Consider the following 131,996-nt stretch of genomic DNA (forward strand, 5'->3'; position numbering starts at 1 on the left):
GCTAATTCTCCAGAAGCCATGAAAAAAATTTTTTGGCAGAAGAAAGCCATCAGGAGCATATCTGGGTTTACCAAAAATAATATATCATGTAGGGGCCAGGCCTTATTTTAAAGAGGTAAACAATTGAAATTCCAGGTTGGAATATTAATAATATTAGGAAAAGGTTAGATTACTACTCATCTTACAGATGACCTGTTGAGTTGCAGACAGGCACATGAAAAGGCTGTTACACATTATAGCTTTTGGCCAAAGCCTTCTTCAGCAAAGAAAACAGATAAGAGCACTGTCTGGCAAAAAAGCAGGGAGTGGAAAAGGAAAAGAACAGGAAAGGGGAAAGGATGGAAGCCATACAATTAGAATTGGAGTGGTGAAAAGGGAGGAGGTAATAGGACATAGGGGTGGAAACTGTTGGGTGTAGGGTAGGGGGATGGTAGGTTACTGTAGGTTTAGGCTGGAATAATTCTGAGAGCAGAAAATGTGTTATAAGGATCCCTGGCTCAACCTATGGTAACTTACTATACCCACACCCTCCACCCAACAGTTTCTGCCACCTCTGTCCTGTCACAACCTTCTTTTTCATGTCTCCCACCCTTGTTGTGTGCAGCCCAGCCTTTTCCCTTCCCTGCTCTTTTCCTTTTCACTCCCTGCTTTTTTTCCCCACACCCCACCTCCCTATGCTACACCTGGCAGTCTCGTCAGGCCATGATCTAATCCCCGCATGCCCTGCCAGACAGCTCTCTTCTCTGCCCCCACCCTTGTATCCTGCTATTACCTCCCTCCCTCCCACTGCAGATTGCTCTTCAAGTGACATTCGCATTCCGGTCAGAGCTCTCGATGGTAGCAGTCGTGCATGTATGAGGTGTGCTTGCTTGTGTGTGTGATTTCTTTTCTGAAGAAGGCTTGGGCCAAAAGCTATAAAGTGTAATAGTCTTTTTGTAGTGCCTGTCTGACGGGTCGTCTTTACAGTGAGTAGCAGTCAATCCTTTCCCTAAAATTGTGGCTATTTCAAAGAACTACAGATAATGATAGTCCCATATCTTTTTATATACAGTTGCCTTTTGTGCATAAAGGGAAACATTAATAGTTACAATGTTGGACTTTGTCTTCTTAATCATAATACTCTTAAGACATTATGGTAATATAGACATACTTACACTCAAAACAAGGCAGTTATGAATACATATTAATATTTATAAAAATAAGACATAAAACTGGCTGAAAGAGAAAGTGTTTTACACTTTAAATAATTTGAAAACTGTTCAAAAGTTGACTTGCTCTATTAAATAACTCTTAATTCTATTAGTTTATTTGTTCTTTATACACATTTTTGTCTCTTTGGGGTCTTGACTTATGCATATGATTATGCAAGTAACTAAATAATGTTCAGCTCATATTTTACTATTAACTACATTGGGAAATTTTTGTGTATGCCCTCTATTCTTTTATTTATTAATTTCTTTGGCCAGGGATCATCTTACAATGATAGTAGATTTGTCATCACAATGCAATGAAATTAAATGATTCAAAAAAAATATATAAAAACAAAATATATAAGTGTGTTTTTATAGTGATAGGAGAAGTGGTCAGTTGTGGTCTTGATAAAGGAACCTTCCTGATATTTGCCTGAAATGATTGAGGAAAATCTAAATCAAGATGGCCAGATGGAGCAAATTCCATACGAGGGCAGTGTATTAACAACTGCACTGCCTCACTCTGTTGGTCCTTATTGTACATTGTTGTTTGATATAAAACACAGTTTTGCTCTTCATTGCTGCACCCATCAAGGAAACTTGCTGGTGACTCCAGAATCATGAACATGCTGCTATGCCCCATGCACTAACTCCATTATATTTGGGAAAGAGCCTGTAAACATCCATTATTCCCCATATATCTCTTTGTGTCCTCCTCTCAGTCCCCTGGAAAACAGAGTCAGCATCCCCGGACCCCACCCCCATGATGAATGAGAGATTGAACTCAGGAAAATGACAAGACTGTGACAAACTGATGATAGGATCCTAAGAATAAAAGATGCTGATGACATTCTTTTGCCAGCATCTTTGTGTGTTTGTTTAATGTTAATTGACAGTCAGTGTTCATCTCTAAAAACTTTGTGTTTGTTACACAATCTATAAATTTATCATCTATGCTTAATGTGACAGAATTATGTTCCCTCTTTATGCTGAAGTTCATACTGTTTGTTTTTCTCTTTATAGCCAGTGTTAACTCACTGCACACTGTCAGTTTACTCATTGTTTCCCATTTGTGATTGTTTCCCATTTGTGATTGTTTCCCATTTGTGATGGATGCTGCAGTAATTGACAATAAACAATTGTGCCTGTTTTTGCAACCAACAACTTGTTGCTATTGATGTTCAAACATTACTTGAGTGTTGCTAATGTGATTGTACAATACACATAATATGGCTACACATTGACATTTCTGGCAAAAAAGCTACTTGTATGGTAACGTAATTTCTGTTCCTTAAGGGATTAATTGTGATGAGTCCCAAAACCATTGGAATGTTTGATTTCAGTGGCCACCCACAAATCCTGCCATCAGAGTGACTGATTTCAGCGTGTGTTTCCATCTAAACACCACAAGTCTCATGCTGGCCGTGAATAGGGTTTCAAATGAAAAATGACCTATATATACCAAATTTTAAAGTTGCGGTCATGTGTGCCACCATGCCCCTTTATTTCTGTTACAGAAACCAGTATTATTTTGAAAAGAACTGTGAACTTTCTGTTTCCAGCGATTATACGTATGATACATTGTATATGTTGGTAACAGTGCAGGTTTCTAGCGTCTGTAAATGATTATCTTAGCTTGTATTTACTTTTGTTTCGCTGAAGCAGTTTGTTCATGTGTTACTGAATGTTTGTTGCCCAAGTGCTACATATATTTGTGGAAGTGCTTATCCTTTAGTGTGCAATAAATACAAACTATGCCACACATCAAGAAACTCAATAACAGGGAATTCCTGTTCACAAACAAAGCAAGCCACACTGTTGAAAGTAACCTATGTATCAATTCTTCAGGGAAGAAACTCCCACATGGCACACCTCCTGGTGATTCGAATTTTTGTGTTAACAATGACACTGTTTGTAGTGGATTTGTTATTGTTGATGTGGGCATCTTATCTTATTTGATAAAGGAAGTGGCAAAATGTAAGCAATGTGACGATGTAGGCTGTCTGGAAATAACTGAACAACATAGTAGAAGCAAGGGTTTAGCATCAAAATTAGTTGTTCTGTGTAGATCCTGCAATAAACCTACCTCAGAAATGACTTCGAACATTGTGCATAATTCATATGATGTGAATTTGAAGTTAGTGTATGCAATGCATGCAATAGGAAAAGGAAAAAAGGCTGCTCAAACGTTTTCTAGCTTGATGGACCTTCCTCATCCTCCCAGTAGGTTCAGCAAGTACATGAAAATAATTTTAGGTGTCTTGATGGTTGTGTCTAAAGCATCTATGAAACGTGCTGTAGGAGAAACTGTAAATATGAATGGAACCAGTGATATTGCTGTTGTACTTGATGGGACATGGAAATGTTGAGGACATCATTCCTTGAATGGTGTTGTAAGTGCTACTTCTCTGAAGAATGGAAAAGTTGTTGATATTGAGTGTTTTTCTAAGTACTGGCACACCTGCTATAGTAGCACTGAAGGACATATTGAACATCAGTCTTCTAAGAATTATGATGGTTACAGTGAAGGTATGGAGTGTAATGGAGCTCTACAGATATGTCAGAGGTTGATGCCCGTTTATAACATTAGATATACGAAGTACCTGGGCGAAGGGGACTCTAAAGCTTTCAATAAAATTAATAAGTTCAATGTTTATGGTGATACCTTGGTAACAAACGTGGAGTGTTGTGAATAAGATCAAAAGAGGATGGGTGCTAGATTGAGGAAGCTATGAAGAGAAATGAAAGGAAAGTTGCTGTCTGATGGAAAATCTCTGTCTAGCCGAAGCAGATTGACAGAAACTGAAACAGACTTTCTTCAGAGTTATTATGGATTGGCCATTAGATGAACTGCACCTCTGAATGATGTTACAGTAATGAGAAAAGCTGTATGGGCCACCTACTTTCATAAATCGTCAACAATGACCACCCTGTTCACGGATTTTGCTCTAAAGGAGCAGATTCTTGGTGTGGTTACCAAAAAGCAAAAGAAAGGGGTCAAATATACCATCATAAGCATCCTCTTCCTGAGCCTGTTATGAATGAAATAAAACCAATTTCTGGAGACCTGAGTGACCCTGTTTTGCGTAGTAAATGTCTTCATAAAAGTTTCAACCATTGCATATGGGAAAGATTACCCAAGAATGTTTTTGTGGGACTAAATACATGCAAAGTTGGTGTACTAGATGCAGTGATATGTTTCAATGATTGAGTGATAGGAAGGTTGGAAGTCCCGAGAAATTTAGGCATAAAATATGGCTCTAATATGGAAGATCAGTTGCTTGTGTGTGACAGACAATGGATGCATGACGCTGAAAGGTTCACTCTTCAAATTACCAAAGAAGCAAGAAATGCTAAAAGGAATGCCAAGAGGATGCTTGAAGATGAAGAAATACTGCAGGAAGAAAACTATGCTTCAGGGATATTCTGAGGCACAGTTTAATTGGACTCATATCTTCATTCACAATTTCCCGCAAGTTGTATTTTTCAGAATTCAGGTACAAATATTTCCTAGTTTATAAAGCATTGCTCTAATTTTCTTCTGTAACTTGCAATAGTCCATACGTATGTAGTAGACCTAAGCTTTATTGCACCAAGCGAGGTGGCTCAGTGGTTAGACACTGGACTTGCATTCAGGAGGATGACGGTTCAATCCCGCGTCCGGCCATCCCGATTTAGGTTTTCCGTGATTTCCCTAAATCGCTGCAGGCAAATGCCAGGGTGGTTCCTTTGAAAGGGCATGGCCGACTTCCTTCCCCGTCCTTCCCTACTCCAATGAGACCAATGACCTCGCTGTCTGGTCTCCTTCCCCAAACAACCCCCAACCCTTTATTGCAGAATCAACTAAATTATTGAAAAAATAACATTTTTATTAGGAAAAAATTATAAAAATTAAAATGTAAGATATGATATTTTTTATCATTATAATGTACATAATAGGTGGAATTAAATAGGTCTAGTACCTCAGCCATCATTGTTATAACCTTTAATCACCAATAATTGCATGGATATTCAAACACACTCACTTAGAAACTATAGCTGGTTGCATGATAACAAGTCAGTATCTCTCATTCGACTGCCGTGCCGTGACATGTGGCCAGCGCCGTTCGTAGCTAGGTGGCGCTCCCGCGCTCAGCCGAGTTGCGGAGCGCCTCTATCGCCGTTTGCGCGTACTGTTGTGGAGGCACTGTTAAATGTCGTGGCACTGTCACAACACTTTCCCCCCCCTTGAAAAAAAAATTCTCACTTCCTTGGAGACATGGACAGTGCAGAGACATCCATGGCCTCTTGTGAGGCCCTGAGAAGATCCCGTGGAGAGACACGAGAGTATGGTCGAAAATGTTCAGGATGGAAGCTCGTGCGTGGAACGTGCCTCCTGGACGAGATGATGGGTGAAAACTCCGGAGCAGCATCCATAGGTGTCGTGGACCTGGGGGTGTCCTCCAGTGAGATGGGTCCTGGAGAAAGCGGTGTCGCGACTGGGGCCGGTTCTGGCGTACTCGGAAGCGGTAGCGATGTCGGCTGCATCAACACGTACGGTAGATCGGCAGCAGTGACAGGACTGGTTTCTCGGGCTGGTGGAGGCGAAGGAAGGGGCGGTGGCACCGGCGTGGCCACCACTCGTGGGCGCATCTGGTCGTAATGGCGAACAACCATGCCGTCGTCTGTACGTATTTCACAAAGCCGGCGGCCGCGAAGAGCTTGACCATCCCTGGAATCCATTTAGGGCAAGATCCGTACCCTCGGGCCCACACGTCGGTGCCCACCGAGTATTTTCCCGCACTAGGGGACACAGCACAAGGCCTGACAGGGTGAAGCAGGTGCAGTAGAGTGTGCGGTTGGCGGCCATGCAAGAGTTCAGCAGGGCTGCGATCACCCAGAGGCGTGAAGCGATAATAACTCAGAAATTGCAGCAGAGCGTCATCTGTTGAAAAATCACTAAGGAATTTTTTCATCTGGCTTTTGAAAGTGCGGACAATGCGCTCGACCTCCCCATTCGATTGTGGATGGAAGGGCGGTGCTGTAACATGATGAATCCCTTGTCCAGTACAAAAATCACGGAAGGCCTGCGAAGAGAACTGAGGGCCATTGTCCGTGACGATTGTGGATGGAAGACCTTCTAGCGCAAAGATTTTGGACAAAGCCAGCATCGTCACTGCAGTGGTGGGCGACGGACATCGAACAACAAACGGAAACTTTGAGAGGGCATCAATCAACAGTAGCCAATAAGTACCGAGGAAGGGGGCAGCAAAGTCAGCGTGCACCCGTTCCCATGGCTGCGCCGGATCAGGCCACGGAGAGGGCATTGTACGAGGTGAGCCAGTTGTTGAGCACACTGACCACACGCAGCAACCATGTGGGCGATGTCCGAATCAATACCGGGCCAATAAACATGCCTGCGGGCCAGGGACTTAGTCCGAGAAATCCCCCAATGGCCTTCATGCAACAGTTTGAGAGCATCTTTGCGAAGAGAGGCTGGCACCACGACCCGTGGAGATGCGCCATCCGTGGCCAGAAGAACAACACCATTACGAACAAACAGACGAAGGCGCAAGGCATGGTAGTTGCGAAGGGGATCCGATGCCCGGCCCTTGGTCCTGTCTGGCCAACCCCGTTGAACAAAACCGATCACCTGACGCAGGACCGGGTCCCGCGCAGTAGCCGACAGGACCTGCGAACCTGTAAGTGGAAAACCCTCGACCGCACGACGTTCTTCCTCATCAGTGTGGAAACAGAGTAGTTCATTACGATCGAAAACCGGGTCAGGGCCCATCGGAAATCGCGACAATGCGTCAGCGTTGGCGTGCTGGGCCGTGGGGTGATAGTGAATCTCATAGTGAAAATGAGACAAGTATAAGGCCCAACATTGCAGGCGGTGAGCTGCCTTATCCGGAAGCAACGCCGATGGGCTGAACAGAGAGACCAGCGGCTTGTGGTCGGTGATGAGGTGAAACTTAGAACCATACAAAAAAACGCTGAACTTTTTTAGAGCATAAATGATAGCGAGTGCCTCCTTTTCGATTTGAGAGTAACGCCGTTGCGCATCGTTGAGGGTCTTGGAAGCATAGGCGATGGGTTGTTCCGACCCATCCTCATACCAATGGGCGAGAACAGCCCCTAGGCCATACTGTGACGCGTCAGTCGCCAGAACCAAGTACTGACCCGGACGGAATGTGGCAAGACAAGGCGCCGACTGTAAATAAGCCTTCAGGTGGACAAAAGCCTGCTCACACTCGTCGGACCAACAGAAAGGGACGTTTTTGCGTAACAGCTGATGCAGAGGATGAGCTACCGCCGCTGCGGACGGAATGAATTTGTGATAATAAGCAATCTTGCCTAGAAACGCCTGAAGTTCTTTGACCGTAGGCGGCTGGGGTAGAGCGTTAATGGCCGCAACGTGCTGACGTAGAGGACGTATACCCTCACGTGACAAGTGGAAACCAAGATACACAATGGAGGGTTGGAAGAACTGTGACTTGTCCAGATTGCACTTCAACCCAGCCGAATGCAAAACCCAAAACAGTGAACGAAAATTGCGAAAGTGCTCCTCAGTGGAGGCCCCCGTGACAACAATGTCATACAGATAGTTTATGCAGCTGGGAACAGAAGCCGTGAGCTGTTCCAAAAACCGCTGAAAAATGGCCGGCGCGCTAGCGACGCCAAATGGTAACCGCTGGTACTAATACAACCCACAAGGAGTGTTGATGACGAGAAATTCCTTGGAAGAAGCATCCAACGGCAGCTGATGGTACGCCTCCGATAAGTCAAGTTTGGAAAAGAACTGACCCCCAGCGAGCTTGGTAAATAACTCCTCAGGACGGGGAAGAGGATAAGTGTCAATGAGGCTCTGAGCGTTAACGGTGGCTTTAAAATCACCACACAATTGCAGACTCCCGTTTGATTTAGGAACCACCACGATGGGTGATGCCCATTCGCTGGACGTAACAGGAAGGAGAATCCCTGAAGCTGTTAACCTGTCTATCTCAGCCTTGACAGGTGCACGCAACGCCACCGGAATAGGGCGTGCCTGGAAAAACTTAGGGCGAGCTGTAGGTTTAAGAGTAATGTGGGCTTCAAAATCCTTGGCACGACCGAGACCAGCAGAAAACACGGACGAAAATTCAGAACACAATCCATCCAGCTGTTGATACGGAATATCCTCAGATATGAGGTGCACATCATCATCAATGGAGAACCCGAACAACTGGAAAGTATCATAACCGAACAGGTTTTCAGTGCCCGCATGATCCACCACATAAAACGTGAGGGGCCTAACAACAGACTTGTAGGCAGTGGAAGCATCAAACTGGCCAATGATATGAATTTTCTGTTTATTATAAGTTCTCAGATTTCGCGTAACTGGAGACAAGGGAGGGGAGCCCAACTCCAAATACGTGCGAGAATTAATGAGAGTTACTGCAGAGCCAGTGTCCACTTGCATGCGAATGTCTTTATCCAGAACACGAACAGTAACAAACAACTTATTTGTTTGAGAAAGCACACAGTTAACATCCATGTCCGATGCCTCATCCTCGTTGACAGGAACTTTAGGGGACTGATACACAGAAGCAATGTGGCCTTTTTTCCTACATGGATTACATGTGGCCCAACGTTTTGGACACGCGACCCTGTCATGCTGTACGAAACAACATGGACAAGAAGGAAGTGCGGAACGAAGCTGCTTCTGTGGTTGCTGTCTTCGCTGCGAGCGTTGCGACCCAACGCGACGTTGTTTACGCGAGTGAACTGCCACCACATCTTCGTTCTCCTGTGAAACAGGCAAATTGTCCGTGTCAAAAGTTGACTGTACAGCGCCTACATCACACCACGTGTCTATTTGCGCGCCAGCAGTGTGAGACACGTCAAAGGATTAAGCGATGCTTAGAACTTCTGACAACGACGGGTTGGCAGTTGTAGGGCATGTTACCGAACTTCTTTATCAGGAGCAAGCCATAGAATAGCATTCCTAACCATTGAATCAGCATAATACTCATGATGAGTGTCCGTGACAAACTGACATTTCCTACTCAGACCGTGTAATTTCGCCGCCCAAGCCCGGTAAGATTGATGGGGCTGTTTACGACACCGGTAGAACGCCACGCGGGCGGCAATGACGTGGGTGTTTTTGCGGTAATAGTTAGACAATAAGTCACACATTTCTTGGAAGGACAGGGAGGCAGGTTCCCGCAGAGGGGCTAACTGAGATAGCAGCTGATAGATCCGTGGGGAAATCCAAGATAGAAATAACGACTTACACACAGGAGCGTCGACAACGCCGAAAGCCGAGAAGTGTTGCCGCAAACGCTTCTCATAATCCTCCCAGACTTCAGCGGCCTCGTCGTAAGGAGGGAATGGAGGCGGAGAAGAGGAAGACAGACGATGAGTAAACGATGACGACAACTCCTGAATAGCAGCCGTCAGCTGTGTTTGTTGTGCCTCAATAGCAGCCGTCAGCTGTGTTTGTTGTTCAATAAGCACTTGCATAAGCTGTTCCATGTCTGCCCCGTCACAAACACACAAATCCACAACGCAGTGAAAATATCCGACCTCGTCGCCAGAAAGTGTTATAACCTTTAATCACCAATAATTGCGTGGATATTCAAACACACTCACTTAGAAACTATAGCTGGTTGCATGATAACACTCAGTATCTCTCATTCGACTGCCGTGCCGTGACATGCGGCCGGCGCCGTTCGTAGCTAGGTGGCGCTCCTGCGCTCAGCCGAGTTGCGGAGCGCCTCTATCGCCATTTGCGCGTAATGTCGTGGCGGCACTGTTAAATGTCATGGCACTGTCACAACAATCATGTCTTGCATATCTGGTAAAAATTTGGTCGCCTTCAAATGTATAACCTTGGGTTAAATGGTACCTCAATTTGAGGAAGCATTTTGGAAAAAAATTGCATCAATTTCTTTCTAATTTTTTTAATCACTCTAATCAGGTTCAAAAATATTCAAAATACTTCTAATTTGTTTAGAAAGTCTGCTGCATTACCTGATATCAACAAAAAATCTGTAAAACATATACATTATAAACAGTGCCTGAAAGAAATAGGTGTTGATTTTTACGTAATATTGAGCCAGAAAAGTAGCCTGTATCCTTAAGTGGGAAACAGTACCAGCCCCGGTAGTTAGGCATTTTCACTCATGACAACAATGGTGGAGATAACCATCAAGAGCTTGAGTATTTTATTCAATTTGGTACAGCTTAAAAACCAAGAATATTTTATCCAACATACATTGATATAAGTATAATATGGAAAATATTTCATATAGCATGTGGTTTCCACATCAACAGACTGGGAAAGGCATTATTTTAGTTGTAAGATCTCACATATAGTTCATATGAAATCAAACATGCAGCAAGGTGTTAAGCAAATTATACCTTTGAAAGATGAAAGTGAAGTGTGTCTAGAATTAAGCTTACAATGTGACGAAACAGTAGTGATTTTTATCAAGACGAAGAGTGATGCTGGAAATGCTTTTTTTTTTAGCAGAAGTAAACATTCCAATAGCTCCAACTTAGACAATTAGTGTGTGTAATACAGATATGCCACATGAGTGCTCGCTTGAGAAAGAGAATAGTTATAAAATATTTATGTTCCTGCAATTTAATATGTACTGTATGAAAAATAAACTATTAGAACTGGAATGTTTTTGTAGCATTAAGGATGTAGATGTGATATGTGTGTCAGAACAATGGCTAACAGAAAATCAAGTTGACACTTTTGTTCCTCAAGAATATGTTGTAGCTGACATAATGTGAAGGAAACACAGAAAAATGGTGGTGCTGAAATTAAAATCAAGCATGATCTAAAAGTTTCAAAATTAGACATGAAACTATATTGTTCAGAAATAAATTCTGACATTAGTAGTGTAAGACTGATAGAAGAAAATATAATAATCATTAGCCTATATAGGTCTCCAAATGGGGATATAAATGTATTTTTTTGAACAGTTGTAGTTAGTAACTAAGTGACTTTTTAAAGTTTAAAACAAAACTTGTTATCTCTGGGGATTTTAATACTGAAATGGAAGATTCAAAGCAACAAGAGTCCAGAATGTTTCTTAATATATGAAGATCCTTAAAAATGAATAAGTGTCCTATTCGTTTGATGCATGTCTGGACAGTATTATTGTTAAATTACATAGAGAGGAAGTGTGGCTAGTGGAGATTTTGCAGCTGATGGTCCATTGCTTTTACCACTTTATCATAAGCAACCAACTTATTCCAATGAATTGAATGTGGCATGGGTAATGGTCAAAGAGAGAGGAGCACATTCTGTTATTTATTGACAAGCTAAAGAATGCAAATTGGGATTCTCTACATGTGTGTAAAGAGGTAAAACTGCAGTTGTAAATTATTTTGATGACTTAAAAAAAATGGAGACTTATGGTATTCATGTTCTCCACGAATTAAGGTTAATTCCTCATTTAAATATAAAAATACAAAAAATAACTGAGGGTCTCACAGAAATTAGAGAAAACATGCTTATAAATAAAAGTGAGGATAATTGAAGGGCTGAGCAAAGGGATTTTGTTTACAGTGCTTACCTTAGAAGTAAAAGTATTACAATGTTAAGCTCATACAAGCCAGCTTGTGAAAGGTACATAGAAGGTGCTCCAAATAAGTATGAGGCAGCATGGGAAGTTATTAGTGTCAACCTCTGCTTGTTCCAGGATAATTGAATGACTGCTTTGTCACATCTGCTTGGTCCCCAGCTGTTGGAAGAGCATTTATTTCATTGGGATAAATCCAAGCCAGATGAAGTCTGTAAAACTGTTTCCGAATTATCTAGTTCCAAAATTATGGACTGCTATTGGATGTCTCACTATGTCATTAAAAGAACAGTTCACTTGATAAGTAAGCCACTAAGTTTTATTTTTAATAAATGTTTAGAATATGGAGTTTTTCCAGATTCATTCAAAATCTCATAAATTATCCACATATTCAATAAGGATGGTAAACAACCCCTCCCCCCATCCCCAGAAGTACTGACCAGTTTCTGTTGTGCCAATACTCTCAAAACTATATGAATTACTCATGTGATTGTTTCCCATTTGTGGTAGATGGTGCTGTAATCAACAAATATCAATTGTGCCTGTTTTTGCAACTAACATATTGTTGCTATTGATGTTCAAACATTACTTGAGTATTGCTAATGTGATTGTACAATACACATAATATGGCTACACATTGACATTTCTGGCAAAAATCTACTTGTATGGTAACGTGATTTCTGTTCCCTAAGGGATTGATTGTGATGAGTCCCAAAACCATTGGAATGTTTGATTTCAGTGGCCACCCACAAATCCTGCCATCAGAGTGACTGATTTCAGTGTGTGTTTCCATCTAACCACCACAAGTCTCATGCTGGCTGCCACACAGCTACCAGCAGAATAAATACCACAACCATTGTGATAAGGTAAAATGCCCATAAGTGCTGGTGACAGGTACACTTGCCATGGATACTCACTAAAATCTAGCACCCAAGCGGTGAGAGGCAAGGGGACCCACTGATATCAAGCATCCCGACGTAAAACAGAAAACTGTTACATCAATGCTGTTATTCATGTATCAAGCTAAACTTACACAGATGGAAAAAAGTTGCAACACCAAGAAAGAAATGTACAACATAAATGAAAATTGGTAGCTCCATTTCTACGTCTGCAAGATTTGATCTATATAAAAATTTTGCATTGCATAAGAGTGGTGTAGTAACTCCACTTTGAAGGTTTGCTTTAAATACACAGTGCAATGGTCATTGAGCATTAGTTACCTTTAAGATTGGACGTAGTGAATTGATGTTAATCAAGAATGCCTTTAAGGCGACAAAGACACCATTATCTATACCTCACTGATTTTGAACGAGGTCATGCAGTAGGGCTAAGAGAAGCTGGATGTTTCTTGTATGATATAGCAGAAAGACTTGGCAGGAATGTAGCCACAGTACATGACGGCTGGCAGCAGTCATTATGAGAATGTGTGTCTGCAAGAAGACTGGGCTCTGGATGGCCACATAGCACTAGTTGGCACCAAAGTGATACAACAAATGTTACAAATTGGTTGCTTCAAGAATAAATTTCTTTACTTCCATTTATGATCACAAACTTGTTAAGTCCTCAGGCAACCAATTTTGGTCAGCAGTGACCATCTTTAGATCTGTTTTAAAAACACATACTAATATTACGAAGCCAAAGTGATTTTGTCAAAAGATGAACACAATATTTTGATGATGCCACTATGGCTTCATTATATTAGGACATATTTTTAAAACAGATCTGAAGATGGCCATTGCTGACCAAAACAGGTATTCTATCACAGACAGAAATAAAGAAATTATTCTACACTTTGTGAATCACTGTTCTGCTTGCAGCCACATCGCAGCTTGTGGTTACTTTCAGTTCTGCACTAGACATTTTGCATGGTGCATTCCAATGACCCCAAACCACCACCATTTGTGACTTTAGTCATGTCAAGCAAGAGCCTGTTGGAGGGCTGTTGTGTTTTCTGATGAAAGCTGGTTTTGCATCAGTGCCAGTGGTTGCCATGTGTTGGTTAGGGGGCCAGTTGAGGGCCTGCAACCAACCTGTCTGTATGCTAGATAGACTGGTCCTACAACTGGAGTTGTAGTCTGGGTTGTGACTTCGTGTGACAGCAGTTGCACTCTTGTGGTTATCCACGCACCCTGACTGCAAAATTGTACGTCAGTTTGGTGATTCAAACTGTTGTGCTACTGTTCATGAACAGCATTCCATGGGATGGTTTCCAACAGCATAACAACTGTGCACATACTGCTGTTGTAACCTAACATGCTCTACATAGTGTCAACATGTTGCCTGTGCCTGCATGATTACCAGATCTGCCTCCAATCGAGCAAATAAGGGACGTCATCAGATGACAAGTCCAGCATCATTGACAAATAGTATTAACTGTTCCTGTATTGACTGACCAAGTGTAATAGGCGTGGAACTCCATTCCACAAACTGACATCCGGCACCTGTAAAACACGAGGCACATTTGGATGGTTGCATTTAACATTCTGGCAGTTACTCCAGTTATTAAAGTACCACCATTTAACATTTGCTATGTCTTATCTCACAATTAAAATTAATGTGTGATCTTTCAGTGTTAATCACTTAAATATGCACCTAGACAAATTTATTCCCAAAATTTCATTACTGTACATTAATTATTTTGTGATATTGTGATTTTTTCTCCATCAGTGTAGTTTCTAACTAGACATTGAAGTGAGTAACCGTATTGTACTGTACAATCATATTTGCAACATTAAATTAAATTTCGAACATTAATATCATCCTTTAGAAAACAAAGGTTTACATTTACAACATAAAAAAATGTAGAATCAGATGCATCAGTTGCCAATCACAAAAACAGGCACACTTGATATTTGTCAATTACTGCACCTTCTACCACAATGATTTGAGTAAACTGCATATGTATTTTGGTGTAGAATCTGAATATGCAATAAAAAGTGGTTCTCATTTGAAAATACAAAATTGACCCTGTCCACAAATGAAGGCTGTGTAGGAGGTGACCAGTTGTAGCACAGACAGGTACCCTCTTTATGAACTATTCGCCTAGAACATTATTTTCATACAATGCATCTTTTTTGAGATATTTAGTTGTCTCAAGTTAGGAACAAAATTGGACCCAATACATTACCATTACGAATGCCTATGTTTATAAGTTTCTTCTCTGAAGATTGTTTTACTAAGGCCTTTTCATCAACAAGTGTGTGAACTGTCTCTACATTTTGCATCCTGTTTCCCAAGTAAGACTGGAACCACTTGTTTGCTATTCATCTTGCATCTAGTGCTTGTAGCTTGTTTAGTCATATTGTGTGGTAAACAGTGTTAAAAGCCCTGGAAACATCTAAGAATGTGTCTGAAACACAGTCATCATTGTCAAGAGCTGAAAGTACTACTTTTATCTCTGTAATGGCTTATATTGCACATCCCCTGCTTTCGGAACAAATGTGTGCTTTGATAGAAAGATTGTATTTATTCATGTGACTCATTAGTCTATCTTTCATGATTGATTCAGTTATTTTTGGTAATGCAGACAGTAGTGAAACTGACCTATAGTTTTGAATACACATTGCATTTCCTTTCTTTATCAAGAGCACAACTTGTGCAAACTTTAGGTACTCTGCAAGAATACCTGGACTGAGTGACTCATATATTGTGTTTGTCAATGGTTCTTGTATTCTGTCTGTGCATATCTCAGAACAAAGACTGTAACCTCATCAACCCCTGCTGCTGACTTATTGTTTTTTTTTTTTTTTAAATTTCTGCATTATCATCCTAATTTCAAGCTGTATTGTGGGAAACATAACACAGGTCCACAAAAAAATATTTTTTGAAAGTTGCTTGAAATTTTATAACAGAACTTAATGTACTTTTCAGTCATGTAGTCATGCAATCCATTTTTTTCTATCGCATCAGGTTTTCTCACAAAAAAGGGAGTATTTTTGGGTATAACAACATCATTTAGGCAATTTATCACATTTTTTCCAACGTTGATGAACCATGGACCTTGCCACCAATGTGGAGGCTTATGAGCCTCAACGATACAGATAGCCGTACCATAGGTGCAACCACAATGGAGGGGTATCTGTTGAGAGGCCAGAAGAGGGGCAGCATCCTTTTCAGTAGTTGCAGGGGCAACAGTCTGGATGATTGACTGATCTGGCTTTGTAACACTAACCAAAACGGCCTTACTGTGCTGGTACTGCGAAGGGCTGAAAGCAGGGGGAAACTGCAGCTGTAATTTTTCCCGAGGGTATGCAGCTTTACTGTATGGTTAAATGATGGCGTCCTCATTGGCAAAATATTCCGGAGGTAAAATAGTCCCCCAATCAGATCTCCGGGCGGGGATTACTCAGGGGGACGTCATTATCAGGAGAAAGAAAACTGGCATTCCGTGGATCGGAGTGTGGAATGTCATATCCCTTAATCGGACAGGTAGGTTAGAAAATTTAAAAAGGGAAATGGATAGGTTAAAGTTAGATATAGTGGGAATTAGTGAAGTTTGGTGGCCGGAGGAACAAGACTTTTGGTCAGGTGAATACAGGGTTATAAATACAAAATCAAATAGGCATAATGCGGGAGTAGGTTTAATAATGAATAAAAAAATAGGAATGCGGGTAAGCTACTACAAACAGCATAGTGAACGCATTATTGTGGCCAAGATAGATACAAAGCCCACGCCTACCACAGTAGTGCAAGTCTATATGCCAACTAGCTCCATAGATGAGGAAGAGATTGATGAAATGTATGATGAGATAAAAGAAATTATTCAGATAGTGAAGGGAGAAGAAAATTTAATATTTATGGGTGACTGGAATTCAATAATACGAAAAGAAAGAGAAGGAAATGTAGTAGATGAATATGGAATGAGGGTAAGGAATGAAAGAGGAAGCCGCCTGGTAGAATTTTGCACAGAGCATAACTTAATCATAGCCAACACTTGATTCAAGAATCATGAAAGAAGGTTGTATATGTAGATTACGTAATGGTAAGACAAAGATGTAGGAACCAGGTTTTAAATTGCAAGACATTTCCAGGGCAGATGTGGACTCTGACCATAATCTATTGGTTATGAACTGTAGATTAAAACTGAAGAAATTGCAAGAAGGTGGGAATTTAAGGAGATGCCACCTGGATAAACTGACAGAACTAGAGGTTGTAGAGAGTTTCAGGGAGAGCATTGGGGAACGATTGACAAGAATGGTGGAAAGAAATACAGTAGAAGAATAATGGGCAGCTTTGAGAGATGAAATAGTGAAGGCAACAGAGGATCAAGTAGGTAAAAAGACGAGGGTAGTAGAAATCCTTGGGTAACAGAAGATATATCGAATTTAATTGATGAAAGGAGAAAATATAAAAATGCAGGCAAAAAGGAATACAAACGTCTCAAAGATGAAATCGACAGTTATAAGAGTCGAAGGGCATGAAAGGGAAGCAGTGGTTGGGAAGGGAGTGAGGCAGGGTTGTAGCCTATCCCTGATGTTATTAAATCTGTACATTGAGCAAGCATGAAGGAAACAAAAGAAAAATTCGGAATAGGAATTAAAATCCATGGACAAGAGATAAAAACTTTGAGGTTTGCTGAGAACATTGTAATTCTGTCAGAGACAGCAAAGGACCTGGAAGAGAAGTTGAACGGAATGGACAGTGTCTTGAAAGGAGGATATAAGATGAACATCAACAAAACCAAAACAAGGATAATGGAATGTAGTTGAATTAAATCAGGTGATGCTTAGGGAATTAGATTAGGAAATGAGTCCCTTAAAGTAGTAAAAGAGTTTTGCTGTTTGGGGAGAAAAAAACTGATGATGGTCGAAGTAGAGAGGATATAAAATGTAGATAGACAATGCCAAGGAAAGTGTTTCTGAAGAAGAGAACTTTGTTAACATTGAGTGTAGATTTAAGTGTCAGGAAGTTGTTTCTGAAAGTATTTGTATGGAGTGTAGCCATGCATGGAATTGAAACATGGACGATAAGTAGTTTAGCCAAGAAGAGAAAAGAAGCTTTTGAAAGGTGGTGCTACAGAAGAATGCTGAAGATTAGGTGGGTAGATCACATAACTAATGAGGAGGTATTGAATAGAATTGGGGATAAGAGGAGTTTGTGGCACAACTTGACTAGAAGAAGGGATCGGTTGGTAGGACATGTTCTGAGGCAAACAAGGGATCACCAATTTAGTATTGGAGGGCAGCGCAGAGGGTAAAAATCGTAGAGGGAGGCCAAGAGATGAATACACTAAGCAGGTTCAGAAGGATGTAGGTTGCAGTAGGTACAGGGAGATGAAGAAGCGTGCACAGGATAGAGTAGCATGGAGAGCTGCATCAAACCAGTCTCAGGACTGCAGACCACAACAACAACAACAACATAAAATTTTATTTTATTTATAAATTATTTTCTAAACTACATTTCCAGTACATATCTCCATTTCTCTTTAAGCTCATAAGTCCTTACAATAACACTCTCACTTTCTGTCGAAGCTTCTTTTATTGCTTTTCCAGCTGTGGACTCGTTGAGGTTCATCTCTTTCTCTCATCCAGCAGTAGTCCGCTATCATGTTGATTTTCCATCTTCCTTGATATCTTATTTGCAATTCTTTGATGTCTTGGTGGAATCTTTCACCCTGCTCTTCACTTACATCACCAAGGTTTGCAGGGAAGTAGTCAAGATGTGAGTGGAGAAAATGAACTTTAGTGCTCATGTTTACAGCCCAGATTCTTAAAGCTGTCGAGCATGTCTGCGACGATTGTCTTGTAGTTTGGATCTCTTTTGTTTCCTAGGAAACCGGTAACAACTAATTTAAAAGAAGTCCATGCTGCCTTTTCTTTTGTTTCTGTTTTGTCCACAAAGTTGGGATCTGTCATTAGTTTTCTAATGTCTGGTCCGACAAAGGTTCCTTCCTTTAGCTTTGCCTTGGATAAACCAGGAAACTGTCCACAAAGATATCTGAAACACTCCCCTTCTTTTGGCAATGCCTTAACAAATTGTTTCATCAGCCCCAACTTAATGCGAAGTGGTGGAAGTAACACCTTTTTGGGGTCCACAAGGCTTTTCCTCTCAACATTTTTAAACCCTACATGTAAGGTTTTTCTCAAGGGCCAAGCTTTTTTTATGTAGTGTTGCTTTCTGTCTCTACTGTCCCATTCACAGAGAAAGCAAGTGAACTTTGTATAGCCACTTTGTTGATCAAGCAGCATTGAAATCACTTTTAAATCATCACATAGTGTCCATTTGTGGTCTGAATACAGAATTTGCTTAAAACCAGTTCAAAGTTTTCATAACATTCTTTTAAGTGAACTGGTATAGAATGTGCTTATTGCCATTGTGTAGAAGTACTGCTTTAAGGCTTCTTTTTGAAGAATCAATAAAAAGTCTCCACTCATCAGGAGCATATTGTATTTTGAAATGTGCCATAAGTTTAGGAACATCACTGCAAAACACCAGGTCACCTTCTTGAGAGAAGAAAGATACAAACTCCTTTTCCCTCAATCAATACCAAGAAAGGGATATGCCCGGAGCCAGCATATGTTTATCTTTCAATCTAGATCGTAAAACCTCTGCCGATTCTTTAGAAAGGCCTAGGTTTTTAATTAAATCGTTCACTTCAGGTTGTGAGAATGGAATGGGATCAGTTGTGCAAGGATTGTAGCAATCTCTGTCTTCTTCACTATCACCTTGCTGAGCCAATGGCCCATGACCATCTATATCATCCAAAGAATCTGGACGAGAGGGTATTGGTACTTCAGGTACGTGATGAACAGGACGAATGGCTGATTGAATGTTAGGGTAAGAAATATCCTTTTTGTTTTTCAAATTGAAACCTCATATGTTGCAAGAACAAACATAGCATCATCACTATGATTTTTGGGATTCCTCCAAACTATTGGTATTCCAAAACATAAGAACTGCTTTATACATTTGTCTCATTTCTTAAACACACACTGAACAAACTTTGTGTGGGGCCCAAGGCTTATCTTGATCACTTAACTTTATACCAAAATAGGTGAAATATACTTTTCCAACAAAATCGGAAATGTTTCTTTGTTGCTTTTTAATGGTATAATTACCACAAGTGTAGCAGAAGCAATCTGGCAAGTTTATACATCCTGTGGTAGCCATTGTCCATAAAACAACTTCACAACACAAGAAAACAGTCACTACTTTAAAGCACAAGTAAGAACAACACATGGACAGCACAGAGTGAAGAGGTACTGTGAACTGAAGGACAATAGCAGAAGCTCACTGCTTGGTGATGGTGGGGAAGGGGCAGTGTGACAAACAGGCACTGACATGAAAATACTGCTGATGTCTCCTAATTACTCTTTATTTTACATGTATCTGGTATGTTGTTGTTGTTGTCTTCAGTCCTGAGACTGGTTTGATGCAGCTCTCCATGCTACTCTATCCTGTGCAAGCTTCTTCATCTCCCAGTACCTACTGCAACCTACATCCTTCTGAATCTGCTTAGTGTATTCATCTCTTGGTCTCCCTCTACGATTTTTACCCTCCACGCTGCCTTCCAATACTAAATTGGTGATCCCTTGATGCCTCAGAACATGTCCTACCAACCGATCCCTTCTTCTGGTCAAGTTATGCCACAAACTTCTCTTCTCCCCAATCCTATTTAATACTTCCTCATTAGTTATGTGATCTACCCATCTAATCTTCAGCATTCTTCTGTAGCACCACATTTCAAAAGCTTCTATTCTCTTCTTGTCCAAACTATTTACCGTCCATGTTTCACTTCCATACATGGCTACACTCCATACAAATACTTTCAGAAATGACTTCCTGACACTTAAATCTATACTCGATGTTAACAAATTTCTCTTCTTCAGAAACGCTTTCCTTGCCATTGCCAGTCTACATTTTATATCCTCTCTACTTCGACCATCATCAGTTATTGTGCTCCCCAAATAGCAAAACTCCTTTACTACTTTAAGTGTCTCATTTCCTAATCTAATACCCTCAGCATCACCCGACTTAATTCAACTACATTCCATTATCCACGTTTTGCTTTTGTTGATGTTCATCTTATATCCTCCCTTCAAGACACTGTCCATTCCGTTCAACTGCTCTTCCAAGTCCTTTGCTGTCTCTGACAGAATTACAATGTCATCGGCGAACCTCAAAGTTTTTATTTCTTCTCCATGGATTTTAATACCTATTCCAAATTTTTCTTTTGTTTCCTTTACTGCTTGCTCAATATACAGATTGAATAACATTGGGGAGAGGCTGCAACCCTGTCTCACTCCCTTCCCAACCGCTGCTTCCCTCTCATGCCCCTCGACTCTTATAACTGCCATCTGGTTTCTGTACAAATTGTAAATAGCCTTTCGCTCCCTGTATTTTACCCCTGCCACCTTTAGAATTTGAAAGAGAGTATTCCAGTCAACATTGTCAAAAGCTTTCTCTAAGTCTACAAATGCTAGAAACGTAGGTTTGCCTTTCCTTAATCTTTCTTCTAAGATAAGTCGTAAGGTCAGTATTGCCTCACGTGTTCCAGTATTTCTACGGAATCCAAACTGATCTTCCCCGAGGTCGGCTTCTACTAGTTTTTCCATTCGTCTGTAAAGAATTCGTGTTAGTATTTTGCAGCTGTGGCTTATTAAACTGATTGTTCGGTAATTTTCACATCTGTCAACACCTGCTTTCTTTGGGATTGGAATGATTATATTCTTCTTGAAGTCTGAGGGTATTTCGGCTGTTTCATACATCTTGCTCACCAGATGGTAGAGTTTTGTCAGGACTGGCTCTCCCAAGGCCGTTAGTAGTTCTACTGGAATGTTGTCTACTCCGGGGGCCTTGTATCGACTCAGGTCTTTCACTGCTCTGTCAAACTCTTCACGCAGTATCGTATCTCCCATTTCATCTTCATCTACATCCTCTTCCATTTCCATAATATTGTCCTCAAGTACATCGCCCTTGTATAGACCCTCTATATACTCCTTCCACCTTTCTGCTTTCCCTTCTTTGCTTAGAACTGGGTTTCCATTGAGCTCTTGATACTCATACAAGTGGTTCTCCTTTCTTCAAAGGTCTCTTTAATTTTCCTGTAGGCAGTATCTATCTTACCCCTAGTGAGATAAGCCTCTACATCCTTACATTTGTCCTCTAGCCATCCCTGCTTAGCCATTCTGCACTTCCTGTCGATCTCATTTTTGAGACGTTTGTATTCCTTTTTGCCTGCTTCATTTACTGCATTTTTATATTTTCTCCTTTCATCAATTAAATTCAATATTTCTTCTGTTACCCAAGGATTTCTACTAGCCCTCGTCTTTTTACCTACTTGATCCTCTGCTGCCTTCACTACTTCATCCCTCAAAGCTACCCATTCTTCTTCTACTGTATTTCTTTCCCCCATTCCTGTCAATTGTTCCCTTATGCTCTCCCTGAAACTCTGTACAACCTCTGGTTCTTTCAGTTTATCCAGGTCCCATCTCCTTAAATTCCCACCTTCTTGCAGTTTCTTCAGTTTTAATCTACAGGTCATAACCAATAGATTGTGGTCAGAGTCCACATCTGCCCCTGGAAATGTCTTACAATTTAAAACCTGGTTCCTAAATCTCTGTCTTACCATTATATAATCTATCTGATACCTTTTAGTATCTCCAGGGTTCTTCCATGTATACAACCTTCTATCATGATTCTTAAACCAAGTGTTAGCTATGATTAAGTTGTGCTCTGTGCAAAATTCTACCAGGCGGCTTCCTCTTTCATTTCTTAGCCCCAATCCATATTCACCTACTACGTTTCCTTCTCTCCCTTTTCCTACACTCGAATTCCAGTCACCCATGACTATTAAATTTTCGTCTCCCTTCAGTATCTGATTAATTTCTTTTATTTCATCATACATTTCTTCAATTTCTTCGTCATCTGCAGAGCTAGTTGGCATATAAACTTGTACTACTGTAGTAGGTGTGGGCTTCGTATCTATCTTGGCCACAATAATGCGTTCACTAAGCTGTTTGTAGTAGCTTACCCGCATTCCTATTTTCCTATTCATTATTAAACCTACTCCTGCATTACCCCTATTTGACTTTGTGTTTATAACCCTGTAGTCACCTGACCAGAAGTCTTGTTCCTCCTGCCACCGAACTTCACTAATTCCCACTATATCTAACTTTAACCTATCCATTTCCCTTTTTACATTTTCTAACCTACCTGCCCGATTAAGGGATCTGACATTCCACGCTCCGATCCGTAGAACGCCAGTTTTCTTTCTCCTGATAACGACATCCTCTTGAGTAGTCCCCGCCCGGAGATCAGAATGGGGGACTATTTTACCTCCGGAATATTTTACCCAAGAAGACGCCATCATCATTTAATCATACAGTAAAGCTGCATGCCCTCGGGAAAAATTACGGCCGTAGTTTCCCCTTGCTTTCAGCCGTTCGCAGTACCAGCACAGCAAGGCCGTTTTGGTTATTGTTACAAGGCCAGATCAGTCAATCATCCAGACTGTTGCCCCTGCAACTACTGAAAAGGCTGCTGCCCCTCTTCAGGAACCACACGTTTGTCTGGCCTCTCAACAGATACCCCTCCGTTGTGGTTGTACCTACGGTACGGCTATCTGTATCGCTGAGGCACGCAAGCCTCCCCACCAACGGCAAGGTCCATGGTTCATGGGGGGGGGGGGTATCTAGTATACAAATGGCTAAATAACAGTTCATGGAGATCCTAAAAACCAAAATTCAAACTCATTAGAGTGCTGAAAAATTGAAAAAAGCTAAAACTAGACTATCAGTTTGTGAAATAACTGTACATGATGGAATTTTCTCACTATTTTTCCTGAAATCAACATTGAAAACACTATAAAAATCACTTAATAAATTTGAAAAAAAAATTTTATGTAGCAGACCTGTGTAATCATTATATTTCCTGCGTATATTATTGTAGGTTTTACATGTGTTTTAGGAAGATTTTCTTATATTTGCTCTGCAATCCCAGAGAAATAGTCATTTGCAATATTTGCCAATTATATATTATTTTGCCAATGAATGATGGTTTTGCAGCAAACAGTACCCTCCTGTATATTTTTATACTAGTAACAGTAATCAAGGAACTGTGGATTAGTGCAGTACTTTCATAAAAAGTGAGAAATTTAAGTGTCTGGGTGGACTTTCTAATACCCAGAGCTATCTATCTTTTTTCTGTAGCTGCTGTTGTGGGAATGGCTACTTTTAATAATTTCTTCTAAAAAATTAATTTAAACAATGTCCAGGATGTAGAGATTGTAGCACTTACATTGTTTTCCATTTACACTTCATTCCTGGTTTCATTTGACAGTGCTCTAGAAGAAAGATGTTTTTTACAATCTGAGAGGATCCTTTTGTGGATGCAGGTTTTGCTAAGCCTGTCTTTAGCTTTGTTATCTGGCAGTAATGATCATGAAGGTGAGATTTCTTATAAATCCAATTTCTCCTGACAATGTATGTAAGTGCATGGTCTAAAACAGATGTTGAATTTTTTGGTACCCTAGTTGCTTTGTACCTCCTAGGAGACAACAGCTGGCAAACGTGCAACACACTTACGTCTTGTGGGTGGCCACATTTCAGGTACTATCTGCTGTGACAGGCACACACACCTGCTAACCAAACAATGATCCGTGCTCAGCCTTCATGTTGGTAACTGTCCCAGATAATAACATCAACAATAATAGCAACATACCAATTTGTCGTCACCAGAGCCTCTGGTAGAAGCATCAGGCCTGCTGCCAACAGCGTGTGTGCTTCTACAACCACAGTACTGTAATTGTGGGCACTGTTTTCCTATGACGTGTCATATTCTCACCAGCAGCTCGCATCGTATCCGTGCGCCACGACATTATTTAGGCCGGCGCTCAACCACTGATTGGCTATTGAGTCTCAGCTGTTGTGCCAGTTATCCCTTTGACCTCTCTGGACCAGGTGCCAGCTGCTGCATTGCTGCATCCACAGCCCACCAATCAGAAGCTCACTAAGGAATTGTTATCAGGCAGTCACTGGGCTTGTTTATCTTCCAGTCCTTCCAAGTGACTTTACTTCTTCAGACTTCAGCCTTTTGCCAACTAAGTACTGATATTGTGATTAACATTTCTAAGTTACAATCAGCACTGAATTTATAAATGACCAACTTAGTGAATTTAAACTAGAACATTTGTTTCTCATCTTCTCATCTCAGCCTCCATCTACTAATTCATTATTGGCTTTCCTCGTAAACAACTGACACCATGAAGGAGCTTTTTTCATGTTCTTTAATATTCTAATAAAACTATTCTTCACTGTTTACCCTTTCAGTGTTTTCACTGCACCTCCAGCAGCACACAACACATCACTAATAGCAGCTTTTAACATTTGTGCCATGCCAAAAGTGCTCAAAATGTTTAGGAATTTATGACTAATTTCAACCTAAACACATGTGTTAATATTCATGTCTCCTCGTATTATTACGCTAGTTTTGGGGGCTGAGACTGTTACTAGAACTTTAGTTAATTTGATTAAGAAAGTCTCCAATAACCACAAGGTGAGTAGTGCACAAACAGAATAATTAAATTCTTATAGACATCTCGCTTTGTTAGTTCAGTGACTGCCAGTTGAAAAAGTTGATTTACACTAAATGTGTGTACTAAGTAACTTAACAGTGTTTAGTTCCAAGTTTAACAAAATAGATAAATCTTTGAGTATCACCTATGTTATTTTATTAGGCGCGTTATTATATTATGTGTGCTCTGGTTCATGGTGGAGGATACATTGTTCCACCACTAGTCAAATTTTCCTTTCCTGTTATTTCATTCGAAAATGGAGCAAGGGACTGTATGCCTTTGTACAAGCCCTAATTTCCCTTATCTTTATGGTCTGTGGAACCGGTAGAATCATTCTGGAGTCAGCTTCAAATGCTGCTGCTTTTAATTTTCTCAGTAGTGTTTAATGAAAAGAATGCCATCTTCTGTCCAGTGATTTCCATTTGATTTCATGAAGCATCTCCATAATACTTGTAAATTGACTGAACCTCCCAGTGACAAATCTAGTAGCACACCTATGAATTGCTTTGAAGTCTTTCTTTAATCCAACATGGTTGGGATCCAAAACACTCTAGTACTACCCCTCAAGTGTGGGGTGCACTAGAGTTATGTATGTGGTCTACTTTACACACTTTCCTAAAATTCTCCCAATAAACAGAAATGGACCATTCACCTTCCCAACTACACTCATTACATGCTTGTTCCATTTCATATCACTTTGCACTTTTAAACAGAAATTTAATTTACCTGACTGTGTCAAGTAGCACACTACTTATGCTGTTTTCAAACACTACAAGATTGTTTTTCCTAGTCATATGAATTAACTTACATTTTTCTACATTTAGAGCTATCTGCCATTCATCACACCAACTAGAAATTTTGTTTAAGTCATCTTGTATCCTCCTACAGTCATTCAGCGATGACACCTTCCTGTATGCCACAGCATCATCAGTAAACAGCTGTAAATTGCTGCTCACCCTGTCCATCAGATCATTTATGTATATAGAGAATAAGAGCAGCCCCATCACACTTCCCTGGGGCACTCTTGACAATACTTTTGTCTCTGATGAACACTCACTATGAAGGACAATGTACTAAGTCCTATTACTTAAGAACTCTTGAAGCCACTCACATATCTGGGAACCTATTCCATATCCTCGTACCTCCATTAACAGTTTGCAGTGGGACACCACATGAAACACTTTTTGGAAATATAAGAATAAGGACTCTGTCTGTTGCCCTACATCCATGGTTCACAGGCTGTCATTTAAGAGAAGAGCACAAACAATGCTTTCTAAAACCATCGTGATTCATGGACAGAAGCTTTTCCATCTCAGGGAACTTCATTATATCCTAACTGAGAATATGTTCAAGAATTTTGCAGTGGACTGATATTAATACTGGTCTACTATTTTGCATGCCTGTCCTTTTAACCCTTCTTATATGCAGGAGTTGCCTCCGCACTTTCCGGCTGCTCCGGACTTTGCACTGGGTGAGAGATTGGCAATAAATGCAAACAAAGTGAGGGGCCAGTGCCATAGATCACTCTTTGTACTCTACGGCATTGGCTCCTCACTTTGTAAAACCAAATTGAGATTCCATCTGGACCGTGTAACTCATTTGTTTTCAACTCTTTTTAGTTGTTTCACAACGCCAGGAACGACTAATTCCTATATCCTCCAAGTGGGAGTCTGCGATGGTCAAACAACAGTACGTTCTAATGATCCTCCTGTGTAAATGACCTCTTGAAAGTTAAACTTAAAACATCAGTTTTCCTGTTGCTATCATTCATTATCACACCAGAGTAATCAACGAGTGTCTGGATTGGAATCTTCAACTTGCTTACTGATTTTGCATGTGACCAAAATTTTCTTATGTTTCTGAAAGACCTTTTGGAATGTAACAATACCAGAGAAGGAAAGTTGCTACTCACTATATAGCGGAGATGCTGAGTCACGATGCGATAGGTACAATAAAAAGATTCACACAATCATAGCTTTCGGCCATTAAGGCCTTTGTCAGTAGTACACATACACACACACACACACACACACACACACACACACACACACACACACACACACACACACACGCGCGCGCGCAACTTGCACACACGTCTGCAGTCTCAGAGAGCTGAAACTACACTGACAGTGACTGCGACTCAGCATCTGCGCTATATGGTGAGTAGCAACTTTCCTTCTCTGGTATTGAAAGGCCTTCTGCTAACATATGATGTTGCTACTAGCTGCATGCTTCACACATCGATATTTTTACAAATGCACGAATCTCTGCTGACTTTTGGCTGTCATCATTTGCACTTTCTCTTTTGAACCCAGAGTGCAACAGTCTTTGTTTCCTAGTTGACTAGATGCCAAGACAGTAGGTGTACTTGGTTGAGTGCTATTTTCTTTCTTTATATGAAGATAGATTTGGACATAATACTTTCAGTGTTTGAAATCTACCTCATTAATGATGGTTAGTGGGTAGTGTCAAATAATCAGAAAGGCTACAGACAGTTCAACTACATTATCATCTTAAGATTGAAAATGACATTCGATCGAACACACATACTGCCTTTGCATCCCCCAGATCATCTGAGTCACTCACATTTTTAATACAAAAATATCTTTTCCTACATCACTTAACCTTTTCTGCATTTGAAAGAAAGATCCAGGGTACCTGTAGCATATTACCAACTCAATCACGTTAGCCAGACTGAAGGCCCATAGATCACAATTGTGACTTATCACTATGATGTGGAATGAGTCAGTTTCATAATAATTACAGTAAACTTTTTTCACAATACTTTCTCAGTGGAAACTATGGCAACACACTGACCATGTATATGATCTTTTAAAGTTATGCACTGTATTTTTTAAATACATACAGTGATTTATGTACTGGATATTCAGTAATACTTGTATGGGTAGAAAGAGCTTTGAAGCAGATATGATTTCACATTGTGTCTGAAGTTAATTTCATTATCTGTTAAATTCCTTATATCACTGGATAAGTGGTCAAAGAGTTTTTTGGGTGAATACGTAATTCCTGTCTGTGCTGCACTAAGGCTGAGTGATGGATAGTGTAAATCGTTTCTCCTTCTAGTATTATATTTGCAAATGTTACTGTTGTTTTCAAACTATGATTGTTAGCAACAAAGAGCATAAGGAAGTAAATGTACTGTGGGGCTGTTGGCCAGTACACACAACTGTTTTAAGAGCTATCTACATGAGTTATTAAAATGCAAACACATATTATCCTTGTTACATGCTTCTTTGCAACAAATACTTTTCTCCCTAATGATGATTTACTCCAGAATAGGATGCTGTAAGACATTGAAGAATGAAAGTAGCAAAAGTCAACTTTTTGCCAGTCTATAACCCAAAATCTGATATTATCCGTAATTCAAAAGTTGCAGAGCTTATAATTTTAAGATGATTTGTAAGAGATGACTTCTAATTTCTGTCATAATCAACATAAACTGTGAACAGTGTGGAACCATGTCGCTAGATCAAAGATAATAATAATAATAATAATAATAATAATATTTATTCAACATCGAATAATCAAATACAATCCCTAGAAATAATACAGTTTCAGGACATCATACAGATAATTCTTCTGAATACGTCAGTTTATAAATTACAAACTAAAGATTTGTTTGTATTAATAAATTTTACATTTTGATGGATTTTACATTTGGTAGTATACAATCACGATATTAAAAATATTGTTTTTATCAACATTATATTAGTTGTAGGTTACTTAAAACTATGAGCTTGACATACTTATGAAGCACTTTTCATACGGATATAATACTCGTCTAGGGAATAAAAAGGGTTTTCAATTAGAATTCTTTTTAGCTGATCTTTTAATTTGTTAGTAGGAAGGGCTGTGAGACTTTTTGGTAGGGCATTGGCTAGCTTCAGCCCAGCATGAAGTGCATTTTTTTCATATAAAGCTGTTCTGTGGCTATTTACATGGTATCAGAACTTTTGCCTTGTATCATACTGGTGCAGGTCACAGTTGAAATTTGGATTTATTGTTTTCACAAGCAATATAACTTTCAATATGTATACACCTATAATGGTAAGCACACCTAATTTTGGGAACAGATTCCGACATGAATCTCGAGGTTTGGCACCACAAATAATTCTGATAACTTTTTTCTGTAGTATTAATAATTAGGTAGTATTAATAATTAGGTTGGCTTGAGTTCAAACAAGATGAAAGAGAAGAATTTCACCATGATAAAATAACCAACATAACAGCTGTTGGCTTGAGTTCAAACAAGATGAAAGAGAAGAATTTCACCGTGATAAAATAACCAACATAACATGAATGTGAACAGTATTCATTTACCAGCTTTTAGAAGTTTTCCCATGTATCACCATCCCTTGTTGATAAAAATAATGACATATAACTTGTGAATAACATATAACATGTACCTGTAGTGATTATAGACCACATAACAGTGATCTTCACACAACAGGTATGTGTAAAATTGACATTTGTGCTGATACCCAAGGGCAAGGGATAGCCTCTGAACTACAAAGTGTACCTAGACATGAGATCAACAGCATGGTAAAACCAGGCACAAATTTCAAGGCAGCAGTTGTACTCAGTCATGGTAAAATTTCAGGGCTAAACAGTAGTGACTTTTCTGTCTGTCTTGTGGGGACAAACAGCGTAGCAAAGAACAGTGCGAAAGATTTCATGATTTCCCATAAACAAAGACTGCACATACTCAGAAATACGAATGTGATCATTTTTTCTATGTCCCATCATCACAAACTATGTAATTAGTCCCATCTGAATAAGGAAATAGAAAAAACGAATAATCTGTGCAAAGTGTGTGCAGGGAATTTAAAAAATGTAACATACATTTATGTCCTCGGAGTCTTTTGGCTTTTCACCATCTGGTACACAAGAAAGCAGCCTGGAACACATTAGTACACAGTCCAAAGATTATTTCTAATGACAATCACCTACAGTCTAAATGCAGGATTTGAGATGTATGTTGAGAGAGAATGGTTACAGGAAGGGATACAATAAAAATACTTTCAGGTGCCAGTGATGAAGGACCGCTTGTGAATCAAGAGAAGAGGCAAAGCCAGCTGTTTCCAGCCATACTGTGGACTAACGAGCAGCAAGTTATGACATATACTACAGAGACATGGACTGAGATCAGTGTTCCAACTCGTCTCCAAAACATGAGATATGCTGTAACCTGTTTAAGACAACATCGCTCTTTGTGCACCTAGTGTGTATGACATCCCTTGAAAATGTGAAAGCAGCTATGTGGGTTAATCTATTTGCACAGTTTCAAAGTGTTGTACTGAGCACAAGTGGCATATGAAACAAAGGGAGCTTGACAAGTCAGTCATAGCTGACCGTTGCCTGCTAAATAGATGCAAAATATAGTTTGAAAAGATGAGAGTCTTGGCACATTTATCAACATATTGGGATTCCATTGCAAAGGAGGCAGCTGAGATTAGAATAAACAGCAGCAATTTTAAGAGAGACCAGAGGTACACTCTAATACACATTTAGTAGGCATGGGCGCAGCATTGGGTGTCAAAAGAAAGCAAAGACGGGTGATTGACACTTCTAGGTAGGTGGGAGCAGCAGTTTCACATGGTGTGCTGGCCCTTTGTGCCACTTGACATTAATCTGCCCCACGGTGGGTCAGAGCTGCTAAGAGTTACCCATCTCGCCTTCCATGCAGGCGTCATTATGGCCCTCTCTGATTGGTGTTAGATGCTGCAATCATGCCCATATTAAGGATACAAGGTACTTATAAATGATGGAAAAATCAATTTTTTATGAATTTATTAAATTCTATAGTATTTCCTGATTGCATTGACATATACGTTATAGGGTTTCAAATGAAAAATGACATATATATAACAAATTTTAAAGTTACGATCATGTTTGCCCTCGCCCCTTTATTTCTGTTACAGAAACCAGTATTATTTTGAAAATAACTGTGAACTTTCTGTTTCCAGCAATTATATGCATGATACAGTGTATATGTTGGTAACAGTGCAGGTTTCTAGTGTCTGTAAATGATTATCTTAGCTAGCATTTACTTTTGTTTTGCTGAAGCAGTTTGTTCATGTGTTACTGAATGTTTGTTGTCCAAGTGCTACATATATTTGTGGAAGTGCTTATCCTTTAGTGTGCAATAAATACAAACTATGCCACACATCAAGAAACTCAATAAAAGGGAATTCCTGTTCACAAACAAAGCAAGCCACACTGTTGAAAGTAACCTATGTATCGATTCTTCAGGGAAGAAACACCCAAATGGCACACCTCCTGGTGATTCGAATTTTTGTGTTAACAATAACACTTTTTGTAGTGGATTTGTTGTTGCTGATGTGGGCATCTTATCTTATTTGATAAAGGGAGTGGCAAAATGTAAACAATGTGACGATGTAGGCTGTCTGGAAATAACTGAACAACATAGTAGCAGGAAGGTTTTTGCACCAAATTAATTGTTCTGTGTAGATCCTGCAATAAAGTTGGTGTACTAGATGCAGTGATATGTTTCAATGATGGAGTGATAGGAAGGTTGGAAGTCCTGAGAAATTAGGCATAAAATATGGCTCTAATATGGAAGATCAATTGCTTGTGTATGACAGACAACGGATGCATGACGCTGAAAGATTCACTCTTCAAGTTACCAAAGAAGCAAGAAATGCTAAAAGGATAAAAGGAATGCCAAGAGGAAGCTTGAAGATGAAGAAATGCTGCAGAAAGAAAACTATGCTTCAGGAATATTCTGAGGCACAGTTTAATTGGACTCATAGAGCTAAGCTTTATTGCAGAATAAACTAAATTATAGAGTAAATAACATTTTTATTAGGAAAAAATTATAAAAATTAAAATGTAAGACATGATATTTTTTATCATTGTAATGTACATAATAGGTGGAATTAAATAGGTCTAGTACCTCAGCTATCATGTCATGCATATCTTGTAAAAGTTTGGTCTCCTTCAAATGTATAACATTAGGTTAAATGGTACCTCAATTTAAGGAAGCATTTTGGAAAAAAATTGCATCAATTTCATTGTAATTTATCAAATCACTCTAATCAGGTTCAAAAATATCAAAAATACTTCTAATTTGTTTAGAAAGTGTGCTGCATTACCTGATATCAACAAAAAAAACTGTAAAACATATACATTATAAACAGCGCCTGAAAGATAGGTGTTGATTTTTACGTAATATTGAGCTGGAAAAGTACCCTGTATCCTTAAGTGGAGAACAGTACCAGCCCTGGTAGTTAGGCATTTTCACTCATGACAACAATGGTGGAGATAACCATCAAGAGCCGGCCAGAGTGGCTGAGCAGTTCTAGGCGCTACAGTCTGGAACTGCGCGACCGCTACAGTTGCAGGTTCGAATCCTGCCTTGGGCATGGATGTGTGTGATGTCCTTAGGTTAGTTAGGTTTAAGTACTTCTAAGTTCTAGGGGACTGATGACCTCAGCAGTTAAGTCCCATAATGCTCAGAGCCATTTGAACCATTAACCATCAAGAGCTTGAGTATTTTATTCAAATTGGGGCAGCTTAAAAACCAAGAATATTTTATCCAACATACATTGATAAAAGCATAATATGGAAAATATTTCATATAGCATGTGGTTTCCGCATCAACAGACTGGGAAAGGCATTATTTTAGTTGTAAGATCTCACATATAGTTCATATGAAATCAAACATGCAGCAAGGTGTTAAGCAAATTATACCTTTGAAAGATGAAAGTGAAGTGTGTCTAGAATTAAGCTTACAATGTGACGAAACAGTAGTGATTTTTATCAAGACGAAGAGTGATGCTGGAAATGCTTTTTTTTTTAGCAGAAGTAAACATTCCAATAGCTCCAACTTAGACAATTAGTGTGTGTAATACAGATATGCCACATGAGTGCTCGCTTGAGAAAGAGAATAGTTATAAAATATTTATGTTCCTGCAATTTAATATGTACTGTATGAAAAATAAACTATTAGAACTGGAATGTTTTTGTAGCATTAAGGATGTAGATGTGATATGTGTGTCAGAACAATGGCTAACAGAAAATCAAGTTGACACTTTTGTTCCTCAAGAATATGTTGTAGCTGACATAATGTGTAGGAAACACAGAAAAATGGCAGTGCTGAAATTAAAGTCAAGCATGATCTAAAAGTTTCAAAATTAGACACGACACTATATTGTTCAGAAATAAATTCTGACATTAGTAGTATAAGACTGATAGAAGAAAATATGATAATCATTAGCCTATATAGGTCTCCAAATGGGGATATAAATGTATTTTTTTGAACAGTTGTAGTTAGTAGCTAAGTGACTTTTTAAAGTTTAAAATGAAACTTGTTATCTCTGGGGGTTTTAATACTGAAATGGAAGATTCAAAGCAACAAGAGTCCAGAACGTTTCTTAATATATGAAGATCCTTAAACCCTTAAAAATGAATAAGTGTCCTATTCATTTGATGCATGTCTAGACAGTATTATTGTTAACTTACATAGAGTAGTTTGGTTTGCTGAACACTGATTGGAAGTGCCATTCTACCAGATTGTTTGTTTTTAAGACTGCAAAAATTCTGCCGTAATGATCAGTAGGACCTTGATAATCCAGCATATTTCATAATCTGTCATTCACAGATCCCTGAGCAAGGTTAGGTTTAAGAAAACTGGTTTAAAAAGGGATATAAGCAAAAACCTACATTTTTAATGTACAAATACAAGCAACTGTATTTATTAAACACAACAGGAGAGATAACACTGTAAAAAAATAAAAGTATGTGTTATTTCTCTGTAAAAACAAAACTTAATTACAGCTCGAATACTGCATGCTGTATTAAATCAATTTGAAAAGATCAAGAACAAGCTAATTAATAAAATAAAAACTAATACCAAGAATTTGGCATACTTTAATTGTCTTTAGGAGCAGCACAGATATCTGACATTTTTGAGGATAAAGAATATGTCTGTATGGTAACTACAATTGATGGTTTAGCTGAAATTTCCTTCTGAGCCCTCTGGAACATTGCAGAAATGGTAACTTGTTTCTTGGATTTATCTCTTTTTTGACAAAAATTATTTTGTATGATATGCAGATTCAGAAATTTAGAAGCGTTGTATTGTTTGCTATACTTAGCGAATTTCACAAAAGTGTTTAAGGTCTCAGTAACCAAACCCAAGAGATGCAAGTTGGAGACATTCCTTCTTCTTTGTCACTGCCAGTTTCTATTGCCTCTTGTGGGTTGAAAGTGCTTTGTAATTTTTATATCTTCAAATTTAACACATATTTCGGACAACACAACAACACATATAAGTCACTGAGTAAGTTGACCTGTGTACAAGTCGGCATTCGATTAAACACTGAGTCTCAGTCTAGCGGCCGCTGCTCGGCTGGCCGCTTAGGTGGCGCAGCTGCTGCCTGGCTGGTAGACAGCGCCGCACGTAGAGGACGTGCGTAATTGCGCGGTGGCACTTTGAATAATCGGCGAGTCACAACACTTTTCCCCCCTTTGAAATTGTTGCTCTGGTCTTGATGGAGGTGTCCTGGAGATGGCTAACGTCCATAGGCGTTGTTTGACTCGCCGCAAAGTCTCGAGGAGGAGGCTTCCCGTACGGACGGAAGTGTCCCCGATGATAACGGGTCGAGATGACAGGAGACGTAGGGGTTGAATCTGCTGGGGCCCCCTGCACCAATCTGCCCGTTGCGGCAAGTCCAGTTGATATGACAGGAGACATGGGCGATGTGTCGGCATCTGTTGGAGGAGGAGGCGAGTAGATGTACTCTGACAGAGGACGGTCCTCCGGTTCCTGCATGGGCACGTCTCCTGGTGGCGTCCGTTCTGGTGCTGGCATCGCGATGACGGTGAGAGGGCTGCGTTGTGAGTATTGAGAGATGCCAAGATCCCGAGCATCAGGTAGAGCCAAAGGTGGTGTGGCGGCATTCGGAACAGGCGTTGCTGGCACCCGAGGCCGAAGCTGGTCCGAATGACGCACTGCAACACCCGTGTCCGTCTGGATTTCATACAGGCGTCTGCCACGGTGTCGTAAGATGCGGCCCGGGCTCCATTTTGGCCGCCAGCCATATCCCCGTACCCAGACGAGGTCGTCGGCGGTGAACCGGCCAAGTGAAGGCACCTGCGGCCGTGAGGTGGGAGGCCGCAGAAGATGAAGCAGCGTGCGGGGCTGTCGGACATGTAAGAGCTCAGCCGGGCTGTGATCGCCCATGGGGGTGAAACGGTAAGACGCCAGGAACTGGAGAAGCGCGTCATCAGCAGCAGAAGAAGTCAGAAGTTTCCGCATCTGAGCCTTAAATGTGCAGACCAGTCGTTCAGCCTCACCGTTGGATTGTGGATGGAACGGTGGGGCCGTGACATGCGTAACACCGTGATGAGCACAAAAATCCGCAAAGTCGGAAGAGGCAAATTGCGGACCATTATCAGTAACAAGAGTAGAGGGGAGGCCTTCCAAAGAAAAAATGCGGGCGAGAGCACTGGTGGTTGCCGCGGTGGTAGGTGACGTGCAACGGACAATGAAAGGAAAGTTAGAATAGGCGTCAATTACGAGGAGCCAATAAGTACCTATAAAGGGTCCTGCAAAGTCAGCATGAATGAGCTCCCAGGGCTTCTCAGGCGAAGGCCACGGTGACAAAGATGACTTCGGGGCAGCGGCCTGTGACGCAAAAGGGCCGCAGGCAGCGACCATGTGTGCGATGTCAGAGTCGATGCCAGGCCAGTACACATGACGGCGTGCCAGAGATTTTGTGCGAGACACACCCCAGTGCCCCTGGTGAAGGAGGCGCAAGACCGAAGCACGCAAAGACGCAGGTACCACAACACGCGGCGAAGCATTGTCAGTGGAGAGGAGGATAACACCATCCCTAGCCGTGAGGCGGTAGCGCAAAGTGTAGTAGTTCCGCAACGGATCAGAAGTCTTAGCGGACGGGTGATCTGGCCAACCCTTCTGAATACAGCGTAAAACCCGGGAGAGGGTAGGGTCAGAACCCGTAGCAGCCGCCAGCCTGTCCCCAGTGATGGGGAACCCGTCCACAACCCGTTGCTCGGCAACATCCAGGTGGAAACACAAAAGTTCGTCCCTATCGAATGCCTGATCAGGACCCATGGGAAGGCGAGACAAAGCATCAGCATTCGCATGTTGAGCCGTTGGCCGGAAATGAATCTCATAATTGAAACGGGACAAGTAAACAGCCCAACGTTGGGGACAATCCTCGCGTGAATGTTTCGTAAAACACCGCGGACATGAAGGAAGTTGCCGGGGATTTTGCTGCAGTTTCTTAGTGGGTTGTTTACGGCTAGGATGAGGCTGCGCGTGGGAGCGCACTGCGGCCACGTCGGCCGGCGGGGACGCGCCGCACGCGTCGTCAACAGTGCACAGAGGTTGTATGTCCCCGACGTCACCCCACGCTTCTATTTGCGCCCCAGCGGCGCGAGAAATTTCAAAAGACTGCGCAATGGAGAGAACTTCATCTAGAGTCGGATTCGCCAACTGAAGGGCACGTTGCCGAACTTCTTTGTCGGGCGCCGACCGGATAATAGCATCCCGTACCATGGAATCGGCATAGGATTCTTTGTGAACATCAGTAACAAATTGACACTTTCGACTGAGGCCGTGAAGTTCAGCAGCCCAAGCGCGATAGGACTGATTTGGTTGTTTTTGACAACGATAAAAGGCAACACGAGAGGCTACCACATGCGTTTGCTTTTGAAAATAGACAGACAGAAGTGAGCACATTTCAACAATGGACAAAGACGCAGGATCCTTCAAAGGAGCCAATTGCGACAACAACCGATACATTTGAGGTGAAATCCAGGAAAGGAACAGAGACTTACATGGTTGTTCGTCCGTGACATGAAATGCCAAGAAGTGCTGTCGAAGACATTTTTCATAATCAGACCAGTCTTCCGCCGTCTCGTCGTAAGGTGGAAAAGGAGGTACAGCCAACGACGAGAAACGCCCCGCATTGGACGCCGCGACGAAATCGCGAATCGCCGCTGTTAGAAGCGTTTGCTGTTCAAGGAGATTTTGCAAGAGCTGCTCGACAGTAGCCATGGAACCCTGTGAGTCAACGGTGAAAAGGAAAGATCCCATCCTCGTCGCCAATTTTTATATCTTCAAATTTAACACATATTTCGGACAACACAACAACACATATAAGTCACTGAGTAAGTTGACCTGTGTACAAGTCGGCATTCGATTAAACACTGAGTCTCAGTCTAGCGGCCGCTGCTCGGCTGGCCGCTTAGGTGGCGCAGCTGCTGCCTGGCTGGCAGACAGCGCCGCACGTAGAGGACGTGCGTAATTGCGCGGCGGCACTTTGAATAATCGGCGAGTCACAACAGTAATATTACATTGTCGGTCATTTCTTCTTTGATAGCTTCATTTTTGTCCATGTCTTGTCAACTTTTTCTGCTGATAACACACTTGGTTCATTAACAGAAGCAGAATTTATCATTCGTACAATTTCAGAGTGAACAGTTGTTAAATCATCATCATTTACGTCGCTTTCCATCTCAGCTTCTTTGGCAGGTTTAGACCACAGTTTTCTCCGATCTCAGTGCGATGTTGTATTTTTCACAGAGATCCAAGCAACTGCAGCCATGAAAATAGTGTCTGTAATGTTAAAATTGTGCTGGAACTCTTTGACACTGCAATCTCAGTTTTGCAACTTTTACACAACCATTCCTCTATAATATCACTTTAAATTTTGCATGACCCCTTTGCCGGTGGGTTTGATTAGTGGCAGAACATTGGCTGGAAGAAATTTGGCAAAAATATTACCTGACACAAGCTCTGATTCGAAGGGGTGAGCTTGGCAGTTGTTCAGGAATGGAGAACCACCTTAGAATTTGCTGGTAGCCCCTTTTTTATATTTTCTTTCACAACTGGAACAAAATGGTCAAATAACAAGTCTTTGAACAACTCAGCTTTCATCCATGCACTAGCCCATGCACAATAAATAGCCTGCATATGTGTAACATTTTTAGAGGGTTTTGGCTTCTGATATTTCCCAGTCACAAACAAAGGCAGTTTATGATCACTTGAAGCATTTTCACTTGCTAAGATGATCATTCTGTCTGTATTCTTTTAAAACCCTTTGCACTGGACTCCTCAGTTCCTGCCAAGATTGAATTGGCAAACACTGCCACAACATGCCAGTCTCATCAGTGTTGTAAATTTTGTGCGGGAACATCTTATGCTCATCAAGAAGATTTTGAAATGTTGTTTTGTACGCATTAGCAGCAGCCCATCAGCAGATTCAATTTCACCAGAAATGTCTAGTTTACAGATGCCATGATGAATTTTGAAGCCACACCTTTGAGAATGAAAGAACATCATATGTGAACAGATCTAACTCCCTGTGAAAAAATTTAGCCTTTTTAATTAACGTAGACCCAGTTATTGGCTTCCCCCCCCCCCCCCCCCCCCCCTCCCTCTGTTCTCTTTGCACTGAACCATTTACACAAAACTTCATCTAGAGTTTCCAACTTAGGTTTCTCTTTAGTGTTTGCCGATTGTGACACACATTTTTGAAGCTGTTTTTTTTTTTTTTTTTTTAAATATCATGTATGGTTGAAGATGAGATATTAAATTCATTCATAATATTGTTTTGATTCTCACCTTTTTCCGGTGTTCGTATGTAGTCCAGTTTTTAGTAGATTGTCAATGTCACATATCTGTGTTGTTTTAGGTGCACTTTTACTCTGCTTGGAAAACATATTCACTGTGCATACAAACTGTTTGCATAGTGACTTTGTTAAACAAGTACTAAATAAAACTGCACAACACAAATGCAAATATAAATACCTGTACATTATTGTCTAGTGAATGAAGAATTGTTGTTACTAGCACAATACTAACAATCCAGCTGGCTTATATTGCAGAGAAAAATCATTCAATGTGGCAGGCAATTATTACTGACCAGGCACTGTACCGAATGGTTCCCGATGTTTTTTGAAGGCGTCCAACTGTACTGACAACAGCACTGAGTTAAAAATACGTGAAAATTTCTTATGTGTGCCAGACTATCAGGTCTGTTGTGTTAGCGAGGAATGGATCATTGTGGTCTTACTGTATTAAGGCTGAGTATCTCCTGTCGGACCATATAGGATAATTTAGGGAAACCATGCTGCCCTGCAAGCTTTACGACTTTCGCTGGCTTGCCAGTTGTGGCTGTTTAAGTGCCAGATCCTGTTTGGGCAGGTTGTGCCATTCCATGGCAGTCCATTTATTAACACGGTGTTTGTGTAAAATTTCATTCAATTTCTTTCGTAATGGATTATCAACATCACATATTTGCATTTTGCCATTTTAGTACTGCGTGGAGAACATATTCACTGTGTGTATGAACTGTTTGCTCAGTGACTTTGTTGAACAAATACTAAATAAAATTGCACAACACAGCTGCAAATATAAGTACTGCGCATTATTGTCTAGTGAACAAAGAATTGTTGACAGTACTACAAAACTAACAATGCAGCTGGCTCATCTTGATGAGAAAAATCGTTCAGTGAGGTGCTGTACTAAATGGTTCCAGTGTTTCTTGAAGGCGGCCAACTGTACTGCCAACAGCACCAAGTTAAAAGTACTTGATAATTTCCAACACGTGCCGGATGATCGGGTCTTTGGATTACTGAAGGACAGATCATTGTGGTCTTGCTGTGTTAAGGCTGAGTATCTCCTGCTGGACTGTATAGGATGATTTAGGGCTACCAAGCTGTCATGTAGGCTTTACAAGTTTCCTTGGCTTGCCAGTTGTTGCTGTTTATGTGCCAGATGGGCCATGGGTGGCTTGGGCCATGCATTTATTTACACGATTTTGTGTAAAGTTTTGTGTAATTTCTTTGATAATTAATCTACTGTCAATCTTTTAACTCTTCTATCCATGTGCATACCATGAGCTGTGTACACTTCCCTGCCTATATTGGTGACATGTACCAGGGACAAATTGTAAAATTTATTACAAATTGTTTAAACCTATTTTGTTTTATGCACTTCCAAGATCACAAGAGATTGTTCTATTCGATCACATCTCTGTGGAATGTTAACAACAATTACTTTAGTTCCAAACAACTTACTGAGTGTCACTTTCAGGTGTCTGATGCCACTATTTGACTGATTTTTAGCTACACCATTTGTACCTTCTGGTCACTTGCTAAGGTAGCACATGAGGTTAGGAATTGTGTCTTACGTACTTATCACTGTAATTTTTTTATAGTTTGAACAGTTGTTTTTAGTTTGCACAGAGTTAAACACTGCAACTTCCACTGCTTCGTCAAGAATCTGATGCCTATTTTGTATAATAATGGCTGGAAAGCTTTCCTTGGTTTTTTGATTTAGATCTTCAGTTATTTTGCAGGCACTGTTGATCAGTTTTCTTCACCTTTTATTTAGTAAAGTAACCTCAGCCTTTAGACCACCAATTTTCACGTATTTAATCTTCAACTAATGTTGATAATTTGCACTAATAGCCACAATTTTTCTGCATTTTTGTTTTACATGAGGCTGTAGTTAATATTCCCTGTTGCTTAAAGAGATATCTATAATATGTATGTATGTGAATCCCACATATAATTGTAATTACTTTGTTTTACGCAATAAATACTTTTTGCCTAAGTGAGCAGTTATCTGCAAGACATCACTGGATGAAAATATGCAAAATATGTAAACCTGCTGACTTCTATATCCCCAAAACTGACAACTATTCTTATGGCAAAAGTAGCCAAATCTAAATGTTTTAGCACATGTAGTATATGATTCTTCCAGTTTAAGTTTTCATCAGTATAGACACCTAAGAAATTAAAACTTTCTGCTGAGTTTTTTATATATTGTTGGTATACTAGGTTACTAGCAGGAGGAATATTTTTGACAGCACAAACTGTGTGAGCTGTGTTTTTTGGAGTTTAAAGCTAAACCATTCAGCAACTTCCACAAAAAAGTAATTTACTATTTTCTCTGTTAATTTTTCTTTACTTGGCTTCATAACAATGCTTGTATCATCTGCAAACAGGACTAATTCTGCCTCCTGATTCAAATAAAGTCACAGATAATTAACAGAAAGCAAGAACAGTAGTATGCCAATGATTGCACACTGTGGGACTTCCATTGTAATTTCTCCCCGGGAAGATTTTATGACGTCCCCCTTTGTATTATTCATATGTCCTGCATTCTGCTTCTTAAATAAGAACTAAACCAGACATATGCTGAAGTATGTATTCCACAAAACAAAATTCTTTATGATTGAGACAGTAAGAATTTAGAATATTATGTTCTATTTACTAGTATTCATTTTCTGCCATGCATTATTTCTAAAGGTGTGGTATAGTCTGGCTTTGTGCAGCACTAGATCAGATTAGATTAGATTTACTTACTGCATTGCATATATTGTATTATATCTAAATTCAATGACAGTCCATTTATAGGTAACTAGTTATTAATTCTCAATAAATTTTTATTTACATTTTCAAGTGTTGAATTTACTGATCACAGTACTTTCATCATCAGCAAAAAGAACTATTTCTCCTTCTTGGCAGCTCCCATTAAGGTCCTTGTGGTACACCTTTAGTAATTATTCCCCTTTCCAAAGATACTGTTTCATTGTGCACACTCCCTTAGTCGAGGGGCCTGAAGTGAATGTTAGTGGGGTGATTTACATCATCACACTACAGTCTCATGCTCAGATAGGTAACTTATTTAACATCAGTTGTAGAAGAACTCTGCTTTCCAACTAGTAGAACCTTTTTCCTTCTAACCCCCCCCCCCCCCCCCCCCCCCCCACAAAGGAATATTTCAGTGTTCCTGTCTGATATTAATAAAGATTTTGCAGAATACATATAGTCATAGCTAAGCTGTATTTCAGTCATGTTAATGACTGTCTCGCTTTATAAGTTTTGGAGAATTTCAGCTTCTTTCACTTTGGCCAACCAACAGTGTTTTCTATTCACATGGTTTTAGTGGTTATACTGCCTGCACTCTATTCATGCTGTAGTTAAATGGTATGATCCTATTACATAAACCTAATGACAACATACTGTACTTATATGTATTAACTATCTCACTTTATGATTTAAAGAGTATTGTAATACACCCACACACATTAATCTGTCTTAATAGGTTTAGTAATAATTCTTTAAATACATTCACAAAAATGTGTTTAATAAAATAGTTTTTCATAGTTACTTTTGATTTTCTTACACATGTGCAATCAGACACTTAACACCTGGAGGTAACATAATATTTAAAATAATGAGTGAAAACATTTATTTTGTTCTATTTCCAGTCCTCATATATTGGCAGTTTATTTTTGCAGGGAACTTCAGACAAAATATTGTAAGAAGACAGGAACAACAGTAAGGAAAATGAGCCTTCCAGATTCATCTACAGTTACTTGCAATCTTTTTAAAGGCAAGAAGGATCGGTTTGGTGGCATAATTGTTGATTCAGAAGTGGAGAATTCTGATGATAACTTCAGCACCAAACTCTTAAGTAAGCAAAAAAGACTTAAGTCCTCAGTTGTAGTAGTATGTTTCTATAATAGGAAGACAAAAACACCTCTTTGCCTGTAGAAGATTTTTTTATTAAAACGGTGACCAGTTTCACCCCAATTTAGGTGCATCCTCAGGTCATATAAATTATGTCTACAACATTATTTTATGCTATCCTGAAGCTTCTCCCAGGCCTTCATAACTGATAAATTAAAACCTGATAGAAGTGTTTGTCAGATGGATGACATAGTAATAAACACACCTGGCATAGAGAAACAACTTTAAGATTTGATTCCCATATATCAGCTGGAGGCAATGTGGGCATGGCCTCAAGAGATCCCTGATATTTACTTTATTGTTAGACTCGCCATAACTCACCTGAAATAGTAACTTTTCTGAAATCTTACTGACTTTGTGCAATGTTTCGTTTACATATATTAAAAACTGCAGATTCTATGAATAGTGCCAAGTGATTCTTTAACATTAGAACAGTGAAAGGGGTAAAAATAGCCTGTGTCCTACCTTCTACTTCAATGTCATATCCAAGGATTTTCAAATTATTTACATTTTCTTGGACATTTCATTTTATATAGCTTAGAATGATAGTAGGGGCCTGTTTGTCAACTCTGTAATTTCTCTTCTGAATAAATGGAAATAATCTAACACTGAAGTGGCAACAATCAGTAATCATGCACAGCTGTTGCTGCTCATTGTGTTTTGGTATTTACAAATTCCAGTCTGCTACAGTTTACATCATGTCATTCAGATAATATTCTTTGTCCATGGAAGACATTTTTAAACATGCCCTATCAGTGTGCAGATTCTGGTGAAGAAATGTTACTTCATTTAGAGAATTCCGCTGTTGAATTGGAAACTCTCTTCACAGCTGAAGATGGAGATTTTGTACCAGAGACAAGTGAAGATGAAGACATTGTGAATGTGGAGAGATTAGAGAAGGTGGATTCAGATGCAAAAGATCTGGCAGAGAACCTGAGAAAATTCTGGTCGTATGTAAAATTGGTAAGTGGTTCTAAGGCCTCCATTCAGTCCCTTGTTGATCTGTTTGGTGTGGCAGTGGAAGACAGCAAAATGAAAGCTGAAGTTTTAAATTTCATGTTCAAGAAATCGTTCACACAGGAGAACTGTATTGTCATTTGGCCATCGGATGGACTCCCGTATGGGCGACATATCGGATGGACTCCCATATGGATGACATAGTAATAAACACACCTGGCATAGAGAAACAACTTTAAGATTTGAAAGCTAGTAAATCACCAAGTCCAGATCGAATCCCAGTTCGATTTTGCAAACAGTAATCTACGGCATTGGCCCCTTACTTAGCTTGCATTTATCATGAATCTCTCATCCAGTGCAAAGTACCAAGCAAACAGTAAAAAGAGCATCTGACTTCAGTGTATAAGAAAGGTAAAAGAACGGATCTGAAAAAATTACAGATCAATACCTCTACCTTCTGACTACTGCAGAATCCTTGAACAGATTCTCAGTGCGAATATAATAAACTTTCATGAGACTGAGAAGCTTATGTGCACAAATCATCAGGATTTTAGACAGCATTGCTTATGTGAAACTCAGCTTGCCCTTTCATCATATGCTGTACTGAGAACTGTGGATGAAGAGTATCAGGCAGATTCCATATTTCTAGATTTCTGGAAAGCATTTGACATAGCGCCCTACTGGAGGCTGTTAACGATGGTGCAAGCACATGGAATAAGTTCACAGATACATGAGTGGCTTGAAGACATCTTAAATAATAGAACACAGTGCATTGTCCTTGATGGCAAGTGTTCATTGGAGACAAGGGTACTGTCAGGATTGCCTCAGGGAAGTGTGATAGGACCGTTGTTGTTCTCTATATACATAAATGATTCGGCTGATAGGGTGAGCAGCAATCGGCAGTTGTTCGCTGATGATGCTGTGACGTACAGTAAGGTGTCGAAGTTGAGTGGCTGTAGGCAAATGCAAGATGAATTAGACAAAATTTCCAGTTGGTGTGATGAAAGGCAGCTAGCCCTAAATGTGGTAAAAAGTTAATGCAGATGAATGGCAATGTTTGGATACGGTATTACTAATGCCCTGCTCGACACCGTCAAGTCATTTAAGTGTGGGCATAATGTTGCAAAGTGATATGAGGTGAAATGGGTATGTGAGAAATGTGGTAGGGATACTTGAGTACTGCACGAGTGTTTATGATCCTTGCGAGGTAGGATTGAAGGAAGAAATTGAAACAATTCAGAGGCAGGCTGCTAGATTTGTTACCGGTAAGTTTGAACAACATGTAAGAGTTACAGAGATGCTTTGAGAACTCAGATGGTAATCACTTTAGGGAAGGTGATGTTGTTTTCAAAAAACAGTATTGAGAAAATTTAGAGAACCAGCATTTGAAGCTGATTGCCGAACGATTCTACTGCTGCCAACATACATTGCACATATGACCATGAAGATTAGATACGAGAAATTAGGGCTTATACGGAGGCATACAGACAGTCACTTTTTCTTTACTCTATTTGCGAATGAAACACAGAAGTAAATGGCAAGTAGTGGTACAGGGTACCCTCTGCCATGTACCATACAATTGCTTGCAGAGTATCTATGTAGATGTAGATGTAGATGATATATATCAATCCTCACATCATCCATCACAGCAGCCCCAATTCAATGTGTCTACAAAGACTGTCACTAGGAATGGAGCCGAGTGGGAGATAAAAAAATGTTCAGTTTCTGAATGAAGATCAGCTGTAAACATTCTAAAGGAGAGAGGAGGTTCCACTGTTTACTTTTGCCAACAAGTAGAAAACTGTCATTTTTAATGAAGCAGTGGGCACATCTCATCAAGAAATACACAGAATCAAATGTTAGTACTAAAAAACAATGATCCGACTGTGTCACTTGAGGAACTGGGAATATTGATGGCCGTCATATATCTCGGGGTTTCATTTTTTCAAAAGGTATCTCTGTGGATCATCTTTTGTTGCATGCTTGAGGGCGTACTGTCATCAAGGGAGAGGTGTTGGGAGTTTCTCAGATTTCTCTGTTTCTATGAAAAATGAATGTGAGCTCAGCACCTGCCAACAGGGATACAAATTTGCTCTTGTATTTGAAATTTGGGAAAGTTTGTGGAGAACAGTTATTCTTACCATCTTGGAGAAAATATAACTACAGGCAAGCAATATTACCAAGCAAGTCAAGGTGCAGGTTCACACAATTGAAGCCCAACAAACCTTACAAATATACTCTCAAAGTCTGGATTGCTGCCATTGTAGCAGCAAGCTATATAAATATTGCATTTCCACATCTTGACATACACAAAGGGATGCAGTCACTTGGAGAGTGCATTGTTCTGCGTCTCAAGGACCCATGTGCAAATCAACAAAGAAATGTGATGACAGACAACTTCATCACATCTCTTCAACTTGCTAAGAAGGTCAAAGAAAAGAAAACTTCCGTATTTTGGTACAATGAACAAGACCCGTTATGAAATCCCTGATGAGGTAAAGAAGCTAAATATTGAAATACACTGCACCACAGTCCTGTGCCAGACTTGCAACACAAATTGCACAGTGATTGTATGCCAACGAAAGAGGAATAAAACTGTAATTTGTCTGAGTACACTGCATGGTGAAGTAACAGTAAGCAAAGAAGGAAAGCAGAAACCTGAAAACCTTTTAACATTCTACAGTGCAAATAAGTTTGGGGTGAATGTTCTACATCTACATCTACATCTACATTTATACTCCGCAAGCCACCCAACGGTATGTGGCGGAGGGTACTTTACGTGCCACTGTCATTACCTCCCTTTCCTGTTCCAGTCGCGTATGGTTCGCGGGAAGAACGACTGTCTGAAAGCCTCTGTGCGCGCTCTAATCTCTCTAATTTTACATTCGTGATCTCCTCGGGAGGTATAAGTAGGGGGAAGCAATATATTAGATACCTCATCCAGAAACGCACCCTCTCGAAACCTGGCGAGCAAGCTACACCGCGAAGCAGAGCGCCTCTCTTGCAGAGTCCGCCACTTGAGTTTGTTAAACATCTCCGTAACGCTATCACGGTTACCAAATAACCCTGTGACGAAACGCGCCGCTCTTCTTTGAATCTTCTCTATCTCCTCCGTCAACCCGATCTGGTACGGATCCCACACTGATGAGCAATACTCAAGTATAGGTCGAACGAGTGTTTTGTAAGCCACCTCCTTTGTTGATGGACTTCATTTTCTAAGGACTCTCCCAATGAATCTCAACCTGGTACCCGCCTTACCAACAATTAATTTTATATGATCATTCCACTTCAAATCGTTCCGCACGCATACTCCCAGATATTTTACAGAAGTAACTGCTACCAGTGTTTGTTTCGCTATCATATAATCATACAATAAAGGATCCTTCTTTCTATGTATTCGCAATACATTACATTTGTCTATGTTAAGGGTCAGTTGCCACTCCCTGCACCAAGTGCCTATCCGCTGCAGATCTTCCTGCATTTCGCTACAATTTTCTAATGCTGCAACTTCTCTGTATACTACAGCATCATCCGCAAAAAGCCGCATGGAACTTCCGACACTATCTACTAGGTCATTTATATATATTGTGAAAAGCAATGGTCCCATAACACTCCCCTTGGCACACCAGAGGTTACTTTAACGTCTGTAGACGTCTCTCCGTTGATAACAACATGTTGCGTTCTGTTTGCTAAAAACTCTTCAATCCAGCCACACAGCTGGTCTGATATTCCGTAGGCTCTTACTTTGTTTATCAGGCGACAGTGCGGAACTGTATCGAACGCCTTCCGGAAGTCAAGAAAAATAGCATCTACCTGGGAGCCTGTATCTAATATTTTCTGGGTCTCATGAACAAATAAAGCGAGTTGGGTCTCACACGATCGCTGTTTCCGGAATCCATGTTGATTCCTACATAGTAGATTCTGAGTTTCCAAAAACGACATGATATTCGAGCAAAAAACATGTTCTAAAATTCTACAACAGATCGACGTCAGAGATATGTTGTTGATCAAATGACCCATAAATATCCTAAAAAAGGTTAAAATCTCGTGGCAGATTAAAACTATGTGTCAGGAAGTTTTTTGTCAGTGCACACTCCACTGCAGAGCTAAAATTTGTTCTGGATACTGCACGTAGCAGGTGGACGATACATGGTTCCTACAACTTCTTGGACATGGTGGAAATAAATGGTGGATCATAAAAAAAAAAAAAAAAAGAAACAGCAATAAGAATAGACAAGAGAAGAGGATATGGGATCAGAAGTATCCAGAAGGCAAAAGAAGTGCCAAATCAGCCTCTGAAAAGGTGTGTAAAGTGTCACAAAACCATGGTGCAGAAACTGTGCCTGTAAAAGACAGATCACTTATGCTAAGTGCATCTTGTAGATTTCAGTGACTTGAGTAATAAGTGCAACAAAGCCACATGCACTAAATATGTCTAGAAGGTTCTACAAATAGTTAATATATGGAAGTCTACAATTTAGGAAACTTATTAGCAGAGGCAACAACAAATTGGCAAGAAATTTTGTTGTTGAGGTAAGTAAGTAATATATTAATTATTGTGTTAAATAATTATTGTTATAACTCATAAAATGGTAGGGATTAACACACACTAAAATAAAGTACTTGCTTAAGTCAAATATGAAAGCACTTTTTGGGGTCAAAATGACTCGATCATTTTAGAAAGGTCAGATATTCTGCTATTCTAGTGTTAAAGATAGTTGTGTATATACCTATAGCACAAAGCAACAAAAAATGAGCAGCTTGATTACAAAATTTTAATGAATGATAGGCTGCGCTGCACTTACTGTTGGAAGATAAGGAACATGCCCACTGTGACTTCAGTGTTGGCATGAACCAAATTATGCCTTTGTGACGAGTATTAAAGAGTGATAAGCTGATATAATATCTTCCTGACATTCAGAAAAAAAGATAAATATTTTTCCAATAGATTGTATTATATACTTCATGTATATTCCACAGATTGATACAAGTTAGCACAACTCTGACTCACATGGCACAAATGATAAAGATGAGTATGCTGGATCCACTTGTTAGAGCTTTAGATTGTTTTTATGGACAGAATTTCTACCAGCATTAGGTGGTACAGATGCAAAGAACATTTCCAATACTTTAAGGAAGCTCCCTAACTCTAAATAAAGTATTTGATCTTATTTATTATAATGTGTTCAATTCAGATTTTGTCTATACTTTTCGATGGTGCAATTACAGAAGTGTGTTGCTGGGGCTTGGGCCTCCTTGTCACTATATTTGATGAGCATCAAGTTTCTGCACAGTGCTCTGCATTTGTGGATTTACTGTACTAACCTACATGTGTGTTACTGAAGACCCTTTCTGCCTTAGCTTAGTGAGAGAGCACCAGGTCAAAGTGTGTGTTGTAGTTTGTTGGTCTTGACCAACCTGTACGAGGCCTGCACTGTGATTGGCACATTAAAAATGTGTTTTAGTCAGTATTTTATGATGTGAACACATCTTTCATAGGAGTACTCAGGGTAGATGCATAATCAAAAATCTGAATTTTACAGAACTGTGAAAGATTTGGCACATTTAAAACTCAACTCTTCATAAGCAAGTATAAAAAGTATGCCTATCATGATGGAGATATGGCTCTCTCATATTCAACTCTGGTTATGCCCACCTAGAGGAAACGTTTCTAGCCACCTCATGATCATGCCAGGATGGCCACCCACTGGACACCTTCCTGCGTCAGCCTTTTGATGTGCCAGAAGGAGGAAACATTCCTAGCTTCCTAAATCCTAAGCAGGTTCACTCATGATATTTTCATTCCTCAACATACTTAACACCTTCTCTCTATTCTGTTTCATCTGTTGTTCAGCTTAGTGTACCAACTTTCTGGATCTCCTTCTGTATAATGGCTACATGACTCCCACCAGCCGTTAATGCTACCTCAATCTTGATAATTGCCTTCTGTTCCACACTAAAAAATCTGTCTTATGCCGTCTGGCCATTCACGAACAGGACATATCCAACATCAAACAATCCCCTTCATAGTGAGCTGAAGGTCTTACTGAGGCCCTCACAGACAGGTATTGCCCTTCAAACAGATTGCCTACTTCGTGTCCTCACAAGTCCTTAATTCTTCATGCGCCCCCATCTGCATTACTTAATACCTTCCTACTCCAGAAGAACATAACCAAATCATTCACCAGGACTTCGACTAACTTTCATCATACCCTGAAATGAAGAACATCCTTTCCACAGTCCTTCCCACTCCTCCCAGAGGTGATTATCATGGATTTTTTGGAGCCCATATAATGTAATTCTGATAGAATACTGGGACAAAGGCAGGACTGAAATATTTAAAACATAAAAGAACTGAAGAATGACCCAGGTTGACACACAAGAAAGTGTTCTTTCACCAGAACAAACCTGTGGTCAAGACAGGAGCATTCACGACAACAAGTGCTTCAGCTGGCATGTGAAGAAAATTATTGCTTCAGTAACAGTTTTTTCATTAAGTGAAATATTATGAGGAATAAAATGCCGCAGAAAATTATTTAGACACCTGTGATAGTGGCTTGGCTTGCTCGTGAAACACATTCTCCCTGTTACATGCTGTTCTTTATCACATGAAGAATACTTTTTCTAGCAAAGGCACTTGCCAGAAGTGTTACACACACTGCAATGAAATTGAAATAATAAATTATCTAACCAAATCATTTTAGAAGCCTGCATTTTGATTTGTTCCTTGTCACTCTTTAAGACACTTTATAGGAGGTTTGTTCAAAAAATTCCAGAACATTCATAATTTCACGCCAATGGTATTTTGGAGTAAAAAATGGTTGACATCCCTGCACACGCCTGTGTTTAATGTGTAACTGCTGCAAGTTTTATTGTTGTATGTCTGTTGGTTATTGTTGAGTGCTGTATTGAGCTGAACATTGTGTCCCACAGTTTGCAAAATTCAAGACGGCAGAGTTAGAGGAGCAACACATCTACATTAAATTTTGCGTGAAGCTCAAGAAAACCTTTACAGAGACACACCAAATGATGCAGGCAACCTATGGTGATGAGTGTGGTGTTATGAATGGCTCACATGGTTTAAAAATAGCCTTACAGAAGTTAAGGATGACCATCATGCAGGGTGCCCTTCGATGCCTACAGACAATGCTCATTTTAGGAATATCAACAAAATTGTGGATGCCAGTCAAAGATTGACTGTCCGAGAGATTGTAGAAGAATCTAATATTTCAGTTGGGTCATGCCATGAAATCTTGAGACAGCATCTTGGAATGTATCGTGTTGCCACCAGGTTCGTCCACGGTTCATGAATAGAGACCAGAAGAGCTTTTGGATTGCGCAAATAAGAATGAGATGTTCTTTAAGAGAATCATGCCTAGTGATGAGATGTGGGTCTATGGTTACAATGTTGAGGCCAAGGTTCAATCTTCACAGTGGGTCAGGGAAGGTTCTCCAATATCGAAAAAAGCTTGTCAGGCCAGGTCAAATGTCAAAGCATTGCAGGTAGTTTTCTTTGGCTTTGAAGGATTAGTTCACTATAAATTGATGCTTGCAAGAAAATATGAGAAGGAAATGGCCTGAAATGTGGCGAGACAATTCATGGCTCTTGCATTATGATAATGTACCTGCATATTCATCCCTGTTAGTGCATGACTATTACACAAAAAACGAAATAGCTGTGGTGCCTCATCCTTCATACTCCACAGATGTGGCCCCTGTGGACTTGTTGAAAACTCCATTGAAAGGACAAATATTTGCAATGATGGACAAGATAAAAAGAAATTTTGCAGACAGTGTTCGCGCAGTCCAGCAAGAGGTGTAACAAAAGTGCTTCCGGAAGTGGAAACGGCAGTGGGAAGGGTGCATCAATATCGGAGGATGAGACCATGCACAGTACATAAAAGATAAGTGCAGAAAAATTTTGCAGACAAAAGTTCTACAATGTTTTGAACAGACCTCATAAGTCAGAAAGGGCAAAGGTATACTAAATTAAATTGGTGTAACAGTTAGTTCCTTCATATATAGCAATTTCTAGGATTGCAGCCTCTCACCTGTAGCTGACTAATGTGTTGTTCATAGACACATGTAATGTCTCAGAGAAGTTACTAGCTTTCATGGTAGTGCTCTTTCTCTAGTTCAAGCGTACACACACACACACACACACACACACACACACACACACACAAAAAAAACCTCTCTGACCCAAATTCAGTGATACATACTGTTTATGAGTAATTGCTCAGGCTGGCACAAGTGAGGGTGAGGGTAGGCATGTGGCAACTGAAAGGGGGTAAGATGTATAGGGGAAGGCAGAGAGTGAGGAGAGGCAGATAGCTCTCAGAAGCATAAGAATGAGGACTAAAACAGGTGGCATTCACAAAGTGAGGGGTGGGGGGGGGGGGGGGGAATAAGGGGAATTTCATGGAAAGATAAGTCCAGGGTTTGGGCAACGGAGAAGTGGTACGGTAAATTATAGGAGCGGAAAAATGAGGGCAAGGGTAAGGAAGATAGTAAGGGACTAAGGTATGTTAGACCAGGAGGACTGCAAGAACAGAGAATATGCTGACTGGGCATTTTCCATCTACTTAATTTAGAGTAACTGGTGCAGTGAGCACTTTTTGGGGGGGGGGGGGGGGGGGAGAGGAGGGGCACACAGTCTAAATGATAAAGTTACTGAAACAGCTATTGAGATCACCGGTGCAGTGGTATAGTATATTTTTCTGCACTAGGTGGCTGAGTTCACAGTTAGCCACAGACATTGGTCATCCTTGCATGGAGACAAGTGGTTAATTGTTGTCCCCACATGGCACATGGAATGTCAACACAGTCAGTGCATAATTTGGCTGGTTTGAGATGTTATCCTTCCTTTTACAGGATAGCAATCACCCGTGCAAGCACTGCCGCAGGAGGTGGTAAATGTGTGTAAAGGACAGATCTCATACCTAGATTGCTTAAAGGGGTAAGACCCATGTGCTGTTAGGTTACGAGTAAGATCGGCATAAAGATAGACTAGGCTAGGATATTGCCTAGGTTTGGTTGATTACAAAATTCTTGTTTCAGTTATGATGTTAGGGTTTTCGATGAATGTCCCATATATCAGGACATGATGACAGGCAGCCAGAGCCTGAAACAGGAAGTGGCAGAGTTTTTCAAGACCTGGTTGATAAGAGGAGTACTGATCAGTGAGTGATTCACAATGTAGTGTGTTGTTTGGTGTCACAGGAAGAAATTTCATGAGAAATCTGATTCTGGACTAGCTGAGCAGAATATTGTCTGTCTGTCAAGGCTTTCGCAAGATTATCAGCTCACTTTGTTAACACCAGTCTCCCACTGCAGATGTGACTCCCATAGATGTTAAGGCTATGTGGGACTTCTTATTGAGGAACGGATGATACTGTCAAAATGGAGATACTGTTGGTTGTTGGTGCATTTTATATGAACAGAGGTATTGATGGAGCTTTGTGAAAACTGAAGTTCAACATTTAAGACTAGTTGATTGAAATGAGAAGGACCAGTAATGCTGAGTTGAAAATAGATGTTGGGATTGAGTGGTTAGGAAGTGGCCCATAAACTGGTTAGTGTATAAAGATGCCCTGTGGAAGTGCTCATGGTAGTTGGACAGATCAGTTTGTATAACTAGGCTCCCTCCCCCTTACCCCTTCCTCATCACTCCATCTCTCTCTCTCTCTGTCTTATTTTTCTAATGCCACCATTTTCAGTCTTCATTTTACAATGCCCACTGCAAGCCAGCTGTCTCCCTGTCTATCATGCCCCCCTTAACTCTCTTTATCTACTCACCACTCCTTGCTCCATACATTGTACCCCCTCCTACTTGCAACATCCTATTCCTCACTCCCCACTCTTGTCAGCCTGAGAAATCACCATTTAATAGTGAGTGTCACCATGAGCAGGTGCAAGTGAGTGCTTGTGTGTGTATGTAAATAGAAAGAGAACAGTAATTTATAAGGTAGTAATATCTGTGCTGAAAAAACGTGTCTAATAACCATGCATTAATCAGCAACAGGTAAGTGGTTTCCATTCCTCATTTTCTTTTTTATTCATGCTGGTATTTCTGTTATTGTTGTACCTTGTGGGAAACATAGATACAGCATTCATAAGACATTATGGCTGCTGGTCTCTGGTTTGAGAGAGATTATGGTAAGAAATATTTGTGGAGTAGACTCACTGAATGTGGACTCCTGCATTCATTCATGAGTCCAGCTGCTCATAAATCTGATTCATGGAATCTTTCTTCTCACATTATGCTGTGATCCATTGATGAGCCAAAGCATTATGACCAACTGCTTAATGACACTTTTGCCCAACTTTGAAATGTAGTGTGTGACATGGATTTGACAAGTCCACAGTAGGTTTCTGGAGCTATGTGTCACCAGATATCTACGCACAGGTCACCAAATTCCGATAAACTAAGGGCCATTGGTTTGTGGGCGTGGAGCTTGTGCCTGATAGCATCCCAGATGTCTTCCGTTGGTTTCAGATCAGGCAAATTTGGGGGCCAAGACATCAGCGTGAATTCACTATTGTGCTCATCAAACCAATGATTTATGATTCTGCCTTCATGACATGAATAGTTATCCTGCGGGAAGATGCCATTGCCATTGAGGAAGGCATCAAGCTTGAAGGGATGCAGGTAGCCTGCAATAATGTTCACATAGTCCACAGCTGGCATAGGTCCCATGGCAGCCGCACTGAATATCTTGAGCAGCCATTTGCATGGAAGATGGCGTGTTTGGATACACTCGTGAACATGGCACAACAAGGGACATGATTCATCCAATGAAGTGATATGTTTCCATTGTTCCACAGTGTAGTCTTGATAATCCTATGCCCATCGCAGTTGTAATTGATTGTGTCATTGGATCAGCATAGGATCACCTGAGGGTCGTCTGCCAGGTAGTCCTGTGTTTGACATTGTGTGCTGAACAGCACGCTCTGCAACACTTGTGCTTGCATCAGCGTTGACCACTGTCATCAAATCTACCATAGATTACCACTTGTTCTGATTTACAGACCATCGCTCCACGTTCCATGATGGGGTGTATATGTCCAACACCTTGTTGTCTTCATGTGTTTTCACTGTCCCTCAATGCCTGATAATAGATGCTTACTGTAGTAGCAGACGTATGGCTGACCAGCTTCACTGGTTCTTAGATTCTTGTTTTCAGGGGCTGGGCCATAAATCTGTCACTTTTCCTTATCTACTTAATGCAACACATGTGCAAACCCTCCCCCCCCCCCCCCCCCCCCTATCCCCCCAGAGGGCATTCAGTCTCTGGGCTCTTCAGTGTATATGCTATGTTGATGTTAAAATACTCACCATGTGCATAATAATGAGAAGTTGTACTTTTGCCACTAACAAAGAGGTGATCCAACAACACATTATTGTAATGTGATATAATGACTAAAAAATTACAACACAATGAGCAGAAAGGAGGTTCCTACTAGAGTCACTATCGTTAGATCATGATTATCATTAAGGCAGTTACTCAGCATACTTTCCCACCCTCCCAGACACTGCGAATCTATAATACAGACAGCCATGACTCAACATGCCGACAATGAAAATCTTGTGTCCTGCATTAATGCTATGTTTTCTGCTTTGTTCCAAGTCTGACTTTTAGCAGGAATATGATACACTTCGTGCAGAAACCTGTATGAAAATCAATGTTAAAGGTCATGATAATGTCAATGAAAACTTAAATTGCAGGAAATGCTATAACACAGAATCATTAATGGTGGGAAAGCATTGTATTGAATGCATAGGACTTCTGTAGGGACTACAAAAATGAACATGAAAAGCAGAAAAATATAAAATGTGGGAATGTAAAAACGAGGTTTTACAATACGTACATTAAGCTCCGCAAGCACCCAGTAGGATTGAGGTGTGGTCTGTCTGCGACCCATTCAAAAATTCAGGAAGTTCACAATATGTCAAGTGTTATTCAACAAGTAAGTGGATAATTTTTGCACACATACATACATATAACAAACTATCTGAGAAACCTAGCATTCCCAGAATATTCATTTTGGCAGTTTTCTACTAGAAATGGACACACAAAATGAACTGTGTTGCTAGTGTAATATTGAAAAAATTTCATTTCCATGTCTATGTGAAAATACCTTTGAAATTATGAACAGTCGTACAAAGAAATATGCATAATGTACAAATTTGTAAGTACAGCTTCTACACATGTCTACAATGCAATTCTGTAAAAGTCTTTATGGCAACACCTCTGCATAGCTGTATGGATGGCTATTGTTTTCACCTACAGCTGTTTGCACTTCGCAGTTGAAAGCTGTCAAAAGTGCTGCCAGGTGTCAGGGATTTTTGTAAGTTGACTCAGCTGTAGGAGTGTCTTAGTAATAAAGAATAAATATATTAAAATTTCACGCATAATCCGGTATTTTTTCATACATTGGAGTGTTTATGACATCATATTCTGTGAACTGTGTGTCTTACAAAGATGTATTTGTGTAGGTACATTTAGCACCATATTGAGATACTGTCTGAAAAATATGTCACGAATAGAGCTAGTAGCAAAGAAGTAATCAATTTAAACATCATGGTCAGTGCAACAGTTTCTCATGCATCTCAGTATTTATGATGTCATACCTCATGAGCTATGTTTGGCACCATGATATAATTTTATAGGTGCATTTAGTGGCATAATTGGATGCTATCTGAAAAAATTAAGTGAAAGTAGAGGTAATATCACAGAAGTAATAAATTTAAGTATCGTGCATGATGTGGCAGTTTTTCATGCATCTCATTGTTTATGATGTCATGTTTCCTGAACTATAATAGGTAGATGGCTCTTACCCCAACAGCAATTTTTGCCTGACTGTGAGGGATACGTATACCAAGTTTGATTGAAATCAGTCCAGTGGTTTAGGAGGATTTGTGAAAACAAGTGCACACACACACACACACACACACACACACACACACACACACACACACACACACACACACATCCACTTTTATAATGTGTACGGATTTTTCATTTCCCTGTGTTGATGCAATTCTAGCAAACTTCTAATCTCAGAGGTTGCAAGATCAAGCACCATCACTAACACTCTTTAGCCTCCCACAGTCTGCCCATTCACAAGTACTGACAAATCTTCTTGCTTCCTCATGCTCCAACAAACAGTACATATCAGTTGGTAAGACTCATCACTGTACTTAAAAAATTGGACGATCCTTCATTGTACATATCGAACAGCCAGATGACTGAATTTGCAGGTTTATGACATGATCAGTTAGTACATTGAGACCAAGAAATTTATGTTTAGGCTATTGCCATATGTCTTGTATCAATACACCTGACATAATACACTGATGAGGCAAAACATTATAACTAACTGCTTAATAGTGTGTTTTGAATCGCAGTTCAGGAGGGATTAAGCATGGCATGGATTTGACAAGTCCTTGGTACATTTCCAGAGATATATGACTCCAGATGTGTTTGCATAGGTCATACCATAAATTATGAGTGAGGGATTTGTGGATGCAGAGCTGCTACCTGAGAGTGTCACAGGTGCATTTCATCAGGTTTGGATCAGTCAAATTTGCTGGAGAAGATAGTGAGTTCACTATCATGATCGTCAGACCACTGTAGTACCATTCTGGCATTGTGACAAGGCCAGTTATCTTGCTGGAAGATGCTGTCGCCATTGAGGGAAACATAAAGCTTGAAGGGAGGCAAATGGTATGCAATAATGTGCGTGTAGTCCACAGCTGTCATGGTGTCTTTGATTACTACTGCAGGTCCCATGGAAGCCTAGATGAAGGTCCCCCGTAACATGAAACTGCCCCTGCCGGCCTTTGTCTGCCTGGGTGATGGCGTATCCTGACACACCCGTTTATCTGGTGTAACCAGAAATGTGATTCATCATACTAGGTGACATGTTTCCATTGTTCCACAGTCCAATCTGGAAGATCCTGCACCCTCTGCAATCATAATTGATGATGATGATGTCGATGCAAATACATAGATGTTGTCTGCTGTGGAGCACTAAACAGTGTGTTATAAACACTTGTGTTTGTATAAGCACCAAACTCTGTTGTCAGATCTGCCACAGACCACCACCTACCCTTCTTCAGAGAGAGAGTAGTCTCCAACCTGAAGGTTCTGTGATGAGGTGTAGACATCCAACACCTTGTCTGCTAATGGCTTCACTCTCCTTCAACCACTTTTCTTAGCTGCTTGTGACAGTAGCATGCAAACAGCTGACCAGCTTCACCATTTATGAGATGCTTGTTCCAGGACCTGGGCCATAATGATCTGTACATTGTCAGAGTCACTTATGTCAGTGGATTCCCCCATTTGTGGCTCCTATCATTGTTGAAATGATTCTTCATTCGGCTCTGCTCCTCTTATTTACTTCTTTAACTCATCACCTGCCTGCAGTGCCATCAGGTGCATTCAGTCTCATGGTGGGCAGTGGTCTCATTGTCTTGGCTCATCAGTTTAGGTCTCTCTGAACACTAATAATTAATTGAAACCCTCAGCTGCTGACAGGTGTTGTTGATATACCTCGATGGGGACAACTGAAAATATGTTCCCCGACTGGGACTCAAACCCGGGATCTCCTGCTTACGTGGCAGATGCTCTATCAATCTGCATGCTTCCTGTGAGACCCACATTCCCAACTGTCCACAATCTACATACGTAATGTTCCTAATAGATATTTGCCCATCCACTCATTACTCGCACCCACTAAGGTGATGATTCCCGTAAGAGTTCGGGCAACCTGCGCACATTCACACAGATGAAGGTCGATGGCCGGGTGCCTTTCAACTATATATGAAGATAGTAACTGTTCCCGAGTGTGAATGTGCACAGGTTTCCCGAACTCTTACGGGAATCGTCACCTTAGTGGGCGCGAGTAATGAGTGGATGGGTAAATATCTATTAGGAACATTACATATGTAGATTGTGGACAGTTGGGAATGTGGGTCTCACGGGAAGCGTGCAAGGGATAAGTCCCTGCAGTCACGCTATTCATCTGTGTCCTCGGTGGCTCAGATGGATAGAGCATCTGCAATGTAAGCAGGAGATCCCGGGTTCAAGTCCCAGTCGGGGAACACATTTTCAGCTGTTCCCATCGAGGTATATCAATAACACCTGTCGGCAGCTGAGGGTTTCAGTTAATTATCATTTATTCTAGAAAAGCTGCATGGTCAATGGTATCTGTTCTTTCGGGACCAGTTACTATCTTCATATATCTCTGAACACTGCCTAGAACCACAATGATACTCTTGGAAGCACTTACATGACCAACACCTCATATCTTTCTGCCCTCAGTTAATAAATAACAACTCATGCAGATATATGTTTCAGGCACACTGTTTAGAACTTTGTACAAAATTTTGATCTCTTATGTTTAAATAGAAAGGTACAGTGTAGTTTTCTTCAGCAATTATATGATTTGAGTTTGTTTGTGTGGAGGCTTTGGCAGAAGAAAGTGCTAACCTGCGGGAGTAATACAAAAAATAAGGAAATGGCAGACACTTGCCTATAGTGGAGCGATGCATGGAGCACAGAAACACATAACAGAAAACAGCATTCACAATAGCTCTTTTTCTAGCAATAGCACATACATTTACATGCACACAACCATACAGACACCCAAAAGCGCAGCCCATGGCCACGGCAAGAGTGTATTTCAAGGTATAACATTTTAAATGTTTGAATTGAGCTACTTGTTCTGAGCTTGCAAAGAACTTGGAAAAAAATGATCAGACTAATCTTTAGTAAATGGAAGATTAGGTCTTTCTTCCAATGACCCATTCATTTGTCACCGAGAATGATGGTATGTCTTGAAATCCCTCCAGACTATTAATGGATCACTCAATATAAATATACTTAGATCCAGCAAGGTCACTAGCACAGCACGGTAGGATACATCTGCCAGCACCAGTTCATATGTCAAAACACCCGTGGCAGATTTAAGGCTGCTAGGGGCCACCATGGCCTCACTTGTCTACCAGCTGATATTTCTAGTAAGCTCTCTGGTGGATCTATAGATGACAACCATGCACCACACGGTTTTCTCCTGGGCACTGATTTATGACATTGTTACCTACTAATGACATTTGGTTAGCGCAAGGATTCGACTGTCTGCCTAATGCGGTACAATCTTTGTGCACCATTCAAACAAACCTTGAGTTTTCAGTGAACAAACTGATGACATAGGAGTGCACCAAAAATGTGGTTTGTATCCAAGCATTTCCCAGTCAAACCTGCAAACAGTGTTCTCCACCACTGACTTGTGAGTTATTTAACAATCATTCAGAGTACTGTGTTCACCATGAGGTATTTACATCCAGAAGCGTTTTGTTGTTTGCATTTCCGGAAGAGTCAGGAACTGTTAATTTCTGGGATTTGCCTGTAAATAATCTGTGCCTAATAAAATCTGTGTTGTTGAAGAAACAAACTTACAACAGTATGTGCAAGTGTACATGAAAACTTTGAAGCCTATCTTTACATGTAAACTCCATTTTAGTTCATGTGTCATACTTCTTGAAATTCCTCTTTTTTGAATATATTATGATCAACTTATTTCATATACTATTTTGTGTTTACTGTATGTTTTATATACAAGGTCTACAACTTTGCTTCCACTGTTTCCCAATAGGTGGCGACAGTGGTAAGTAGCGGTTGAAAGAAACAGATCGCAGATTTCAGGCAATTAGCTTGGACCTCAGTCAACATAACCTCATTCAAACATTAGTCAATTTCTGTCTGGATCATAAAGGTGTTCTTGATTGAAGATGTCAGTTTACAAGCCTAATTATCGTCATTTGTGGGAGGTGTTACTGATTTGTTTCAATATGAAGAAAACAGCGGCTGAGTCTCAATGAATGTTCTCAAGTACGTATGGTAAGGATGCTATTACTGAAAGAACATGTCATGAGTGGTTTCAACGCTTCAATAATGGTGATTTTAACGTCATAGACTGGCATAGTGGTGGAAGAGAGAATGTTTTCAAAGATGCAGAATTGGAGACATTGCTGAGTGAAGACTCACATCAAACTCAAGAAGTATTGGCACGATTAGTGAGAGTGACACAGCAAGCCATTTCAAAATGTCTCAAGGCTATGGACATGATTCAGTAAGAAGAAACTTGGGTCCCTTGTGAGCTGAAAGCAAGAGACATTGAACGGCATTTGTGTGTTTGTGAATAGTTGCTTCAGAGGCAAATACAGAAGGGATTTCTGCATCACATTATAGGTTCATTACGATAACCATTAACGCAAAAAATCATGGGCATATCCTGGCCATGCTTCCACATCAATGGCCAAACCAAATATTCACAGCTCCAAGATCATGTCTGCATTTGGTGGGACCAGCTCAGCGTTGTGTACTATGAGGTGTTAAAACCAAGTGAAACAATCACAAGTGCTCATAATCGAACGCAATTAATGCATTTGAGCAGAGCATTAAAGGGCAAGTGGCTGCAATACAGTGAGAGGCACAATAAAGTGATTTTGCAGCACGACAACGCTCAACCCCATGTTGAAAAAGAGGTCAAAACGTACTTGGAGATGTTAAAATGGGAAGTCCTACCCCACCCACCATATTCTACAGACATTGCTCCCTCTGACTATCACCTGTTCAGATCAATGGCACATGGCTTGGCTGACCAACACTTCCGATCTCATGAAGAAGTCACAAATTGGATCGATTCGTGGATCGCTTCAAAAGATGAATAATTTTTTCGGCGTGGGATTCGTACACTGCCCAAAAGATAAGAGAAAGTAGTGGCCAGTGATGGAAAATACTTTGAATGATACGTGTGTAGCCAATTTGTTTTATTAAAGCCTCAAATGTTTGGGAAAAAATGGTGGAAGCAAAGATGTACACCTTGTAGCAATTTTTTTTCCATCTGCCATTCTGACACTTCTTGTATGTCACTTCCTTAAGGGTAGTTGTTTACTTATTCAAATTACTTTTGTTTTCATTTAGAGTCCCTTGAACACTGGTCAGAACAGAATGTTCGAGCAGTCTGGTTCAGAGTAGCCTTACATCATGCAGAGTGGATTCCAGTGTTAGCAAAGGTATGTACTAATTGTTCTCATTCAATAAATACTATATTTTTGCTCTTGCGTAGTTATGTATTTCCTTATTATTGATTACTTGATAAAACTAGGATGTATGGAAACAGTTTAACTTGCTTGTTAGATTTTTCAACACTTTTGATTGAATATCACAGTACACATTTTTGAAACTAGTGCATAATCTACATTTTGCCACTCTGTGTCTATATATTTTATTGGCAGTAGGTAAGCGCTGCATTTTTATGACATACAGTAGATCATACTGTGGAGTTCTCTGTGAGGGCAGGTCACTGCTTACCAAATTGAAGAGAGCAGCCTTCAGGCTAAGTATATTATAATCTGTCATATTACCTTGCTGTTTCTCAGAGCTGAGGAGCATGCCTCCACTCCCTGTCCCCCATTTCACACACTCTCTCTCTCTCTCTCTCTCTCTCTCTCTCTCTCTCTCTCTCTCTCTGAGTGTGTGTGTGTGTGTGTGTGTGTGTGTGTGTGTGTGAGAGAGAGAGAGAGAGGAGAGAGAGAGAGACTGTTGTTTCCTGACATATCTGCATACTACAGCATGCGATGTTAGTGATAGGAGAAAACTGGAAGGGGTGTGGGGTGCTGATAGAGAGAAAGAGGATGGAAGGGCAATGTGGAACTTATAGATGGGTGGAGGGGAGGATATGGAACCACTAAGAAAAACTTTGAGAAAAAAGAAGAGTGTAGGGGAAAGTAAAGTTTCCATTAAACAAAAAGGAAATAAATAGACAAGTAAAGCATACATTCAGTGATATAAGTGTGGTAGAAAAATGACTGAGGATTGTGAGACTAGTCTGGAGGAAGCTGGATGTAATGAAATGCAAAGTGGGAGGGAGGAGAATGTGGAGACCAGGGCTAACAGATATTGACAATAGGAGCGTTGTGTGAATGAAGAATCTCGTTTGGGAGTAGAGCTCATGATATGGCAGAGGATCCAGATGTTATAGGTTGTGAAGCAACCATTGAAGTCAGCCACACTATATTGCACATCATGTTCTGCAGCTAGGTGGTCTTGTTGGCACTTGGTCAGTGTGTTAATGGTGTTACCCACATAGAAAGCTGCACAGTGGTCACAGCTAAGTTGATGTAAAATGTGACACTTTTCTGTCTCTAAGAGGGTAGGAAGTGCCAGTGACAAGGCCCAAGTAGACTTAGATAGGCAGAAATATAGGACAGGTTGTGTGCCTGCTATCTCAGGGATATGAGCCATGGGGCAAGTAGTAGGGAGTAGGAAAGATGTCAAGACAAGCAAGGGTATATCATAGGTTTGGTGGGTGGTGAAATATTACTTTTGGCTGGATGAAAAGTATGGTGTGAATGACATTGCTTGTTTCAACTGGACCACCCATTTGCTGCAACGTAATTTGGTTGATTTCAACCCCCTGGAGTTTTACCAGTCAATGCAGCTTTTCTTAAATGTGAAGGTGGAAACTCTCCCTAAAGCATACCCTCATTAATGCAACCTTCTCAAGTATTAATCTCAATTAGTCCTGAGTACCATCTGCCTCCACCCATCATCACATAGTCATCTCATTCCATTCTCCTGCTCTGAAGGTAGCCTCATAATCCCCCAGTTACTTATCCACCAAGGCCTGGCTCACCAATTGTAACTTCCCATTCTCCACCTCCACTTTGTACTCTCCTTTTCTCTCCTTTTTCTTGGTGTTTCTTGTTTCTACCAGTCATCTCTATCCTTTCCTCTGCACACACTAGCATGATCTTTCCTATCCCCCAACCTCCCTGTTCTGTTGGCCCATCTGGCTACTGCACATCTCTTCCATTTCCCCACCAATCTCCTCAGGCAAGGTCACTATGTGCCACTGTCTGGTAACGGCATTGTGACACAACAGTGGCTTTGTGTGTGTGTGTGTGTGTGTGTGTGTGTGTGTGTGTGTGTGTGTGTGTTTTATATCAGTCTTCAACATATAGAAGTGAGGACAAGCATTGGATCACTATGGCTGACATCACTTTTGTCAGCAGCTACTGCAGTATATTCAGGAAGTAGTTGTAGCTACATTATCATGATTCTGTCATTGGGTAGTCATGAAGCCAAACCATTTCCTGTAGAACCACATAAAGGTAAAGCTACTTTCAGTCAGGATGACGTTAAACAAGAACTATATGGAATTGCTTATGGAACTTGGTACTCCTGCAGTCACCAAAAGGGAGCAGAAAAAGTTGGATGAAATAGAATGTGTCAAAAATTACATAGTAAAGTCAGTCAGGACCCCAGGTCAAGGGAGACACAACAGAGCTAAACAAGATAGACATCAACAATGAATTGTCAGCAGTAGGTGAAATCAGGAAACATGAGAAGGTATAGATCATAGAAAGGACAATCAGCAACAGAGAGATGAGCTTGGACAAGAAAAGAATTATTCAAGATAGATAAAACAGAAATGAGGTATAAAACATAAAGTACAAGAACATATTGAGAAAAAAACAAAACAAAATGGAATTATAATTTTGAAAATTCATTGTTTGCACATGTTCTCTTAGCAAACTGTTTAGAGGTATGTGGACTTGGTGGGAAATAATTTTCAACTAGTGCTCCATTAGGTAAGAGAGTGAACACATTATTTCAAGTATTTCTTTGAGTATTAGTCATCCCTAGTGAATTGACCACAATAGTTGATCATTAGAACCAAAATAAATTAATACTGTTTTGCAGAGGATATGTTAAAGACTCGAGGTTACAATAGTTAAAAAACAACAGGAAATGACAGTGGTGGTTTCAGTACTAACACTGTTATAACTGCCTCAGATAAGCTGTACCCATTGCTGCACAGAGAACAGTTGGCTGTCTGATTATAACAAATTTAATTAAAATCTTTGGAGTTTATGTTACATTACGTAAGCATTCTCTGGGATGTGGAAAGAAGTAAAAGATGTACATTACTTTGATTTAAGAAATATACAGTGAAATGACTTTACATTGTTGTATTACAATTCTAATTATAAATTAAGCAAAACCATTAAATTTAAAACTTTTAATTAAGCTTAATTAATAAAAGCATCAGAAAGTTTCAAAAAAAGCATATTTGTACCATCATCTGTACAACTGTATATTCATTCGTAATAGTTTCGATTATTCCAGTCTTCTCCACAGGAGAAAAAAAGTGTACATCTATGGATAAAACATACATTTATGTCAAATATGTCCCAGCCAAATGTAGAACATATAAGATTGTCACAACAGTTTGTCTTAATGCAGTCCATATAAATGTGTTGTGCCTTGGTACAATTACAGTAGTGCACATTTGGTGATAACTCCACACAGTAATGGTTGGCATTCCTACCATGTAGCTGTTCAGAGGTGGACAGTTTCCGCTGACATGCAGTGATTGGAGGTCTTGCAGTGACTGGCCACCAACTGCATGTTATACTATGTGATCAAAAGTATTTGGATCTCCTCCCGCCCCCCCCCCCCCCAAAAAAAAAAACAAACATATGTCATATGTTTCTCATATCAGGTGCATTGTGCTGCCACCTACTGCCAGGTACTTCATATCAGCAATCGATCTCAGTAGTCATTAGATATCGTGAGAGAGCAGAATGGGGCACTCAGCAGAACTCATGTATTTTGAACATGGTCAGGTGATTGGGTGTCACGAGATTTCTACACTCCTAAACATCCCTAGGTCCACTGTTTCCAATGTGATAGTGAAGTGGAAACATGAAGGGAAGGGATATGTACAGCACATGATCGAGCACCTGTTCATAATGTACAGCCTGTGGCAGAATGGTTACATGACAATAACATCCCTGTGATGGACTGGCCTGCACAGAGTCCTGACCTGAATCCTTTAGAACACCTTTGGGATGTTTTGGAACGCCAACTTCGTGCCAGGCCTCACTGACCGACATCGATACCTCTCCGCAGTGCGGCACTCCGTGAAGAATGGGCTGCCATTCCCCAAGAAGCCTTCCAGCACCTGATTGAACATATGCCTGCGGGAGTAGAAGCTGTCATCAAGGCTAAGGGTGGGCCGACATCCAGCATTACCGATGGAGGGCACCCTGAACTTGTAAGACATTTTCAGCCAGGTGTCGAGATAGTTTTGATCACATAGAGTGTGTATTACCGAAGCGGATCTCTCTAAATCTACTGTCAGACCTATCAGTTGCAAGCATCCTACATACCAAATCTTGTGCAGTCTCAAATGTAGCTTCAATTTCTATCTTGGTGGATTTTAGCATCTTGTCTATTGTGACAAATATGCCTTTTCTATTTCCCATTAGCCTATCCCTTTGATATACCCTAAATTTTTTGCAAAAATCTCACTGCTGTTGGCTTTTGGCTTTAACCAACGTATGCCACAGACAACTGTGACGCACTACCAGGCTTCATCAAAGTATTTGATACCATCAGTTTTGACACGAAGCATATAAAAATTCAACAGCAAAAAGTTGTGGATGGTTTGCTGAAAGATTCTGAAAGTCACATGACAAACAAAAAGCAGGCTGTTACCTGTGGGGTGGAAAAGCATTATGGAAGAAAGTGGTCTCAAAGAGTGCCACAAGATGTGCCTTCGGCCCACTGTTTTTCCTTATGTCAGTGACATCTCATTGGTAATGTCCTGAAAATTATGTTTCTATGCTAATGACTCCAGCTTTACTGAACTATGTGACCTGTAGGTATCAGCAGTGCTATCATCCACATGACTAATGACCTGCCTTCATTGCTATGGTAGGTACAGAACCGGGGCCTAAAACTATCCGCAAAGAAGTCCCAAGTAACGAATGATTTGGGAATAAAGGAGACGACTCAGTGAAAGGCAGAAACGCTGCATCGTCAATAGGTACACAAGCAAAGGGTACAGAGCTGTGCTAGCTTTCGGAATGAACTTCCTTTTTCAAGCTTGTAGGAAAACAAACACACACACACACTCACTCACTCACTCACTCACTCACTCACTCACTCACACACACACTCACTCACATGCACACGTCTGTCTCCCTAAATTGTGCTCAGTTGGCTGCCAGCTCTTTCCTGGCCCACAGTGAGTGCATTGGGGTGAGGTGGGAGTGTAGGCTGGGGTGGGGTGGAGTGAGGGATGGAGAGAGATGGGAGGCAGGGAGGGGTTTGGGGCAGAAGTGTCTAGCGCTTGTGGGTGAGGGGGGAGCTGTCTGTGGGCTAGCTAGTGGTGTAGGTAGAGGGGAAAGGTGGCAGATGGACTAGGCTATTGTGGAGATTAGGTGGGTAGCGGAATACCACTTCGGGAGGGGTGGAAGTATCTTGGGTAGGACGTCCCTCATACCTGCTCACAAGTCACAAGTAAATTTAGTATCTCGTAACAGCTTATTCATTCCTGAATTCTGTGAACACGTGCCCCTATTCTTCTTATTGGTGCTGTGATACTGTATCAGAAAATCCTGAAGAATCTGGATATAAGTTTGGATGAGTAACTTAGGTGGCAAAGCAGTGTCACTATGTGTCGGAAAACTTCTACTTGTCTCTAAGCCCCCAAAAAAATTATAAACATATTTTCACAGAATGCGAAATGAAACTTGTGCAGCTACTTATTCTGCAGGAAATCCACTATTGCGTTGTAGTCCAACATAACACAAAGAGTGAAAATTCTGACTGTTACAACTAACAATGAATGCTTGTGGATATTGTGACTTCAACATCAGCTTGTTTGATTGTGTCATGACCTCATATTCCAGTTATGATGGTGGTTAGCAGATGAGTTATAGGCTACCATATGCTGTGTGTACTTTATCTCCTTCTCAGTGTATGTGTCACTTAGTTTTATGGATCAACAACTACCTATCATTTTATTATAATCTCAATAATGGAAGTTACATAGTATCCCATTCTAGCAGCTGTTTTTTCATATATAAAATATATATTGTGCTGTATAAATATCATACAGTAGAAATAATGTAATATACCAAAGTACCTGTATCTAAACAGCAGCAAATAACCTTTGTTTTTGGTCTATAAAAAGTATAACATTCATTATAAAGGTTGAGCGCTCTCTCTCTCTCTCTCTCTCTCTCTCTCTCTCTCTCTCTCTGTGTGTGTGTGTGTGTGTGTGTGTGTGTGTGTGTGTGTGTGTGTCTGGCTTTGACTCTGACTGTGAAGCTGATTAACTCTTGTATTGTCTTGGGTGTCATCCTTTGTCTAAGTTATTAATATTAGTGAAATAATAATGAAGTTGGTTTAAATGTGTGCTGTGTTACCGATTTAAAGTTACCATCTCCATCAGTACAATGATCTATGAATAAATGTAAATGTGGCTGTCTTTCATAAGTGTATCGATTTGTAATATTAACAAAGTCATTGTTGAGTGCCATTTTGTTCCCTTTTCATTTTCTTAGTATTTCTGAAATAGAACCTGGAGAATTTTGTAAAAGAATTCCAATTGCTTTTCAGCTTAAATTCATTTGCATAGATTATCATTTTGTAATTGCATGTGTGCACACTTTCTAAATGATTCAATAGCAAACAGATGATGAGCCAAGCTATAAATAAGAATAGTCACTAAAAGTAAACTTCAAGTAAATAAAGACTTTATTAAAATAATTAAATGCATATGGAAGCCACTGCACATTGGCTTGAAGCAAAAGCAGAGGGGAACATTATTTTTTCAAAAAAAAAATCTATTGTTGGCTAATCATCTCAGTGTGAATTGCAATTGTAAGAGGGTGGGAACTACAGATTTTGTAGCATACACGACAAACAATAGACCAGCTGTGCCCACCCATAAAACAAAAACATTCACAAGCTTCTTATTAATTATTGACGTCCACCTGGAGCATGCTACCCTGCTCTCTACATGCTGTTTTATGCCTTGTTGCATTTAAGGAAAAGTTGAGGCACTTTACTTTGACATCCTCATGATTTTTCCTCCAAAAATTGGTCATATCTGTGTGTCAAACAATGAAGCAAATATGCATTTTTTCTTCCAGTCACCCTTCTTTCTCTCAATCATGTCATTTCTTTCTATTTCCCCATGTCCTTATATCTCTCCCTTCTCTTTTGCTACATCCATTGCTGCCACAGCCCAGAGTCTACATCTACCTGCCTATAAATTGTCTAATCATGTTGCACAATGAATATAATTATAAAACATGAAGATGCTTGATTAGATGTAAGAGAGGATATGATGGAGCTAACCTTGCCAGGATAAATATATAATAAAATAAATATAAAAATTTATTTCATCATACACTCTTAATAATTGGCAAGGAAAGAAAGGTGTGGTCGTGGCATATTAGTATGAACCATTCTGCAGCAGTTTGGGAAACCATGAGGATCCAACTTCAGGATGACTGGATCATGTAAGAAAGCTTGTATCTTCTTTACATGTACAGCTCTCATACCTCCCAGTGTATTTTAGTGACTTAACAATTCTACAATCCAGCAACAGTTAATCCAGCCTTATTATAGATGTGTACGCTAGTTTATAGGATAAAATCAGCCATTGCTTTCCAAAAGACCAACCTCAAGATTTATCGTAGGTGATGTAACAAAATGTAGGAAACTTGATTCAGGATGACTAGATGATATACGAGACCTGTTTGTCCTGAATGCAAGCTCAGTGTGCTAACCACTTGACAGCTATGCTCAGTCACAATTCCCAGATATATCTCATAGTTTGATTAAAAGCTACACATTGCTAGTACTTCTCTCTAATTTTCATATTTTACAGTGTCTTTCTTTCTGCATATGTATCTGGACTGTCACCCTCAGGAGAAAGGTCATGTCGGAAAATCACATATCCACAGCCTATAAACTGTTTCCATGAAGAATGTCTTGGGGGCTCAGGTTTGTTTGACTCAAAGTAGATGTCACAGAAATACTGTAAAATCTGAGCTGCAACCCTTGAAGTTATACATCAACTGTCCTACAAAAGCCTACTTAAACAGTTTCAAGTTACAATATTAAGGGAGGAGTCTAGTAATACATTACAGCCCCTGACAGTGGCTCCTGTGTAGGGACAATGAAGAGAACACTAAACTAATTACAACTTCTCATATATAATGAATCATCTGTTATTTCTGTGTTTCTATTTATATTACTATGAGGTTTTCATTTGTGTTGGGAATATCTTTGAAAAGATTACATGTAAAAAAAAATGTTGTTTCAGAATGGTTTCGTGTTTCACCATGCAGAACCGATGAGTGTTTCCATGGTCAAGTGGCTGCCAATCACAGAAATATGCAATATTCCTCAATATGCACATACAATGATAGGAGTAGGTGCTGTTGTTGTAAACAAGGACCAAGAACTATTGGTTGTTCGGGAACGCTTTCATACGGTACCTCACTGGAAACTGCCCGGTGGATATTTAGAACCAGGTGTGTACTCTATACTCTTTGGTACTAGGTTTACACAAATTGTAAGGATGTCCTTTACCTTAGGTGCATGGTGTTACTTTTTGGACAAAACTAGTATAGAATAATTTTGAGTATGCAATCAGTTTAAATAACAGCTATCTACATATTTTTATGAAAAAAAAAAATCAAGCATATCATCAAATCTTGGTGTTCAAGAGGCTTAATATTTTGGCAAATGGCAACGTTGTCATCATCAGTTGTGCCAATGAACTAACTGCTGAGAGGCTAGCATGTGTCTTGTGGCACACTCACCTTTTGCAACCTATGGCAGGTCAATGATTGCTTCACTTGAAATTCACATCTTCTGGTGTGTCCAGTGCACAATATACCTGTTGGTGCTGTACCTAGACTTGAGGTCAGATCATTGTTCTTGTAAAGTAGTTCTTTTCCTGTTTTAACTGATTTAAGTGAGGGTTCTCACCTTTGTTAAAGGTAGTAACTGCTTTTTTGGTTGATTAACTTGTCCTTCACTCATATCACAATCAGCTGTTTTATGGTACCATCCAATAATTCAATATTTGTGCCAGAATCTTTGTATGGTTGTAATTCATCCTGTGTAACTGAAAAATATTTCTCTAGAACTGCAGATTTGCATGGTTTCAGTAATTGAGTATGCTGTTGGTGTTCACAGCAATGTCAAGTTGCACACAGCACCTGCACTATACATGTCATGTTGCACTCACTTGCAGTCTGATATCACTAAGTTCTATAGTCAAAGGACATAATTGATTCAACCATACATAAGAATGGTTACACATAATGACAGAATTGGTAAGCACTAAGCCAAACACAAACAGTAAAACTGAAAACAGAAAAACCTCAGAAAATCATTGATGCTGTGTTTCTCACAAATGCTGGTGCATACAAGGTGTGCAACTTTGCTTCTGCCATTTACTGATTGGTGGCAACAACGATAAGTAGTGGTCAAAAGAAACAGATCGCAGACATCAGGCAGTTAGCTTGGACCTCAGTCAACATAACCTGATTCAAACATTAGTCAATTTGTGTATGCATCATAAAGTTGTTCTAGATTGAAAATGTCAGTTTAGGAGCCAAATTCTCGCCATTTGCAGGAGGTGTTACTGTTTTGTTTCAATATGAAGAAACCAGCAGCTGAGTCTGATCGAATGCTCTCAAGTATGTGTGGTAAGGACGCTATTAGTGAAAGAACGTGTCATGAGTGGTTTCAACACTTCAATAACGGTGATTTTAATGCCGTAGACTGGCATAGTGGTGGAAGAGAGAATGTTTTTGAAGGTGCAGAATTGGAGACATTGCTGAGCGAAGACTCGTGTCAAACTCGAGAAGAATTGGCATGATTAGTGGGAGTGACAGAACAAGCCATTTCAAAACGTCTCAAGGCTATGGGCATGATTCAGTAAGAAGGAACTTCGGTACTATGTGAGCTGAAACCAAGAGACGTTGAACGGCATATGTGTGTTTGTGAACAGTTGCTTTAGAGGCAAAAACAGAAGGGATTTCTGCATCACATTGTGACTGGGGACGAAAAATGGATTCATTACGATAACCATTAACGCAAAAAATCATGGGGGTATCCCGGCTATGCTTCCACGTCAATGGCCAAACCGGATATTCATGACTCCAAGATCATGCTCTGCATTTGGTGGGACCATCTTGGTGTCTTGTCTTATGAGGTGTTAAACCAAGTGAAACAATCAAAGGTGCTCATTACCAAATGCAATTAATGCGTTTGAGCAGAGCATTAAAACACAAATGGCCACAATAGAGGCACAATAAAGTGATTTTGCAGCATGACAACACTTGACCCCATGTTCCAAAAGAGGTGAAAACATACTTGGAAACATTAAAATGGGAAGTCCTACCCCACCTGCCGAATTCTCCAGACATTGCTCCCTCTGACTATCATGTGTTTAGATAAGTGGCACATGGCTTGGCTGACCAACACTTGCGATCTCATGAAGAAGTCACAAATTGGATCGATTCGTGGATCGCTTCAAAAGATGAACAATTTTTTCAACACAGAATTCGTGCACTGCCTGAAAGGTGGAAGAAAGTAGTGACCAGCGATGGAAAATACTTTGAATGATATGTGTGTAACCAATTGGTTCATTAAAGCCTCAATTGTTGGGGAGAAAACGGTGGAAGCAAAGTTGTACACCTTTTAATTAAAAAAAAAAAAAAAAAGACAGAATTTTAAAGAGAAATGGAATTAGATTATTCTCTTCCTACCTGTGAGGGCATGCTAAAAAGAATGCCTCCAAATTTTTTACGTGAAAACTCGTAAAGTTTTTTGAATAAAACAAACATTATTAACATTCTACATCTCATTTATGTTTCTAAACATAGTCACCCTAGCGATGAAGACATTTCTCCCAATGCGAGACCAGTCTGTTGAGACCATCACTGTATTATGTTAGACTGTGTTGAGCCACAGCCTCACTTCTGCTTGCATCGCTTCATTACTGTCCAAGTGAGTCCTCAAAGGTTTTCTATAAGTTTTGTAAACTGACAAAAAATGGATGAGGCCAAGTTGTAACTGTCTGGAAGATGATTAACAACAGTGAACCAAAGGCAGCGGATTGTGACAGATGTCACAGTGCTCATGTGTGGTCTGCAGGGTGTATACGCTCTAGGACATCAGGGAATTTTTTCATCCGGAAGAAAACCAGGAAAAACCCAGGAATTTTTAAGAATCCTGGAATTTTTTTTGTTTTAGCTTTTAGTTAATTTTTTGTAGTTTTGACTGGTAAGAACTCATCTCAAACAAAGAATTTTACTTTAGCCCATTACTGCAATATAATATTGCAGCAATAAAACATAAACGAGGAAAAAAATAAAAATAAAATTTAAGTTGCAAAGGAAATGCACCATTTACAGCAATAAAACTCACCGCACATACAAGCGTCTGCGAACAGCAAAATTTGTAGAAGGCTTTAGGGCAAAGACGATGCAATACTTCTTCATAACAACAAGCTCAAACAAGAAATGGGATCAATTTTATGAAACAGTTTTGAGACATTTAAATCATTGTTGCCCAGTTAAAGATGTAAAAAGGACTCTAAAACACAGAAAGAAACCAAAGCTGAAACTACCAAGTAGTTTGATTAAACTCAAGCAGAATGTTCATGACCTCTTCTTTCTTTGTAAATCAAAAGAGTATATCATCCTTAAGGAAAAGTATTGTAAAGCCAAGAAAATGTTTAAGGCAGAGCTTTCAAATTTCAGGAAAAAGGTGCACAATGATACAGCCATTAAATCTGACAATGTGAGTAAAGCATCTTGGAAGCTCATCAATCAATACCGGAAAGCATCATCAAATACGAATACAAAAGAAATAAGCATATTGCATGAGGGAAAATTAATAGAAGATCTGAGACATTTTTAATAAATATTTCATCACTTTATGTAGCATTCCAATTCAACCTGTTGACCACAACAGCAAGATAAACATTTGCTCACCCCAATGTACAAACTTTGAATTCAGCACTGTGAGTGAACATGAAATAAGTTGAATAATCTGCACATTAAAGACGAAGCACTCAGCTGCATGGGATAAGGATTGTTTGCTCTCATGTACAGGTTGGAAACCCTAGGGGCAGTTAAAAACTATTCAATGAAATCTGAACATGATCTGAAGGAGAAAAGAATACTTAGGCTTTTTCAGCCCTCCTGTGGCTTGATACACGGGAGTGCAACATTAACAAGTGCATGAGTAAATTGGCAGAGTGTTCCTCTAAGACTACCAACCCCCCCCCCCCCCTCCCCCCCATTCACCAACACCCCAGTGCTGCCTACACAACTTTGCTGAGCATGTTACAAATGTACATGTCAGAAAGTACCTCACCAGTTCAGTCTGCCATGTGCTGTAGTAACTGAAGGTAGGCAAACTGCACTCTAGGGGTGTCGAAATGGTTGCCTAACCCTTAGGTGCTAGAGTGCCCACCAGGCTGCCGAATGTGGCACTGGTGAGCTTGTCCTTGCTCAGGCATGGAAAATTGCGTATAGCACATGGTAAGGTGGAGGACTGGGTTGGGAGGGGGAGGATGGTACATAGAACAGAGGGAATGTATGACTTGGGAGTGAAAAATTTGGATGTAGATTGTAATTTATGAAATCAAGTGGGAGACAGTGGGTAAATGGGGGATTGTTGTGGGACAGGGAGGTGGGTAACTGCATCATACAGCACACTTCTGTAAACTTGATTTCACATATTTCATTTTATTCTGTTTAGATTGGACACATTTAAGCTGAATGTTTGTCGGAGCACTTAAAACATACTGGTGGAAATGTGCATCCCACAACAGGCTCATGAATTGCAAGGCCCCAGTTCTGACAAATTGCATGACGACATCTTGGGTTGTTGGGTGTTCTGCCAGACATCAGCATTGTACTTGCATGATATTTCAGTAACATAGCTCGCAACCTTCATCAGGTGTGACCTGAGACTGATCCTCGAGTGGACCTGGTCCAGTATGTCTGTGGCCTCCCCCCTCCACCAGCAGTTGAAGGTGTTCCCGCGGCAGTCCAAGCCTGATCGCTGTGATCTTCTGGAATGATGCCATTCTGTTCTTGGTTTGCTGCAGTACAGGGTGTTCCCTCTGCGGTCCATGCCCGTCAGCACCCACATCATTTGTTACCTCAGTTGCATCAGTTCTGAAACAGCCTACAGTTAACATTAGAGTTTCAGCATGAATACAGTGAGTAACTACTGTCACCAACATTTTCCCATGTTGTTGCACATGCCAATTTACACTCTCTGGCAAGCCATCGACTGCCAGAGAGCCAGTTCTGCAGACTTCATTGCTGACATTGTGACATCCTTACTCCAAAAAGAAAACATCTCACTTGCAATATTTGGTTTACCCAGTCTCAGGGCATCTCTAATTGCTTCCCGATAATAAGGAAAATTTACAGCAAAGAACTGCATCAGAATGGAGACTAAAGTGTCATGGGCAAAATTTTTCTTTGACGCTGAGGCCCTTGAGCTCTCCTCCTGTGATCTTGGACTCCTAACCAAGGTACAATGAGGAAGAGAAGGGAAACCTCATCACTAGGTAATGGACATACTCCAGTGGAATCTAAATGGCTTCAGAAATCGTGTTTAAGAAATAAACCTCCTAAGACAGGATAGACCTGTTTTCAAGTATGGACCTGTCACCTACATAGAAAAAGTGTTCGTCACAGACTCACATTACTATTCACCTGTCAGCCGAATTGCCAAACCACAACTTTAATTTATTTGAGGAATATGCAGTGCAAGCATACACGTTCTGCTTCAAATGTCAAATGTCAAAATACTGTCCCTCTTACAACACCCTATGCTGCATATACTTTCATAACAATCGTTCATTATAACAAAATCAGTTATGTTTTCTAACAGTGGATCATACATCTTTAGTACAGCATTTTTCACTAATGTAATAAAAAATTTAGTCAAAAATTGTCTGTCTAGAGCACACTTTATTTCTTCAGATGGATGATGCACTTTGATAAACTGCCATCATCAGATCAGTCACAAAACAAAACAAGGGTTATCCTTTATTTCACATTTCACTAAAAATAAGATGTGCTTGCTTACTCATGAAAGAGAAATACAATATACAGATATGAAAGATACATACCAAAAACTTAGAGAATCAAGAGATCATATTACATCAAATAGTTCATGATCATACCATGCATAAACACATGCTCGTGGTAATAAAGCTACAGGTGAAAAAGTATATTGTACATTGGGCACAAGGTGGCACTAAAAAAAAAAAAAAAAAAAAAAAAAAAAACACCACAAGAATTATGTTGTCTGCTTTAATAGAACTATAACAGGCTCAAACTTAATTACATTAAAAATATATTTTACTTTTATGTTTCCATCCTTTATAAAGTATTTTACTTAAGTTTCAGGGAAATATCAGAAGCATTGAGTCATCAACAGGCAGGCAAAAGAGAGCTATAAAAGAACTTGCTAGCTTTCGGAATAAATCCCTTCTCGAGCTAGAGTACAAAACACACACACACACACACACACACACACACACACACACACACACACACAAAGGGAGAGAGATGTGGAAGGCAGGAGAAGGATTTGGGGATGGGTAGATAGTGACTTGTAGTGAGGCAGCTGATTTGCTGCTGTTAATGTGGAAGTGTGGGGTGGCAGGTTCACATGCTAGGCATGTGGTACACACATCCCAGAGCCAGGAGCCAGTGGAGAGTGGTGCATGATGAGGTGACGTCGAGACATGAATTGGGAGGAAGTAACTGGACAGAGGAAGGGAAGGAAAAGCGGTTGGGTGGAGGATGATAGGACAGTGGGTTAATGGAGGTTGAGGCCAGGAAGATTATGAGAGCGAAGGGTGTGTTGCAAAAATAACTACCAACTGCGTAGTGTAGAAAAGCTGGTGGTAGAGGGAAGATCCAAAAGGCCCAGGTTGTGACGTTTTCATTGAAATTGAGTATGTTGCTGTCAGCTGCATGGTGTGCCACTGGATGATTAACTTTATTATTCTTGGCCACAGTTTGGCAGTGGCCATTCATTCTGGTGAACAGCTGGCAGCAGAGTTAATGTGGCCGCTTTCACAGTGGCGTGGCCTCTTATGGGGTAGGATAAGCCTGTGACAGGATTGCAGTAGGAAGTGCTTGTGGGTGGATTGGGCAGGTCTTGCACCTGGGTCTCCCACAGTGATATAATCCGTGTGGCAGGTTGGTTTGGAGTGGGAGTGGCATTGGGATGGACAAAGATATTGTGTAGGTTGAGTGGGTGATTGGAACGTCACTTTAGGAGTGATGGGAATTTATTAATTTATATATTTACTTTTTTGTTCCATGACATTTTCCCCTATGTCAGTAATATGCTGTTCAAATTTTCACATAATTCTGAGCATCGATTCTCTTTCTATAGTGTTTTGAAACTGGAACTTTAATTATAGATACCCTGTATTTATGAGCACAAACCAGAGAACCCTATTGGTTATTCTATCATTTTTTCTGACTCTAGCGTCAGGATCCATCTCTCCAATGAATTTAATGTGTTTCATGCTGAGTTCTATGTGATTCAGATAGCTTTGGATCTGACAAAATGTGACCAGGGGTTGACAGGGCTTTTTTGCAGTGGCAATCCAAATGAAATTGAGCCTGCAGAAAATAGTTCTGGTAAAAATGGTGATACAGTTAAATCATTGGAAATCAAATTCACTGATTACTTCCTCACCCATGGCAACAGACATGGCAACAACTAATAAACTAGCAAATACAGATGCATTATATTTACTTTAACAGACACTCAGTGCACCACAGACAGACATTAGTCTCAAGAATAGAACCCATAAGGAGATTTTAAAAATTATCAAATCACTAGAATATGTAATTCTACTGTCTATGATGCTGTTTGTGGCAGAATGTTGATATCTGACCTGAAAGGACTAACTGTACGCTATGTTCGCAATCATTTAATGACTCAAGGCATATTTCCTGAAGACTTGGCTATGTTGTAGCTACATCCATCTATGAAACAGTAGTTAAGCAAACTATCCATAATTACTGATGCTTCTCACTCCTTCATTCCTTTTAAAAGTTTTGGAGTAATTTGCCTATGACAGAATGTAGAATCATTTATCTGAGCAGAATGTGTTAACCATCAGAAACACAAGGCTTCACAAATGAAGTCATAACAGTGCTAAACAACAAAAATTATCTGAGTGGTGTACTTTGTGATTTCAAAAAAGCCTTTGATTTTGTGTATCAAAAAACTCTAATAGGCAGACTAAGGTGTTATGGCATTATTGACACCATGTTTGTTTGGATGAAGTCTCACTTCCGTAACAAAGTGGGTGTCACATTGACAAACTGTGTCACAGGCATGAAACTACCATCCGAATGAGGGAACACAACATATATGGTTCCACAAGGTTTGATACTGGACCCACTCTTTATTTTTAATGTACATAAATGATTGTCCAATGATTTTAAAGCAGGGTCAGCCACAGTGTGCAGAGCTTCTTGAGAGCCTGCTGTCCGGGGCTTAGCCTGTCTCAGCACTATGCAGTACATCTCAGGTTGGTTGCATCTGTCTCAGCTTTGCGTGATCCTTCTCAGAACTCCTTGCCGTGGTGAACATTTCATTTAGCATTGTGATGCAGCACTGTTTCTTCCCGTATTTGGTGCCGCATTTTTTTGTCAACACAACTTTCTTCAGTTTGGCAGAATTATGGTGGCAGTCTAATGATCCATCATCATAAGTCTTTAAAAAAGAATTAGAAACACAGTTATTTTTCAAAGAGGAGAATGAGAATTCTCTATGTCTATTGTGCAATTGCATATTCACCAGACACAACAGATTTGCTGTGGAATGCATTGCGACACCATGGACATAGAATTTAAAGATTTAATTTGTGAAGATAGAATGAACAAGTTGGCAGACCTAAAAACAAGTAGTACAGTACAGTAAGCCACTCTATATGTGCATACCCCATGCAAATCATTGTGTTTGTATTTGTACATGTATGCTTGTAGAATGCCATTGTATTTATAGCCCATTCCATTATTTCTTGTTTTTGGTCAGTAACATGTTGTTGCAGCCCGTCTTTAAAAATGAGCTACAAAAAAGTGCTCAGAATTGCCACATCAGATAAATCTTTCAGCAGTGGTGAGTAGATTATTGGAGCAGCAGAACTTATGATACCATTGAAGGTACAGAAGTTTTGCAAAATTAGTCTTTTATGACAATCACTCACTCACTACATAGTTGTCATGGCAGCGGATGTTTACTGGCAGCTAATTGATGATGCCAGCAAGTTCCTTGCATTCTTGATTCCTTTGGACAAGTCAATTGACATATTGTACACAGCACAACTTGCGGCTTATGTCCGTGCACATGTGCGAAGCTCAGGCATACATGTGTGATCTCACTTGTCTGTCTACACATTAAACCCACTGACATGCCATGCTGTCTGAGCAGAAAGATGCATTCCATTACATCATCGTTTCCTGACCTGTGGTTCGTGAACCTCCAGGGGTTTGCAAAATATTGCAAGGCGTTCACCATACATCTTTTTTCCATAATGGTGGATTTTGAGGTTAGCCTTATTACTGTTTCCTAATTTTCTGTGGCATTGTCATAATAATAATAATAATAATAATAATAACAGTAATTATTGTTATTATTAGTACTTTAAAATTAAATTAACCCATAATGCCCCTTGTTAAATATGTGCAACACCAGGAATTTATCACATTATTTGAGCAATAAATTAATATTTACCATGAATACTAGATTTACAGTTATTTATTAGGAATGCATTTGATATCCATACAATGGAAATTTAGTCTGCAAGCTTCTTTGTGTTCCAAAAATATTGACCACAGTACTGTGAACGCAGTAAGGAACAGTTACACAACAGTCACGCCTTTGATTTTCAACAGTAGCCTACTTCTTCTTTCATTGTGGTACATACAGTAAGTTGTCAGTTACACATCAGAATCATTTCCATTCACATTAAAATGGATAACTGGTTGAAAAGTGGAAGTTTGAAAGGGAAACAGGGTTTAAAAATAATTGCAAGTTGCTGTTGTGTCAACAGAACATTCAGCTTCTTGTGGTGGTGTGTGTCATTCCAACAAAAGTGAACTATGTGTAAAGAAAAGAAAGTATGATGGTACAATGGAAAATTCAGGTTGGAGTAATGACGATATTGTGAAAAGAATAGGTTTCTAATCACCATATAGGGGAGATGTTGAGTTGCAGACAGGCACAACAAAAAGACTAATAAACACATAAGGTTTTTACCAGAAGGCCTTCTTCTGAAATAAACACACACACACACACACACACACACACACACACATACACACACACACACACACAGATTCACACAAATGCAGCTCACACACATAATTGCATTACAACAGCAATATTGTGTGCACTTCCCTTCCATACTCCCTCTCCCGTCCCTACCAAACTGTCTTCTGAGTGGATTGATGAAGCATGCCACACTATCCTCTCTTGTCCCAACCTTTTCATCTCATACAGAGTAGCATTTGCATCGTAGATTCTCAATTATTTGTTGGATGAATTCCAATCTCTGTTTTCCCCTGTGGTTTTTACCCACTAGAGCTCCCAGTAGTACCATGAAGTTCCCCCCCCCCCCCCCCCCCCCCCCCCACCCTCCCTCCAGTGCCTTAATTCATGGCTTACAATCTTGTACCTTCTGCTTGTCAATATTTTTCATATATTTTTTTGTTTGTCAGTTCTGTGGAGAACCTCCTCATTCCTTATCTTATATTATCAGTCCACTTAATTTTCAAAACCTTCTATAGCAACACATGTGAAACGCTTCAGTTCTCTTCTTTTCTGGTTCTCCCACAGTCCATAGTTGACTACCACACAGTACTGTCCTCCAAACATATATTCTCAGAAATTTATTCCTCATATTAAGGGCAATGTTTGATATTATCAGACTTCTGTTGCTTAGGAATGCTCTATTTGCCTGTGCTAGCCTGCTTTTTACATTCTTGAGTCAGAAGGCAGTTAACAAAAAAAGGTGATGGACACAATTTTTGCTGTTGTTATGCAGTTGTAAACCCAATTTTTTAAATTTTTATAAGTCTGTTCTCTTGCACCAACAGTTGGTAACAGTATAATATTGCTCTTCACGAAGTATTGTACAGACATTCAGATTTTCAAATATTAATGCAGCATAATACAAATATAAAACAAAGCTGCTTACAAGCAGTTCAGTGTTCATTGCATGACTGCACTACCACCTAATGCAGTGTATCAACTGTTTCTGCCTTTCTCCACTCAGACAGCGTGGTGATAGTGGGGATAATGTTCAGTCAGATGAGAGATCTGCATGCATGTAAGCACTGTGCACATTTGCAAAGTTCTTGGCGTTCGCTGCTTTAAATACTCATTAAAAAATTCCATGTTTGCCGATGACTCATGCACAATAATAAAGAATCCAAATTCAAACCTAAGAGACACAATTCAGATAAGATCCAAACAGGCCTACAACTGGATCACAGGAAATAGTTGAAGTCTAATTTCACAAAGACTCATATTATGTGAGTTCAAGTAAGCAAAAATGACCTGCTCTTACCAGAAGTATACAACAGTCCTACACTAAATGTAAGATTCCATGTGATCTAGCTAGATGACAAGTTAAAGTGGAGTCAATACATATATAAAATTATCCAGAAGCTCAATTCAGCATGATTTGCCCTTAGCTGTAGCTCTCATTGTTTTGATCTAAATGCAAAAGTGTTGGATAATTCTGTGCATTTTCAGTCCACGTTGTCTAATGGCATTATCTTCCAGGGCAGTGCGCCTCAAATAATTAATAAATAAATAAAGTATTAATTCAGCATTAATTAATAGTAAGAATATTGTGTGAAGTGATAGCTGCACCTCTTGGAGTGACCCTTTAAAGGATTTTGGAATTTTTTACTCTCACACTCTAATATATTTGCTTGTTAATGGCTTTTGTTGCTAACAATAAAAATCAGTTTCAGTTGAACTGTGCTCTACACAATCTACAACACACAAAAATAATTTTCATGTAGGCTTTGCAACCTCATCTAGGTTTCAGAGTGGAGTTATGTGCTCTGGGTGAAAGGTGTTCAACAAGCATCTATCTAACACAGAGCAAGAAATAGAGAATCCATATCAATTAAAAAGAAAATTAAAAACATAATTTTTCTACAAATTTTTGATAATCTAGATTGAAGAATTGAAAAGCTCAATTAGCTACATGGCAAATAGCAGTGTTCATCATAAAGCTGAATAACAAGCAGAAATGCATTGTAAATATGTCTCTGTATTTACAGGTTAAGTTACTATTTTCCTTGAAAATACCATTGAAATCAAGTGAATATTAAGCTCCCAATCATAGGAGATAAACAGCAACTTTTTAATGAAACTGAGAAAGCAGCACCTTTCTTTTTAATTTACTGTGTTAAATTTAACTAGGTTAAGCACTAATCAGTATACTGATAGTTTATCGTTAGTACTGAGCACAAACTAAGTTTCTGTGGTTTGGTTATCTCTTTTTTTCTAATGTATACTTTGACTCATTCCACATCCTTAAAGGTTCATCTCTTTATGGGATCTGCTGAACATGAGGAACTAATTCAAAATGGTTGAAATGGCTCTGAGCACTATGGGACTTAACTTCTAAGGTCACCAGTCCCCTAGAACTTAGAACTACTTAAATCTAACTAACCTAAGGACATCACACACATCCATGCCCGAGGCAGGATTCGAACCTGCAACCGTAGCGGTCGCGCGGTTCCAGACTATAGCACCTAGAATCGCTCGACCAGCCCGGTCGGCAGGAACTAATTAATTAATTAATAGAAGACATGAATTTTTTTACTATTGGTTTGTACTTTGTACTTTAGAATTTGTCTGTCCTTTCAGTTAATTTCTGATATCTATGATGTTGATCCACTGAGACTGATATCAGCATTTTAAAACTTAGTTTTCTGTACACAATCACAGGCTTTCTATCAGCTAACATGTCAGTGCAGATTTTATGTATACTGATCTGATAAGAAACATTGCATCTGTGATGGCACTGTAGTTCACTAAAGAGGAAGGAGGAGAATTTCCAGAGAAGCATCTAGGAAACAGTTTAAACATATAGATAACAATAAAAGAAGAAAGAACATGTCTGTTTCAGTGTCTATATTTAACTTGGTGAACAAGATAAAGGAAAAGGGTAATTAAGAATTAATACTAAACAATAAATTACTTCACTTCCAACTATATATCACAAGCATCACCACTACCTTTGTGCTTTAGTATTTGGTATATGATTGTACTAGCTATGTAAACTGAAAATAAGTACGTTTGTGGTGGTTTGTATCATGATTTCTAAAGAATTTACTTATTTTATTTTACAGGTGAAGATATTCCAGATGCTGCAATAAGAGAAGTCCTGAAGAAACTAATGTCCAAACAGAATTCAGATATCTTATTTGTTTCCGACATACTCATGGTGCTAATTTTGCCTGCTCAGATATTTATTTTATTGTCTGCCTGACTCCTATTTCTGAATCAATAACAAAATGTGACCGTGAGATTGCAGATTGTCGGTGGATGAAGGTATGCACATTCAATAAAAAAATTCCTGCATAAAGATATCAGTAGTGTGGTGATTAAACTACAAAAGAATATCATTTCTTTCATTTTAATATTCTAGCTCTATTTCAGTTCTCATCTTTTTCTGGGTTAGTTAGCAATACTGCTTCATGCACAGAGTATATTAAATTACAATATTATGAAAAGGATAGTTGCTGTTCACCATATAGTGGAGATGCTGAGTTGCAGATAGGCACACATTATGTCTGTGCAAGTTGTGTTTGTGTTTTTTGTCTAATTCTGATGAAGGCTTGTTGGGCCGAAAGCTTTGTTTGACAATCCTTTTGTTGTGCCTATCTGCAACTCAGCATCTCCACTGTATGGTAAGTAGCAAGTTTCCTTTTCATAATATTGTCATTATTCCATCCTGGATTTCCATTGTTTGTATATATTAAATTAGTGTACAAATCTGATGCTATTCAATCTATGGTCAACAAATTGTCAAATACGAGAAATCTCAATACCATATAGACTGAAATAAGTCACTTATAGATACCAGTGACACAGTCAGAGAAAAAACATTAATCGCTCACTTAATTTTGACCTTCATTGTCATAGCTAACAATTTTTTTGGTTAGAAAGATGGGAAATACCACGTCTCTGTTGCACTTTCCCCTCCATTAATTAGAGTTACACATTCTTTTAAAGCTTTTTACAGCATTTTTGTATCCATAACAATTATTGTTAGTTTTTAGGAGTGTTGCATATTTAATGGAGTATTCTTGTGAGAAGTAGCTGAAACATGATGTGATAATACCCTTCTTTGTCCATTTAACTGTTAAAATCATCTGCACACATGCTTCTATTTTATGTACCTTTCGTGCATATACTGCTGCATTCAAATGACTGCTCTGAATTTGCTGTTAGGATTACAGTTCAACTTAACTGGTAGGAGGAAGTCAGGAGCATTTCCCTCAGCATAATACCATGCTCAGAACTGTAGTGTGGTGTTGAAGCCAACATGCAGGTTTAGAACTGGTTTAATACAAATTCATTGCTATGACTGAAAACGTAAGATTGAAACAACAAACTATAAATAAGGTCTGGTAACCATGGAGCACACCTCCTGACATTCAGCTGTAGATGAACATTTATCTGTCCTCATGTTAAACCCGATGGGTAGTCATAAAGTTTTTAGTATCACCTAAAAAAAAGAAAAAAAAACATGTTTCAGTGTGACCCATTTTTCCAGTCATAGATGACTTGGCAAAGATCTTGGCTATAACAGTCTTCATTCTGTCTCTTCAGGAAATATTCTAGCTCAAAGATCACCTTGTCACTATTGTGAAAATGCCTACCACACTGTGGTTCCTTCATCCAAGGAAAGAAGAAGAAGAAGTCACTGAGTACCACATTAGGAGAGTATAGGTGGTGAGACAAAATTTGATAGCTAAAGGAAGCGGCATATGTGATTGTGCCCTATGCACAAAGATCTGGGGCATTCTCATGGAGCAAAAACATCCTCTTGATTGCCTCTACAGCCGTGTGATACCACATTAGGAGATGTCATTAGTGTGCTCTGCTGACAGTTTGCCCCTTACAAGCATAATCTGTTAGCACAATGTGCAATGTTATGTAAGGGATATTCTGCTGAGTAGTAGCTTCTCTAACCAGTGTCCCACATGATCAAACAAATTGTGACTTTATCTGATGTCACTCGTACCTTAGGTAATTGGGGTATGCACAGCTCTGTTTAAGAAGAATAGCTTGATAATGTCACAGGGTCAAGCCGCACACATCTGCTCTCATGCTCAACAGTCAATTCACCACAAATAATAACCTTAGCAGTGATCGTGCAGTCAAAAGTCAATGCACTGACTGGAATTGCAAGTTAATAAAATAAACAGAAATATTAAACAAAAGATATATGAATAATTAATAAAAAGGGATCTGTTCTAACATCTATATTGATGTAGATGACATCAGAGAATTGTGTTGAATAATGGTTATTCAATAAGATATAACTCAAATTTACAGAAAGTGGCCCTACAATAATCACTTCTAATGCAGACAGAAAATAACCTTATTAAAAGCAGAAAGTTGCATTGAGAGTGTTACAAAAATGGTAGCTAAGTCCCCAAGCTAAATAGTCATCAAAGGTGCTAAAAAAATCTAAGTACATTTCATGATCACAATCTATGAAATATTCACCAGCTCACCATAATTCCGAGTTCAGCATGATGATTTACACACAAGAAATAATGAGTAGAAATTCATACTCTGTCTGCTGTCAGTTCCATAATGCAAGCGGTAAAGTTAGTTCTGCACTGGAGCACGTCCAGATCTCGTGAAAGTTAGCTTCTGTTCAAAAGTTAAAGTATTTAAAGTATTGCAGAGGCTGTTCACCACCCAGAACCAATCACCCACACGACTGGATAACACATGTTCCCTTCTTCCAGAACAAAAGTAAAGGTGTCTTGTATTGTTCGCCTGAGTGCACCCCCTATGAAGTGTTTGTCTTCACTTGACTGTAGCCATGTCCTGCCACTGTCAACTTTCATTGGCTGAAGGCCATTTCCATCATAAATACATTGTTCTTATGCTCTACAGACATGATTTTGACTCAGCTTGGTCCCTTTCAGTACTAATGTAATATAGAGTGTGTAATGGGTATAAGAGCAGATATTTTTATAAGTGGTACCATATATATATATATATATATATATATATATATAGAAGGAAACATTCCACGAAGGAAAAATATACTTAAAAACAAAGATGATGTGACTTACCGAATGAGAGTGCTGGCAGGTCGACAGACACACAAACGAACACAAACATACACACAAAATTCAAGCTTTCGCAACCAACGGTTGCCTCGTCAGGAAAGAGGGAAGGAGAAGGAAAGACAAAAGGATATGGGTTTTTGGAGAGGGTAAGGAGTCATTCCAATCCCGGGAGCGGAAAGACTTACCTTAGGGGGAAAAAAGGACAGGTATACACTCGCACACACACACATATCCATCCACACATACACAGACACAAGCAGACACTTGTAAAGGCAAAGAGTTTGGCAGAGAGTTTGGGCAGAGATGTCAGTCGGGACGGAAGTACAGAGGCAAAGATGATGTTGAAAGACAGGTGAGGTATGAGCGGCGGCAGATTGAAATTAGAAATTAGCGGAGATTGAGGCCTGGCGGATAGCGAGAAGAGAGGATATGCTGAAGGGCAAGTTCCCATCTCCGGAGTTCTGACAGGTTGGTGTTAGTGGGAAGTATCCAGATAACCCGGACGGTGTAACACTGTGCCAAGATGTGCTGGCCGTGCACCAAGGCATGTTTAGCCACAGGGTGATCCTCATTACCAACAAACACTGTCTGCCTGTGTCCATTCATGCGAATGGACAGTGTTTGTTGGTAATGAGGATCACCCTGTGGCTAAACATGCCTTGGTGCACGGCCAGCACATCTTGGCACAGTGTTACACCGTCCGGGTTATCTGGATACTTCCCACTAACACCAACCTGTCAGAACTCCGGAGATGGGAACTTGCCCTTCAGCATATCCTCTCTTCTCGCTATCCGCCAGGCCTCAATCTCCGCTAATTTCTAATTTCAATCTGCCGCCGCTCATACCTCACCTGTCTTTCAACATCATCTTTGCCTCTGTACTTCCGTCCCGACTGACATCTCTGCCCAAACTCTCTGCCAAACTCTTTGCCTTTACAAGTGTCTGCTTGTGTCTGTGTATGTGTGGATGGATATGTGTGTGTGTGCGAGTGTATACCTGTCCTTTTTTCCCCCTAAGGTAAGTCTTTCCGCTCCCGGGATTGGAATGACTCCTTACCCTCTCCAAAAACCCATATCCTTTTGTCTTTCCTTCTCCTTCCCTCTTTCCTGACGAGGCAACCGTTGGTTGCGAAAGCTTGGATTTTGTGTGTATGTTTGTGTTTGTTTGTGTGTCTGTCGGCCTGCCAGCACTTTCATTTGGTAAGTCACATCATCTTTGTTTTTAAATATATTTTTCCTTCGTGGAATGTTTCCTTCTATTATAAATATATATATATATATATATATATATATATATATATATATATATATATATATATATATAAAACAAAGATGATGAGACTTACCAAACAAAAGCGCTGGCAGGTCGATAGACACACAAACAAACACAAACATACACACAAAAATCTAGCTTTCGCAACCAACGGTTGCCTCGTCAGGAAAGAGGGAAGGAGAAGGAAAGACAAAAGGATATGGGTTTTAAGGGAGAGGGTAAGGAGTCATTCCAATCCCGGGAGCGGAAAGACTTACCTTAGGGGGAAAAAAGGACAGGTATACACTCGCACACACACACATATCCATCCGCATATACACAGACACAAGCAGACATTTGTAAAGGCAAAGAGTTTGGGCAGAGATGTCAGTCGGGACGGAAGTACACAGGCAAAGATGATGTTGAAAGACAGGTGAGGTATGAGCGGCGGCAGATTGAAATTAGAAATTAGCGGAGATTGAGGCCTGGCGGATAGCGAGAAGAGAGGATATGCTGAAGGGCAAGTTCCCATCTCCGGAGTTCAGACAGGTTGGTGTTAGTGGGAAGTATCCAGATAACCCGGACAGTGTAACACTGTGCCAGGATGTGCTGGCCGTGCACCAAGGCATGTTTAGCCACAGGGTGATCCTCATTACCAACAAACACTGTCTGCCTGTGTCCATTCATGCGAATGGACAGTTTGTTGCTGGTCATTCCCACATAGAACGCTTCACAGTGTAGGCAGGTCAGTTGGTAAATCACGTGGGTACCTCCATTATGACAGCTGCCACCCATTCCACATCAAACGGTCCCTTCCCTACAGCCTAGGTCTTCGTGGCAAACGAATCTGCTCCAGTTCGGAATCCTTGAATCATTACACCAACAACCTGAAAACAGCTTTTGCATCCCGTAACTACCCTCCCGACCTGGTACAGAAGCAAATAACCAGAGCCACTTCCTCATCTCCTCAAACCCGGAACCTTCCACAGAAGAACCCCAAAAGTGCCCCACTTGTGACAGGATACTTTCCGGGACTGGATCAGATTCTGAATGTGACTCTCCAGCAGGGATACGACTTCCTCAAATCCTGCCCTGAAATGAGATCCATCCTTCATTAAATCCTCCCCACTCCACCAAGAGTGTCTTTCCGCCGTCCACCTAACCTTCGTAACCTCTTAGTTCATCCCCATGAAATCCCCAAACCACCTTCCCTACCCTCTGGCTCCTACCCCTGTAACCGCCCCCGGTGTAAAACCTGTCCCATGCACCCTCCCACCACCACCTATTCCAGTCCTGTAACCCGGAAGGTGTACACGATCAAAGGCAGAGCCACGTGTGAAAGCACCCACTTGATTTACCAACTGACCTGCCTACACTGTGAAGCGTTCTATGTGGGAATGACCAGCAACAAACTGTCCATTCGCATGAATGGACACAGGCAGACAGTGTTTGTTGGTAATGAGGATCACCCTGTGGCTAAACATGCCTTGGTGCACGGCCAGCACATCTTGGCACAGTGTTACACTGTCCGGGTTATCTGGATACTTCCCACTAACACCAACCTGTCTGAACTCCGGAGATGGGAACTTGCCCTTCAGCATATCCTCTCTTCTCGCTATCCGCCAGGCCTCAATCTCCGCTAATTTCTAATTTCAATCTGCCGCCGCTCATACCTCACCTGTCTTTCAACATCATCTTTGCCTGTGTACTTCCATCCCGACTGACATCTCTGCCCAAACTCTTTGCCTTTACAAATGTCTGCTTGTGTCTGTGTATATGCGGATGGATATGTGTGTGTGTGCGAGTGTATACCTGTCCTTTTTTCCCCCTAAGGTAAGTCTTTCCGCTCCCGGGATTGGAATGACTCCTTACCCTCTCCCTTAAAACCCATATCCTTTTGTCTTTCCTTCTCCTTCCCTCTTTCCTGACGAGGCAACCGTTGGTTGCGAAAGCTAGATTTTTGTGTGTATGTTTGTGTTTGTTTGTGTGTCTATCGACCTGCCAGCGCTTTTGTTTGGTAAGTCTCATCATCTTTGTTTTTAAATATATTTTTCCCACGTGGAATGTTTCCCTCTATTATATTCATATATATATATATATATATATATATATATATATATATATATATATATACACACACATCAGTGTGTTTGTCATTTTTTCTCTCCGTGTGACAGTCTCCCACAAACACGTCATATTATTTACTACCTGATGTTTTCTGCACAGTCATAACTACACTGCTAAGTGGGCTATGCGTATCAGCATAGATCAACTGATTTGCTCCAAGCATCCACACTTTAGTACCTGACCTGCTGCCCAGAGGAAAATAATCATTAATGGCATGGTCACATGTACTTGGAGCTATTAACCAACTTAAAAAGGGAATCTTGTAATAGCTATAATTGTTGTCTGTAAATACTGATGTAATGTTGTTCAGTACACTGTGCTCAGTCACCAATAGAAATATCTGCTCTTATACCCATTACACCCTGTATTATAGCAATATTTAATAAAGCACATTATAAACAATTGATCATGCTCTAACTGTTGTATATTGCTATTAGTGAGTGTGAGTGGAGTGTGTTGAGCGTGGTTTCACCATGCTTGTGCTTGAATCGGCCAGCAACTGTATCAGTGTGGGCCAGCTGCTTTAGGCCACCTGTGGGAGGCATGCGCACAGTGCTGTCTCCACCATGCCGTCTGGTGGCAACTTGTGCATATACACTCCTGGAAATGGAAAAAAGAACACATTGACACCGGCGTGTCAGACCCACCATACTTGCTCCGGACACTGCGAGAGGGCTGTACAAGCAATGATCACACACACGGCACAGCGGACACACCAGGAACCGCGGTGTTGGCCGTCGAATGGCGCTAGCTGCGCAGCATTTGTGCACCGCCGCCGTCAGTGTCAGCCAGTTTGCCGTGGCATACGGAGCTCCATCGCAGTCTTTAACACTGGTAGCATGCCGCGACAGCGTGGACGTGAACCGTATGTGCAGTTGACGGACTTTGAGCGAGGGCGTATAGTGGGCATGTGGGAGGCCGGGTGGACGTACCGCCGAATTGCTCAACACGTGGGGCGTGAGGTCTCCACAGTACATCGATGTTGTCGCCAGTGGTCGGCGGAAGGTGCACGTGCCCGTCGACCTGGGACCGGACCGCAGCGACGCACGGATGCACGCCAAGACCGTAGGATCCTACGCAGTGCCGTAGGGGACCGCACCGCCACTTCCCAGCAAATTAGGGACACTGTTGCCCCTGGGGTATCGGCGAGGACCATTCGCAACCGTCTCCATGAAGCTGGGCTACGGTCCCGCACACTGTTAGGCCGTCTTCCGCTCACGCCCCAACATCGTGCAGCCCGCCTCCAGTGGTGTCGCGACAGGCGTGAATGGAGGGACGAATGGAGACGTGTCGTCTTCAGTGATGAGAGTCGCTTCTGCCTTGGTGCCAATGATGGTCGTATGCGTGTTTGGCGCCGTGCAGGTGAGCGCCACAATCAGGACTGCATACGACCGAGGCACACAGGGCCAACACCCGGCATCATGGTGTGGGGAGCGATCTCCTACACTGGCCGTACATCACTGGTGATCGTCGAGGGGACACTGAATAGTGCACGGTACATCCAAACCGTCATCGAACCCATCATTCTACCATTCCTAGACCGGCAAGGGAACTTGCTGTTCCAACAGGACAATGCACGTCCGCATGTATCCCGTGCCACCCAACGTGCTCTAGAAGGTGTAAGTCAACTACCCTGGCCAGCAAGATCTCCGGATCTGTCCCCCATTGAGCATGTTTGGGACTGGATGAAGCGTCGTCTCACGCGGTCTGCACGTCCAGCACGAACGCTGGTCCAACTGAGGCACCAGTTGGAAATGGCATGGCAAGCCGTTCCACAGGACTACATCCAGCATCTCTACGATCGTCTCCATGGGAGAATAGCAGCCTGCATTGCTGCGAAAGGTGGATATACACTGTACTAGTGCCAACATTGTGCATGCTCTGTTGCCTGTGTCTATGTGCCTGTGGTTCTGTCAGTGTGATCATGTGATGTATCTGACCCCAGGAATGTGTCAATAAAGTTTCCCCTTCCTGGGACAATGAATTCACGGTGTTCTTATTTCAATTTCCAGGAGTGTATATGTGTGGAGCAGCGCTGACAGGCCTTGCTCTTTGTTCTTCCAGTTGTACCGCTCACATCAGTTGTTCCGCGTTTTGTTATGTGTGAATTCACTAGAAGCTTATTTCTTTTGTTGTTTAGAGATTTATGAATAAAGCCATATCTGTGTTACTTGGATCAGTTTTGTGTTTTACTTGGTTACTACGCCAGGCAATGAGGATAGGATGGTTTCTGCAGGTGCAGTCTTTAAGTGCTGTTCCATCAAGTTATTCATTGTGGACACCATGCTATCGGTATTGACTGGACAGCTTACTTTGGCAGTTACCATATGGTTGGCTTCCAATATGAGACAGGGTATCATTCACAAGTCCATCCATCCACTTTTCCTCCATATAATGATAGAGCCGAAGATCAGGAAGCTTACAAAAAAAGTCTCAGACAGCATTTTTTGGGTTTTGGTGTGAGAGACTCGAATTGTTGCAAAGACTTCTTCCTCTCATGGATTCCAACTAAAATCCATAAATTACTGTGTTAGATTGGTCCCTTTTACAAGAACCAGCAGCTCTTACATTTAATTACATGTGCAGTTTATTGTCCAACTAGCATAGCAAATGATCACATGAAATAGAGGCGGAAGTTGAATTCTACAGATGCCACAAGAAACCAAACCGGTTATACATAGCCTGGGGAGCTGAACTTCATGGCCTTAGCCATAAGGGTCAGTTTGTTACTGATGCCCATAATAACTCATACATACTCTATGATGCACGATGAAATTACCTGTTTAGCTTTGGACAAGAAAGTACGCCAGAAGTCTTTACTCTGTGAAAACCCCCTGTTTTGCAAATAACACAATCTTTTGAAGTTTCTCTTTGATCAAATTGAAGCGTGGGGCGATGTGACACTAGTGTCACAATGTGTGCCCACTAGGAGGACAGATAGCTTGCATGAGGAAGCAGCAGTGAAGGCGATAAACATGCAGGACCAGTGCCAAGCAGACCAAGGCCAGCGCAAGCAACCATGACTGCCACAGAACCAGCATCAGTGTTCTCTGTTTCCATCTTGTCCTTTCTGTTTTGTCCAGCATGAACGTTTGGCATGCCCTAAAGCTCTGGGCTACTTGTAATGCTTGCCAGAAGAATGGCCACATCGCCTCCATGTGCCATTGGCCAAATGCTCTGGATATGGAAATGAATGTGCACTGTGTGAATTGAATGCTTGTGACTTCTCCCAAGTGGTTTATCAAGTTAAGCATTTTTCGGCAAGTGCTCTGGCTAAAGGTCAATAGAGTTATTGCAATGATGTTATTGAATTCTCAAACCTATATGAGTTTAGATTCACCATCATTGACTCCGGTTATGCGGAATCTGGTTGGTCATAATGAACAGATTGTGTTGTTAGGACAATTTATGGCATCTGGCTCTTATAAGTCAGTGGTTCATTCCATTACGTTTTCGGTGGTTCTGATGCCAGTGTAGAGAATTTGTTTGGGATGGACACATTTCAGGCATTTTGGATTTTCTATCACCAAAGCAGTTCAGCTTGTGTCTGATCAGGTACCATATTCTTTATTGGAAACACTGTGTGAGGAGTTATTGGACTTGTTTTCAGAAGGTGTGCTTTGAATTTTTCTGCTCTTATTTGTTTGAAATCCATGGCTCAGCCTCGTTTTTGTCACGCACATCCTATTCCTGAAATATCAGGGGAAATCAGAATTGGACAGACTTCATTCTCTAGGAAAGTGCAAGCTGATATGGCTAGTGAATGGTCGTCTCTGCTGTTTATAGTTCGCAAGCTGTTAGGGAAACTTTGCCTCTATGGTGATGTCAGTACTACTGTCAATATGCAGTCGATCATGGATGCATATCCTTCCCCACACCAGGAGGAACTGTTGGCGTAAATATCAGGTGGCCAGTACTTTTCTAAAATTGATTTGTTTGAAGTGTAAGTGCAGGTACCCATGGATGAAGAATCTCAGTGAATTCTTGTTTTGAATACTCCCTTTGGTCTCTATCAGTATTTGCACATTCCTTCTGGTGTGGTTAGTGCCCTTACCATTTTCCAATGATTTTTAGAGCAACTGACTATGCATGTCCTGGCTTGTGTTAATTATCTGGAGGTTATTGTTGTCATGGGCTGCTGTATGGCCTATCATTTGAAAAAATTATGCACTTTCTTTTCTGCCTTACAGTCTGCAGGTTTACCTTGTAACCTCACGAAATCTTAGTGCTTTCAAACTTCTGTTGTTTATTTTGGGTTAGAGGTCATGAGGGATCTGGTTCCCCCTCTGTCAGACCACATATCTGTGGCTATATCTGTGCCTCCCCCCTCGTCCATGAAGAAATTTCAAGCCTTTCTAGGGAAGATACCCTACTACCATAAATTCCTGCCAGGTAGCCCTTGGATAGCTTGTTACACAAGAATGTACCTTTTTTCTGGAGTCCAGATTGTGAACCTGCTTTTCAGATGTTGAAAACCAAACTGCTCTTGGCCCCTTGTTTAGCTATGTTCTCTCCAGATCAGCACATAGTTTTGGTGACCGATGCCTCGCAGTATGGCCTTCGCATAGTTCTCATGCACTGATAGGCAGACGGCCCTGAACGACTTGTTGCTTTCACCTCTAAATCTCTCACTCTGGTCCAGGAACATTACTGTCAGGTGGAAAAAGAGATTGTTGCAATAGTGTGTGCTCTCTGGAAATTTCATGTGTTTTTGTATGATTCCAAGTTTCAATTTATTACTGACCATAGATCCTCAGTTTCTTTGTTTGCCCCTCACAATTACTTGCCTGACAAGGTAGTGCACTGCCTACAATGCTGGGTGCTTGTTTTGCTTTTGTCCACAGAAGACCTCTCTTCCAGAATAGTCATTCCCACCACATTATGGTGTGAGGTACTATGCCTTCTCCACCAGGGCCATTGGGAAGTTTTACGCTCTAAACTGTGAGCTAGGAGACATGTTTTTTGGCCAGTGATTGACGGTGAAGACGTCAGTTTTGCCGCAACTTGTGAGCAGTTTACCCAAAAACAATCAGCTCCCACCAGAGCATCCAAGTCCCCCTTGTCTGCTCTCGTTAGCCATAAGAATGCATTCAGATAGACTTTGTGGGTCCCTTCTTGAATTCCTATTGGCTCTTGGTTGTGCATGGATTTTTCAGTTTCCTTTTATTCTCCATTGTGCATCAACATCAGCTGAGGTCACAATTTGTAGTCTTTGAGTGTTTTTCCTATTGAGAGATTACATTGTACCTTAATTCCGATAATGGGCTCCAATTTGTTTCTCGTACCTTTCAATTGTTTATTCCCATCACAGCATTCATCATGTTACAGCTCTGCCATTCCACTCTCAATCAAATGGCGAGGCACGACTAGTATGTACATTCAAGTCCCAAATGAAAAAATTTGTTGTGGAGTCTTCGCCAGATGACTCCCTTCTTCATTTTCTAAGCACCTATCACTTCATACGTATGGGGGAGTGGAGCCAAGCAGAGTTGCTTCACAGATGGCAGCCACACACGCTTCTCCACCTTCTGTAGCCTGTGCCATTCCTGCCACAGTTGGGTTTGTCCAACCACTTTGTGCCAGGATTGCTGATGCGGGTGTGAGAATTTAGTCACCAGCCCAAATGGATACCGGCTGCTGTTGTCCACCACTGGGGGTGCTATCTTTGTGACATCCGTATGGCCAATGGGCTGGTGGCATGCCACAATCATCAGTTGCCCCCGTGCTTGCTGCCAGAAGCTACTGGTTTGTATGTTGCAGCCCTTGTAACTGCAGCCCACCCTGCCACCCTCCACCTCGAGTCTGTCATCATCTGCTGCAGAGGTGCCCCCGTCCCATCGGCTGCCTCCTCCACATAGTGTGCCCTGGGGTTGCAGCTTCTGGGTGCTGGACACCTGTCCATCTTTGGCCCTGGGTCTGTTGCCACAGTTTGCTCTTCCCGCCAGATCACCTGCACTGGGCTCATCATCATCATCACCTCAGCCACCCTTGCCAGTAGGCCCAGCTCCATCTTCTCCACACTGGGATCGGACTGCTGCTGATGACACTGAAGTGGCAGTGACACCCTCTTCTCCAGTTCTGTTGTCAGGTGCTGCACAGGCCCACCGCCCTCCAGCATGTCCACACCCCTGTGCATTCCAGCCCTATGCTCCCGGTGCCCACCCAGGACATTGTCCCACTCCATCTGTCAGCCCCAGCTGCTGCCACCGCTCCGGATTCAATGGATGTGTCTCTCCTCCATAGTCTGGGTGCCCACTTTGCACAAGCAAGAGGTGTGCTGTATCCTTCTACTAGTGCATGTGAGTGTGAGTGCACCGAGTGTAGTGTCACCATGCACATGTGCGTAAATTGGCTGCCAATTGTATCAGCTCAGGCCGGCCGCTGGAGGCCGCCTGTGGGAGGCATGCGTGCAGTGCAGTCTACACCGTGCTGCTTGCCAGTGACTCACTCACATATGTGCGTGAAGCAGCATTGACTGGACTTGCTATTTGTTCTACCAGATATACCTGTCACATCAGTTCTGTGTCCTGTTATGTGTGGATTCATGAGAAGTTTATTTCCATTATTGTTCAGAGGTTTATGATAAAGTCATATTTGTGTTACTTGGATTGGGTTCATGTATTACTTGGTTACTACACAGACATTCGCAATAAATATAAATAATGTTTGTTCATAAATAAATAAGACAGCATTCATGCTTATATGTGTTCATATTAAATGACAAACAAATGTCAAGTGTCTTTAGGCACTCTCTTCGATGGTGATGTCAGCGAACACATGCAGTTGATCACTTTTAAATTACATTTTTTTTTCTTACTATAATCATGCTTAAAGGAAGTTGCCAAAATTAGTAACATATTTCATAAATAACTATACAAGTGTGATAAGATATGAGGTATTCAAAATGCATTTAGTTGCTGTGTTATTGTGGAGAGTATGATGTTCTGTCAAACATTTGCATAATGAAAAAATATGAGTATATAATAAATCAGTAAATAAAACAGTTACACATGCTAGCTTTCTGGGATGGTAGGGGCAGTTCAGCAATATTATCTGAGGTATTTAGTCAATGTATAATATTAACCTTTGTAGTTTTTAAATTATTGAAAATATTATTGTTTCATTAGATGCACCTCTGAGATTGCCAATGTATTCAGATTTGCTTTGTTATGGAACTGTGTTTTATTATTGTATTTTATGGAATATAAGATGCACCTTTTCCTTCAAAAAATTGTTTCCAAAATTCAGGTGTGTCTTATACTCTAAATCAATATAAAAATGTGCAGTGTTTGATTTAAAATTCCTGCCAGTCTTAAAAATGCCCATATATGGTCCATGCCATGGGGAACCTATCTCTTTCTTGCAACATTGGATTCAACTGGTAGCAGCAGTGCACCGATGCCACAAATATGAGCTGCGAGGATTCACAAGCTTGTTAACACTGTCTCCCTCCCGCACCGCCATCACAAACCCAGAACACTGTCTAGCTATGACATGTCATTGCAGTCTACAGTGCCAGTGAACTTGAATTTGTGAGTAGGGATATTGGTAACAGTACAATATTTTTGTTAGTAGCTAGTTTTTTAATGGAAAAAAATAAAATGTATTCATATGATGTGGGCCATATATTGGAGAAGGATGTGAAAACAGAGCATGTGAGTAGCATTTTGGCCTTCCACCAACAGAAAAAAACCATTTGCGATTGGCTGGATAGTGAAAAAGAACTGAAAAAAATGAGGAAGACTAAATGCAAAATAATCGAAATTGGAAGATGACGTATTTAAACGAATTCAAAGATACCATCAAAATGGCATTGGAATTAACACAAAAATGATTCAAATATATGCTCATAAGCTAGCACTACATTGGAAGTTAAGGAACTTGATTGGTGAAGTTGGTTGGTGCTACAGTTTTTGCGAATCGTCATGGTCATAACATGTGAACCAAAACCAAAATATCCCAGAAAATGCCACAAGGGTATGAAGAGGAAATATTACCTTTCCATCACTTCATTATTCAATGTCAAAAGAAAATGAGTGTGGAACTTAGTCAAACAACGAATATGGACGAAACTCCTTTGACATTTGATATGTCGAGTAATAGAATTATTGCCATGAAAGGTGCTTAAACTGTAACTACAAAAAAGGGACATGAAAAAATGCACTACACTATTGTCCATTCAAGTTGTCCTGATGCTACTGAATGAACTTAATCTAGTCATCATTTGCAAGTGCAAAACAATGCTGAAACCTTCTGAAATACCACCAGGTGTTGCTGTTCACATACATAACAAGCAGTGGATGGACAAAGGTGGTATGAAATTATGGATTAACAGAGTATGGGCAAGAAGGAAAGGTGCTTTATTGAAGAAGGGTTCATTTCTTGTGCTCGGTTAGTTTAGTAGTAATTTGAAAAATTCAGTGAAAGAAAAATATTATGAGAAGGAAAGTTGCTACTCACCATATAGCAGAGATCCTGTGTCGCAGATAGGCACAACAAAAAGATTTTCACACTTAAAGCTTTCAGCCAATGGCCTTTGTCAACAATAGACACAAATATGCGCGCGCGCACACACACACACACACACACACACACACACACACACAACTTGCACACAAGAGTCGTGTGTGAGTTGTGTTTGCATGAATGTGTGTGTGCATATGTGTGTGGATTGTTGACAAAGACCATTGCCCAAAAGCTTTAAGTGTCAAAATCTTTTTGTTGTTCCAATCTGCAACTCAGTGCTCTGCTATATGGTGAGTAGCAACTTTCCTTCTCATGATATTGTTACATTCCATTCTGGATTTTCCATTGTTTGATTTCAATGAAAGAAAAATTGAGACAGGGAAATAGAGCTTGCTGTTATTGTGGGAGGACTTACTTCACAATTGCAACCTCTTGATGTCTTGATAAATAGACCATTTAAAGTATGTATGAGAGAGGAATGGAACAAATGTACGATGGATTAAAGCCAACATGAAATCATGCTGTCTGGAGCTTTAAAATGACCTACAATCAAACAAGTGTGTCAGCAGATAAAACAGTCATGGTCTAGTATGAGAGAGGACACTATTGTTAAATCTTTCAAGAAGTGCAGCATAAGTAACGCTCTAGATGGTAGTGAAGACCATCTTATATGTGATGAGTGCAATGATGATGATGAACAGGATGAAGAAGAATAAGAAGAAGAAAGTTCAGATGACAATTTTCAGGAATATTGAAGATGAGTATGGTTTTATAAACTAAGATTTTTTTTAGTCTGGCTTTGAAATCTAATAATAAAAATGGTAAAAATATTACTTTTTTCAAAATCTGCTTAAAACCTAAGATGGATAGTATAGTTTGTAGTGTCTTATGGTTCGTAAAATATGGTATAGAATTTCTAAGAGCTGTAGGTAGCCATATTTCAGTCTGTCTTGCACTTTGCCACTTCTAGTGCATTGTCTGTCCTGTGTCTAATTGAGCTCTGCCATCTACATTCTCCGTGCACTGGGTTTGACTCATTTCCAGCCAAGCACTGCACCCCTTCATACATGGGCTGACCAGCTGAGGTTGCTTGGCCTCAACTGGCCATGCTGCTCCTGGGCGTATTGACTTGCATTCATTCACAAAACAAATTCCCCTCACCTCATACCAATTCTAGGAAGCCAAAAAATTTACCTATGTACACGTAACATTACAACCACACAAAGACAGGCTTAATAAAATGTTCAGCATCACCGTGTCCAATGCTGGTTGGGTCTTTTTCGGCAGTGGTGGGTTCACATGTTTCCACTGCTTGCTTTTCTCATTTCTCTCATGGTCATAGTGATACATGCAGCACTCATCCATGGTGATTAGGCAGTTAAAGAAGTTACCTGGATTAGACTGACACATTTGTAACATTTTTACTTATGTTCTCTTTTTCCACCACTGCCTCAATTGTGAAATGCAGTTTTCAAGCACCAGGACTTTCACTTCTCTTGCAGTTCTCGATTCTTTATAGAAGGACAGTCTGTCACTTCATTCTTCGTCATTCAGACTTGTTTGACCATGGTGAAAGTGTCTATGCTCAAACCACTGTGTCATACAATGGTGCATTGTTGCTATACACTTCCACGAACTCAATGTGCATTGTTGCAGCTTCATTACTTCCAAATGCAGAAAACAGATTACCACAGTACATTCCACTTTATCGATGGGTTGCACCATTTTGGATTGGCTCCTGTAATGGCATGCTACGGTACAGTGGTGCAAGGATTTGAGTGTGTGCAAACACGTTGTGCGACAACGGGTTTGTCACATTGTCATTGTTGTTGTGACTACTACGCCATCAGGGCTTATTAACTACTTTGATCAATATCTAGAAAATAGCCTGAAACCTGATCTCGTAACCTACATTCTTCTTTTCTACATTTCAGCTTGTCTAGACATGAAAATAAAGTTCTTGCTACTTTGAAAAGAGTAAGGAAAGAATGACAGTAACTTAATAGTTATTGTTTTAAATAATCATGTGCATTCAAAAAATCAATTGTTTTTCAAGTGATGAAAAACAGCAGCCAGTCATCCTTTTCTTGCAGGAAAATCAATTGTTTCACATACAAAATCTTTTATAATATGCATCATTTGTTGTATTCTAACCAGTACTTGGTACAGCTCGGAGCCAAAATCTCAACAAAATTGTATTCTTGTTCTGAAACAAGTTGTTTGGGTAATTCAGAGTACTGTTTGCTGTGTACCTAAAAGTTATAAATTTTTACACCACTTGCCTAACAGATTTATAAAGCAGTGTGTAGCTCACAAAACAAAAGAAACATCTCATCTATTGAGTTCAAGCAGAAGCTCACTATTATCAGTTCTGTAAATGCAAAGTCTTAAAGTTTCTCAGTATCACTCAAAGATGTCCATACACAGCCAACCGATGGCTCGCATTTCCGGTTGCAGATTAAACTACAGTGAACTTCATCAAGGAGCTTGGCACCATCCAAAAGTAATACACATTGGTGAAATTCTTTGAGCAAATAAATGATGAGGCAGCATGGATGTAGCATTGTTTCCGTAAGGAATGCTCGTTACTAAAACACCAGCACTCTTTCCTTCATGTTTAAAGAAGCTGCCTCTCTGCATACTTAAACTTCTCCAATAGAGATCATATTGTCTCTGTAACTTTTCCTATTGTAAATCTGTACTGCAACATTTCATATTAATTTTGCTATCATATCTTATACAGCTATCATATCTTATACAGCTGTATTGAGTTTTCAATGGAACCTTGAGCGGATTCTACCTTCTGGACTGTCTCTGTTGTTACTGCTGTATCTTTGTAAGATCCATTAAGTACACTGTCATTACTTCTTATATAGAATATAATGCTGTATTTTATATAGTCCAGCTTTTATCCAACTTTAGGATAATCCATTAAGTTTTATGTCTTTTAGTTCAAAATTCACATTTCTGTAAAAATAACAAAACATATTGAAGATAATTTTACCAAACCTTCTAGATCATATTTGTATATCAAAACTAATATACCATCAAAATTTCAGTTTTATATCTCTGTTCCTTGCCAGGTGTACCATTATCAAATATAGCAATGTTTGTCACAAATGCATATTGGCATTTGCTCAAACTTAGTATTTCTTACATGTACATTATTCTACACTATTTTATGAGTAAATTACAAAATTCTAACAGTACTCAATTTCTGCGTTACACAATAGTGCAACTGTTTGTCCGCCATGATTACTTACTGAAGGTGCACTTGGCTTGATCTTGAGGCTGAATAGGGGAGTCCCTCTTCCCCACTAACTCATCTCTAGTACTAGGCACCAAAGGTGCTTGCTTCCCCACAATGTACCTATAAACAAACAAACAAATTAATTATGTAACTATTTTTTCAAGGCGATAACAAAACTGTGTGACTATCCCTCATGTGTTACTTCACACACACACACACACACACACACACACACACACACACACACTGAAACTTAACGCAATGTCCTTGAGGAGTATTCAACACACTGAGCTTCCCTACCCTCATTAGGTGAAGTGTTTCATATAACAGAGTTTTGGGGGTGGCTATCATCAATTTCATAACCAAGTAGAAAATACTGTAAATCTTCACATGGTTCATGCTAGAACTGATTGTGTATGTTACAGTGCCTGATCACCTTTAAAAAAAGAAGAACTACTTTATATTGACCAACTAGAACTATGTAACAACTCCACTTCCTCTCCTTTCTTTCTTGCTGTGTCATGTTTTCCTGTTTTTTCAGCAGTCCTTGATCTTCTCCCCATGTTGTCTTTTCCTTTCTATTTTTATGTCCATGTTGTTCCCAATTTCTTGTTTCTTCTGCCTTGAAAGCCTTCTAAATTTAGAATTTTATGCTTACAAAGGTTTATTTATGTTATTTCTTATTCCATAAGGGTTTCTTTCTAGTTCGTATTTCTGTAATCCATGCTATTGTCAATTTCTCTTTCGAGAAATTCAGGAATATAGTTTTTTCTAACATGTTCTCTTTATTCAGTAGATGTGTCCTCTAAGAGGAATCTTCACTTTGCCATTACTTCTGATATGTTCATAGGTCTCCTCATTGCTTCTCATTTTCCAAACATCTGTAGTTTTTATTTGCATTCATTATATTTCTAATAATCCGTCTTTCCAGTATCTCTATTCTGTAGGCCTATAGCTTACAGTTTGTCATGAAGCATTCACATGCATCTAAGCGTTTTGGTCTTGCCACAAAAGGTATAGTGTTTTAGTTAAGCTTTCCTTGACATGCATTTCTTGTTGTAGATTCTTTTGCCAGCCATATGCTCTACCTATTCTATTAACTGTAACATCTATTACAATTTTTTCTAGTTTGTTCTGCTGCATGGTTTCTGCAAGATACTGAAATCCATAAAACTTTTTCTATAACATAGTTAAACAGCAAATGTGATGAGCTGTCTCTCTTTTTTCTAACGCCAGTTTTTGTTTTAAATGGCTGAAATACTTCTCCCATAAATTTAAGTTTCAGATATTGTATTGGTTACAGTTTGATGAATTATGTTTGCTAATTTTGCTTTAATACCAAATTCTCTAATAATTTTATCTATTGTTTCTCTGGCTGCCAAATCAGATGCTTTCTTGAAATAAATAAATTGTACTATTATAAGTTTTCCAGTTAAAGTTCTGTGGCAATTATTGATTTTAAGTTAAAAAGTCTGTTCGTACAACTTTTCCACCTATTACTTTTTCTCCTTTTGTGGTTCATTTTTCATCTTGTCTTTCCCAAAGTCTTATGTGTCACATTTTTTCACAGTACTTTTGTGAAAACTACAACTTTATCATCGACTTTGGTATATTATTCAAGTGTCATCATTGTCTACACAGGCCCATAGACAGAGTGAGTTGTTAATAATGTCTGCAAAAAGCTGATTGTTTTCAAAAAGCTCTCTGTGTTATACACTTTCACACAAGGATGTAGTCATCCCATAGGCTTACATCATTTCCATATAGAAGAGATCAGGGCTTTTTTTCTATAAAAAAAAAAAATTTGAGAGTACTCCGGCATTCGATATAATGCAGTGGAAATTACTTATAACTGAAGCATGGGATACCACCCGTCTGCTTTTAGCCATGACGTCATCAGCATCATCATGGTAGCGGGACCATAGAGACACCTATCGGTGGCTCGGCATTCGAGTGTACGCATATCCATTTAGCACTACCATCACCCACTATTAGCAGACGAGGGCTCTACATGCTTGTCAGAGTGGCTGCCAGCAATTTAGTTGTTGAGAATGGTTGCTGCAGCTTCAGAATGCTTGAAACAGTCAACGACATCGCTTTTCCCACCAAAAACTGCACTGGTATCATTCGTATTGCAATTACCAACACGGAAAAATGAAATAAAAAATTTATGTCCGTGAAATAAATCTTTGACACTCTTCCAAGTTCTCAACATCGTAAAAAAATTACTTTGTCGACGAAAAAGTTTAGGGGTACGCATCCCCCAGCGTTCCCCCAGAAAAACAGCACTGGTAGAGATAATGCAAATATCTGCCTCCTTTTTATGATGAATGGTTCTGTAAATGCACTTGAAGTACTTTATTGGATTGTCTGTCAGATAATTGTGAAAACTCATTTAACTGAATGAATAAGAAGCACATATCCATGTTTTGATATACAGTTAGAAAGCTTTCCCCAGAGTGAACAAAGCAAATACAGTGGCTTATGCAGGGGGTTGTGGTCTGGTGGGTCTCGGTGCTGTTGACTGGTTCTTGCATTATGCATTCATTGGGTTAGTGGTGGTTACAAGCTTTTCTATCGAAGATTCATCTTCCAGTAGTATGTTTTCATTTTTAAACGGATTCTTAATATAGTTTTTTAAATTGTGGTTTTAATAATACTGCTGTTGTGTTAGTGATCTACATGGGCTGTTGTGTTAGTGACCTACATGGGTTGTTGTGTTAGTGATCTACATGAAATGGAAATTTTCTTTTAACATTTGAGTCCAAGAGATATTAGTTTACCTTGTCTGTGCTGTCACATGGTGATATCTTACTTTATAAATGGCTTTGTAGGAGGTATGTCCATTTACTTCATTTTGATTGCACCTGTGCATCTTGTAACTGGTGTACTGCAGGTGTCTCTCTTGTACATGATCAGTGTTAGTGTGTTGGTAATAGTGTTACCTTGTGATGTTTTAGATGTAATGATAACAGGGATATCAGATTATCACTTAGCTATGAGTGTCTTGAAAGGAGGATATAAGATGAACATCAACAAAAGCAAAACGAGGATAATGGAATGTAGTCAAATTAAGTTGGGTGATGCTGAGGGAATTAGATTATGAAATGAGACACTTAAAGTAGTAAAGGAGTTTTGCTATTTGGGGAGCAAAATAACTGTTGATGGTTTAAGTAGAGAGGATATAAAATGTAGACTGGCAATGGGAAGGAAAGTGTTTCTGAAGAAGAGAAATTTGTTAACATTGAGTATAGATTTAAATGTCAGGAAGTCGTTTCTGAAAGTATTTGTATGGAGTGTAGCAATGTATGGAAGTGAAACATGGACGATAAATAGTTTGGACAAGAAGAGAATGGAAACTTTCGAAATGTGGTGCTACAGAAGAATGCTGAAGATTAGATGGGTAGATCACATAACTAATGAGGAGGTATTGAATAGAATTAGGGAGAAGAGGAATTTGTGGCACAACTTGACAAGAAGAAGGGTCCGGTTGGTAGGACATGTTCTGAGGCATCAAGGGATCACAAATTTATCATTGGAGGGCAGCATGGAGGGTAAAAATTGTAGAGGGAGACCAAGAGATGAATACACTAAGCAGATTCAGAAGGATGTAGGTTGCAGTAGGTACTGGGAGATGAAGAAGCTTGCACAGGACAGAGTAGCATGGAGAGCTGCATCAAACCAGTCTCAGGACTGAAGACCACAACAACAACAATGAGGTGGTGCCTGTGATTGCATTCATTTATGAGGCTGGGACATGTGTCGTCACCTGGAATTTTAACATCAGTGTGGACTTAGTACTGTACTCATTGAGTGTGTATGTGTAATTGGAAAGTCAGAATCTTTAGATAAAGAGGACAGATCACACATGAATTGATGCCTGCAGGTGCACAGACTTTCTATTACATCTTTTCCTGGTTTCACTTTGCGAAAGTCTGGTTTCTCCACTTCATATGGCCATACGTTAGTGACAAGCTTAAGCGAGGACCATTGTAAGTTTACATTGATTTCATGGGTTGTTTATGTTTTATTTCATTCAATGTGGTTATGCTCTTTTATGTATGGGAACCTATTGTGTTTTATGTAGGCCCAATTCTTTTAGAGGTTTACTGTGTGGCCGTAGAATATATAAGATGAATTTTCTGCTTACATGCTGTGTGCCAGAGAATATGTGTTGTGTTATCCTCTCTAAAATGTTACTACAAGATTTATTGATTTTCTTAAAGTTTGAGAATACATATAGTCATCACATTTAACTGTAATTTTTCAGATGCACCTGAAGATCGTACTGTTCTTCTGAATCCTGGTTGTGCTGCCCTTTTATTGAAAAATAAAATTTAATACAACTAGATGCAGATGTTATCAATCATGAATAACCATTAATTTAGATTTTTACTGCTTCTGGTACCAGTGCCACTTTTTTGGTTGCTTCTGATTTTTCTTCAGCATATACTGCTGTCTTATTGAGTTGAGCAGTGGCTACCAAAGAGTCTTAATTTTTTCCTTTACTGGGAGTCTTTTATAATAAACGTGCAAGCAAAATCTTGTAATTGTGTTGCAAACAATGGGGAGATTTATTGTCAGGATATACAGGAACATATTTCTTGAAACTACGTAAGTGTCATAATTATGTCCCTAAATCTATAGTATTCAGTATTTGGTAGCCTGAAAACATTTGTGCATTTCATCTTAGCACTGATGTTCTTAACTTGCTAATTTTATGTTACTTTACAAGGCCAGCTGTAGTCTCAGCCAAAGTAGCAGCACTGTTGTGTTTACACTGATGAAACAGAGGTATAAACAGTTGCATTTTGGAGTGCCACCATGTGTTAGTTGACGAAACGATCACCGAAGTAAGTGCCTACTTTCTAAAAGAACACAAACACAATTTACACATTGTAACTGAGTTTTAGTTGCACTGTCCATTAAAGGATGTGTTGTCTAATGATCTTCATCATTTTCTTTATACAACTGTACCTCTTTCGATTATTTGTGTAAAGAGGAAAAGTGCACACTGCTGTCTCTCTCCTTCTCTATTATGTTTTCTAAGATGTGACAGAGGAAATGAAATAAACTATCTAAAGTCCCTCTGATTTACGTCTGGATGACATAGCGATTGTCAAATGTATTAAAACAGTTCTTGCATATTTTTGTTTACTGAAAACCTGTATATATAGGAGGAGATGCTGTCATTCAGCAATAACACTGTTCATTTCACTTTGCCAGCATTGATTATGTAATGCGTGTATTTAAGGTCTCATGTAAAGTCCCTAAAACGTTAAAAAGTAAAGAACATAATTAATTTGTGGATAATTCCAGTATTTGTCCTTGATCAATTATGTATTTAGGTGTATTTCAAAGTGAAGTTGATTGATTGATTTTTATTTGGTCGCATTTGATTACATTTTGTACAAAGTGTGTACTTGTAATATAGGACAACTTAAATCTATTTTCTTGCAGTATTTAACCTGTTGTTGTTGTTGTTGTTGTTGTTGTGGTCTTCAGTCCTGAGACTGGTTTGATGCAGCTCTCCACGCTACACTATTTAACCTATTCATTACAATTTAATACACCAAAGTGGCAATACTTATAATAATGTTGCATACATTTTCACCCATTTTCTAGGTCTTGAGAATTATTTACATACTATGTTATACTGGTATTTACATTTTTCTCTTAATATTCATGTTCTCATGTTATTTGCGTATCATAATGTGTTCATTTAGTTACAGCACTTCTATAACAGTAATAGTACCATTTTTCATTCATTGATACATTACTATTCTACACTACAAAAATTCTTTTTCCATTAAATGATCCTTTAAAAGTTTTTGGAATGTCTTTTTTTTGTTAATGTATAGAGATGGAAATGTCAGTATTTTTAGACTATGGAAAACAGTTCTGCATGAGTCTTCTTGTTCAAGATGGCCCTAAAAGCTTTTTTTGCAATGTAAATATTCTTTTTGTATTTTTGCTGCTGGAATTTCCCCAAACTGTAATTCCATATTGTAGGTATGGCTCAAATAGAGCATGGTACACTGTACATGGAAGCTTCTTCTTGGCATAATGTGTGCAAGCTGTTTTATAACAAATATTGCAGTGCTTAATTTACAGCAAACATCTATATGTTAACTCCATCGGAGCTTATTGTCAACTGTAATCCCCAAAAATTTAATAGTGGTAACCTCTTCCAGTCTTGTTTCATCTATGAATATATTTATGTGTTCTTCCTTTTCTCCATTTGTGAACACCATGAACATTGTCTCTTTCAGATTTAAAATTAAGTCATTTTGTATAAGCCACTGTGCTGTGTTTCTTTGACATAAACACACTTCTTTCCAGTGATTTGAGATTTTTTTCCTACATTCATTAGTGTCATTTCATCTGCATATAGTATTTTTTGTCTTTATGACTAACATAGATATTGTTGAACAGAAGTGGGCCAAGCGCAGATCCTTGAGGCACTCTGTATTTAATGTTTCTGATTTCAGATTTGCATCCAGTTTCTGTTTCCACTTACTGCTTTCTGTTGCTGATGTATGATTTTATCCACTTGGCTGCAAGTCTATGAATGCCATAGCTTTCAAGTTTTTCAGTAAGTGTGGTATGAGTTATTATGTCAAACACTTTAGACAAATCCAGAAACATAGCAGACAGAGTTTGTTTTGTCTAATGCATCTATAATGGATTCTGTGAGGCTTGAGATGGCTGTTTCTGGTAGATTTCTGCTTTTGGAAACCATGTTATGCTGGAATCGGAATACTGTGTTTCTTCAGGAATGTGGTCAACCTACTATGCATGCGCATCTCTAGTATTTTTGAGAAACCAGAGATTAAAGACATTGGTCTTGTAGTTATTTGGATCATTTTTGTCTCCTTCCTTATATATTGGTACTACTTCATTTACTTTTAATTTTTCTAGAATACCCCTTCTCTAAATGAGCAATTTGCAATATCCAAAAGAGGTTTGGTTATTTCTTCATTCACATGCTTTATTAAATAATTTAATACTTCATCATCTCCTGTGGACTTTTTGGGTTTTAATTTCTGGATTATTTTTATGAGTTCTGTTTTTGTCACTGGTTCCAGGAACATTGAGTGGGATGGTTGGCCAAGTGTTTTAGCATGCTTCGACCACTGATGATTTGTTTCCCCCCTTTTAAATTTTGTATTGCATCTCTGAAGTTGTTGTTTAGTACATTAGCAATTAACTATATTGTCATCAATTTTCAATGACTTAATAAAATTACTGTTTTTTAAATTTTTGGCTATATTTTTCACAGTTGATTATATCCCATGTTGTTTTACCTTTTTGAAGTCTGACACACAAAATAATTTATTTCATTTTTGCTTATAATTGAAATCAGTCACACCAGTTCAAGCAGCATGCATCTGATTACTTTCTATGCTTTTACTGAGAAATAACAACACACACCATTTTACACTTGGACTCTGCTACTCATTGTCACATGACCAAGATTAGTTCATGTAAGGCAAGAACTACACTTTTCTGTGCAGGGAAAAACATATTCTTTGTTAACGAATATTGTGTTGAGTGTTTTGACAGTGTTCACCTAATCTTCATAGCTTAAATAATTAATTATAACTTAATAAAATGGGTTGGTAACTTGAAGAAAAGGTAATTGATGACATCTACCTAACATACGTTTAAAAAAGTAGTAAGAAAGCTACATGTTTTTATCAATTTATATTCCGTTCAGACATATACATCAAGCTTGGATATATACATCACGCTTGGATGCTAATGGCCTTGTTCAGACTCACACATATTTCTTCATGACACTCATGAAGATAGCACTAAATGTAAATGTAATTTAACTGGGTGGATAAAAAAGCTACTCATAAAGCAATGAGAGGAAAATACATATATACAAGTATTGAAATTTCCAAGCTTTTGGAGCCACTGGCTTCTTCTTCTGGCAGAAATGTTGAAGGAGGAGAAAAAGGGATGAAGGAAAAGGACTGGTGAGGTTTAGTAAAACGATTATAAACTTACGAGAACACACTCTCTCAGAAAATTTCACTGGTGAAATCTTGAATTACCAGCCAAGTGGCATCGTTATCTTGAAGCAACAGTCTGACAAGTAACCTACTTGACACCTTAAGCCTGAAGATGATGACTAACAATACTTATTGAAATGTTGCTTTGAACTGACACTGCTATGTTGATGATAACCTGAAAAGATTGCATCAGAATATAAACATGCCTCCCTGCTAACTTGTAACATATTTCTGAGTTGCTTAAATAAACTGAAAGTACTTTGTTATGGTGTTGGAAATCATTATTTCACAATTACATTGTTCAGGATTTGCCATGTGGTTGCAGTCATGTTTTCTGTGTCAGTAATGTGTGAACCTTCCTCTCCAGCACTGTGTATTGAGGAAAACATCTGTTGATGTTTGGATACTGACATACTTTTATGATCCTTAGCATTTAGGAAATCTCAGTTGTTTTTATAGTTCATTGTTGTTATTCTACATTGAATTTTTCATGGATAACATTCTTTATAGAGTAAATAAACATTGTAATGAAAGTTTCTTTGGTGGAAGTGGAATCACTCAACTGGAAGAAATTTGTCATTGTAATAAAGGCATCCACATTAAGACCAAATTATGGTATTTTACTGTTGCAAAAATTTGTGATAATGTTAACAGCTGTACTTATTTTCACTGTTATAGAAATACACATAATTGCATGTGTAAATATATCTGAATATGTCTGTATATGTGCAGATGGATGTGTGTGTGTTCGTCTTTCCCTCTCCTTCCCTCTTTCCTGATGAAGCAACAAGAAGGTTGTGAAAGCTTGAATTTTGTGTGTGTGTTTGTGTTTGTTAGTGTCTCTATCAACATACCAGTGCTTTCATTTGGTAAGTTACATCATCTTTGTTTTTAGATATATATCTGAAATGTATTACAGTAATAGATATAAACATTTTGAAGATATAGTACTGCACTATTTGTTCTATTGTCTTTTGTATTATCGAATTTTCAAACAGATTTCAGATTATTTGACTGATCCTGGAGTCATTGAAACCAACCGATTTTTCCTGAGAAAATATCTTGAATATGAGAAGTCAGGAAGCATTGTGGGATGTGTAAAAAATATTCATCCACTTCTTAAGAAACCTCAATGTTTATATAGTATAGATAATATGAAGGATGCATCCAAAATATAGGAAACAAATCACTAAATGTATGTAGCAAAAGTAACAGTATGGTGGTCATTCCTTCTCAGTTGACAAAAATGGTTAATGAAATGTATCCAAACATATAATCATTACTAGGTTGCATTTGTATTACACAGTGATGTCATATTAACCAATTATGATGAAATGGCTGGAACTGTTGCAGTGTAATACATATTATTATTTAATTCAAGATATAACTATTACCTCATTATTTGAGTGACTGTGATGTTAGTTTTATTTTACCATATTTTATTCTATAATTAATTGTGATACAGTTGGTTTCATTTTATTGTATCAGCCAACAATAAAATAAGTTTCACTAACAACATTAAGCTTGTTTCTTTCCTAAATATAAATGGAGATTTCATGGCATGTTGATGCAATAAAATGTTCAGAAGTTACTAACTACATCAATCAATAAGGTGTATGTGACATTCTAGGCATCATACTGTCTTCACATGTTCTAGTGAAATACCCATGTGATGCAGCCTGTTTTCCAATACAGGGTGATTAAAAAAAAGTGTGCCACATTATTACAGGAAACACTGCTGACCAAAATTAGAAAAAATCTAGAAATATATTCCCAGAAACAAATACTCATTGAGATATGGACCATTTTTCTTGTGACAAGAACAGTTAATACTCAGTAGTACACACTTTCTTCCTTTTGACATTCGTTGCTCATTTCCTATTGGTTTCTGTCTCTGTACTTGGCCCTCATTTGTACATCATGTCCCATGAATCTCATAATGAAGGATAGTTTTCAGGGATATGGAATGAGTCAACAGGCAGATGCAGCCACTATGGCTATTTATGAAAGTTAACCAACAAATTATGACTAGTGCTAATCTGCTCACACTGATAATTATGGAAATTACTTCTAATTTACTTTATATATGTGTATTTGGAGAAAAATTACTACTTTGAAAAAAAAACTGATTTTTATCCTCTTACACTACTCAACTACTTTTTTTTATGTATTCAGACAAAGCATTTATTTACACTGTATATTATGCACTATCCATACACTGACAAAGTATATGCTCACATTAGTATAATATTAACATTAACATTTTGCAGAATTTACATCCCTGAATATTTTGATATGTTGTGAAGGTGTGACTAAAGACAATGAGACATTCTTTTATTTTGTTTTTTAATATTTGGGAATTTTTAATTTCATGCTTGATGTGTACAAGCAACGTGTTATAGATTTTTGTGCCAGAGTACAACACTCACATCTGAACCCTAGACAGGGATGCATAATCTGTATGGAAATAATTTTTACTCCTATTATTTTGGTTGTGAATTAGTGTGCACTGTAAATTCTCTGCTGTTATTAATCACAAATGCCTTTTGGGAGTATATGTATTGGCATATAAGTCTAAGAATCCCTAGGTATATGAAGAGGGTTCTTAGAGATGTTCAGTTATTTCCTTGACACAATTCTGGAGAATTAATATTTTTTGTACCTTAAATAAAGTTATGCAATGTACACTTGTCAACTACGTCAGCCATTCCATAAGCATTATTTTGAGGCTGTGCTGGCATCAGAACAAGATTAGTGACTCCATGGAGAATGAACAACTTAAGCATTGAAAGGAAGTGCTACTATTCTGTGTAGAAAATGGCAGATGTGGTATTCTGCTGTGGTTTAGTTTGTGCTCCATTTCTAATAACCTCATCTTTGACAAGGCATCAATTCTTACTCTTCTTTCCTTTTTCCTTAAATAATCTCCCTCAATATGTCTCAGACCAAGCAGCTGAAGACCCTTAATCTTCTTTTCTTTCTTTTTAAATAATCTGCCTCAATCTATCTCATCTTAAATATGCCGGCCTGAGTGGTCAGAAATAGCGGTCATGTGTGTGTATGTGAGGTGTGCTTGCTTATGAAGAATTTGGCCAAAAGCTGAATGTATAACAGTCTTTTGTTTTGTGCCTGTCTTCAACGCAGCATGTCATCTTCATGGTGAGTAGAAATCTATCCTTTTCATAATATTGTTGATATTTCAGCTTGGACTTTCCATTGTGAGATTTCATCTTAAATGCAATACATTTGAGCATGGGATGTTTAACACATTAACAGCTGTGTGATGAAATGTTTTGTGAAACAGGAAATAAATATTGTTTTGGAGAATACTATGGTTGAAACAAAATTATTTTTTCTTATTTTCTTTAACTGTATGACAATTACTGGGCTTGTTTCTACTGTGTGATAGTGTGACCTAGAGTCATCTTCAGATGACATTAAAGTTTCCAATGTAAGACCTAGAATCACCTTCAACTTCTCCCTCCCCTCTACTCCCAGCGTGATGCACCCTTTTCCCCCTCATTTTGTAGTTGGTGAAGGAAGTACTGTATGTCCTAGACTGTTTTCTATGCTAGATAAATTTGCTGGAAGGCCTGAAGAACACTAAGGGTATAGGGCTTATGAGAAACTTCTTATTTCGCTTGTATCTCATCTGCCTCAGTACCCTCAGGATCACATACGGGTACAACTAATCACTGTGAGCTGTGAAAGTATTTGGCAGGCTAACCCTGAAGATGCAACCCAGGAAACCCAAGGAACAGCTTAAGGAATTACCTTGTACTGAGCAATGAAACTGTAGTGCTTATCTTAAGTATTATGAGACAAAGTTCTCAAAATCGTACTTTATTTATTTCATTTCCTGAAATTTGTCAAATCTAAAACAGCTCTGAGTTTTTTTTAATAAGCCAGGTGGTGATTTATATAAAAGACAAGTATTTGTATGAATCCCAAAAGGCTTTGTCTTTCAGAAGTAACTACTACAAAGATGCTCTTGGGTGGACAAGCAGTGAAATGGTATGCATGTTTCTCTGGTACAAAGTAAATTTTGTATGTGCCATGAAGAGACGCCACATGATGTAATGTTTGCTAGGCTTAGGACAGTAGCTGGCAATTGGGCTGCTACGAAGCATCCTTGTGGCCAGTGTATGAGTAATACAGTTATGGATCGAAAATATATATGTCCCAATACCTTCACGTAAGGCTGGCAGATTGAAATCAGTACATCCACAATAAAGCTGGAACAGTATAAAATGGAGTACACAAACTTGGTCTGCCCCTTGCACTCAGTGCACAATAGGTTTTAAAATATTAGGTGCTTTGAGGGACCAAATGTTCAGGTCCATCAGATACAGAAATTAAAATGGTGTCCTTCATTTTAAGTTATGAAAGATGAGAAACATAGTGTGGATATTTCAAATGAACACACACATTTTTCACAGGAAAATTTTAATTGTCTTTACTGTGCACCCATCTAGCTTCCAAACAACCGTGTGTATATATTTTTCAATTGCTGTAAGCAGAGCTAAAAATGGTAAAATGTTTCATGAATAGAGACCACTGATTGAGGGTGCTTGACATGGAAGTACATAATGCAGTTAATAGCTACACAGCTATTTCAAACAGTGTTGCACTTCAAATACTACTTTGAGAGATGATATTCTTGTATACAAACTGATAAGACAGGTCATCACCAGATTAAAATCCAGAATAGCGTAGGAAAAGGAAGTACCCGAGAAAACTGTTAGGTATTCCTGGAAGAGATATTATGCTTCCAAGTAATAATCACAGGTCTTCTTAAGGTGGAAGAAAACGTGTAGGTGCTACACGTGCATGAACGCATGTTGTACAGCTGCTTATAAAATAGTCAGGATATCAGTAGTGCAGCAATATGCCTGAACCAATACTAAAAGCAACTAATATCCATACTGGTGGCAGCTAATTTAGCTAATGAAAGCAACTCTTTGAGATCTATCATGTATAGTTTCTCTAGGTTTGACAAGGGAAATTAAAATTTCACCCACGTGCTGGGAAATAGTGCTGTCTCCCAAGTTGAGGTGCAAAGATCAAGCAGAATAATTTTTGTATTCTCAGCCATTTGCTGTAACATGCTCTAATAGAATTTGTCATGACTAAGGAATTTCGTCGAAAAGTGACAAAATAATGCAGTCTAGAAATACAGACCAATGCAGATACCAGAAATATTGACCAATTTAATGATTCTGTGCTTGATTTAGTTTATGAAAATAACTTCATAATGCATTAAAACATGGATGGACTATCAGTAGGAATGATGAATGAAGTATATGAACTGGAAGTATTTCTAGAAAACACAAATTCTGTAAAAGTTATATGCTCAAATGAACACTGGCTTAAAAATGACAGTAACACCTTGATAAAATCACTTTTAGGTTACAGTTTACCAGTGAGTTTTTATGGAAAAAACAGATTTGGAGGATCATGTATTGTGCTCTGATGTCAGACAAATTTTTATTGCTTGAACAAGAAACTATTATTTGAAAGCTACTACATTGAACTTTTGGAACACGACACATTAATTATTAGCATATGTCATACCACTCACAGTTCAGTCATATGCTCATTTCTAGACGAATCTGAAACATTGCTGAGCAGGTTACAGTCAGAAAAACTGTTAAAAAGGTCATAATTTGTGGTGACTTTAACATAGATATAAGAATGGATAACAGATGTGTAATTTCCCTGAAGGACATGTTATATACAAATTTTTCCTAACTCTAAATTTTAGAGAATACTCAAGAGTAACAGAATATCGGCAACAGGTAGAGAGAATATTGTGAACTGTATTAATTATGGCATTACATAGAAGTATATGCCCATTCAGCCCTTTTTGTCAGTGAAAAGACCCTACAGGGTAGTCAGCAAAATGCAAATGTATTTGTTTCAAAACTTAATGAAACTTGAATAGTGGCAGAATAGGTGGGCGGATAAATAATGGAAACTGATTAATAATTGCTGCCTGAATAATTAAAAAAAATTAATTGGAAAGAAATTGGAAGGTATACACATCTTGGGTGAACTTTAACTGGCACTAATGTCAACAGACCTTCAATGTCAATACATTTAAGATCAATATTTATCATTTAAGTTACGTACTTCTTCACATTAATTCCATTGCGCATACTCCTGATTATAACAATGCCGATGCAGGATTGCTCCTTCACTGCTCGTGCAAATTCCTCTTGTCTGCTCAGAACCTCCAGATGTAGGATTCTCAAAGAGGGCGTAATGAAGAACAGACAGGTGCAGTCAATGTGAATATATGAATAAAACTTTACTTTCCCAATAACTTTTTCTAACGCTTTTAATTTATGCTTGAAATACATGTTTTTAAACAATATGGGTATGACAGATCTCGTCAAATGTCTGCCCGCTTGTAGAAACAAACGGGTGAAGATACAGAAATTAATCAATTGAAGAGTGGATTTCTTCTATTTTTTGTACCAAAACATTGTCTCTGCCACAAAGCAGCTTGTTATTTTATCTTTGGCTTTGTGTATCTATAGCTTCCATCTATAAAAGAAAAGAACGAAGAAAGAAAAAGTAATACGATCTATTATAATTGCCCCCTGCACTGACATCATATGGAGGTGCACAGTGTCTTAGATTATTTCCCTTTTTGAAGGTTGATAACCCTGACCAGTATGGGCAAAGTCTTTATTGTTGGCCACTGTAGTTATCCTGTTTGGTTATCAATTTATATGGGCATGTCAGCTTCTTTTAACACATACATTACTGGCCATTAAAACTGCTACACCAATAAGAAATGCAGATGATAAACGGGTATTCATTGGACAAATATATTATACTAGAACTGACATGTGATTACATTTTCACCCAATTTGGGTGTATAGATCTTGAGAAATCAGTACCCAGAACAACCACCTCTGGCCGTAATAACGGCCTCGATATGCCTGGGCATTGAGTCAAACAGAGCTTGGAGGGCATGTACAGGTACATCTGCCCATGCAGCTTCAACACGATACCACAGTTCATCAAGAGTAGTGACTGGCGTATTGTGACAAGCCAGTTGCTCGGCCACCATTGACCAGACGTTTTCAATTGGTGAGAGATCTGGAGAATGTGCTGGCCAGGGCAGCAGTTGAACATTTTCTGTTTCCAGAAAGGCCCTTACAGGTCCTGCAACATGCGGTTGTGCATTATCCTGCTGAAATATAGGGTTTCGCGAGGATCGAATGAAGGGTAGAGCCACGGGTCGTAACACATCTGAAATGTAACGTCCACTGTTCAAAGTGCCATCAATGCGAACAAGAGGTGACAGAGACGTGTAACCAATGGCACCCCATGCCATCACGCCAGGTAATATGCCAGTATGGCGATGGCGAGTACACGCTTCGAATATGTGTTCACCGTGATGTCGAATGTGACCATCATGATGCTGTGAACAGAACTTGGATTCATCCGTAAAAATGACGTTTTTCCATTCATGCACCCAGGTTCGTCGTTGAATACACCATCGGAGGCCCTCCTGTCTGTGATGCATTGTCAAGGGTAACCGCACCCATGGTCTCCGAGCTGATAGTCCATGCTGCTGCAAACGTCGTCAAATTGTTCGTGCAGATGGTTGTTGTCTTGCAAACATCCCCATCTGTTGACTCAGGGATCGAGACGTGGCTGCACGATCTGTTACAGCCATGCGGATAAGTTGCCTGTCATCTCGACTGTTAGTGATACGAGGCCATTGGGATCCAGCGCGGCGTTCTGTATTACCCTCCTGAACCCACCGATTCAATATTCTGCTAACAGTCATTGGATCTCGACCAACGCGAGCAGCAATGTCACGATATGATAAACCGCAATTGCGATAGGCTACAATCCGACCTTTATCAAAGTTGGAAACATGATGGTACGCATTTCTCCTCCTTACATGAGACATCACAACAACGTTGCACCAGGCAATGCTGATCAACTGCTGTTTGTGTATGAGAAATTGGTTGGAAACTTTCCTCATGTCAGCATGTTGTAGGTGTCGCCACCAGAGCCAACCTTGTGTGAATGCTCTGAAAAGTTAATCATTTGCATATCACAGCATCTACTTCCTGTCGTTTAAATTTCGTGTCTGTAGCACGTCATCTTCGTGGTGTAGCAATTTTAATGGCCAGTAGTGTACATACACAAGTTTTCTCTCCTAATAAAGTGCTTGCTGTAACTGCATAGCCCCATTGTTGTCAATCAGCATCTGCACAGTGTTTAGCTTGCGAAGCATGCATATGCAGCTCAATGTCCGTTATCATCCCAGTTCGCACTCACATGTTCAGTGTGAGGCCAGAGTGTCCATGTCGTGCATTTACAGTAGCTTTCACTGCACAAATTCATGAAGCTCGCATTCAGCGGCGTGATACTTTGTGAAATCTTCGATGCAGTGACAACTGGTTTCCATTATGGCGGCCTGAGGAATTTATTTCACCTCGTCACTCTCACTTATTTGGTGGGGACACCAGCTGTACATCTGACATCTGTCGACAAGGTAATTTTCTTGCGGCTTATACGACATTTTCAAACACGGAAAATTCTTGTCTTTATGACATTTCCGAGCACAGAAACTTCATGTTTTTACAGGGTTGTCGAGCACAGAAAATTCATGTTACATGAAGTATTGCCATCTTTAGTTCATCGCGCACACCCACATATATCACATGCACACTGAACACTTTGCAGCCTGTTTTTTTTTTTTTTTTTTTTTTCTTTTCTTTTTTTTTTTTTTTTTTTTTTTCTTTTTTTTTTTTTTTTTTTTTTTTGGAGCATCTTTCATTCAGTTGCATTACATAAAATTTGTGTAGTGTCCTTTCCACATACCGTACACATAATAAAAAAAATTACAAATACAATTACAAAATACACTTGTCCTATTCATTTGCTGACATGCCATTATTGCTGCCTATATACATTATAGTCTGTAACATATTCTGTCCCCTTTTTATATACATATTTTCATTGGTTGTCATTTTGTTTTAGTGTATTTTATTAAATTGCAATTTTGTTACATTATTCGATTCCAATTATATGAGTACACGCATTACTCTCGTTTGGTTATACATTCTTCATATAAAATTCATACAATAATAGATTCTGCTTTCCATTATGGCATGAATTGACATACATTTCACTTCAGTTTACAATGATTTCTTGTTGGAGCATATTTATCAATTCCAAAGAATTAAAGAACCAAACAATACTCACTACAATAGATACTACGAGCAGCTCAAATAACTATGCATTGTCTCGCCCCTCTAACATTCTCCAGGAAGGATCAAGGGTTGAGGAATCTCCACAGAAAGGCATTTATGTGCTGTTATGTTAATAGACTTAGCTGTGATCCCAAGAACAAAATAGGTTGTTGTTTATAAACACAATTCAAATCTGACGATACCAATTGTATCAAATACTTATTCAGTGTTTACAAGTGCAGCTCAATATCTACTTGTTATATTTCATATGCTGAGCTATACAGAGTTGTATCTTCAATATGACATGTTACATACAATGAGTGTAAAACAGTGATTACATAAGTAACAAATGTGCATAAAAATTTCAATGTAAACCAGGTGTTTGACGCTTTCATTGAGTAGTCGACACTCGCAGTAATTAGGGTACAGCCCCTTAATTATTTCGTAGTGCTCGTTAGTTGAGCGTCATGATATGTGACGTAATGCAACTGTTTTCTTTGTCACACACTTTCACACTACCACAGTCATGTGTATCATAAACTTATAACTATATTTATTGTCGGTGCAGTCCTTTCTTGTGTTTATATGGTACCCGACACTCTATAAGCATTTATCTTTCTTCACTCTCTTTCGATTCATCATTCCATCGAAGAGAAAAACTTTATACGGCTTAAGACCAAGTCTTCATAGATAAGTGTATAGTGGCTTGGTGGCTACTAATACCTTTTTGACATATTTAGCCATATATTCATTCACTTCAGCATGCAGTCAGCGGCGTGATCCTTTTTGAAATCTTCGATGTATTTTATGTTGTGTGCATCTCTGCTTACCTTATAAATCTGAAAGATAGACATTTTATTCAGTTTGCCGCTTTAATGCACTCGCTTGTTTACCTGCAGCAAGACTTTTCTCGTCCATCAAGTATAATAGGTGTGTGCACTTCCAACACTTAAATCTGTAAATATTGTACATATATAGATATAATGTATATAGTAGCATAGCAGAAGTAAATATCTCGATGTTTAGCGACCCTTCCCTGTGTATATAATTCCTTAACATATGTTTGTATGTGTTTATTGTGCAGATAGTTGTAGTTGTAGCACAGACTCATCCTTAATTTTCTATGTCCCTGTTTATGCGATAAGCTTTACTAATGCTAGTGTGGGCTGTAGCTTGTAAAGTTAGTTTGTTTTGGGGGCTCCAACACTTCCAGCTGCACGTGTGTGTGTGCACGTGCTTGCAGTTTGTTGACTAGCTTGCTCCCCAATGCACAATAACTGTGTCGCTCTGGTACCACTTATGATGCGGTGAGTTGTGTACTGCATTGCAAGCTACTGTGTGTTTCACAAGTTCATTTATTGTTTACAACTGAACTATGTAGTGTGAAGCATTGTGTTTGGAGTATCGTTGTCTCTTGACATATGAAAGTAAAATTTTTCCTCGTTACTACCACTCATCTTATCGTTTACACATTTGACATATAAGAAAAAATACAAACAAAAATTGTCCCTATCAACTAATAACGTAAATTCTGGAATGTGACTTTCCAGCATCCTAAATCTAATATTATTATACATATATACAACTTAGACAGTATACAGCCCTTCTTCAGTATATAAACTTTCTCAGGTCTTTGTATGGGTAGGGGCCTTTATCTTTACCCTTGTTCTTGTGTGTCTAGTGTATGCCAGTGGGAAGGAGATTTTGGTAATTATATATGGTCTGGTGTATAGTAATTCCCACTTACGGTTCAGTTTTCCAATTTTTGGGGATTTGGGATGTCTTCTAAGTAACACCTTTCGTCCTATATAAAATGGTGGTGTATGTTTCAGATTTCTGTCATAAATTCCTTTCCTATATTTAGCCCAGGTTTCAAGGTTGATTACTGCTCGTCGTATTTTATCATTCAGTGACAATTCCGGTATTGGTATCTTGGGGAAAGGTTTCTCCCACTTGTCTACTTGTTTGCAATTGAACATCAGCTCATTTGGTGTAAATCTAGTTGATGTATAGGAAAGGTTGTTAGAAACTTGTAAGAAGGAAGTAACATATTCAATCCGAACAGTAATACTTGAAATTCAAAGTTCCAGCCACCACATATAAAGGCAGTATACTTCTGACTTTCTTCATGTAGTTTTATTTGCCAATATGAAGACCTCAGGTTGATTGTAGTACGAAATTTAGCATCATGGAATTTCATATGCTGTTCCTCTAAATTGTCTGGATGTGTTCAGACTGGTACAATAATCATATTAATGTTATGTGTGTCGAGGACCAAGCACACCTTGCCATCTGGCTTTCTCATGGGCAAAATAAGACTACAATAAGGGGAAAAAGATGGTTGTATTATGCCCCATTCAATCATCCTGTTAATCTCTTTTCTTACTGCTTCCCTCTTTGTCCGTGGTACAGGGTATGAAGTAGAACAAAAAGCTTCAAGAGGATATAGTTCCATTTTGTACACAAAATCCTTAATGGTACCTGGTCTTTTATCAAATACATATATATAAGCAAGTATCAGTTCACTAAGTTCCACTTGGTGTTCTTGAGACAAGCACTTTGATTCACTTACCTATGTGTGTTACTTTGCTGTCCGAATACTGCTGTCAGTGGATTATTCGGCTGCCTGGTATTTTTTCGTGATTGCCAAGCGATCAGCTGATTATTGCCAGTAGCTGGTGTCTGTACATATAGTACAGGCTGGCCATATGCTACATGCCCATTGTAGTTACTTTTGTTAAATTTTTGCCCATTTCTTTTATATCTGCCCTTGAATTTACACCCTTTGCAGCAAGGTGCTGCCCTTATCCAGCATCCCGGCTTCAGATTTTTCAGTTATTTCCTTGACATCTGCACATATCTTATCTCTCTGTCTTTTTGGCAAATTTTGACTCTAAACTTAACTGTTCTACTTTTAGACTTAACTTTTGTACTTCTGTAAGTAAGTTTTTGCATATGTCTTGCAGTTCACTGACTGAATTTGTCACATTTTTTACTGATGCATCCACTTGGGATTGTGTCTCCTGAATTTAAGAATGTGCTTCACTAAGGTTTCATAACTAACCTGCCAGTTGTTCCTGTTTATCGTCTATGGATGATACTTTTTCTGTTAATGTATTTATATTGCGGGCTATGTTGGTAATTATTTCTTGTTTTAGTTGTTTACCTAGCTCTGTCAATTTCCTGGATAGTTCGTCGGGTAGTTCAGTTCTTATTATCACCTTCTTGGTCACTCAGAAAACGGTATTTAGTAAATATTAACTACAATGCTTTTGTATCACAGTTCATGAGTATTTTCAGTAAGTGCTTACTCTTCACAATATGTAGAAAGTGTCTCATAATCAGGAGATCATAAGATTGCCTAAGTATTAATATTTACTAGTTCATTTAATGTTGTGCAGAGTGCATGTGTAGACTTCTGCTACAGATGTGAATTACCTTTACACCTTGACAATAAACTTGCCAAAAGAAAACTCAACAGTCAGTTTGAAAACACTGCACTTGCTTGCAGTAAAAGACCAAAGTACCTGCGGGTAATACTTGATAGTCTTTCAGAGAGCATTTAACAAAAACAGCCACAAACCTGAGCAACAAACAGCATCATTCAAAAGAAATTTGGTGCAACATGGAGAGTATCCACACCCACCATATGTGGTTCTGCTCTGTGTCTTGTCTTGTCAGCTGTTAAATACTGTGCCCCAGTTGCGTTAAATAGACCATTAGCACTAAAGATAGATGCCCGACCAAAAGAAAGCCATTGAAATGATTGCTGGCATTATCAAATCAACACCTATGGAATGGCTGCCAGTACTATGCCACATTCCATCCCCTTAACTATAAAGTATAAATGCTCTCTCTAATGAGTGCAAAAACATCATAGATAATAAAAAACTAAAATAAAAAAATCTACCAATCTGGATTTGAATGTCTGTGTGGTTGTCTGTATGAAAGTATTTACTCTTACTAGAAAAAGACAAAGAGCTCAAAAGTTAGTGTTAACTGTTTTCTGTTATGTGTGCCACACACCAGTCCTTTATATGTAGCTGATTGCCTTTCCCTTATTTTATCAATCCATCAACATGTTGATAATGCAAACTGTTATTGACTCTGCTCTAGATGAGCACCAACAACAATAGCAACGCTTGCTGGCAGAGATGAGTTCAATCTTACCAATCAACTAAAGAATGGACTGGACAAGAAAATAATAATATGTCATCTATCACTCAAAAACGACCAAGATTTGACTTGCCACACAAAATGTGGTTAATGCTAAACAGAACTAGAACCCAACAGGACAGATGTAGACTTTTTTTACACAATTAGGGTAAGCACCCCCCCCCCCCCCCCCCCCCACTTGTGATTGTGGAGACCCACAGATCATCAGAAACATCAAAGAAGATTGCCTCATACAATGGTAAACCAGAAGACTTCTTGCTGGTGACTCCTGAGTTAATAGATTACATAATGCTCTAGACATTTATTTATAAGATTTTATTTTGTAAATATTATGCTCTACACTCAGTGTAGTTTCTTCAGTGTGTCAAAAAGCCATACAATACAAAATAAATAAGAGTACATGACAAATACGGTAAACAAAATTCATGGATAACTGAAGGCATCAGGATCTCTAGTATTAGAAAGAAGAAGCTGTACATGGAAGCAAAGAAAACCATATGTGGAATGTCTCATGCATATAAACAAACAAAAGAATATTTGACAGAGTAGTTAAACAGACAATACAAATGGCAAACAGTACAGTCATTTCAAATGCCATACATAAATCAAAAGCTGAATGGCAGATGTCAAGACTGAAGAAGGTGATGAGAAAACCTAAATTAGAAATTTATGGAGAAACTATAACAATCTCTAGACATATCTGTGAAGAATTCAACAGGTATTTTATCACTTCCAGTGAAATGGATGACTTCTCATATCACATAAATCCCAATATAATGCAACAAAGATCTGGAGAATTTAAATTTACTCATGTATAATACCCTGAAGTGGTTAGCATTATAAATTCCTTTATAAAATCTTAAATCTGAAGGCTGGGATGAAATTCTGTCAAAAATAATAAAAGCAGGTTGTCATTATATTGCACCCAAACTCGGCCTCACAATAAATCAATCATTTGATGAGGGCTGCTTTTCTAACAGGCAGGAATATGTGGGAGTTCACCCTATCCAGGAAAGGGGCAGACAAAACAAGACAGAAAATTTCTCCTGGTGTCAATATTATCAATTTTTTCTGAAGTATTCGAGTGAACAATAAGTAATCAGAAAAGTATAACAAAAAACATAACATTATTCTAAATAATCAGTTTGTATATAGGAAGGAGCAAAGTACTGTGCCTGTGCATGGGCATGCTATTAACAAAGCTAGCACTGCAATTGGCAAATGCCTTGATAACAAGCTGTGTGTATCCAGTATCTTTTGTGACCTCACTAGTACACTAAATATGGTAAACCATAAGCTGCTGCTTCACAGAATGGCTGATCGGGTTTCCATGGAAAATCTTTAAGATGGTTCTCATTCTGTTTCAAAAATAGTGGGTAGTTATACAACAAAAAGGTGAAAGACTTTGCTAGTTGGAAGGAGATACAAGTAGGTGTACCCCAAGGATCCATGCTAGGCCTGTTACTGTTCCTGTATTACGTAAAAAACATCTCATGCACTAGGTTGTTGCATAAGTCTACATCTACATGGATACTCTGCAAATCACACGTAAGTGCCTGGCAGAGGTTTCATTGAACCACCTTTACAATAATTCTCTATTATTCCACTCTTGAAGAGTGCGCAGAAAAACGAACACCTGTGTCTTTCCGTACAAGCTCTGATTTCCCTTTTTTTATTATGACGATTGTTTCTCCCTATGTAGGTCAGCATCAATAAAATATTTTAGCATTCAGAAATTTCGTGAAAAGATTCTGCCACAACAAAATATGCCTTTATTTTAATGGAGTCCATCCCAAATCCTGTATCATGTCCATGACATTCTCTTCCCTATTTTGTCATAATACAAAATGTGCTGCTCTTTGAACTTTCTCACTGTACTCTGTTAATCCTATCTGGTAAGGATCCCAGACAGTGCAGCAGCACTCCAAAAGAGGGCGGACAAGCAAAGTGTAGGCAATCTCTTTAGTAGATCTGTTATATTTTCTATGTGTTCTGCCAGTAAAATGCTATCTTTTGTTTGTCTTCACCACAACATTGTCTATGTGTTCTTTCCAATTTAAATTAATTGTATTTGTAATTCTGAGGTATTTAGTTGAATTTATGGCCTTTAGATTAGACTGACTTATCATGTAACCAGTTTAACAGATTCCTTCTAGCACTCATGTGAATGACCTCACACTTTTCCTTCTTTAGGGTCAATTGCCAATTTTTGCACCCTTCAGATATCTTTTCTAAATCATTTTGCAGTTCATAACATTTTTCCAAAAGCTTAATGAACACAATAGGTACGCATAATAGAGACTTCAGTCATCGATAATATATTCTCCTTCACTATTCACAACAGCCTGCCAATGCTGCAGTAACTTTCCAATTCCAGGACTGTAGAAATCATGTCATTTTGAGGCGAAGAACTTGTTGAGCCATGTTTTGAGCACATTCTCATCCAGAAAGAAAGTTCCTTGAAGGTTATTCAATAAAGAGCAGAGGCAGTGAAAATCTGAGGGCGCAAGTTCATGTGAACAAGGGTGTTGCAGAGTGACATCCCAACACAGCTCTTGTATAGTGTCTTGTGTCAGTCTTGCAGAATGCTGGCGGGCGTTCTTGTGGAGTAGCATCGCTTCACACAGTCTTCCTGGTTGTTGTTCTTGGATTGCATCTGCAAGACATCTTAGTTGTTGTCAATAAATGTCAGCAGGGATGGTTATACCACGGTGAACAACTCATAGTACACCACACCATTGCTGTTCCACCAGATGTGTAACATTACCTTTTGTGGATACATGCAGGTCTTTGTACGAGGAGTTGCTGCTTTGTTTGGTCTCAACCATTCCTTTGTTTTCCTCATGTTAGCATAAAGAGAACATTTCTTGTCACCAGTAATAATGTAGGATAGGACTGGTTGGTGTTGTTCGCAAGCCAGTTGATGATGAGGAAGCGGACATGGCGATTTTTGTGATCTTGACTTGGAGCATGCGGTACCCATACACCCAATTTTTGAACCTTCCCCACTGCATACAAATTCCACATGATGGTGCAGTGATTATGCTTTGTCATATTTGCCAGTTTTCGAATACACTGATGTGAATCATTGTGGATTAATGTGTTAAATGATCTTCCTCAAACCCTGAAGGTCTTCCTGAATATGGAAAATCTAAACAATCCTCCTTAAAATGAGAAAACCATTTGCTTGGCATGCTCCATCTATACACGGTGCAAATGTTTCTGCTGCATTCACTGGTGTCACGCCTCTACTGAACTGGAACAGAAGAATATGTTAGACATGTTCCAATTTTTCACTTGGCAGTCCATTTTCTAGCGCCCTCAGCTCCACTCACTATCTCCAAATGACAAGATGTAAACTTAAACAGCAGCATTGAAATATGAATTAAACAAGACAATTGATAAATAAACCCATAGGAAAAGGAATACCAACATGCAAAACATAAACCCAAATAATTTATGCATTAGTCTAATAAGATAACCTCAGAAACAGTTTTTATGCAAACAATTAAACGACAGTAGTTTGCAGTAAAAACAACAAAGAACTAGTACAGGATATAAAACAAACTCTTCACGCACTTGAAGCTTGCATAAGTAACGATGCTATGAAATTAGACCTTACAAAAGCACAAATTATACATTTCAGGTCCAAACAAACTGCTGAATATATGTTGCAGTTAAATTATGAGGGTAAAAACTGATCACTGCAAAAACTTGCTGTGGGCTAATAACATGGATTGCTTAGTGAAGCAATTAAACTGTTTTGTTTACGCTGTTAGATGACCCAGGGATTGTCACCCATGGAGAGTGACATGGAATGCAAGAACAACAGTAAACTTTATTCCAGCCCTTGGCCATAGTACAGCAGGAACAGCTTGGTGGAAGTGTACAGTTGCCTAATGCAAAACAATAGATGTCTGGCATTGCTGGCGGTGCAAAGGGCAGGGCTGAGCATGGTGTCACTTGAATGCAATTGTTAGTGATGTCTCTGGCTGCAACCATGATGACAGCATGGCAGCACAGCTGACAATTCCAGGGGAGCAGCCTTGGCCTCCCGAGCGGGCGGCTCTCTGCTCCAGCGGCGGCTGCTTTCGTGACTTGGGGCAGGCTGCCCTGTCCCGTGGTCGAACAGCGGACCCTGTACTTCATTCTAGGATGTTGGTCTGGGCATCACAGACTTGTTTGTAGCCTGTGAAACTGAGAAGAGAATATTTTAGTACATAAGTGGCTGAGTACTTATATGCTCCAGACTGTTCATTTAAGGCTTAAGGCAAGTGAGGAAAGGCTTCTGTTGTCCCACTAGTGTGTTGTAGCATTGGCTGTTGCTATACCATGCCCAGCTGGCTCTCTTCGTGATGCCTGTCAGCTGTGTTTTGCTTCGTAATGCATAACACTCCTGCCTGCCTGCAGCTAGCTCTGTTGCAGCTCACTTCTAGTTTGGTGTTCTATTTGTGACTGAACATGGTTGATACTCTATATTGCCCTCTTGTTTATCAAGACCTGGCTCCTTGGGTCGACCAAACTAGATTATCCTTTACACTACAGTTTGTGGCAACCAGCCCTTCTGGCTCTGTTTTGCCTCTTAATTATTATTCGGGTTCTCCTTAAACCTGTCACTTAATCTTAGACATATCTACAGGTCGCCTTGCTCTGCTCCTTAACTCAAAACACTGTGGAATTTATTTCATTTCTAGCCTTCTTATGCAATAACTTCTAATTCTCTATTCCCAACTTACAAGCTAAAATGAATCAATTATCCTTAATACCACTGACCTGTGGGTTCATCTTCCTTCTGCTGTTTTTATGCTCAGAGTATCCAGTAGACTGCAATCTGAACCATGGCTGGGTCCATACTCACTCTTGTGGTTTGTCTTCTTCATACCAAAACAAGGACTATGCTTAGCAGAACAAGTGCTGCTGTGATGGTTGGTATGTCAATAGTCAGTGTTGTCTCTTTCCAGTACGGATTTTCCTGATATAAATTTACAAACTGCAATAAGGTTTCCAGGCAGACTCATCCCTCCTGCTAGCTCAGAATCGTGTTTATAGATTGCATTAATTCTGGCCCTAGAGTTTGATTTAAGCTGGTTAGATCTGCAGCAGGTAGCACTTCCATGGGCTCCTCTGGCCAATACAAGCAAGGCTGCCAAGTATTAAGGTGAGTTATCCCTGAAATTGTGGCGGGCACATGGAAAGTATGCCTGACTGCATTGCAGGCTGTTCCATTTAATAACAAACCATGCCCATTTAATTCTAGCATCTTTGCTGATGTTATCTTCTCCTGCTCAGAAAAACAAGCTATTGCTACCATCTTGTCAAAGGTAGAGTTCAACAAATATGCCTTGACCTGCTGAAAGTGCAGTTCTGACTCAATCACTTATTTATTGCATTTTCTTACCTCCTCCTGTCTATTAGCAATTTCACTGTGTAGGAATCCTGCCCCTCTCGTATTACCATATTTGGACAGACTGTGATTTCCCCTTGGTAGCATTTTTATAACTTTGTTTTGTGCATTTCTACATATCTTCCCTTATCTTTTGCAATTAATAATCACTGTGTTTTTGATCTTTCAAATTTCTTCAATATCCCTCACTTGACAGGATATGGATGAATTCTCTAGTGATTATGACATGCTTGTTTCCCTGCTACTGGTAGAGAAATGAAAATGCAAACTTCCGCTCCATCAGTTCTCACAGGTACTGTGGCTACCTTGAAATGAAAAGGTAAGTTTTTGTACTCGGGTTCTAAAACCAACCCCAACTCCCATGGTAGTTCCTTCTGTACTTTCCTTAAACCATTTAAATACTGCTCTGATGACATCACAACATCACTACACTGGCAGTGGCTTCACCTAACAGAAACATTTTTTTTTTCATCGCGTTCTGTCCTTTGTTGCTAAAAATCAATTATGGCACAATGCTGGTAAAAGAAATCTAACCCTAAAATCATGTCATAGCCCTCACTCACATGTGGCACAATCTGTACACATTGTTTAAATTGAACCTGATCCAGGCAATAGTCTGTTTCCACCGATCCTAATGGTGTGACATCTTTATCCCCCACTCCAGGCAATTTGTATCATGGTGGATCCCATTGCTTATGTTTCCCACCATTACTGGCAACTGACACATGCACCCCTGTTTCCAATAATCTCCTGCAATCCTTATTTCCTACTATTCCTTTTATGGCACAGTCCACCTCTGCATAGATGCATAGCATCTAATCCTACTGGGAATGATCGTAGGTGAACCTGGGGTTTCCATTGGTGTTTAACGGCTTATTCTTCCCCGATCCTCTACCTCTAAGATTATTACTTCCTCTAACTTCATCCATATTACCCTGAGGCTGGTGACACTGCTGCCTCACATACCCCATTTGTCCACACCTTAAATATTTTATATTTGCTGCAAACACTGTCTGTTTATCCTGCATTCTAGTCAACAAATCGATCTCCTCATACTCTATAGCTAGCCAAACTGTTGCGCAGAAATCCATCAGACACTCTGTCCACATGTGTCTTGACATTTCTGTTTGCAACCCTCTTAAAAAAGCATTAAGCGCCCTCTGCTTAACTTCTTGTAAAACAATTTCACTGATTGCAGCATCCTGTCCTCATTCATAGGTGTAGCTATTAATTTTCCTTATCCTATCTGCAAATTGTTCCACAGTTTCCATATTTCTCTTAATTATTACCTGTAATTGTTTCTTATAGTGTCTAGCACTATTTCATTTCGTGTACCTCCGAACTAATGCTTCTTTAAGTTTTTTCAATGTTGTTGCTCCGTTAAGAGCTCCTGTATTCCCTACATAAGTTTCTGCTTCCCCTGTTACTCTATTTTTCAACACTCAATAATTCCGTATCAGACCAACCTTCCATCTTGGCAAGATTTCCAAGGTCTCTCACAAAGCACATCCTTGGTGCCTTGCCAGAAATAGCAACAATTAAACTTGTGACTGGCATATCTACACCCCATTGTGATGATTGTGATTCTACCAGTCTATTTGAGAACTAACACTCACAAGACAAGAAAACAAAATACATTAACTTAATTCTTACATCTAATCATGAGCCATCTCAACTCCTGGCATTGCCTAGTCATATGTTCCCAACAATTACATGTGCTAATTTAACAATGAAAACAATCAAGTTTTGACAAAATAATTTAACTGGATAGATAAGAAATCTACTCATCAAGTGACACCAGAACACACACATAAAGATAGGGTTGTAATTAGGCAAGATTTCAGAGCCAGTGGCTCTTTCTTCAAGCAGAAGGGTTGAAGGGGAACAAATAGGCGTGAAGGAAAAGGACTGGAGAGGTCTAGGAAAGGAGGTAGATTTTGGGAAAGTCACCCAGAACTGCAGGGAAGACTTACTGCACAGGTTGAGAAGGAGAGACTGATTGTTGGGGACTACGTAAGATGAGATTTGAAAACCTGAGATCTTAAAGATTGAAGGCAGAGCAATACACAAGACAGAGATTACTGTTTAAACATCATGCATGAATTAATGAGAGTGAAGAGGTAAGATCATTGTACGTAACAGAGGTGGAGGGGGCAGTGAAACATAGACAGGTAAGACAACGAAACATGTAGAAAACAAAAGCGGAGTGAAGAAATGAGCAATTACTGTGACAAAATACTGACATGGAAGAAATTAATGTAAAGTAAGGCCAGGTGGTTGTCAAGAACCAAGGACATGTTGTACCACTAGTTCCCACCTGGGGATTTCTGAGAAACTGGTGTCTGAGGGAAGAATCCAGATGGCGTGTGTGATGAAACAGGCACTGAGGTCACGATTGTAATGTTGTAGAGCGTTCTCTACAACAGGATATTGAGTGTTACCAGTATACACCCTCTGCCTATCCCCTTTCATCCTAATTGATAATTTGGTGGTAGTCATGCCAATGTAAAAGGCCAAACAGTGTTTACATGACAGCTGGTATATGATGTTTTGTTTCACAGGTGGCTCTTCTTTTGATTGTACACTCCTGGAAATTGAAATAAGAACACCGTGAATTCATTGTCCCAGGAAGGGGAAACTTTATTGACACATTCCTGGGGTCAGATACATCACATGATCACACTGACAGAACCACAGGCACATAGACACAGGCAACAGAGCATGCACAATGTCGGCACTAGTACAGTGTATATCCACCTTTTGCAGCAATGCAGGCTGCTATTCTCCCATGGAGACGATCGTAGAGATGCTGGATGTAGTCCTGTGGAACGGCTTGCCATGCCATTTCCACCTGGCGCCTCAGTTGGACCAGCGTTCGTGCTGGACGTGCAGACCGTGTGAGACGACGCTTCATCCAGTCCCAAACATGCTCAATGGGGGACAGATCCGGAGATCTTGCTGGCCAGGGTAGTTGACTTACACCTTCTAGAGCACGTTGGGTGGCACGGGATACATGCGGACGTGCATTGTCCTGTTGGAACAGCAAGTTCCCTTGCCGGTCTAGGAATGGTAGAATGATGGGTTCGATGACGGTTTGGATGTACCGTGCACTATTCAGTGTCCCCTCGACGATCACCAGTGGTGTACGGCCAGTGTAGGAGATCGCTCCCCACACCATGATGCCGGGTGTTGGCCCTGTGTGCCTCGGTCGTATGCAGTCCTGATTGTGGCGCTCACCTGCACGGCGCCAAACACGCATACGACCATCATTGGCACCAAGGCAGAAGCGACTCTCATCGCTGAAGACGACACGTCTCCATTTGTCCCTCCATTCACGCCTGTCGCGACACCACTGGAGGCGGGCTGCACGATGTTGGGGCGTGAGCGGAAGACGGCCTAACGGTGTGCGGGACCGTAGCCCAGCTTCATGGAGACGGTTGCGAATGGTCCTCGCCGATACCCCAGGAGCAACAGTGTCCCTAATTTGCTGGGAAGTGGCGGTGCGGTCCCCTACGGCACTGCGTAGGATCCTACGGTCTTGGCGTGCATCCGTGCGTCGCTGCGGTCCGGTCCCAGGTCGACGGGCACGTGCACCTTCCGCCGACCACTGGCAACAACATCGATGTACTGTGGAGACCTCACACCCCACGTGTTGAGCAATTCGGCGGTACGTCCACCCGGCCTCCCGCATGCCCACTATACGCCCTCGCTCAAAGTCCGTCAACTGCACATACGGTTCACGTCCACGCTGTCGCGGCATGCTACCAGTGTTAAAGACTGTGATGGAGCTCTGTATGCCACGGCAAACTGGCTGACACTGACGGCGGCGGTGCACAAATGCTGCGCAGCTAGCACCATTCGACGGCCAACACCGCGGTTCCTGGTGTGTCCGCTGTGCCGTGCGTGTGATCATTGCTTGTACAGCCCTCTCGCAGTGTCCAGAGCAAGTATGGTGGGTCTGACACACCGGCGTCAATGTGTTCTTTTTTCCATTT

General features: G+C 39.8%; 1 protein-coding gene across 1 annotated transcript; it reads left to right on the forward strand.

Annotated features, from left to right (window-relative positions):
• The first annotated feature begins 11,889 nt into the window (after window positions 1–11,889).
• LOC126162367 (uncharacterized) lies at window positions 11,890–110,713 on the forward strand. The gene is given in 7 exon segments (XM_049918821.1): window positions 11,890–12,053; window positions 42,577–42,765; window positions 61,772–61,863; window positions 69,984–70,194; window positions 83,116–83,148; window positions 83,151–83,317; window positions 110,196–110,713. Coding segments are annotated over 7 exon segments (927 nt in total). The 5' UTR covers window positions 11,890–11,998; the 3' UTR covers window positions 110,376–110,713.
• The last annotated feature ends 21,283 nt before the right edge of the window (window positions 110,714–131,996 follow it).

This window comes from Schistocerca cancellata, chromosome 2 (genome assembly GCF_023864275.1).
Source record: "Schistocerca cancellata isolate TAMUIC-IGC-003103 chromosome 2, iqSchCanc2.1, whole genome shotgun sequence".
Taxonomy (NCBI): Eukaryota; Metazoa; Arthropoda; class Insecta; order Orthoptera; family Acrididae; genus Schistocerca; species Schistocerca cancellata.